General features: G+C 39.7%; 1 protein-coding gene, 1 long non-coding RNA gene and 1 other non-coding gene across 4 annotated transcripts in view; 1 reads left to right on the forward strand and 2 right to left on the reverse strand.

The window, feature by feature from the left end:
• The first annotated feature begins 25753 nt into the window (after window positions 1-25753).
• LOC143657969 (uncharacterized) lies at window positions 25754-79362 on the forward strand. 2 transcript variants are annotated; one of them, XR_013163043.1, is made up of 4 exons: window positions 25754-25995; window positions 48305-48430; window positions 72628-72758; window positions 79143-79362. It is a non-coding gene; the product is annotated as an uncharacterized LOC143657969 (long non-coding RNA). The 2 variants fall into 2 exon arrangements; XR_013163042.1 differs by lacking the exon at window positions 79143-79362 and adding an exon at window positions 73402-73892.
• A 33456-nt stretch (window positions 79363-112818) lies between these two features.
• Window positions 112819-112925, reverse strand: LOC143658098 (U6 spliceosomal RNA). The gene has a single exon (XR_013163123.1). It is a non-coding gene; the product is annotated as a U6 spliceosomal RNA (small nuclear RNA).
• A 7858-nt stretch (window positions 112926-120783) lies between these two features.
• The window catches only part of MOBP (myelin associated oligodendrocyte basic protein), a 24238-nt gene continuing 842 nt past the window's right edge, over window positions 120784-144179 (reverse strand). The window contains exons 2-3 of the mRNA XM_077130398.1: window positions 121345-121554; window positions 120784-121039 (exon numbers count right to left, since the gene is read on the reverse strand). Coding sequence (XP_076986513.1) covers window positions 120784-121039; window positions 121345-121550 — 462 coding nt within the window. The 5' untranslated portion in view covers window positions 121551-121554. The remainder of the gene's footprint in view (window positions 121040-121344; window positions 121555-144179) is intronic.

A 144179-nucleotide genomic window follows, 5' to 3' on the forward strand; every position in this document is an offset into this window, starting at 1 on the left:
GAAAGTCCAAATGAAGCATATCAAAAAGAGATTTTTTTTCCACTTTGGGTGGAACTAAGAATAGATCTAAGGCCTGGAGAACCAGAGCACTGACTATGGGAAAATTAAAAGGTAGATGCTGAGAATGCACAGGGTCAAAAATGGGAAGCACTCCTGGCAACATGAGAGTGAGAAAGGCTTCTTGACCAAAAGGGGGAAGAGAAATGAAACAAAATAAAGTTTCAGTGGCTGAGAGATTTCAAATAGAGCCAAGAGGTCATACTGTCTATATTCTTAGACGGTATATAGATATCCCCTTTCAATTTTTGGTGTACTAGAGTAGCTAGAGGAATATACCTGAAACTGTTGAACTGTAATCCAATAGCCTTGATTCTTGAAGATGATTGAAAACTATAGAGCTTTTGAGATGTGACTGTGTATTGTGAAAACCTTGTGACTGACACTTCCTTTATCCAGTGTATGGACAGATGAGTAAGAAAAAAAAAAAGACAAAAAATAAATGAATAATAGCGGGGTATGGTATGATTTGGGTGTTCTTTTTCACTTTTGTTTTTACTTTTATTATTTTGGGGGGGTAATGAAAATGTTCAGAGATCAATTGTGATGACAAATGCACAGTTATATGCTGATACTGTGAACCACTGATTGTACAATTTGGGTGATTATAGGTATATGAATATATAATATATCTCAATAAAATTGCATTTAAAAAAATGGAAGGCACTGAGAGTCACCCCTGGAGAACCTCTTTTGTTTCTCAGATGGGGCCTCTCTCTCTCTAAGCCAACTCGGCAGGTGAACTCATTGCTGTCTCTGGCAACGTGGGACATGACTCCTGGGGATGAGCTGGGACCCAGCATCATGGGATTGAGAAAGCCTTCTCGACCAAAAGGGAGAAGAGAGAAATGAGACAAAATAAAATTTCAGTGTCTGAAAGATTTCAAACAGAGCCAAGAGGTTATTCTGGAGGTTATTCTTATGCATTATGTAGATATCCTTTTATAGTTTATGGTGTATTGGAGTGGCTGGAGTGATACCTGAAACTGTTGACTGTGTTCCAGTAGGCTTGATTCTTGAAGATGATTGTATAATGATGTAGCTTTTACAACGTGACCATGCAATTGTGAAAACCTTGTGTCTGATGATCCTTTTTTCCAGGGTATAGACAGATGAGTAAAAAAATAAAGATAAAATTAAAGAAATAATGGGGGGAGGGGAGGATAAAGGGTAAAAAAAAATTTTTTTTTTTTTGGGTAGATTGAAATACTAGTAGTCAATGAGGGGGAGGGGTAAGGAGTATGGAATGTATGAGTTTTTTCTTTTTTCTTTTTATCTCTTTTTCTGGGGTGATGCAAATGTTCTAAAATGATTGTGGTGATGAACACACAACTATGTGATGATATTGTGAGCCATTGATTGTATACCACATATAGACTGTATATGTGGGAGACTTCTTAATAAAAACATTTTTAGAAAAGTGGGAGGCACTGATTCTGGAGAAAAGGGAGGCAATGAAAAGAAGATGTCTCCTGCATCTTGGTGGCAAAGAAGGAAGTGAGATTTGGAAGTTAACAGTTTTAAAGAAAAAAAAAAAACGCTTGCAAAATTAAGGAACTAAGCAATCTTTCCTTCCCTCTCCCCTACAGGGCCACCTATGAAAGAAACTGCCTTTTACCACCCCGACTAAGAAGGTGATTTTGAACCAAGAAAACCAGTAAGCTACCCAAACTCCTCACCTCTACATGTTATCTCTAGTCTAGAAAAATATAAAAATTTTAAAAGTGAACAGAAAATGATGGGCAGCATCTATAAACAACTACCTTTAGCAGAACATCTTCAGTGAGAACGAAAATAAATAAAATCAGGTTAGCATCAGCTTTCTCTAAAGCTAATAATATTTTTCCCTACAAATGAGGCATGAAACAGAGAAAAGCAATTATGAGGCATCTCAGCCTGAATTAAATATTTATAAACAAGCATTTGCAATTATGAAAAATCATCTTGAATCAGAAATTTAAAGGCTTAGAATAGAAATGGACAAAAGACAGGAAATAGGAAATGAGAGTTGACTAAATTCAAGAAGAAAATTGCATAAAAATATAAAATCATCTCAGAATTGAAGACTAAATTATAAGGTACACAAAAGAGAATAGTTGTGACAAAAAAAATATTATGAAGGTCATTGAGGGAAAGAATAAAAACGGCCAAAAGAACAAGAGCAAAATAAAGAAGTACAAAGATGAAAGAGAAGTAATAGTGGTAAGAAGACAGACAGGAAAATCCAAACACAGGTATGAGTGGAGTCTCTAAAGAATTTTTTTAATTGGACATAATTGGTATGTTAAAATATAATCTCATAATTATTTCCAAAAATGAAGGAAGTTCTGAATCCAAGTGTTGAAAATTGATCCTGAATAATCATACTCAAGATATATTCTTTTAAACTTGAAAAATAACAGAAACGTTCTCTAGGCAAAAAAGACTAGCTAATTCATGAAAATCAATAAAATCAGGTTAACATCAGCTTTCTCTGAAAGAACATATAAATTAAGGTGATAATAAAACTTAAGGAAAGAGCATGTGAACCCTTCAAATACCACACCTCTTAAAAACAGTTTCAAGCATAGAGGAACTCAGAGGATTCTGTACTCATGAACTCTTCCTGAGACATCTATGAGAGAACAAAGTTTATCCAATGAAAAGGTCAGTGACCAGAGAAACTTTCGCAAAAGGACTTATGATGATAATTAAATAAATTTTATTGTAGATATAAGACTAAAACAAAAGTGGGGTCCAGGGTAAAATAATAGTACGTAAATATCATATGCTCTGAGAAAGTAGAAATTACACATCTAAACAATGGGGGGACATAGCAGATAGAAAGTGGAAAAGAAAATAATTGAATTGGTTGCCATGTGTGTAATAGGAATAAAAGAAAATAATTTAAGGCTGAGCAAACCATGCAGAGGAAGCCTAAGTAAGGAAGGGGACAAAAGGGACTATAAAAGGCATAGGTATAAAGGTAATGACTAGAGCAAAAACACAAACTTTTCTAAATAGCAAAAGAAATTTTTTTAAAAAGCACAAAAGAGTTAGAGAAAATGGACCACACTGAACTATAAGGTGATACACTACAGTAAATGTAACATAAAATCATATAACAGAATTGAAACAAGATAATAGATCAATCTCACTAAAAACTTTAATGGGTATAACTAACTGATTAAAAGGATTTTCAGATTGACTCACAAAGCAAAACACAACTCTATGCTGTATAAAGACTTTAATATGAACAGTCATTCCTAATCTGTACCGAGAAGGCTAAAAATCAAGAGCTGGACAAAGGTGTAAGAAGCAAAAGCAAACTAAGTGGAAGTACCTGGCACAAAGCAGGTAGGTAATATTGGGTGCGAAAGCCAGGTGTGGTATGGGGAAGGGAAAGAGTAAGTGTGCCATGAAAGGTTAACTCTGTTGGGAAGATTAGCTATGAGGTCAACAAGAAGAAGGCAATAGCTGAGTTTCAAGGGTAGATTCTAAGTTTACATAGACCTAAGTTAAGTTTACCTTCAACAGGAATCAGTAGAGAAGAGAGAGCTTATGGTGTATGATAGCTCTTATACTTGAAGAACATTTATTTGTGTTTATTTAAGAACAAACAGATTTAAGAACAAACTAAATTCTCTAGTTCTCTAGAAGTCTATAGCCTAATGGAAGAATAGATAATATAGATCCGAAGATCTGAAGGGGAGGTCAAAACAAAAAGCTCTAGGGTACAGAGGAGAGAAAGGGAAATCCCAGCCAAGAAAAGGAGTCAGTAAAATCTCCATGCAGGAGCTGGCAATTAAACTAAGAATCAAGGAATTATAAATATAGTTTTTATTGCTAGAAGAGAAAGAACACAAAAGACAAAATCAGAAAGCTCTTCTGATAATAAATGTACCTTGGATATGCCCCTTAAATTTTCAGGGTCTAAATTTTTTCGTCTCTGCAATGAATATTGTGCCCTCACCTGTACCATACTTGGGGAGAGTCAGACCTCCTCGAGCATGAATGCTGGAAAGGCAGATCCATTCTGGACACCTTTACCTTGAGTATAATTGTCTGATAGAGTCCAGATATTTGCATATAACACCTAGAGAGGAGGATATAAAATGTAATGATGAAAAGATTGGCCTGGGAGCTGGAAGACTTAGGTTTGCACTTCAGCTCCACTTACGCCCGTCTACGATCTGTGTGGAAATTGCTTCACCACTTTAAGCCTCATTTTCTACATGTGAAAAATGGGAAGAGTAATAATACTTTCTCACAGGGTTGCCGTAAGCTTTATATTAGCTCCTGTAACATAATGTTCTGCACAAGGTGAGCATTCATTTCACGGTAGCTGTCATAATTATCACTACTACCGCTATTTTTATTGCCTATACTAGACTTTTGGGAAAGAGGACACATTTGTTGAGAGCAACTGAGCTCATACTTTGGAGCGGACATGGCAGGCAGCTCACTATTCTAGGCACCTGTCTAGAGGTGAGCTTTAAGGGGTGGTCAATGGGTCCCGTCAGCCTTTCTGTAAGCTACTGGTTCTGATCCTTAAAAACCTCTTCCACCTGGGTTCTCTGCTAAAGTTCTTACCTAGTTTAGCCAAGGACCAGGTCTTCTCTCCACTTGTCTTTGAACCCTCACGTCTGACCCCTAAGTGTCTTGGGCCTTCGTAATCCCTGGGAATAGCTCCCGGAGACCAGCGTTTAGGACTGTGGTTAATCACATCCTCTTCCATGTTCTTTCCTCCAGCAACTGTAGGGTAATGGGAGGGTGGGTATTTGTGTGTGTGGGTGTGTGATAATAGCTTTAGTTGCTTTTATATTACAAAAAACATACAAGCTTACTGAGACTTTAGAAAAATGCAGATACACAAAGGAAGACAGTAAAGCACCTATAAAGCAACCACTGGAAAATCATTACTATTAATATTCTACTGTATTTCCTTTAATCTTTTAATCTTGCTTTTAATCTCTCGCTCTCGCTCTCTCACACACACATGATGTATTGTACTCTACATACTGGTTTGTAACTTTTCATGCAATAATATATTACAAACATTCTTTTACCATTTTATTAATTACTCTTTCATAAGACCATTTTGCGAGACTGCATAGTATTTCATTATATTTATTTTACTGCCTGGGCTTTATCTAATCTTTTCTTATTATATAATTAAGTCACTTCCACTTTTCTACATTATTAACAGCATCATAAAGGACTTCCTCTGTACCGTGTTTTTGTGCAGACCCATATTACACAGACACTAAAGGCAACTTTGAATAATATTACTGAATCGTGCTCCAGGAAAGCTGTGCCTATTCACAGTCCCACGAGCTGTTTATGCATGATGGAAAGAAGAACCTCTTCCTGCTTGGAAATGGGCCCCATGTTTGTAGTTACCCAGCACCTGCCTGAGCGCCATCATTAAACAGGGCAATCTCATTGTGTCACTTCTCACCTATCCCATATTCATCACCGTTATCCCCAGGGGTGTTGAAGATGAAATGGCACCGTAAATGTATCCCACATAGTAGGTACTTACTAACTATTTCCCATCTCTCTAGCGTTTCGAACTCAATTGCATTTCTTCCCTGTATAGCCTCTTGGGAATGAGTATGTCCATTTTTACTAAGTACCACATTGAAAAGGACTGTTCTATTAGATCAGTGAAATTTTTCTGAGGGCGAAAGTTGCTTTGATTTCTAGAATTCACAAATAACCCCACATCTGGTGATTCATGCCAATGCTCTTTCTTTAAAACTTCATTCATCTTCTCAGCCTTTTGGTTAGCTGGGCGGAAGCCTTCTCGCTTTCACTGGCAAAACAGTCCAACTATCTCCTTTCTCCAATAGAGCCTCTTTTCTCTGCTCCTGTTCACAAACCTGCTCCCTTGTCCCATCTGGCAACTTCAGGAGCAGTCGTCTGCCCAGTCCCCCTAGACAAACTTAGAATCACTAGCCAGAGCCCAACTGACTCACTGCCCTGTTCGGTCAATGAATCATAAGCCTCTGGTGACTCAGTTTTTTTCCTTTTGTTAATATAATGAGAAAGCGTCTTCATAGAGTCACAGAATTCATTTTCAGAAAGAAAATTCACTGAGACTAGTTGATGAACACATTTTTATTCATTACAGAGAAAGGTCACATTAAACTGAAAAGTAGAAAATAAATTATTTTATAGGTGATACTGGAGGGAATAAAATAGACCTACGTGTCCTTTTTGAGTGAACTAGAATTATTTTTCCCCCCAAGTGAGATGAAATGACTTTAGGAGTGGGTGAAGTATTGAACTGAAAATGTGGCTGGACGGCATGAAAATAGCTAAAAGCTATTTAGTGTGATTTTAATCTCTGACATACTAAGAGCAATGACCCAAGAGTTTTAGGCTGTAGCCCACTTTGTGGGTGGCTTTGAGTAACATCTATTTCCATTGCTCCAAGTCCTTGCTGAGTGCTTTCTCCAACTGTTCACAGCAAACGTGGATTCAGGATGAAATAAACCACCTCTCTTCAGCAAAGAAAATGGATAGTTTATTTAAAGCATTTGTTCCAATAAAATAAATAGTGGGAAATTTGGATGTGAAACTTACATTAATAGAATCTTCCTGGCACTGAGTGTTTCTTTTACCTTTTTAAGTAAGTAATGTTCCAGAGAGCTTAGTTTTTTTCTCTTATTGTTACTGCCGTCGTCAACCTATTGTGGGCATTTTGATACATTGAGTCTGGCTTTGTGTATGTATATGTGTTTTTATCTTTTTTATTTTTTATTTTTTGCCCCATTCAACTGAATTGGTTTTTTTAAAGAAAGAAATTTTTTTTTAATACTAAATCCTGCATGCAAAAATAAAAAAACCCCTAAGAGTTCACATTTTTATAAAGTAGTCAATCTCTTAGACACGAATTGCTTATGAACAAACTCTTCTTTTTGAATTTCAAACTTTGTAGATCATAAAACATTTTTGGAAGCTTAACATGTAAACAAGGAAGGGAAAATATGGTGTCTGCTTTTTAAAAGCTCACATTTGGTTAGACCCAAAATTAATATCAGTTATTAATTCAATAGACTTTTTTCTTTTATTTATTTTTAAATTTTTTACATTCCTTTGTTGTTGTTGTGTTTTAATTCTGGTAACATAATTAAACAAATTTTCAATGTCTACAATGTAGTGGGCATGCTTCAGGTCAATCAAAATGAAGAAAACACATCCTATGCCCTCCGGGGGCTCACGATTAAATGGTCACCTGTTTCAAAGTCCCATTTCAAAGTCCAAGACGCTGGCATGGCCCACTATATTTCAAATGCTCTTTTGCATTCTCTTATTTATGTTTTACACCAATAGTGAGGGAGATGCACTGTTTTACATTTGAGGAAGCCAAGACCCAGAGATGTTAGCACATCTGAGGACTCGGATTTGAAGCCATATCATGTCACCAAATCCAAGCTCTTTTCAGTATTCCATGCTCTACTTTGGCTAAGAAAATGCCCTAAAATTTCATTACATAACAGTTCAAGTAGAAGCTGCTTCTTCCCTCTGATTTCAGGATTTACCCACTTGGAAATAAAATGAAATCAGAGTTGTGAATTTAGTAACCAGACTGGTTGGATGTGCTTAAGAATTCCACTGTCATGAGTGTTAACGTGAATTAAAGCCAGAAAGGATTGACATTAAAGGAGAAGGAGTTAGATGTACAGACGGTAAGCTGTCTTAGAATAGTGCCATGCAATGTGATGACAGCAATGTTTTTTATCTATGCTGTCCAATATGGTAGCCACTAGTGCCATGTGGTCTTGAGCACTTAAATGGCTAATGTGACTGAAGAATTGAAGTTTTAATTTTATTTAATTAAACATATATTTAAACAGCCACATATAACTAATGAGTGCTTCCCAAGTTGGACATGCAAATGTAAAATTTCTCCATATTATATTATTTATATTATATTATTATAGTATATCAATGACAATCATATACTTCTACATCTATAGATATATAGATGAATAGATAGATAAATATTGGCTGTTGTTATTTATTTTCTATTTTCCACACTAAAATGTGAAAGGCCTTCAACGGGAGAGAAGATGTCCACGTCATTCCTCGCTCTATTCCCTGGACCCAGAATAGGGCCTGCCGGGAAGTGGGCCCTTGGTAAATATTGTTAAATTAATGGTTCTACCCACAGGTGTCAGCGATCTTGAGGCAAAATGCTTTGAATACCAGAGATTTATATTAGTTTAATTAATTGTTTTTAGGATTTCTGTGCTTACCCTTATATATATTTTTGGCTTTTCTCAGCCTTGAATGGCTCTGAACAATGTTTCTGGGTTATAAAATTTAGACAAAACTTTGGGATTTTCAAAATCCAGTTGCTATTATTAGCTCTGGAAGGTCTAAACTGGGAAAACATCTGGAGAAGCTGAGTGGCATGAACACTCTGAAGAATATGTGAATCTGGAATAGATGGGCCATAAAAGGGGAATTAATCTAAACCTGATCTCAATGTACTCATTCAAGAAAAGCTTGAAGTGGCCCTTTTGCTCTGTCAACTGCAGTCTCAATTTCATAAGCATAAAACCATGTTCAAGATGACTATGATCTGGCTGAGTCTGTGGCTTTCCTGGGTTCCCCCTCCTCTCCCAGAAACCCCCAGATTCTTGGGATAAGTGTCTCCAGAGAGTAATGACTACAAGCTGTGATACTGTTATTACAAACAGATAACCAATGCCAGCTAACAAACACCACAGATAAAACAGGTCTGGGGGCCAAGCACAAGCTTTCTCTTACTTACTTCCCCAGAGAGAAGGAGCAGGGAGAAAGGACTACCTCCATCTGTGAGAAGGGTGCCCCTCAGCCTCTTTCTTTACCTTAGTTTACCCACAGTATGTGCCCTGCTTCCCCCCAGTAATTCTAAGAGACCAGGATTTGCAGGCCCCGAGAGTGACCCTTCCAGTGTTGCCCTACAGTGCCTGAAATCTCCATCATCTGGCATTGCTCTAGTTCCCACAAGAAGTCTGGAAAAGGAAAGGGAGCTTTGCCCAGGCAGCATAGTCATGGTTGACCTTCTGAACATCTGCCTTTATTCTGTAGCTCTCCGCTAAAGAAAGTAGCAATGCTTGGTTGTGCAGGACAAGATGGAAGACCAGAGTCTGGTATCCTATGGAGTTAGCAGGTTGCTTAATGACCTGTGCATGGTGGCCCCATGCACATAGAGAAGGAGACTCTTGTTACTAGTGCCTCTACTTTGCCCCTTTGATTATTTCCTTATGTCAATCACTAGGTCTTCAACACCCTTTTCTCTTGAAAATCCTCTAATTAACTCATTCACATTTGGGAGCTGAGGACCTAAAGTGTTACTGTTCTCATGAAAGTAAATAGCAGATATAGAAATTGTTTCAAACCAGGAAGAAGTTGATTAATGGTGGAACTATAAGCATTCACAGTTGGATGAGTGAATGAGCCAGAATTTCCCAAGTTTCCTGCACTCAAAGATTTACAAGGCTGCCTATTTCACATGCCTGCAAGATATCACCTTCAGCAGACCCTCTTCTGCATCTTCCATAGTGTAATTTCTCTTTCAGTCCTCTGAGGTTCCATTCTGCAGACCTTTGGGATGTTTCTTCAGGATAGTCACAGTCCAGTCTGGGCCACAGGGATTGGTCAGGAGGTGTGCTTGCATTTGCTGGCCAAAGTGAAGTGAACCACTTTGAACCAGTCCCGTTGAAGAGATTTAATCTTTTGTTTGTTTTTTTGGTTTTTGGGTTTTTTGTGTGTTTTTTTTTTTTTTGGCATGGGCAGGCTCTGGGAATCGAACCCTCATCTCTGGCATGGCAGGTGAGAATTCTGCCACTGAGCTGCTGTTGACCACCCAAAAGATTTAATCTTATCAACAAATATAAGGAGAAAAAGAAATACATCCATATAGATACTATATATGCATGTACATACATATATATATATATATATATATATATATATATATATATATATACACACAAACACAAAATATGTACATATACATATGAAACATATGTACAATATTAGGGGCAAATACAACTCTGTTTCAACTATATTCCAAAAGAATCTTCATTCATACTTTTTCAAAAATAGCATAGATGTGAAAATTGAATAGACTGGCACTGGCCATTGGTGGTAGTTGGTGTGGTGTCATGTGAAGTCAGAGGATATCAGAGGACATGGGTAATCCCTGGCCCCACTACCTACAGGATATGTGGCTCAGCCTGATTGCCACCTCCTCTGTGACTGGGCTCACTGAGTCATAAGGACTGAATGTGAGGAGTCAGCATCTAGCTTCCTTGTTGTTGTCTTGGCCAGAACTGGCAGCAGCCTCAAGCCTTCACCAGGCAGAGTGAGTGTGGGTAACAGTGCATGTTCAAAAGGCAAAGAATAATGAACCACACTCTAGAATTTCACCTCACTCACTCTTTTTGGTACCAATAAAAGAGCCTGCACATCTCTCCAGGGCCTGACCTCAAATCCCACCTATCCGCAAACTTGTAGGATTCTGATTTGCCCACATCAGGCTAGGAATGGACAGGTGTTCTGCAGAGATCCTGTGGGATTCTTGAGTTGACTTTTCCCCAAAGGAAGGCATCAAAAGCCTACGCAGTGCACTGCTTTTGAGAAGAGCTTGAAAGGAGCACGGAGAATGCTTTGCTCTGTCACAGAGCCAGGCGGATTTTGCTGGTCCAGGGAAGGAAAAATCAATATGTCTGCTAAAAACGGTAATGGTGGCTGCTAAGCAGTATCAGAAAGGGCATTTCAAGGAGGACATTCCAGCCACGGAAAGAGGAGGAAGGTTCAAGGGGGGTTGATTTCCGGAGAAGATTAAGTGCTTCCATATCTGTCTTTCTTCTGCTTCTGAATCTCCTTCCTCAGAAACAGTCTTACCTTCTCATCCTATCATTTATCAGCAATAACCCCCTGGTCTTGAGGTATATTCAGTATATTGGACACTTACCCAGTGTCAGGAAATCTCTAAGCACTTTACAAAGAAAGATAGGTGCAAACGTTAGCCCTCTTTTACATTTGAGAATACTGATGCTCAGAAAGGTTAAAAAACTTATCCTTCACACAGATTGTGAGTAGCAAGATTTAATTTAAACCCAGGTCTACCTGATTTAAAAGCACATCTTACCATGTAGCTCCAGTGAAAAGTAGTCATGAGGGTAGATTTACCTGCCTTAGTGGATTGGAGTTGGTTAGTATCTTTGGAGCTTCTCATAAGTGTATCTCCTGGGCATTTGGCTGAGGTTCAGCCTCTGAGTTGACTTATGGGTCAACTCACCTGTCATCTTGGCAGGAATAATGGGTGAATGAAGCCCAAGTTGTAGGGCAGTGACATCTTTAAGGAGAAAGTCTGCAATGTGGGTCGCTGGCGACTGATTTAAGCTGACTAAAATCTGGGATGCTCAGTCCAATTGTCATGGATCAGTTTAGGAGCGGGGCCAGTATACATTGAGAATTTCCTGTCCAGTGGAGAATTTGAAAGGACGTATACAAGCCCTCCACAGATGACTATTTTTGTGGTTTTTCTGTATCTGTGAAGAGTCCTGATAATGAAGTTGTCAGTAGAAGTGAAGAGAATGTGGAAAAACAGCAGCAAAACTGATGGGAAGGGAGCAGAAGTAAAGGGCAGGGCTGGGAAAGGCTTGGTGCCTGTTTTTATGGCTGTGGGAGATGGGAAGCAGAATAGCCAAGAAAGCATGAAATTGGATGTCTAGAGGGGCTATGTGTCTGACAGGAGAATTTTTGTTATGACAGTCATGGTATGAATTAAACTAAAGAGCTCCAGTGTGTTATTTGGATGACAATTTTTTTTTCAGTATTTACATTGATACTTTCCCATTGGATGAATCTCTGAAGTAATGAATTAAGCTTATGTGTGGAACATTAGAATCCATTAAGCTCCGCTTTTAATTGACAATTTCACTTAATTTGAATGATCATTATTATAATTAGCAACCGAATAGCCCTGAATATGAAATAATACTAAGTGCTTATTACTGTAAGCTACCTGTTTTGAGATTTGGTCTCTATGGGAAAGCATTTCATATAATATGGCTGAACTCATTAAAACAGATTTTTTTAAAAAGTGTCTTTAATGCCTTCCCTCTTCCCTCCAGATGGTTTCCCTTCCTCAGTGGGCCTGAAGAAGGCTTCCTTCAGAAACAAAGTCAGGGATCCCCTAGCAGGGCCCTCGGAGATAAACATGGCATTTTGCTCAGATGCTTGAGAAATAATGAGCAATAAGGCAGCACTTTCCAGGCAACCCAAGGAAGGAATTTCCAGGACCAGGGCCCAGCCGTTTCCCAGGGGACCCTCCCTTAGATGCTTTTCAGTAAGCCTCTGAGCCACAGGCTCCCCACCTCACATGGGGATGGCAAGTGAACCCCTTTGCTCCCCATCCCCCAACATTTATTAAGAATCTACACATGCTCTGTCCATATTGTCTCTTAACACCCAGCACAGATGGTGTCCAATTCAAAACCGTGGAGTGGACGGTTCATCTTAGGTGAAAGAGGGACAGCAGGTCTCTGCAGAGGGGCAAATGACTAACTTTTCTATTTGCAGAAGAATGAAAGTCACTTTTCTTAAGCCCTGTGCCATTAGCTGTCCTACAGGAATCTCATTAAAGTCTCTCACAAAACCCTCATGAAGTACTTGCTTTATTCCTATTTTTCAAATGAGGACCCTCAGGCTCAGAAAGGTAGAGAAACAACCACAGTCAAACAGGTTCAGTAAGTGATAGCATCTGGATAAACCAAAGGATAGGGGGGCTGAAGCAACTTCCCCCAAATTGCAAAGCAATGCAATGACCAATCCACACGCAAACCATGCAGCACCTCTGAGGCCCAGCTCCTGCATGGCTCTCTGTTGGGGCACAGAGGCTATGAGGATGGCTCTCTGAGATGGGCTCATGGCTCCACTACCTCTACTCCTCATCCAAGGTCCTACAGAGGCTGACTGCCATTGGCACATTTTCAGGGGCCATTGGGCTGTCCTTCACCAGGCCCACTGCTCAGTGGGGAAACAACAGTAAGTGGTGCTGTTGCAGAGAGGAGAGCCCACCATCACTCATTCTCTCTGGAGGGGCGAGTAGGAGACGGTCAAAGAGGAGGGGGCTAGCTCATGAGGAATGCCAGCAGCTGCCACGTGTGGGGAAGCTTGGGTCTGTGTGCTCTGTTGCAGAGTCATTTTAGAGTCTTGTTGCTCAGAGTGGGATCCAACTGGTAAAAACACAGAATTGAGGACTCACCTGGACCAGCTGGATTGGATCTTGGATTTGGCAACAGTCCCCAACTGGTCTGAGTGAACATTAAAGTTAGAGAAGCACTGCCTTAGAGCTTTTTTTGACACTTCTTTTGTATGTTGTACCGCAGGGGTCACATTTCATTCTTTTTCCATGTGAGTATCCTGTTACTGCAGCACCGTTTGTTGAATTTTTGCTTATTTTTTCTTTGTTTGTTTGTTTGGGAGAAGTGCATGGGTCAGGAATAGAATCAGGGTCTACTGCATGGAAGGTGAGAATTCTACCACTGAACTACCCTTGCATGCCCTGTCTTAGAGCTTTTTGAGGTACATATACACTTACAACTTTTCTTCCTCATTTCTAAGCCTTTAGCTGCTCCCACTGTGCTGGCATGACAGGGTCAACTGGGCAGGGAAGTGGCAGCCTGCTTTTGCTATGTCTCCTGGACTTCAGCAAGCAAAGGGGGAGGCAGAAGGAGAAACCACATTTCCTCCCAGGGTGGGGCATTCCTGTTTGTCTCAGGATGGGGCTCCGAGGTCCTTGCGGGAGATTCCTGAAGCAGACCTGGGACTGCGGGAGGGAGGGGGAAATGGAACAGGAAAAGGACTCACTTTTATTGAGTAAATACTTGACTCTGTGCCAAGCAGAACACTTTACAGCCTTACATCATTTAATCTCATGAGAAGACTCTGAAGAAGCCACTGCTCTTTTTGCAAACAGGAAAGTATGGTTTGGAGAGATGAAGTACCTTACCCGGGTCACCCAGCTAAGTGGCTAGTTCCCCGTGAGGTGTTTCCAAATCTGGTTCTTTCCTTTAATGCCCTGGAGTGTCAGGTTTGATGTTCAGGTCCCAGTGTCCAGTCCTCAGTCTTAGGACTCAGACTTGGGCTACAAGATCAGCCCTCATGCTAGGGCTGGGAGCAAAGGGTGTTTGAAAGGAAGTGAATGACAAATATGAGTGCACTTCAATCAATACCTCATTTCCAGGCACAAATCAGGCACTCAATAAACATTTGTTGAAAGAATGAATAGCATAAAGAATGCTGCCTGGCTCATTCTGTCCCATTCGAACCCTTGAGTCTGTCGGACTGATGTAGGACAACCTCTACCTCCAACACTGGTCAGCCTGCCTCAGCACCGGGCCCAGGATCTCCAGCTGCCAGCTCAGGAACCATTGCTGGAGAATAATAAAGATGATACTAACAGCAGGAAGATTTAACAGAAGCTGTAGCTACAGAGACTGAAGATTCAGTCCACAGCAATCACTCACCTCACCCCCTGCCTGTTTTTTTGTCTCTTGTCTGTTAGGAAGCAACAAATAAATTCAATGCCAAGCATACATTTTATTTTTGTTCTGGTTTGTATTATCATTCTATTCCATCTGATCAGTTTCTGTGTGTTCTATAGAGTTTCCATGCTGCTAGAGAGTGTAGGGGGAAATCTGTGCTTTTTTTTTCCCTTTCTCTCTCTCCCGATCCATCCTGGAGAGAACACATGTCTCTCTAGCCAAAGGAACTGGTGAGTGGGAGGAGCCCTGTTATTTTTCTCTCTCTCTTTTCTCTCACTGCTTTGACCAGAAGGCTGCCCAAGTGACACAGAAATCTGTCCTTCTGGTCAGAGCACCCAGGAAAAGGGGCCCCTGTGAGCTGGAGAATGTGGGGAGATGCTGAGCAGGTTGGAAATTTCTTTTGGAAATATACCTGGTAATGGAATTACTGGGTCATAGGATTTGATTTCTTCTTTGCATTTCCCTGATGACTAATTTGCTCTTCCCAACGTTGAACATATTTCCATATGTTTTATATCCTCTTATGTAAAGCACCCATTTTTCTACTGCGCTATCTATCTTTTCATGTTGATTTGTGGACGTTTTTTATGTTGTTAATATAGGTATAGCAAATATTTTCCTCCCTTTCCATGGCTTACATTTTCACTTTCTTAATGGAGCTCTGCTAACCAAAACTTTTTAATTTTAATAAATTGCAATATATCTATTCCTTAGGTATTCATGCTTTTTGTGTCATATTAAAGAAAACTTTGTCTACACTAAAGCCATGACAGTATTTTCCTATGCCATCTCCTAGAGGCTTTAATGGTGTAGCATTTACATTTAAATTGATAATCTATCTGGAAGTGGTTTTTGTCAATAGTATGAAGTAAGGACCTAGCACAATTTATCAAATAGACCTTCTGCTCCCCACTGCACTGCAAGGTTTTCTTTGTGACAATCAAGATACATATGATTGGTCTGTTTCCAGACTCCACATTCAGTTTCACTGAACTATTCGCCCTAAATTTACTTAATTATGTAATTGTATAGTAAATGCCAATATCCTCCGACTTTGTTCCTCAATGTAGTCTTGGCCATTTTTTGTCCTTTAGCATTTCCTTTTGAAACTTAAAATCACTTTCTCCATTTCCCTCAAGAAACATCCTTCTTGGATTTGATTCAGGTTGCATTGTCTCTCTACAAATCAGTTTTGAGAGAATTAACATCTATATAACGTTGAGTTCTCTGTTTCATAAACCTTGTACCCCCTATTGATAAAGGTATTATTTTTAGTCTCCCAGTTGTGATTTTTAGTTTTCATTGTAGAGGGCCTGCTTGATTTTTTTCTAAATCTTTTTTCGATTTTAAATAAAATAGAAAATTTATTTTCTATGTTTTTGTTCCTAATATAAAGAAGGTCCTATATTGACCTTGTAACTCAAAACTTAGATTCACTTACTAATTCTAAAACTCCATTGATTAATTTTAATAATGTGTCTATAGGTGCTTTTGGCCTCCCTGATACACAGTTATATCACCAGCCAATAATGATTAATAATAGCAATAGTATATTTTTTTCTTTCTGATACTTTCACCTTTCTTCTTACCATATTATGTCACCTAGATCCTTTAGTGCAATAATGAAGTGTTGATATGAGGAATCTTTGCTCCATGCCAGAAGTCAGGGGGATAGGGTTTGCTATTTCACCATCACATATGAGTTTGTGCAGTTTTTTTGTAAGATACTTTATCAGATTAAGAAAGTTTCTTTGTAGTCCTAGTTTCTGGGATTTTCATTATAAATGGGTATTGAATTTTATTATTCCCCACAATTATTGGAATGATCTCTTTTTAGCATGCATTTTGTTAATGTGGTAAATGATGTTGATTAATTTTTAAATTTTAAACTAATGATACATTTTAGAATTTCAACTTGGAACAACTTGCTTCCATTTCATGACTCCAAGTGGAGTGGTTACACCTGGAGATAGAAAAGAGTGCTATGTAGTTTGTTCGGTTATTCATTTGTCCATTCATTCATCCACTTATTCATCAGATATGTGGTCAGTAATTACTATGTGCCAAGCTCTATGGATAGAAAGTCAAATACAATGTGATCGTTGCCATAAAGAAGCTCATGTTCTAGTAGTGGATAATCTATATACCTAATTTGATATATCAGTAGTCTTGACTTATCAGTATTTTGTATAGGAGTTTTGCATCTTTATTATTGAAAAATATTGGCTGATAATTTTCCTTTCTTCATGCCAGGTTTTAGTATCAATCCTAATCTGACTTAATCAAAGAGTTGGAAAGTGAAGCGTTCCTCGCTTCCTATTTTCATGAAGTAACTGTGAAAGATCAGTGTTATTTATTTCTTAAGAGTTGAAAAGAATTCAGCAGTGAAGCCATCTGGGATTTCTTTTGGTTGGTATTTGCTTGGTATATCCCCTCCCACCATCATATTTTTACTTTCAGTAATTCTTTGTATTTGTATTTAAAGAGTATCTCCTGTAAGCAACATATAGTTGGTTTTTTCTTTTACCCAGTCTGAGACTCTAAATCTTTTATTTGGATTATTTAGTCCCTTTGCATTTAATAGAATTACTGAGTTTTTACATACCATAAGAATACCTAGCTACAAGACAGACTTGGAATAATAGAAACCGAATGTCTAGCTTAAATATCGGGCAAAGTGTGGATTTTGGGAAACAGCTCACGTTCTCTTCCATATCTATGTCCTTGTCTTCCCTTGAGTATCCTTCACCTCCAACCACTTCTGGGCAGTGCATAGAAGAGGAGTGAAACGAAGTTTATATCAGCATACATCCCCTCTTAAGTCAAGAGATTAGTGGATGCTGGGCAAAACATGGTATCAAATAAGTCTTGGGAGTCACGATCAAATTTAATTTGTTTTCCTTATCTTATTAGCATCCTAGATTATAAGTGGGTCAAATTTGTGGGGCTACAATCTCTATTGCTTCCTTATACTTTGCATGGTGTAGAGAAATTTGGCATAACTATTCTTACTTTTAATGAAATTTTAAAAGAATTGATGAGGAATCTGAAATGGACATGTGGGGGCTTGATGCTGCCACAAATATAAAAGCTGGTAACCTTACCCTGTGTGTTACAGACCGTGACAAGTACTGTTGCTTTAAATCGGCTGCAGATTTTTTAGCTTGCACTTGCTTCATTAGCAAGAGAAGCCCAAGTACATGCAAGCCTAACTCTTATTTATACTGGTTTATTATCCTGTGACTCGAGAAAGAAGCTGAATTTTTGTTTCCAATTAAGTCTTGATTGGCACCTACATTAAGAGATGTGGGTGAAAGTCAGTACTAGAGAAGCAGGAGGATCAAACCTGGTAGACCAGAACTGGGAGCGCTTAACAAACCCAGATCATCCTCAATCTGAATATTATTTATAAAGTAATCATTTAATCTTTACAACATTTCTCTTTAATCATTATATGATGAAGTAATTTTAATGGTGCTTTATGATCCAGGAAGGACAATAGATTCCATCCAATGTTAAAAGGTAACATTTACAGGCTGAACTGAACCAGAATCTGGGCTCATAATTCCCAGCTCAAGTTCGTCTGAGCCTTCACTGGTCCTGGGTGATTTCCCCTTATACCTAAGCAGCCCTCTGTCAACAGAAGGAAGAATGTGACTTTGCAGGTGACAGCAGGAGTTTGAGGAGCAGCACCAGCAGGAACAGCTCTGTTAGAAATTGTGCTTTGGTGACTTTTGCACTCTCTCATGGTTGATCCTGCTTCTCTAAGTCATTCTTGCTGGTCCAGAGGCTTAGAAGAAGGCCAACTTGAAAAGTATAAACCGAGGATCTGGTTGGCCCAGCAGTAAAAATTCAGAAAGACCAGTGAAGGGATGGCAGCATGAGGTCATTACTAATTTCTTAGTTGGTCCAAAGAGATAGGGCCTCCCAGACCAGAAAACTCTTGTTGCCACATCACAAACCACACCATAGAGGAAACACAACTCCGAATAGGCTTTGTGGTATTAAATGAAGAACATCCAAATGAGAACAAAGGCTATTTACCTAGACGTTTCTATAGCAAGAGAGTCAGCCACCAGTTTGCATCTGGCAGAGATTCAAAAGTAAGCAGAGGTGTGGAAAAAGGGAAGGTTTCACATGTGCCCTGATTGGAAGCTGTTAGCCTGGGGAAGTTGGAGTAGCCCTAACTAGATGCAGGACATGCTGTGTGATTGGTTACAGAGCATATTTGACTTTCTCCAGTACTCCTAAACTGGAAGCATGGGTAAAAGTTAGAGAAGCTGTCAGTTATCAATCGATTCCTGACTATTTGGGGTTCATTGTTACAGGGATTATGGTTTGACTTCCTGAAATATTTGCTGTAGATAATGGACAGCCTCCTATACCAATTGTTGCAGGTGGCAGGCCAGATTTTCCGGATCTATTTACTGCTGACAATGGATCAGAGTTTCGTTCGTATATTCACTTTCTTGACTGAGCACTAGGGGCTTGAGAGCTGGTCAGGACACCACCAGTATCCATGAGTAGGTCCAAATGTCTCAGTTTCATCAAGGTTTCTGAAAATGGTGATAATAGCTAAAATATTATTTGAATTCCTTAAATGAATCTACTTTTAGCATGATGATATCATAGATACTTTGCAGATCACTTCTGTTTAGTACAAAACATCTAAATCCTGAAGGAAACATAGTTTATTGAATGTTATGTTTGCATGAAGTAGGGAAAATCTCCAAGGAACCTTTCCCCTCCTAAAAAATTTTTTAAAAATTAAAAAATGTTAGCAACCTATGAGCCAGGTCCAGAGCTGAGAGCAGTGAATAGTCAATAAACTGAAGGAATGAGGTTGCCCTGAGGGCAAATGCTGATACCAGCGCTGGAATTTGCAATCCCAATATTAAGCTTTGAACCACAGAAAAGAGGGGAATTTGAACAAAAACTTCTGCATCACACCAAGACAGTGGTAACCATGTAGCTCCCAGGAAAAACTGTCTTCAGGTATGTTTTTCATCCCTACAAAGGTTACTGCTGCCCATTGCTGAAGCTGGCTTTGGTGAGATTGATCAGGTTGATATGCAGGAGAGTAGTTTCAATATTTTATTGAAACAGAAGGGCATTCCATTTAGAAGATACTCATTGTGGTGCTCCCTTGGGCTAGGCACTGTATCATGCCACACAAGATACAAAGATGAGTGAGGAAAAGTGTCTATGTTGAGGAAGCTCAGGCAACAGGTGGAGCCGGAGACATCAGTGGAGTGCTGTATGGGACACAGATTCTCTTAATGAGTGAATAATTCCCCAGGCACAGGGAAGCCAGGGCTTAGGGGGGAACTCCAGGATAGCACAATGAGGGTCAGAATAGACTGCCTCAAACCATATTCCAAAGGCCATAACCATAGTTATTTTGCCAGTTGGTATGTTCAGTGAAACTTAAAAATCTGTTCTGGTTGATAAATTTCCTTCCCTTTTATTTTTCTCTGTGCTTGCCCTCACTAGTCTCTCTTTGGTTCTTCGGGCCTGACACTAGCAGCCACCCACAGCACACAGGCATTCGCTGCTGGTGCTCAATTGTCCTTACCTTATCACATGGCAAAGCATGTGGTGGCATCTCTTGGTCTCTCCCTTCTCTTCCAAGTTCCACTGATGTTCAGTTTCGGCTGCTCCCTCAGTGGCTTTCTAGCTGTCTGAATTTCATTCTGCTTCTAAAGGACTCCAGTAATAGATTAAGACCCATCCTAATTGAGGTGAGCCACACCTTAACTGAAGTTAAGGAACCTCATAAAAAGTTCCTATTTTCAATGGATTCACACCCACAGGAATGGGTTAAGTTTAAAAACATGTTTTTCTTATATGGTAAAATGTTGATAGATATAACATGATCAAGACTCGGGGGTCTTCAGTAATTTGTAAGAGTTTAAAGGAATCCTGAGACAAAAATATGGGAGAACCATTTTTGTGTGTGTGCATAGAAGCTCTCCAGGGAAAGAGGAAAGATGCAACCCAATGGCCACAGCAACTCAACATGCAAGTGGTGATTCTCCAGTACTGGCCATAAACAGAGAAAGACAAGCAATTCAACTTGAGCATGCGAACTGAGCTACCTTCTGACAAATGAGGACAATCAGGGAGGTGCAATCAGGGAGGTGCAATGGCCTGCGTGTGTCATTTGTGTTGTCCTTATAGCTATCAGACCCTGCTATTTTACTTCCTCTTGAAACACCAATCAGCTTCTGGGAGTAAGAATGATGAGCTCTGTGTCTTCTCTGCTCCCATCTTCTGCATCTTGACACTCTCCCTGGAGTCCTGGCCAGGCTCCCATCTTATGTGAGTCACTAAGAGGACTTGGCTGCTGCACACACCATCCATGGAGACAGTTCTGGTAAAGCCAGCGTGCTCTCCAGCATGTGTTAGCCACTCAATGGGGAGTCACTATTATTACCGTCATTGTGAATACTTAGAGAATCATAACCTCTCAAGTTTAGTTTCCTTATCTGCAAAATAAGGATAATATTCCTTGACTCTCCTACCTCTCAGGATTGCTTCAAGGAACAAATTGGTTAATGTGCCTGTCAAAGGTATGTAACCATCAGGCATCTCTACCATTACGTTTGTAGCACAAGCATCAAAGGTGGTCAGTGCCGATCCCAGAAGGGAAGACACACACTCACACACACATTAACGTACATTCACACGTATGCGTACACACAATCACACACACGTCCTCACACATACATGAAGTCTGTTCATTTTCTTCCCCTTATTGATTCTGTGAATTAAAATTGACCTTATTTTGTCCTAGTGACAGAAAGAACTCTGTTTTTCCAGCATCTTTCATACACAGCAAATAAGCATACTAAGTTTGAGCCTTCTAAGGATCATTTAAAAGTGGCCAAAGATGAAATTTATCTAAAGGGTAGGGTCATGCCTCACTCTTGTCTTATATTCCCCACAGTATTTAGGCAATGACTATATGAAGAAACAGTTTGCAGATAAAATAATGTAAATTAGATTGTAAAGAAGCTGTTTAACTTACTCAACATAATAACTCATTCCAAGTATTCTTAAGCTAGTCATTTTATTTTATGGTATGGTAAAATATTGATAGATAGAACTCATGATCAGAACTCAGTGGTCTTCAGTAATTTGTAAGGAAATAATGCATTTCCCTAAATCCTATCCACTTCTATAAACATAGGACAATCTAGAATTTCTCTAATTCAGCTCCTATTGTGGAATTAGTTCAACTTCTGTGTTTGTACAAACCATTCATCTTCAGAAAGGTATATTCAACCCTTAATTTTGCCTCTCATTACTTCATCAGCCATCATTATGCTTTGTGGAAAATTCCTGGAATCACAGGAAGTAACTGAGGTAATTCCACATAAAGAGCAGATGATGAGAGAGTTGGCCAAGACATGGAGAAAGCTCATCAGTTAAACATTTTCTTCTTTATTGCTCTTTTTCTTATCCACAATTATCTCCATAATGAGCAAATACAAATATGAATACTATATAAGTCAGTTGCCAATAAAAACTGTGACTAGAGAGGTGCATGGGTAGTTTAGTGGTAGAGTTTTCACCTGCAATGAGGGGATCTGGGTTCAATTCCTGGCTCATGAACTCCAAAATACAAACAGACAGACAAAAAAAGACCTGTGACTAGGTCTCTGAGAACATAGCTTCCCACAGTCCTGTTCATGAAAACAGTACTCATCCTCTCAGTGCTGACAGGGAAATATAACATCCTATTGCACCATGGCGAATTAGTGATTTCCTGGAAGGCAATGTCTTTTATTAATATTGGTTAAAATAGCAGTAATAGCTCATGTTCATTGAGCACTCAGCATGAAAGTCCAAATGCTAAATACCTTTTATGCATTATGTCATTTAATCCTCATAAAACTCATAAAGGATTCCAAAGTAAATGAAAGAGCCCCATCTCCCAGACTCTAGAACACCTCTTAGTCCATCTCTTTTTCTAGTACTTGATGCTAACTTTCCAATCAACCAGGGGTTTCTGTGTTCAGGTTCCAATCCAACTAACTCACTAGGCCCTTTATATTCATTAACTTCTTTAACTCTCAAAATATCTAATTTCTTACACGGGTCATGGTAGCTCCAACCTCATGGAGCATGGGCAAATTTGCTCCATGACACGTAGCCAGGAGATCATATTGAAAGTTTTATAGGCATTGCCCTTCACTATCCATCTTTGATAGGCTTAGAAGATGGATAGAAGGGCCATCATCATCCACTTCTTGGCCTTCTGACATCATCAGCCACAGCCATGGTTGCCATTGGAAGAAATGGCTAGTGATAAATTTAGTCATTTACATCCTCTCACTATGCCGGAGATTATTCAAGAAACATATTTTCAGGCATCCCAGCAAGGAGGAATTTATCAAGCACAGGAGGCCTCAAAATCTCTCTGGACCCAGAAATTCATATCTGGTGGTGTTGAAGGCATATTTGTGAGTAGCTGTCTCTGGATTTCTAATCAAGTAGTCACAGCTGGTGTGCATTTTAAGGTTGAATATGCATTTGCTGCTGCTCTGAGCACAGGCATCTGCAAGGAACACGTGGTTCTCTGTTAGGCGGTTGTGAGCCTGCTTATTCTGCCTCTGCCAGCAACAAAATATACTGTCAGTACAAAGCAGTCTTTGGGCTGAGAATGCCTTTGGGGACCAGAGGCAGAAATCCTATAATGGGCAGGGCTCTCAGCCAAGACATATTTGAATAGCATTGACAACAGTGTGTGTACCTTTGTTTCTCCAAAGTGGAATTCTTTGTAAGCAGACATCCCTCCAGCTTGGCAAGAAGTCACTTTCCCCTCACAACCTATGAAGGGGCGGTTTGAAGTGTGGACACATTCAGCGTGCTAACCAAGGTCAGAGCATTGGTCTAAAGTAGAGGACACTTCCTTATGTAAGGCTGGTGCCCTGTTCCTTATGCAAGGACACCTGCCCTCAAGCAATACAAGTGCTGGGTGGAAGCTACCTTCAGTCTGTGAAGTGACTCACTCTGCAAATGTGTTTATTTGAAGAAACCCTATGATAAATCTTTAAAAAGAAATATTCTACTACCGTAATAAACACCTACCCACCTAAACAGCTATGTACAACTACCCATAGAAGTACCCCACCTCCCCATCTATTCCTTTCTTATATTGCCAATATTTACCACTTCTGGGATCACAGAATTCAGAACGGAGACTCTCATAGACACTGTAGACTTGTACACATTTTCAGTTCACAGGGAAAGCATCCCAAGCATGATAAGTTTATGTGGGACTATATCAAACAAAAAACAGCAACATCAAAACTGAGAATTAAATCAGACAATGTCCCTCCTTCTATTCCTTTGTCAAGTTTGGATAACCATACATGGCATGATCATCATAGATGGCCCCCTCGGGAAGTCGAGTTTTCCCTTTAAATTAATTAATGTGATATTGAACGCGGCCCATGCAGCATCTTTCAGGGGCTCTAGCCGGGTTTAAAAACTGTACTACTCTCGTCCTGAGAAGGTCAGTTGTTATGTCTCTGTCTACATAATTGTGAAGGGGGATGTGGCTCCATCCAAGGCTCCTGCTGAAGGGACATGTTGAGTACTGGGTGACTTGTCCTTTGGCCACAGTTGACCAAAGTAAGGATGGACATCTGGTTTAGTAGTAAGCTGCTGGAATGTGATATACCAGAAATGGATCAGCTTTTAAAAAGAGGAATTTATTAAGTTGCAAGTTTACAGTTCTAAGGCTGTGAAAATATCCAAACTAAGGCACCAATAAGAAGTTACCTTCACTCAAGAAAGGCTGATGACATTCAGGGTTTCTCTTTCAGCTGGGAGGGCACTTGGCTTTCTGTCTTGGCTTCTTATTTCATGAAGTTCCCCCAGGGGCATTTTCCTTCTTCATCTCCAAAGGTCTCTGGCCATGTGGTTCTGTTGGTTCTGGTGCCTCTAAAGCTTTTCCCAGAATGGTTGCCTCTTAAAAGGTGTGATGATTTGAAAGGAAGTATGCCCCCTAAGAAAAGCCATGTTTTAATATAAGTTCCATTTCATAAAGGTAGAATAATCCCTATTCAATACTGTATGTTTGAAACTGCAATCAGATCATCTCCCTGGATGATGTGATTTAGTCAAGAATGATTGTTAAACTGGATTAGGGGACTACATGTCTCCACCCATTTGGGTGGGTCTTGATTGGTTTATTGGAGTCCTATAAAAGAAGAAACGTTTTGGAGAATAAGAGATTCAGAGAGAGCAACACTACGAAGCAGAGAGTCCATCAGCCAGCGACCTTTGGAGATGAAGAAGGAAAACACCTCCCAGGGAGCTTCATGAAACCGGAAGCCAGGAGAGGAAGCTAGCAGATGATGCCGTATTTGCCATGTGCCTTTCCAGCCGAGAGAGAAACTGTGACTGTGTTCGCCATGTGCCTTTCCAGATGAGAGAGAAACCCTGAACTTCATCAGCCTTCTTGAACCAAGGTATCTTTCCTTGGATGCCTTTGATTGGACATTTCTATAGACTTGTTTTAATTGGAACATTTTCTCGGCCTTAGAACTGTAAACTAGCAACTTATTAAATTCCCCTTTTAAAAAGCCATTCCGTTTCTGGTATATTGCATTCCAGCAGCTAGCAAACTAGAACAAAAGGCTCCAGTAAGCAACCCCACTTTGAATGGGTGGAGACACATCTCCTTTGAAACCACCTAATCAAAATTAATACCCACTATTGTGTGGGTCATATCTCCATGGAAACAATCAAAAAGATTCTACCGACCAGTATTGAATGAGGATTAAAGGACATGGCTTTTCTCGGATACATATTAGCTTCAAACCGGTGTTACATCTAACCCCAGGGGTGGGGGTAAGGAAGCAAGGCTATGGGCTGGGTGAGCCTGAGGTTTCTCTGTCAAGAATGTGAAATTCAAAACACAGACCTTGTAGTTAGAACTTGGTCACATAGATTTGGGGCCCTGCTACTCCATGGAGAGCCAGAAAGCATAGTCAGTCACACAAATAATTTTCAAGTGTCTACTATGTAGAAGAAGCAGAAATGGGAGTGACCATGTGGCCCAAGAGTCACAAACCCTAGGTTCTGACCTAACAGGCCTTGTCCTGTCAGCCAGCTGGGCATTATTCTCAGCCCTTGAAAGTCTGTGCAGTTGCCTGCTAGGGACACAGAAACAATCCTTCTTATCTTAAGCCAGTACAGGAGACATTCTATCTCTTGTTGTTTTGAGTACTGTGAATATGACAACTCCTCTCCACCACTGTGAAGGTCTGATGATGAGATATATGGTCAGGCCAGTGATGATACTGCTATGGGCATGAGGTTTCCCGAACAACCACTGTCTCCAAAGGGGATCATGTGTCTTTGGGATGTAGGCACACACTGCCAGGTGAGAGGGCTCATTGGGGAAGGCAGAGCTGCTTTAGAAAGTGCTCAAGAAATAAGACAATACCACTAAAATGAAGCAGATCTATTGTGTTTGATTCTTTTAGGGCAGGCTTTTTTGGGGGAGGAGTGGGGGGTGTATCTTACAATCAGATTGTCCGTTAGAACTGCTAGAATTACTGTGGTTGTCATGAGTAAATTCAGCCATGGCTGTTCATAATGTTGTCACTTCGACTGAGTTATATACACATACTGAGTTTGTTGTTTAAAATATCTTCAGAAAGTTTTCAGTGTGGTTTGGCTATCAAATAAAAAATGTCATTGTGCTTTTACAAAGACACGGAAATAGAGCACTGGTATAAAAATGCTATATTAATGAAGGAAAATCTGTCTAGAAAGAAATTATTGCAATCTCCTCTTTCTTTCAAGCAATAACTAAGAGTTATAGAAATCCACAGGCAGAAGAAATGGTGGTACTTTTTGTTACTGAGTGTTTGATTTGCTAATGCTATTAGAAAGCAATATACCAGAAATGTGAAGGCATTTGAAAAGGGAATTTAATAAGTTATAAGCTTACAATTCTAAGGTCATAGAAATGTCCAAACTAAGGAATACAGAGAAAGATACCTTAACTCCAAAGAAGGCCGATGTCTGTCATCGAGAAAGCACCTGGTTGGCATTTGCTGGTCCTTGTTCCCGGTTCTGTTGCTTTCAGCCTCTGATGCAAGTGGTTTCCTCTCTAAGAATCTGTGGGCCTTCACTTAGCTCCTCCAGGACACAACTCTGGGTTCTGGCTTGCTTAGCATCTCATAGGCAGGCATATGGTGATGTCTGCTGGGCTCCAAATATCTGTGTCTAGGCCTCTGCTCTCTCTGTTGGCACTCCAAGGATCTCTATCAGCTCTGAGGCAACTGTTCTCCAAGTGTCTGCATCTGAGGTTTCTCTAAAATGTTTCCCCTTTAAAAGGAATCTAGTAAACTAATCAAGATCCACCTTGAATAAGTGGAGTCGCATCATCTAGTCAAAAGACCACACCCACATGTAAACAATCCAGTCAAAGTTTCCCACCCGAAACAATAAGTTTAGACCCACAAGATAGGATCAGGATTAAAACATGGTTTTTCTGGGGTACATACTAGTTTTAAACCGGCACGCTGAGATAAATGCACAAGGATGGCTTATTACCCTCCAACACAATGCAACTGAGGGCAGGACAAATTGACAAATTCCTTAGAATAGATGAAAGGAATTTCAAAGCATCAAGAAACTGGTGCGACCAATCCATGAATTAAATCACACTGTTGTTAAAGCTGGGTTATAATTTAACTGGCAATATTTTTTTACAGACATAAAATAGTGGTATGACCTACAGTTGATAGTATTTTAGATTAGGTGAGACACAGTAATAATAACAATAAAACTTGACCAAAAAGCCTGAGTCTCGCCTGTTTGAACTCTGCTATGGACAATTTGCTTACCCAAGAAGGATAACAGTAGAGGGAAGCTGACTACTTAACATAGCTCTGCGGAACTTTGGAGTCAAAGGCCTAGTGACTGCTGAAGTTTAACACATGAAACATACCTTCTGCACTGTAAGCTCAGTACAAGCACCAGGTGCTCAGAAACTTCCACACCATCACTTCTGTCTTTCAGTTTTAATTAGCACCTGGAATAAAGAAGAAGGGGGACAACTGGTGCCCTTCTTCTTCTCTTCACTTCAGAGAAAGTGGCAGCAGCTCCAGGCTCCATCCGTTCATACTCCTTTCCCTTCCTTTTCCATTTCTTTCCTTTCCTTTTTTAAATTTTTTAACTTTTCATTTTGAAATAATTTCAAACTTACAGGACAGTTGCCAAAAATAATACAAAAACCAATGCAGAGAACATCAATATACCCCCTACATCAATATACCCCAGATTTAACAACTTTTATAATTTTTCCATATTTATTATATCATTCTATCTACCTATCTACCTATCTATCTTCTAAATATTTGAGAGTAGGTTATATACATGGAGGTCTTGAGCACTTAATACTTCCATGTACATTTCACAAGACCAAGGATATATTCACTTATGTAACCACTTTAAGTACAGTTATCAACTCCAAGACATTTAACATTGATATAAAGCTTGCTGTCCATATTCCAATTTTTTTTTCCAATTGTCCTAATACTGTCTTTTGGGTCCTTTTCTCCTCCATTATTAGATCCTGTCCAGGATCATTTCTTCCTTTCTCCATCACTCTCTTCCTCCTATGTCCCTGCCCCTGCCAGCAGTAACATGTACCTTCTGGAGAGAGAGGAAAGCTTAGGTTAAATGGGGATCATAACCAGGGATAAGTTCAGTGTGTAATGCATATGTGTGTGGTGCACATATTCATAGTACATATGTGCGCAGGGGCAATCCTTTCTTCTCTCATCCCCAAGTTCAGGATTTTACAAAAGCATACATCACAGGTATGCCAGTTTGAAGCTATTATGTACCCCCAGAAAAGCCATGTCCTTTAATCCTCATTCAATATTGCTGGGTGGGATCTTTATGATTGTTTCCATGGAGATGTGACCCATCCAAATGTGGGTGGTAATTTGATTTAGATGCTTTCCATGGAGATGTGTCTCTACCCATTCAAGGGGGGGCTGCTTACTGAAACCATTCAAGAAGGAAACATTTTGGAAAAAGCTTTAGAACCAACAAAGCCCACACAGCCAGAGACCTTTGGAGATACATACAGAAAATTCCCCCAGAGAAGCTGTTGAAGATGCCTGTAGAGAAAGCTAACAGATGTTACCATGTACTTTTATAGCTAACAGAGGTGTATGGACCCATTGGCCTTTCCTGAATCAAGGTATCTTTCCCTGGATGCTCTAGTTTGGATATTTTCATGGCCTTAGAACTGTAAATTTGCAACTTAATACATTTCCTTTTTAAAAGATGTTTCATTTCTCATATATTGCATTCCAGCAACTTACAAACTGAAACAATTGGGTCTTCAGAAGTAGCAATGTGAAACCATGTGTTCCCCTCAGTGGGCAAAAAAAAAAAATTGACTATCAAGAAAAAATGTACATGTGCCCTTGATAATGCATCCCACTCTACAATATCTTCATAACTATCAAGTATATATTTTAATGTACATTGAGATTGGGAATCCTAATATTGTGTTCTTTCAGATAAAGAGCAACTTAGACCGATATCATATATTCAATAAACATTTGACATAAGTAAGTTCTCATGCATCCTAGGATGTGTATATAAAATCTGCACTCTGCTTCACAGATATATATGTTTACTATCACACCAATATCATACATTAAATTTCAGCAAGTTTTACATGGCAGTTTTTTGGGGGGTGCATGGTCCAGGAATTGAACCCAAGTCTCCCACATGGAAGATGAGCATTCTACCACTGAACCACCCGTGCACCCTACATAGCAAATTTTAATGGTTGATAAAGCATATATGGATTTTATTTTTTTAAAAACATTGTAGGTATTTTTCCATATAAATTATAAATAACTGAAACAGTAAATATAAAAGGTAAGGGTTCTGCGAAGTTCAACTTAAATGTAAGGGAATGGATAAAGTATGGTAGTTTGTTAATGGGATTATAAGTAATAGTACTATATTGAAGGTGAAAATGATTGAAAGGAGTTGTTTAAAGCCATGTATCTCACCAATTAGCACTACAAATATAAATAAATTCTTGCATGAACTACTTCAAAGTTATGACACTTGTACAAAGATTTGACAATAGAGAGATGTGCCAGTTTGAAACTGTTGTATACCCCAGAAAATCCATGTTCTTTAATCCTAATTCAATATTGCTGTGTGGGATCCTTTGTATCTAGTTGTTTCCATAGAGACGTGACCACCCAATTGTGATTGGTAATTCCTGATTAGGTGGTTTTCATGGAGATGTGTCTCCACCCGTTCAAGGGGGTGTTGCTTACTGGAGTCCTTTAAGAGGGAATCAATTTGAAAAAAGTTTCAGAGATGAAACAGTCAAAGACCTGTAGAGATGTAGAGGGAAAAATGTCTCTGGGGAAGCCTTATAAAATGAAGAGCGAAAGCTAGCAGATGTTTCCATGTGCCTTCCAGCTGAGAGGTGTTCCAGATGGCATCAACCTTTCTTGAGTGAAGGTAACCTTAATTTGGAAATGTTCATGGTCTTAAAACTGTTAATTTGCAACTTTATAAGTTCCATTTTTAAAAGCTGTTCTGTTTCTGGTATATTGCATTCTGGCAGCTTTAGCAAACTAAAGCAAGGTGTATATGGGAAAAACTACGTATTGCATGCCATGGACTATATTTTGTAGGAATACCTCACTAGTACCACAACAATAGTGGGGGTAAATAATAGGGGGTGGGGATAAGAGTGAAGGGGAATATTGGGTTTTCTCTTTGGTGTGATTGTGTCTCTCTGTTTTTTTTCTCTTTGGAGAATGAAAATTGTCTAAAATTGAGAATGATGATGACTATGCAACTGAAGATACTGAGACATTGATTATTTTGAATAAAATATATGCTATATGAATTTATTTCAACAAAATCTAAAGATTTTGAAATAAATAAACATAAAAGGATAAAAAATGTTGGTGTTTTGACTGGAATTGTATTGAATATACACACAACATGCACACATGCACAAACACACACACACACCCTACAATCCAAGGATAAACCCCGTAGTCAAGATCCATTATTCTTTTTATACAGATTATTGGATTTGATGTGTTAATGTTTTGTTAAGGATTTTGCATGCATGTTCATAAGAGATATTGATTATTAGATTTCTTTTCTTGTACTGTTTTTTGTTTGTTTGTTTTGGGTATCAAATCAGAGCAAGACTGGATATTACAGAATGAGTTGGGAAGTGTTTATTCTTCTTAGGCAAGTTTTGACAGTTTGTGGTTTTGAGGAAGTATTCATTTTTATCTAACTTGTCAGTTTATGAAGCATTTTTCATAATGCTTCCTATTCAAACTTCAATTTTGTAGGAACTTTAATGAATCTCTTCTTTCATTTTTGCTAGAGATTTATCAATTTTACTGAACTTTTAAAAAGCAGGGTTTTTTTCCTTGGCTTTTCTCTATTGTTTTCTTGTTTCAATTTCACTGATTTGGGCTTACATCTTTATAAAATTTTGGTCTTTTGGTCTTCCTTCTTTTTTCTTTCAGTTCATTTTACTTTTTTTCTAGTTTCTTAAGATGTACTTGTAGATTGTTGAGTTGAGATTTTTTTCCTCTTTTCTAATATAAGTATTAGAAGTATTTAATGCTAAAAATTTCCCTCTGTGCACTGCTTTTGTTCCTTTCCACAAATTTTGAGATAAATTTTCATTTCCACTCAATTCAAAATATTTTCTAATTTTTCTTGGACTTTTCTCCAAGATACATACTAATCAACTGTCAAATGTCAAAGAGAAACATAAAGTCCTGAAAGCAGCATGAGAAAAACAATCTATTACTGTCATGGTTAGGGACAGGTGTCAACTTGGCCAAGTTGTGGTACCTGTTCATCTGATTGGGCAAGCGCTGGCCTGTCTGTTGCAATGAGAACATTTCATAGGATTAGGTCATGATCACGTCAGCTACATCCACAGCTGATTCCATTTGTAATCAGCCAAAGGGGAGTGTCTTCTGCAATTAGTGATGCTAAATCCAATCATGGGAAGCCTTTTAAGGAGGACTCAGAGGAGACAGATTCCATTCCTGCTTTGGCTGGTGAGTCTCTCCTGTGGAGTTCATCCAGGCCATCCATTGGAGTCATCAGCTTCGCAGCCTGCCCTGTGGATTTTGGACTCTGCATTCCTACGGTCACGTGAGACACTTTCATAAATTTTATATTTGCAAGTGTTCCCTGTTGATTCTGTTTCTCTAGAGAACCCTAACTAATACATCTTGGTACCAGGAGTGGTTCTTAAGGAACAGAATCTTAAAAATGGGTTCTTATGAATGGTTTTCTACTCTGACTGGGCTCAGAGACACTAAGGACTCTGATTCCCGTAATCAGAATGACACTCCCAATCCATGGACTGAGTTGGCAAAGGAGATAGTCAAAATATCATCATTCGATTCTCCTAATGCTTCACTTGTACGAAGCCAGACTCTGGGGGATAATGTTTTTGACACCTTTACAGAGTTTTGTAGAAATAAGAGTTATAGAGATGTTGGTTGGTTGTTGTTAGATACACTGTCTACATTAAAGGGTGAAAGGGATGGGCTTAAGGCTTCAAACAAGAAGCTTAAGTGCCGTCTGAAAGATGTAGAGGTTTCTATGAGTATCCTGAAGGAAAATTTTATTTCCTGTAGCCATAGACTTGAGATCTCTGAAAATCAGACTCAGAATCTTATTGTTAGAGTAGCAACTTTACAACGTAAACTGAAATCTCAGTCTTGCATGGTGTCTGCCGTTAAAGTGAGGGCATTGATTGGAAAGGAGTGGGACCCTGAAAAATGGGATGGTGACATATGGATTGATAATGATGTTGGGGGTGAGGTTGAAACCCTAGACCATGCTGAGCCTTCTTTAGATAACCCTGTAATAGTCTGCCCTGAGGACATAGCCGCCCCACCTCCAGCCTGCCTTGAGGAATTGGCCACCCAACCTCCTCCTGAAGGGATTAGCCCTAGAGTTATTAATCCTGTTTCACCAGATGAAACTGCAAATGAAAGCCCTGAAGCAAATGGCTTGGAAGCTATTTCTAATTCTTTTCATGACCCACCCCCACCACCCCTCATTTCTTCTAGACCTATAACTAGACTAAAGTCCCAACAGGCCCCTAAAGGTGAGGTACAAAGTATCACACATGAGGAGGTACGTTATACTCCAAAAGAACTGTGTGAGTTTTCCAATTTATATAGACAGAAATCAGGGGAATATGTGTGGCAATGGATTTTAAGAGTGTGGGATAATGGTGGGAGGAATATAAGGCTGGATCAGGCTGAATTTATTGATATGGGCCCACTAAGCAGAGATTCTGCATTTAATGTTATAGCTAGAGCAGTTAGAAAAGGTGTTAACAGCTTGTTTGGGTGGTTGGTTGAAACATGGATCAAAAGGTGGCCAACATTACCTGAGGTTGAAATGCCAGAACTGCCGTGGTATAATGTAGATGAGGGGATCCAGAGGCTTAGAGAGATTGGGATGTTAGAGTGGATTTATCATGCAAAGCCTGCTCTTACACCCCAGGAATGTCCAGAGGATGCACCTTTTACCAGAACAGTGAGAAATAAATTTGTGAGACTAGCACCATCATCCCTCAAGAGCTCTGTGGTTGCACTTCTCTGTAGGTCAGATATTACTGTAGGAACTGCTGTCACTGAGCTGGAATCCTTAAACACAATGGGGATGACAGGATCCCGAGTTGGCAGAAGCCAGGTGGCAGCACTTAATCACCAAAGACAGGGTAGACATGGGTATTATAATAGACAACAAACTCAAAGGAGGCATCAAAATTATATGACACGCAGAGATTTGTGGCATTGGCTAGTAAATCATGGGGTGCCTAGAAATACAATAGAAGGGCAGTCTACTAAATTCTTGTTGGAGCTGTATAAACAAAAGAGTTCTAGGTGAAGGGAACAGAAGTCTAACCTGAATTACAAAAACACAGAGTCACGGCCCCTTAACCAATTTCCAGACTTGAAACAGTTTACAGACCCTGAGCCCCTTGAATGAAGGGGAGGCCAGGTCCCTATGGGGGAGAAACCTGTTACACTGCCACAAATTTATACTGTTAACCTTCCTCTAAGTCTTCCCCAAGGAGACCGACAGCCTTTTACCAGGGTAACTGTGCATTGGGGAAAAGGAAATGATCAGATATTTCGGGGATTATTAGACACCGGTTCAGAAGTGACATTAATTCCAGGGGACCCAAAACGTCACTCTGGACCACCAGTCAGAGTGGGGGCTTATGGAGGCCAGGTGATCAATGGAGTTTTAGCTCAGGTCCGTCTCACAGTGGGTCCAGTGGGCCCCTGGACCCATCCTGTAGTTATTTCCCCAGTTCCAGAATGTATAATTGGCATAGACATACTGAGCAACTGGCAGAATCCCCCCGTTGGTTCTCTAACTTGTGCAGTGAGGGCTATTATGGTGGGAAAGGCCAAGTGGAAGCCATTAGAACTGCCCCTACCAAGCAAAATAGTAAATCAGAAGCTATACCGTATTCCTGGAGGGATTGCAGAGATTACTGCCACTCTTAAGGACTTGAAAGATGCAGGGGTGGTGATTCCCACCACATCCCCATTCAACTCTCCTATTTGGCCTGTGCAGAAAACAGATGGGTCTTGGAGAATGACAGTGGATTATCGTAAACTCAACCAGGTGGTAACTCCAATTGCAGCTGCTGTTCCAGATGTAGTATCATTGCTTGAGCAAATCAATACATCCCCTGGTACCTGGTATGCAGCTATTGATCTGGCAAATGCTTTTTTCTCAATAGCTATTAGTAAGGACCACCAGAAACAGTTTGCTTTCAGCTGGCAAGGTCAGCAATATACTTTCACTGTCCTACCTCAGGGGTATATCAACTCTCCAGCCCTATGTCATAATCTTGTTCGCAGAGACCTTGATCATTTCTCCCTCCCACAAGACATCACACTGGTCCATTATATTGATGATATCATGTTGATTGGACCTAGTGAGCAAGAAGTAGCAACTACTCTAGATTTACTGGTAAGGCATTTGCGTGTCAGAGGATGGGAGATAAATCCAATAAAAATACAGGGGCCTTCCACCTCAGTAAAATTTTTAGATGTCCAGTGGTGTGGGGCATGTCGAGATATCCCTTCTAAGGTGAAGGATAAATTGCTGCATCTGGCCCCTCCCACATCCAAAAAAGAGGCACAATGCCTAGTTGGTCTTTTTGGATTTTGGCGACAACATATTCCTCATTTGGGTGTGCTACCCCGGCCCATTTATCGAGTGACCAGAAAAGCTGCTAATTTTGAGTGGGGACCTGAATAAGAGGAGGCTCTGCGACAGGTCCAGGCTGCTGTGCAAGCTGCTCTGCCACTTGGGCCATATGATCCAGCAGATCCAATGGTGCTGGAAGTGTCAGTGACAAACAGAGATGCTGTCTGGAGCCTTTGGCAGGCCCCTATAGGAGAATCACAACGCAGATCCTTAGGATTTTGGAGCAAAGCCTTACCATCTGCTGCAGATAACTACTCTCCTTTTGAGAAACAGCTTTTGGCCTGCTACTGGGCCTTAGTAGAGACTGAACACTTAACCATGGGCCACCAAGTTACCATGAGACCTGAGTTGCCTATCATGAGTTGGGTGTTGTCTGACCCACCAAGCCATAAAGTTGGGCGTGCACAGCAGCACTCTATTGTAAAGTGGAAATGGTATATACGAGATAGAGCCAGAGCACGTCCTGAAGGCACAAGTAAGTTACATGAAGAAGTGGCACAGATGCCCATGGTTTCCACTCCTGCTGCCACATTACCTTCTCTTTCCCAGACCAGAGCTATGGCCTCTTGGGGTATTCCTTACAGTGAATTGACTGAGGAAGAGAAAACTTGGGCCTGGTTTACAGATGGTTCAGCACGATATGCAGGTACCACCCGAAAGTGTACAGCTGCAGCATTACAACCCCTTTCTGGGGTGTCCTTGAAGGACAGTGGTGAGGGGAAATCCTCCCAGTGGGCAGAACTTCGAGCAGTGCACCTGGTTGTTCATTTTGCTTGGAAGGAAAACTGGCCAGAGGTGCGTTTGTATACTGACTCATGGGCTGTTGCTAATGGTTTGGCTGGATGGTCAGGGACTTGGAAACACCATAATTGGAAAATTGGTGACAAAGAGGTCTGGGGAAGAAGTATGTGGATAGACCTTTCTGAGAGGGCTAAAAACTTGAAGATATTTGTGTCCCATGTGAATGCACACCAGAGGGTGACTTCAGCAGAGGAAGATTTTAATAATCAAGTGGATAAGATGACCCGTTCTATGGATACCAGTCAGCCTCTTTCCCCAGCAACTCCTGTTATTGCCCAATGGGCTCATGAACAAAGTGGTCATGGTGGTAGGGATGGAGGTTATGCATGGGCTCAGCAACATGGACTTCCACTCACCAAGGCTGACCTGGCTATAGCCACTGCTGAGTGCCCAATCTGCCAGCAGCAGAGACCCACACTCAGCCCCCGATATGGCACCATTCCCCGAGGTGACCAGCCAGCTACATGGTGGCAGGTTGATTACATTGGACTACTCCCTTCATGGAAGGGGCAGCGATTTGTTCTAACTGGAATAGACACATACTCTGGATATGGGTTTGCTTTCCCTGCACGCAATGCTTCTGCCAAAACTACTATCCGTGGGCTTACAGAATGCCTTATCCATCGTCATGGTATTCCACATAGCATTGCTTCGGATCAAGGAACACACTTCACAGCAAATGAAGTGCGGGAATGGGCACATGCTCATGGAATTCTCTGGTCTTACCATGTTCCCCATCATCCAGAAGCTGCTGGATTGATAGAACGGTGGAATGGCCTTTTGAAAACTCAATTACGGTGCCAACTAGGTGGCAAAAACTTGAAAGGCTGGGGTAATGTTCTCCAGGAAGCTGTGTATGCTCTGAATCAGCGTCCACTGTATGGTGCTGTTTCTCCCATAGCCAGGATCCATGGGTCCAGGAACCAAGGGGTGGAAATGGGTGTGGTGCCACTCACTATTACTCCTAGTGATCCACTAGGAAAATTTTTGCTTCCTGCCCCTGCTACCCTGAGTTCTGCTGGTCTACAGGTTTTAGTTCCAAAATGGGGTGTGCTTTCTCCAGGAGAAACAACAGTGATACCACTGAACTGGAAGTTAAGATTGCCACCTGGCCACTTTGGGCTACTTATGCCTCTGGATCAACACACCAAGAAGGGGATTACATTATTGTCTGGGGTAATTGACCCTGACTATCAGAAGGAAGTAGGACTGCAGCTACATAATGGAGGTAAAGAAGAGTTTTCTTGGAATATAGGAGATCCCCCGGGGCGTCTATTAGTATTACCATGCCCTGTGATTAAAATCAATGGAAAACTGCAACAACACAATCCAGGCAGGACCACTAATGGCTGTGAGACTTCAGGAATGAAGGTTTGGGTCACCCCACCAGGCAAAGAACCATGGCCAGCTGAAGTGCTTGCTGAGGGGAAAGGGAACATGGAATGGGTAGTGGAAGAAGGTAGTGATAAATATGAACTTCGACCACATGATCAGTTACAGAAACGAGGACTGTAATGCTGTTTTGTTTGTGCTATACTATTTAAGTTGTAAGATATCAAGTTTAAGAATGAATGTTGCCCAAGGATTTGCACGCTATTCTGGAGAGATTTAATGTGTTTCCAGTTATATGCAGGACAGCTGAGTATTGTCAGGTAAAAGAAAAAATGTGTGCTTATTTGTTTTCATTTGGAGATTAAGTATGGTCTAAGGTGATATATATATATATATATATATATATGTGCCAAGTTGACAAGGGGTGGACTGTCATGGTTAGGGACAGGTGTCAACTTGGCCAAGTTGTGGTACCTGTTCATCTGATTGGGCAAGCGCCGGCCTGTCTGTTGCAATGAGGACATTTCATAGGATTAGGTCATGATCACGTCAGCTACATCCACAGCTGATTCCATTTGTAATCAGCCAAAGGGGAGTGTCTTCTGCAATTAGTGATGCTAAATCCAATCATGGGAAGCCTTTTAAGGAGGACTCAGAGGAGACAGATTCCATTCCTGCTTTGGCTGGTGAGTCTCTCCTGTGGAGTTCATCCAGGCCATCCATTGGAGTCATCAGCTTCGCAGCCTGCCCTGTGGATTTTGGACTCTGCATTCCTACGGTCATGTGAGACACTTTCATAAATTTTATATTTGCAAGTGTTCTCTGTTGATTCTGTTTCTCTAGAGAACCCTAACTAATACAATTACTTACAAGGGAGACCACATAAGACTGACTTCAGACCACTCAGCAGGCACCATGGAAGCAAGAAGGCAGAGGTATGATATATTTAAGATCCTGAATAGAAAGGCTTCCAGCCAAGAATTCTTTATCCAGCCAAGTTATCCTTCAAAATTGAGGGAGAGATTAAAATCTTCAAAGACAAACAAAGATTGAGAGAACTGAGTCAACAAGAGACCTGCCCTATAAGAAATACTAAAGGGAGTCCTATCAGTTGAAATAAAAAGACAGGAGAAGGAGGTCTGGAGGAGGGTACAGAATTGAAGAATACTGGTAATGGTTATTTTAGAATAAAAAGAGAGAGAAGGAAAAGAATATATAGGTCTAACAAATAAAAACTGAAAGATAATAGAGTTAAGAATTGCTTTTACAGTAATTACTTTGAACATGAATGGACTACACTCACCAATTAAAAGATACAGACTGGCAGAATGGATTTAAAAATATAATCCAAATATGTTCTGTTTACAAGAGACACATCTTAGATTCAAGGATGCAATTAGATTGAAAATGAAAGGATGGAAAAAGATGTTCACTCAACCTATAACCAAAAGAAAGCAGGAGAAGCCAGCTATACTAATATCAGATAAAATAGACATTAAATATAAAGGTGTCATAAGAGATAAACAAGGACACTATATATTAATAGAAGGGACAATTTACCAAGAGGAAATAACAATCATGAATGTTTATACTCCTATTTAAGGAGCTCCAAAGTATGGGACACAAACATTGGCAAAACTGAAGGAAGCTATAAATGTTTCAACAGTGATAGTGGGAGTCATGGATGCACTACTCTCCAATATAGATAGAACAACCAGATAGAGGATCAACAAGGAAATAGAGAACCTAACAAATGGGATAAGTGAATTAGACCTATTAAGCATATATAGATCATTACACTCCAAAACACCATGATAAACATTCTTCTCTAGCACATATGAAATATCTCCAGGATAGATCATATACTGGGACACAAACTCAGTCTTTATAAATTTAATAAGATTGAAATTAAAGAGATTTAATTTCATACAATTTGATACAACATATCAAAAATTATTGGATGTAGCAAAGGCTGAGCTGAGAGGGAAATTTATTGCACTAAATGCCATATTAAAAAAAAAAAAAGAATGTGCAAAACTTAAGAACTTAACTGCTCACCTAGAGAATTTAGAGAAAGAACAGAAAACTAACCCCAAAGCAAATAGATGAAGAAAAATAATGAAGATTAAAGCAGAAATAGACAAATTGGAGAACAATAAAACAATAGAAACCAAAAGTTGCTTTTTTGAGAAAATCAATAAAATTGATGGAACTCTAGCTAGACTAACAAAGAAAATAAGAGGCTGCAAATAAGCAAAATCAGAAATGACAGGGGGGTCATTCCCACAGCTTTTGAAGAAATTTCTTAAAATCTTAAGAGAATATTATGAAAAATTATAAGCCAACAAATTAGGCAACTTAGATGTTACAAATTCCTAGAAACACAAAAACTACCTATACTGACTTGAGAAGAAATAGAACATCTCAACAAAACAATTACAAGAAGAGAGATTCACTAAGTCATCAAAGATCTTCCCACAAAGAAAAGCCCAGGGCAGAGGTCTTCACAGGGGAAATTTATCAAATATTCTGAAAAGAACTAACACCAATCCTGCTCAAACTCTTTCAAAAAATTGAGGGAAAAAGAATGCTACTTAACTCATTTTATGAAGGTAACATTACTCTAATATGAAAACAGGATAGAGACAGTACAAGAAAAGAAAACTATAGAACAATCTCCCTAATCAATATAGATGCAAAAATAATTAACAAAATACAAGCAAATTGAATCCATCGACAAATTAAAAGAATTATACATCATGACCAAGTGGGGTTTATACCAGGAATGCAAGGTTCAACACAAGAAAAAAATCAATGTAATACAGCACATTAACAAATCTAAAGGAACAAATCACATGATCATCTCAACTAATGATGAAAAAGTCAGAACAGGCATTCCCCAAAGATCCCTATAGACTGGGAGAGGGTTTACAGGAGATGGAGGAGGTACAACAGAGAAAATGGGATTTAACAAATGAGTACAGCTGCTGAATTAATATATTAATATTCCTTTTAGCCTCCAGGGTTTTGGAGCAGCTAGAAGGAAAAATCTAAGATGGTGGAATGGAATTCCATGACAAACTCTGAGATATGTTCTGTTATTGCTTGTTGAAATATGCTTTGAAAATTCTTGCTTATTCTTTCTTTGCTTTGTATATTATTTTTTATAATAAAAAATGTTTAAAATATATACATAGGCTACATGGTGGTTCAGTGGTAGAATGCTCACTTTCCGTGCGGGAGACCTGGGTTCGATTCCTGTACCATGCACCATCCCTCCCCAAATGATATATACATATATATATTTCATCTTTGATAACATCAAACACTTTAAATTTATTTAACAACTGGTATACAAGACCTCAAAACTGAAAACCACAAAATAGTACTGAGAAAAAGAAAATAGAAATAAATAGAGGTGCACCATGATCAATTACTAAAAGACTCAATATTGCTAAGATATTAGTTTCCCTTAAATTGATCTATAGGTATATCTTAGTCTGAAATAATTCCAGCAGACATTTTTGACAATCCAATTCTTAAATTTGTATGGAAATTCAAAGAATATAGAACAGAGAAAGCAATTGAAAAAGAATAACGAATTTGGAAAACGTACACTACTTGTAGTCAAGACTTGCTATACAACTAAATAATCAAGTTGGGGTGGAACTGTCTGAGATGGATCGATGAAGCAGATAGAAAGCCCTGAAATATCATATATAGTTATGTGATTTTCCACCAAATTGATCTACTAGAGGAAAGGCAAGTTTTTCAACAACAGGTACTAGAACAACCAGTATTCAGTTGAACTTTAACTTCCATTCCACTCCATACTCAAAAGTAGTTCAACATGAATCTTAGACCCAAATGTATAAGCTAAGACTATAAAGTTTTAAAAGAAAATATAGCAGAATATCATGATTCAGAGTAGGCAAAGATTTCTTAGACAAGATGCAGGAAGCAACCAATGGAAGAAAACAATGGGTAAGTGAGACTTCATTAAAATTTGAAAACTTTTCCTTGTCAAAAGAAACCATTAAGAAAATGAAATATTCACAAAACATATATCCGACAAAGGATTTAAATCCAGGATATTTAAAAAATTCCTATAACTCCTGTTCTAGTTTGCTAGCTGCCAGAATGCAATACACCAGAAACAGAATGGCTTTTAAAAAGAGGAATTTAATAAGTTGCTAGTTTACAGTTCTAAGGCCGAGAAAATGTCCCAATTAAAGCAAATCTATAGAAATGTCCAATCAAAGGAATCAAGGAAAAGATACCTTGATTCAAGAAGGCTGATGAAGCTCAGGGCCTCTCTCTCAAGTGAGAAGGCACATGGTGAACACAGTCAGGTTTCTTCTCTCTCAGCTGGAAGGGCACATGGTGAACATGGCGTCATCTGCTAGCTTTCTCTCCTGGTTTCTGGTTTCATGAGGCTCCCTCGGAGGCGTTTTCCTTCTTCATCACCAAAGGTTGTTGACTCATGGACGCACTGCTTCATGGTGCTGAAGCATTCTCTGCTCTCTCTGAATCTCCTTCATTCTCCAAAATGTTTTCTCTTTTACAGGACTCCAGAAATTTATCAAGACCCACCCAAATGGGTGGAGACATGTCGTCACCTAATCCAGTATAACAACCACTCTTGATTAAATCGCATCTCCATGGAGATGATCTAATTATAAATTCAAACATACAGTATTGAATAGGGATTATTCTGCCTTTACAAAATGGGATTTAGATTAAAACATGACTTTTCTAGGGGGCATACATCCTTTCAAACCAGCACAAATCCACATATACCCACCAGATTGGTAAAATAAAAAATAAATCTGACAATATAAGGCTGTGAAGCAACAGAATTGTTTCTATATATCTAGTGGGAGTTTAAGATGGTAGAAGTCATTTGGAAAGCAAATTTTTTGATAGGCAGTATGCCAGTTTTAAACTATTGTGTACCCCCAGAAAAGCCATGTTCTTTAACCCTGATACAATATTACTGAGTAGGATGTTTTGATTAGATGGTTTTCATGGAAATGTGTCTCTACCCATTCAAGGTGGGATTGCTTACTGGAGTCCTTTAAGAGGGAACCATTTTGGAAAAAGCTTCAGAGCTGACGCAGACTAGAGTAGAGACCTTTGAATATGAAGAAAGAAAATCCTCCCAGGAGGCACAAATGAAATCAGAAGGAAAGATAGACAATAAAGACTGAGATGGTATAATCTAGGAATGTCTAGAGTGTATAATGATAGTGACTAAATGTGCAAATTTAAAAATGTTTTTGCATGAGGAAGAACAAAGGAATGTCAATACTGCAGGGCGTTAAAAATAGACGGTAATTAATATGTTAAAACTTTAACTTATGTGTAAGACTAAAGCAAAAACGTTTATTTGGTACAAAATTTATATTTTGACTAGTGCATTTCCTAATATAACTTATGTGGACAGCTTAATTGGACACCATAGTACATGGAACCTTGAGTAGGGCATGAGATTTTTTAGATTTGTCCAGAGTGATGCCCCGATAAATCCCAGAGTGATTTGAACAGTGAATAAAAATGCATTTTCAAAGTCCCCTTGGGGGAATGGTGAGAAAGGGGGAAAACTCAGCTTCCCCAAGAGGAGAATTCTTGATATTCTCACAAGCAGTGAGGACAACCAAAGCAATAGGCTGAATCCCCAATCTTGGGGCTTGTTCATATGAAACTTAACTGCAAAGGATAGGCTAAGCCTACTTAAAATTAGGCCTAAGAGTCACCCTCAGAGAACCACTTTTGTTGCTCAGATGTGGCCTCTCTCTCTCAGCCAACACAACAAGCAAACTCACCATCCTCTCCCTGTCTACATGGGACATGACTCTCAGCAGGGTGAACCTTCCTGGCAACATGTGACAGAAATCCTAGAATGAGCTGGGATTCAGCATCAAGGGATTGAGAAAATCTTCTCGACTAAAAGGGGGAAGGGTGAAATGAGACAAAATAAAGTGTCAATGGCTGAGAGATTCCAAACAGAGTCGAGAGGTTATCCTGGAGGTTATTCTAATGCATTAAATAGTTATCACCTTTTTAGTTAAGGTGTAAAGGAGAGGCTGGAGGGAACTGCCTGAAAATATAAAACTGTGTTCCAGTAGCCATGTTTCTTGAAGATGATTGTATAATAATATAGCTTTTACAATGTGACTGTGTGATTGTGAAAACCTTGTGTCTGATGCTCCTTTCATCTGATTTATCAACAGATGAGTAAAATTTATGGATTAAAAATAAATGAATATTAGGGGGAACAAATGTTAAAATAAATTTAAAAGATTGAAATGCTAGTGATCAATGAAAGGGAGGGGTAAGAGATATGGTATGTATGAATTTTTTCTGTTTTCTTTTTATTTCTTTTTCTGAATTCATGCAAATGTTCTAAGAAATTATCATGATGATGAATACACAACTATGATGATATTGTAGATTACTGATTATATATGTATAATGAAATGATCTTATGGTAAGAATGTTTGTGTTTGTTTGTTGTTATGTTTTAAAAATTTTTTAAAATTAAACAGGGGCCTAGATTGTAAGCTTTTAGAGCAGACACATTAAGTCCTGACTGGTGATTATTTCTGGATTCTGAGAGGCGGTTTATTTATATAACCTGATATTTAGAGATAAGAATGAAGCCAAACAGGTTGGGGTTAAAGTAATTCAGAATATGGGGTAAGGAAGACAGTGTTTATATTTTAGAACCACACATACTCTTTGAGACCAAAGGAAGAAAGGTTTACTTGATCTGGAACTGAAATTTTCTATAGTTTATAATCTAATTTGACCTATCTGTATAGTTCACTTGAGCAACTGAAATACAGAGAGCACAGAATGAGAAAAAGGTCCTTTAATCCTGTATAGATTATTGTAATGCCTGGAAACATCCTAGAGTATATTAACCAGATAATCAAAAATATTGGCAAAGTCCCCTGAAGGAGGGGAGAAAGACTATGGAACTATTAAACTTTACCATCAGGGATCCCCTGATACTGTGTCAAACTTTAGGGACACCCAAATCAATAGGCCATGCCCTCGATCATGACACTGACTCTTGTGAAGCTCACGTAGGTAGCAGAGAAGCTTAGACTACCTATAGGCATGCCTAAGAGTTACTTCTGGAGGACGGACCTCTGTTGTTGCTCAGATGTGGCCTCAGTTTCTCTAAGCCCAACTGTGCAAGTGAAAGTATTGCCCTCCCCTCTATGTGGGACATGACAGCCGGGGTAAAAGTCTCCCTGGCAACATGGGAGAGGACTCCCAGGGATAAATCCAGACCTGGCACCATCAACAATTACATCCTGATCAAATGGGGAAAAAGAAGTGTAATTAATAAAGATCAATGGCAGAGACAGTTCAAATAGAATTGAGAGGCTACTTTGGAGGTTGCTGTTATGCAAGCTTCAGGCAGCCCTTGCTACCTATCATAACCTGCCAATCCCTAACCAGAACCATTCTCGCCAATCCTAAAGAACACCTATGGCAATGTATAAGATTCCACAAGGGTTCCATGCACTACAGTAACTTTCCAGAAACCTATAACCTCCAGATGGGTCCCTGGTCCAAGTAAGTCCTGACACCTAGTCCAGCCTCTCCAAAACATCAGATAGTTCCATCTCTCTACCCCATCTCAGTGACAGACCCTTTCAATATCAAAAATTTAGAACCACCATAGCACAAACAACCCCAATGAGAGGTATGGAAAGATCAGAGGTGATGGTGGAATTACACATAGAAGATAGGACTTAACAAAGGAATATGAATGCTGAATAATTAAAGTGATGATATCTCTTTTAGTCTCCAGTGTTTTAGAGCAGCTAGAAGTAAAAACCTAAAATTGTGAAATTGTAACCCATATCAAAGTCTGAAATACGTTCTACAACTAATTGAGGTGCTGTGCTTGAAAATTTATAGCTTTTTTGTATATATGTTATAGTTCACAAAAAAAAAGAAGGAAAAAAAGTCAATTGTGATGATAAAAAAGTATTTAAGCCCTCTAACCTCCTATATTCTGGAGTAGCTCAAAGGAAAAATATGAGAGGACCATATGGTAGCCCATGACAAACTCTGGAATTTATCCTGTAACCACTTTTTGAAGAGTACTTTGAAAACTATTGCTTTTTTATTTCTTTACTTTGTATATATGTTATACTATACAATAAAAATGTTTAAAAAAAAAGGTATCTGTCCTTGGATGCTTTAGTTTGGACATTTTTATAGCCTTAGACCTGTACACTTGCAACTTAATCCCTTTTTTTTTCTTCATCCCTTTTTAAAAGCCATTCTGTTTCTAGTATATTGTATTCTGCCAGCTTTAACAAACTAAAACAACCATCTTGGAGTAAGCCACCAAGAGTTCTCACCTGAGTCTCTGAGCCTTCACTAAGTGCCAGGGGCTGTCCATAGGACCTTCCATGTACTAATTCATGGAAACCCTCCCAACACTCTCAGTCAGGCACCACCATCATCCTTATTGTACAGTGGAAATCAAGAGAGACACAAAAGGATGAAATAACATGCCTAGGTACCTAAATTCACCATTATTATTGCTTAAAATATCTTGTACTTTCAACACAGGAATTTCTTTTTCTTTAAATAGTGTATTTCCATCTCATTTCCCCTCTAAATGAATAAGGCCATCACTGTTTTTTGTTTTGTTTTGTTTTTGCATGGGCAGGCACCAGGAATCAAACCCAGGTCTCCAGCATGGCAGGCAAAAACTCTGCCACTGAGCCACCATGGCCCACCTGTCATCACCATTTCTTAAGTACTCCAAGCTAAGAGAACGTTCGGAATCCGTCTCCCCTTCACCTTTCATTATTCAGTGTGTTTTATAAGTCTTTTCAAGTCTACCTTCAAAATACCTATCAAATCCATTCTAACATTCTATTCCCACTGCCGTTGCCTTGATCCAGATGAGACAAACAGCTGCCTGAATGGCCTCTTAACCAGCCCTACTCCTGTCAGGTATTCTCTATGTTCCATTGGAAGGCTGCCAAGCAGTCAAAGGTATCATTTTACTGGAAGACATAGGTCTTATGCTTTCATATAAATTGGTCAGCACTTTAGTTTGCTAAAGATGCTGAAATTCAATATACAAGAAGTGGGTTAGCTTTTACAATGGGGATTTGACTTGCAAGCTTACAGTTCTGAGGCCATGTAAATATCCAAATCATGGCATCATCAAGATGACACCTGGAATCCTCTGTCACATAGTAAGACACTTGGCAGCATTTGCCGCATCTCCCTTTCTTCCAGCTTTCTTTGCTTTCGACTTCTGGCTCCTGGGGCTTTCTCTCTGAGCCTCTGTGTGTTTTCCTCTGTGCTTTTGTGTCTTTCTCTGAATTTCATACTATCATTTCATTATCCTCCATATTTCATACCATACCATTATCCTCCAGTTAGAGGATTAAGACCCACGTGGTACACACCTCAGCTGAAATAACCCGATCAAAGATTCTACCCAGAATAAGTTTACACCCACAGGCACGGATTAGCTGTAAGAACATGATCTTCTCTAGAGTACAGCAAGCCTCCAAACCATCAAGTATACAAGCATACAAAATAAGTATATATTTTCCAATTATAAAATTTTTATTAAATTACAATGACAGAGATGTTTGGTTTCGACTCAGATGTAGAAAGATGAAAAGAGGACTGTGCTACCCCTACAACAAGAAAAAAGAGGGACATGTTGCAAATTAATAATTTTTCTTGAACCCATCCTAGAATGAGATGGCTAGCCAAACAATTAAGTCAGAATCTGGAAAGAGAGAAACACCTCCATGGAGAAATAGGACCAAGAATTTGCTTACCTGCGGAAAACTCTGCTTAATACCAGATAAACTTGCATGATGATTCAGCTAGAATTCTTTAGCAAATTGGTTAAGGCTAAGGGTGGGGTAGTGTGTTAGCCACAGACTGGGAGTTCACACTCTTGGACGCATTTCCTCCAAGAACCTTAGCAAGCACTCAAAGGGAGAGTTCTGAGAAAGCTCTCTTCATGGTGACAAAACTGCCCCTACCCACCACCATTTTCTCCCCTACGAAACAAAAGTCTTAATCTGGGAGCAGAAGGGAACAGCAGTTACCACCAAAACTCCACCTAGACCCATATCATCACCCATCTTCCCTGAGCAAGAAAAGCCTTAATCTTCAGGAGAAAGGGTGACAAAACTGGAATCTAAGCTGAGGGAGGAAAGCAGGAGAAAAATCAATGCTCAATCCCTGGGGGAGGAGCCAGGGTATGTGCAAGGCCAAGCATTACATCTGGAGGAAGGGCAAGGACACTTGGCAGAGGCCTCTACAGAGACTCAGGTTCACAGTGTCTGCCTAAGACTGAGGCTTGGTCAGAATTTCAGAAAATGCCACCCGTCCTGCTGCCATGCCAGCCAGTGCTAAGTAAGAATGAACAGTGAAATACAGAGGGGAGAACTGCAAGAGACAAATATTCTCTAAGAAATCAAGTAAAGGGACCCAAAACGAGCCAGGGAGCAGCTCCTCACTAGGTTAACATTAACTTCCAAACTAAAAGCCCTAGCAGAAGAAAAGACAAGCTCATCTCCAAGCATTACAATTATTTACCTGTTATCTACTCTTCCTATGAGTAGGCAGGAAAACAGGAAACAAGAAACAAAGAACAAATGGAAAACAGCTTGGAAAATGGTAAATGTTAATCCAACCATATCAATAATCACTTTAAAGTGAAAGGGCTAAACAGAACATGAAAAAACAAATTATGAAATTGGATAAAAAAGCAAGACAACTATATACTGTCTACAATAAAACCAACTTTAAATAAATACGTACGTAAGTTAAAGACAAAAGGATAGAGAAAGATATACCATGTGGAAACTAACCAAAAGGAAGCTGGAGTAGATTTATTAATTTCAAACAAAGTAGATATTAGAATAAGAAAGATTATTGCAAAAAATATGAAACAAAAAAACTTAATGCTAAATTTTTTAAGTTATACAGTATCACAGAAGAAAAGAAAAAATTAGTTTCAGAGATTCTTAATGATAAAACTGAACTTTCATTTAACATATGCTTTTACTTAGATTTTCTTACTGTGTACATACACTTATTCAATGAATTACTGGCATTTTGCCATCTAGAAATATTGATTCTTTTTAGCATTTGGTTCTTTGGGGTAAAGTCATGTATCTTTGTGGTTCTCACAGATAGTTTGTTACTTTGATGTCCTTCTGACTTATTATTATTATCTATTTCTGCAGGAAGACTGTCTTTTGGGATACTTGCTGGGAAAATATACCAACAGCTCATTGAAAATGCTATAAGCCGAGGCATTTAATGTGTTCTCTTCTCACTGTTGCCTGATGCAAGTCCAGGTGGAAATCCAAGTAGGTGTGAACTAAATTACATTTTTTGGCCATTGGGAATAATTTTCATGCTTGTCTGGATGTGGATAAGAGAAAGGACTCTGAGTTTGCTTCCTATTCTTGCAGCGTTCTCCCCCTTGGGAGATGTTAGCATTGGTACAAGAGCATTTGTACATATCTGTCAGTAGGTTTAAGTCATTTTATCTTTGAATCAGAAGGTGATATTGCTTTATGAAGGGTAGGGTAAATTGAGTGGTAATCCTTGATTTCAAGGCTCAGATATAAAGTCTGGTTGTGTTAATGATATATTTATCATTATGCTCTGGTGCTAATGTATAACGATATTCAAATAACTTATAAATGAACATACCTTTGTAATCTAGGGCTACTATAATGCACTAGCAATCATTTTTAACTAATCTGACTTAATTTATATTATGTTAGGCTTTTCAAAGTTCTTAACAAAGCACCAAAAACAAAGGGTTTTTAATAGTGGTAACCATAGATAGAAATGATTCTAATATGCTTATTAATCCACTTACAATGAAATAAGTATTGCTAAATATTATGTATAAAGAACCTAAAAGAAAATACCGCATGTGGGCAGACTGCTAATTTGAAGTACCTTAAAATATTCATGAGATTCACATAGAAGTGGATGCAAATACTTCAAATGGCTCAGCATTTAATTGGACTTCAGATCCTATGGTGTTCTACTTTGCAAGCTGCTGGAATGCGATATAAAAGAGCTGGAATGGCTTTTATAAAGGAGAATTTAATAAGTTACAAGTTTACTGTTCTAAGGAAGTGAAAGTGTCCAAATTAAGGCACCAACAAAAGGTTACTTTCACTCAAGAAAGGCTGATGGGTCCGGCATCTGCTGGTCCCTTGCTCCTGGGCTCCACTGCTTTCAGCCTCTGTTTCTGTGGGGTTCCTCACTTTACTTCTCCAGGGCTGGCTTTCCTCTCTTGGCTTCCCTTGGGTCTCTCCAGGTCCTGGCTTGCTTTACATCTTATGGCGATGTCTTCTGGGCTCCAAGCATCTCCAAACATTCTTGTCTCTGTTCTCCATCTGTCTGTATCTGTGACAGTTCTGCTGTGAAGTTTCTGTCAGCTGTGTTGTCTCTCCAAAATGTTTTCTCTTTTAAAGGATTCCAGTAAACTAATCAAGACCCATCTGGAGTGGGTGGAGTCATATCACCATCTAATCAAAAGGTGACACTCACAACTGGGCATGCTACAGCTTTGTGGAGATAATCTAATCAAAAGTTTCCAACTTACAGTAAATGAATCAGGATTTTAAAAATGGCTGCTTCCACAAGATTGGATCAGGATTAAAACATGGCTTTTCTGGGGAACATAATATTTTTAAACCAGCATATATGGGTTAGAAAACCTTGCCAGCAATGGAGAACCTTGGATCTCAGTTTTACTGTTATCAGATTGTACAACTTCAGGCAAGACACTAAAATTTGTCTTGAGGATCAAATCAAAGGAGATGACAAATAAGAACACATGTGGGAGAAAATTGAAGAATAACATCACAAATGTGGCTGGAGAACATGAGGGTCACCTCATAATTCAGGAGAACAAATGCCTTAGTCCCTGTCATGGTCAGGTTCATGTATCAACTTGGCAAAGTGGTGGTACCTGTTTGTCTTGTTGGGCAAGTGCTGGCCTGTCTGTTGCAATGAGGACATTTCATAGAATTAAATCATGATCATGTCAGCTGCGTCCACAGCTGATTCCATTTGTAATCAGCCAAGGGGAGTGTCTTCTGCAATAAGCAATGCTTAATCACCAGAAGCCTTTTAAGGAGAGACAGGCTCTCTTTCTGCTTCAGCTGGCGAATCTCTCCTGTGGAGTTTGTCCAGACCCTCCATCCGAATTATTGGCTTCAGAGCGTGCCCTGTGGATTTTGGACTCTACGTTCCCATGGTTACATGAGAAACTTTTATAAATTTTACATTTGCGAGTGTTCCCTGTTGATTCTGTTTCTCTACAGAACCCTAATTAATACAGTCCCTTTACTCTACCAATCTGCCTGGGTAACATGGTTATTGTGATGATGGGGTTTTAAATGAAATCTCTTAGCCATTGAAACTCTTTCTTTTCCCCCTTTTGGTCAGTTCACCCATGATGTTAGGGCCAGGCTCATCCTTGGAACTTATGTCTCACAGTGCCAGTTATATCCCATGATGCCAGGGCCAGTTATGTTTCATACTGCTGGGATTTTAAATGACCAAGTCTCTTTACCAAAACATAAAATTCTTAATAAATATAAATTCATGATAGTGGTGTTCTGATAAACTATCCCCCAAATAATCTCTGGGATAATGACTAGACCACAAATTAATCCAATTGCACTGGAACAAGATGAAATGCATAAGAATCAGCCCCCAGAGAACCTCTTTTGATACTCAGATGTGGTCTCTCTCTCTCTGAGCTATCTCAGCAGGTGAACTCACTGCCCTCCCTAATATGTGGGACATGACCCCCAGGGGTGTAAATCTCCCTGACAATGCAGGACAGGATTCCAGCAGAACAGCCAGGATCTGATATCATGGGGTTGAGAAATTCTTCTTGACCAAAAGAGGGAAATGAGACAAAATAAATTTTCAGTGACTGAAAGATTTTTAAAAAGAAGAAAAAAAAACTTGCCTTCTCTCTGAATTTTTAAATTTGATTTTATGGTCAACAAACTCTTGAGAAAGATGCCAACATGAAAACTGATGTTTCAGAGAGCTTCCATCATGATGTTACTTTCATCTATTTTAGTTGAATCTTAACAATCGGAGTTCCAAAGCTTTACATGCCCACATTCATTTATAAAGTGAGAGAGAAGTCAGGGCAATAATTACCCATGATACTTTATAAGATGTTATGTTTGATAATGTAGTGCCAGGAATTTTATCTATGATTAAATCTGGTTAGAAATACTTGATGGAAATTTTCCCAATCTATAAATACCCCTGAAATTTTGAAACTCATGATTATACTGAAACCAATTTGATAGGGAGTTGTATTAGAGTTCTCCAAAGAAATAGAAGCAACACACACACAGAATCTGTGTGTGTGTGTGTGTGTGTGTGTGTATAAAGAGATTTATTATAGGAGTTGGTTCACATGATGGTGGGGATTGCCAAGTCTGAATTCCATAGATTATTCTGCAAGTGACATTGAATTCCACAGCTGTCTGTCTGAAGTTGAGATAGAAATTCTTCTTTCTGACTGCTGAAACCCTCAGTTCTCCCTCTAAGGATGTATTAGTCAGGTTTCTCTAGAGAAAAAGAAAAAGAACAGAGATATCTGTAAATATGAGATTTATAAGTGTCTCACTCAATCATGGGGACACATGGCCATGAGGCTGGCAACTCTGATGACATTCTCAATGAACTTTACAGGAGAGGCTGGCTGGCTGAAGAAGCAGTGAAAATTCTCTCTTCTCCCTTAAAAGTCATCAGTTAATTAGATTAAATCCAATTAATACAATCCTCTCATTGCAGAAGACACACCCTTAGTTGATTGTAGATGAAATCAGTCAAAGATGCAATCAACTGACTGATGATTTAATAAACCAGCCTTCTGGTTTATTAACCAGTTGTGAAATATCCTTGCAGTAACTGTTAGGCCATTGCTTGCCAGGGCATCATCACCTGACCAAGTTGACACCTGAACCTAACCATCACAAAGGGCCTCCAACTGAATGGATAAGAAGATGCCTCTCATTGCTGAAGGAAATCTATTTTGTCGATTGTAGATGTAATCAGCTATAGATGCAATCAGCTGACTAATGATTTAATCCATGCAATACCTTCACAGTAACAATCAGGCCAATTCCTGCTTGCCAAACACCTAGACACCATAAATTAACCAAACTGACACAAGAATTTAGTCATAAGACATAAGACATAAGAGTCAATTGCCAGAATCTAATAAGAATTTTCACTAAATGATAAGGCAAATGGATCTAGCCAAAGAAATGTCAATAAGTAGCTTATGCTTCACCTTTTTTGAAAGCAAGAAAAGCTCTTTCATCCCTCTCACACCTATGTTTAGCTCAGACCCTTAAAAAATGTGCCAATCAGTTATCTGAATACCTGTCTGTCTACTGGCTGGTGTGGTATTTTGGGGTGGCTAAATACCTTTCCTCCTGCCTGTATCCCATAGAAGTAATATGTAACTATTTGGAGCCTAGAACTTGTAGAAAAGTAGTAGAGAGGGAATGGTAAGACTTGCGGCTTTCCAATGTGTTTGGGACACATTGTACAAGAACTCGAGAATTAGGGAAATAAGACTTTCCCTTGAGAACCAAATTCTAAATTCAGAGAATAATGAAATGGAGAAAACTTACCTTCAGGAGGCAGAATGGAGCTGTATTAAGCAGACTGAATGTGTTGCCATCTAAAGAAGGAAACTCCTCAGAAAAGAGTTTAGCCGTACTGAAACAGGAGAGGGCAGGGGAACAATGGGATGTTCAGAGGCTCAACGCTGTCCAGCAGAGAGGTCTGGAACATTCGACCTGGGGCATTCGGGTTGTGGTGACAGAGACATCTCTGATAGGAAGATGAATATAGCATGGGGGAGCTGTGCTAATGGACTCCTGTGTATTTTGATGCAGTTCAAAGACCGTCTCAACCATGAGAGAAAGGCAACCAGCTATGATATCATGATGGCATTGAACGTTTGTTTTCTTTAACTCCCCTTGTTCTGATTCTACCTTCCCAACCAAACTTTGGATTGTTTGATAAATTGTTTTATAAACCTATTTATGATTAAATCTGGTTAGAAATGCTTGATGGAAATTTTCCATATCTATAAATAGTCCAGATATTTGGAAACTCACAATTACACTGAAACCAATTTGATGGGGAGTTGTATTAGAGCTCTCCAAAGAAACAGAAACAACAGGATCTCTTTGTGTGTGTGTGTGTATGTTGTGTGTGTGTGTATGTATAAAGAGATTTATTATAGGAGTTGCATCTCCATGATTGCATGAGACACTTTTATAAATCTCAGGTCAACCTTTTGGATTGTTTGGTTTCCTGACGGCCTACAGGGAATACTTGCCAATCCCTTGGGCTTTGGAATTTTCTCTCCATGGCAGAAATCTCTCATTATAAATTAGAGTCAGGATTCCATGGTTTGGCTTTCATGTAACTCTGCTACAGGGTAAGAGAGTGCTGCTGATTTGGACTAAAATATTCTGGTTTTTGAGACAGTTCTTTGAACTGTAATCTGGTCTTCTTAGTTTATATATCCCATTCATGTATGTATAAACTAATGGGATGTATAAACTAAGAAGACCAGATTAACAGTTCAAAGAACTGTCTCAAGAACTAGAATATTTTAGTCCAAATTCATGAGTTTTATTAGTGTGAAACTTCCCCTGAAAAATTAATCCATTCTCAGGGTGCAGATAAAATAAGCACAAAACAGAAGCTAAGAAACAGTCCAGGAGGGAAATGGGCCTCTTTGTGGAGGAATTGCTGCTCTGTCCCTTGATACAACCTGATATCACCACAGCCTGGGCTGCAGCACATCCAGAGGTTATCATCCCCCCTTGCCCTTCATCAGTCCAGATTGTCAGGCACTGGGAGAGAAGACACTCCTAACTAACAGACGGCAGTGATGTAGGGAAGTCTCTCAGTGGTGACAGTGGTGGGGAAGCTGCTTCCTCGTAGGTTTTGAGGCACAGGCAGGCAGGGGCACGTTGACAAAAACATTACATAACAAGAATGCAGAGCATATGCTCAGAATGAGTTATTGTTAGAGAGAAGATCATAAACAACATCCATAATTGGTGAAAGGGCACATGTGCTTCAACAGAGACATGGAGAGGAAAAAATAAACCTTCAGTAAGAATGAGGGAGTCTTCTCATAGATGAGAGAAGAGCTAAAGAGACAAGTTGGAAGTCTGGAGGGTGGGAGCTGAGAAAGCAGTAGCTTTGACTTTGGTTCAGGAACAGGGATATACCTATCATGTGACCCAGCCTCCCACAGTCTCCACCACCCTCTCTCCTCCTCTACTACTGGAAGCAGCAGGAGAGGCTCCCTCTAAAGTCAGATTCATCTGGTTGAATAGTTCTAGTGGGATTTCCCCCAAATCTCCAGACATTCCTTCCCGCTGGACATTTCCACAGTCAAAGGGTTCTCATTCTGATGTAGCTCAGTACAGAAGATGCATCCTGATGGGTTTGCATGAGACTGGCTGATGGTAGCTTCTTCCCTATAGTCGAGAGAGCTGTACTGTGCATAGGTGTGGAAAAAAGAGAGCAATTTTCCCGGGGCAGTTAGGCACCTGGGCCTGTCCCTGAGTGGGAGGGAATTATTTAGAAAAAATGCTGGGAGACAGAATGACACCCCACCTGGGGCACTGATGAGAAGCTCCACAGTGGAAAGAGCCTGCTGTGCTTTATATCCTGGAGTGAATGTAGTGGAGAGGAGTATTTCACCAGAACATGCTCAGGACCTGCTCTGCATTTGTTCAGCCAAGAGTCTTTCTTAAGCCTCCTGAGGGAAAGGGTGAAATTGTAAACACAATTTCTAATCATGCCCATAGGACAAATTATGACATTGAGGAATTGGGGACTAAGAGGAGCCTTGAAGGACAAGCTTTTTATAGGAGGAGGGGGAGAGAGAATTGCTCCCCATACAGCAGTGAAGCAAAGGGACCTGAGAGAACTGAAATGTTGAATGGGAATGTTTAAATGGAATTCCAAAAGTTATGCAAGATGACTCTTGCTTGTGACTTCAAATCTTTAATAAAGATGGCACCACACATCTTAAGGGGGTTGGTGTGGAAATGAATGAAATGGTTGAATCACCCTGGAAAAGCAGCCCACTGAGGTCTGAATTATACATTCCTTCATACAAACCAGTTCTCAATGAGCACCAGTGTGCACCTCAGAAACCTGCTGAAAGCTTCATCAGTTCCTGCTGCTGCAAGATGAAGTCCAAATTTCTTGGCTGTAAGCACCTCAGGGGATGGGACCTCCCCTGATCTCCAAACTCAGTTTCACTCCTCTCAAGCACACACCTCAACTCTGGGGAGCCTAATTTCCATCCTTCATACAACCAGACCCTGTCCTAGGGACAAAGAGGAGGCAAAAGAAGTGACACCCCTAGGAAGAGTCAACCACCTTCATAAATCTGAACATTGCCTTCTGGATTTGAATTCTGGCAGATTATACAGACAAATGTCCCATTCCCTTTGCAAGTGGCCACAAGGATGTCCAGGCATATGCACATCATTTAGGTGAAATCCTGGCAGACTTGTTTCGATTGCTGCTGTAAAAAATGACCACAAACTTAGCCTAAAATACACAAGTGTATTATCTCACAGTTCTGTAGGCCAGAAGTCCTGGTTGGCTCTTCTGATTTCTCTGCTCCAGGTTTCACAATGCTAAAATCAAGGTGTCAGCCAGCAGATACTTGTCAGGAGGTCCTGGGAAGAATCCTTTCCAAGCTCATTCAGGTTGTTGGCAGAATCCTGATGTCCCTGTTTCTTTGCTTGCTGTCATCCAGAGACTGCCCTCAACTCTTAGAGCTGATCTCAAGTCTTTGTATGTGGCCCCTACCTCTCAGAGCCAGAAATGGTGTGTTGAGTTCTCACATTTGAAATCCCACCGATTGCACATTCTGATGCATCTCTCTGACTTCTAGCCAGAGATAGTTCTCGGCTTTTAAGGGTTCATGTGATTTGACTGGGTCCACCAGATAGACCAGGATAATCTCTCTATTTAGAAATCCATAACCTTAATTACATCTGCAAAATCTCCTTTGCTGTATTCACAAGTCCTGGTACTTGAGACATCAGCATCTTTGGGTGGGGGGAGGGGCATAATTTTACCCACCACACTTGAGTAATGTCTTAGTTGAATTCCCAGAAGCAGTCCGTGAGTTAAGGATTCATGCGAAAATAAATTGTTAGGAAGTCTTACCTGGAAAAACCTGTGTAGGAGAAGGGGAAATGAGAAAAAGAAAAAGACCAAGCAATATGCAGTGTCTGAGTCTCACAGAGGAAACTCCCGTTCAACATTTCAGGGGTCTCTGGGGACAGAATGTCCCACTTTAAGGGCAAGGAAAGTACAATATTTATACTCCACATTCATCAGTCATTGAGTTGTTCAGGGCTGACCCTCGGGGGTACATAAACTCCTAGGTATATCTGGCTTTTCATGCATACAGAGGTTGGCCTTTGACAAAGAAGTATTGGGAAAGAAAGCCCTTGGGGAGCCAGTGTGCACCAAAATAGTAAAGGAATCTGAGAGCCACAGGGGTGGGGCACTAAAAGAGTCTGCGACCATATTTCTACCCTGCAAAGGATTTCCAACAGGAGCTGATAGGACCCATGCTCTAGAAGGGAAAATAACAAGCTAGAAACCAAGTAACCATAAGAGTCCAGAATCATAAAGAAGTGTAAACCATGAGCCACCAACCTTAGAAACAATGGAGAAGACTGGAAAGCCTAGAGTCACAAGGGTCCCCATTGCTGGGTTTTGAAGAGCCTTCAGAAGGCAGACTCCTTGCCATGAATTCTGCCTCTGGTCTTTGTGTATGCAGTTCATTCAGTCTGGAGAGTCCTCACTCTCTGTTTATTCCAATTCTACATATTAGCCTAAGCCCTGTTGAAGTGCCTCCTCTTTTATAAAGCAAACCCTGGTTTCCCCCATTCTGGATATCCCAGGGGCTTATCAAAATATCTCTTGTGAAACATACAACTTTTGATTTTGCATTACGCTATTTATGCCCACGTCTTATCTCCCTGGCTAGACTGTAGTTTAGATTCTTGGGAGCAGGGGCTGTGGTGTTACAGCAATATGTTCAATGCCTGGCACAGCGCCTCACACACAGTGGGACTCAGTAATATTGGCAGAAATTCACATGCATGCAGTCTCCCTGTTCCCTATCAGCACTGCTGCACATGGTTGACTTGAAAAGCTGTGGACTTGCTTCAGTGCTCAGTGCATATACTTGGTGCCTTTTGGGGTGCATTCAAGTTCTTTCCTTCCACTCTCTGTGCTCATTGACAGCCAATTGTCCCTTGCATCAGAGTTGTTTGAAGAAATTTTTATCTAGCTTCCTGTGATTACTCACAACTCTGGATTTTCTGCCCTGAGGATAGAATTCCTCAACTGCATTTCTGCATGTCTCACAGTTTTGGTTTCCAGAAAGCAAACTAAGGAAGAGTAGAGAAAAGCTTCATTGCCCTAACACCCTAACAGTAATCTGGAAGCATAGCCCTGACTCCTATTAACAGAGTGAGGCAAGGAAGAGCCTCAGCCCTCAAGTATCAGTCCTTCCTTCGCTCACCTCTTTCCCAGTCTCCTGTTGGCTGTGAGGATGAGGGACCAGGGCACTGCCCAGATGCCAAGAGGTTTCCATTCAGCTCCCTTTTACCGACCTTCAGTAACCTGTTGCTGACCTACTCTCTGTGGAGCAAACATTCCACTGAGCAAGAGGAATAATCTGTTCCATTGAGCATGAGGTCAAATTTAGCTTCAGCTCCTTATCTAACATTGGTAAATCTGGGAAAAGTACTTAGCCTCTCTACATCTGCAAAAATAGGGACTCAGCTACAAAAAAAAAAGGGGACTCTCAAGTGTGTCTTTCTCAAGGGGAATGTGAGACTCAACTGAGATAACTGATATGCAAATATGTTGAAAGTTTCTGGGTGTTGCACATGTTAGTAAAGTTATTCCAGACTGAAGTTAAAAGAGAAACAGCTCAAAGCCATTTCTTGAATCCCTAGAGTAGGATGATGGGAGCATAGTCAAACACAGGAGGTTCCTCTTAACATGGCTGACCTAGACACAAAGTCATCTGTATACGGTCATTGATTCATTCATTCAACATGCATTTACTGAATGCTTCCTACATGCCAGGCACTCCTGTAGGTGCTGGGTACAAGTTTGGAGGCAAGGAACACTGAAGGATGAGATTTCTATAAAGTAGGCAAGAAATGATGGTACCCTGAGATAATGCCAGCAAGAATAAAGTGCACAGATATGATTGAAATTCAAATAATAGAATTAACAGAATATGGTTGTTCAGATGAAAGAAGGGGAAGTTAGTGAGAGAGGTGATGGAAGCAAAGATAACTCCCACTTTCTGGGTTGCACAACTGGATGGATGAGGTAGGGAACTGTAGAAAAGAATCAGATTGGGTAGGAAACATAGTGAGTTCAGGTTGAGTCACAATAGGTCAGAAGTCCCTGTAGGACATCATATGAGAGATATTTATTATATGATTGGGTCTGGCCATTGGCAGAGAAAGCTGGGTTCAGTGGGCAGATTTGGGAATCATCAAAATAGAGAGGGAAATGGATGGAGCCATCCATTGAACATCTACTACTTATCAAGTACATATAAGGACCTGGAGATACAGAAAAGGAGGGTCTCTGTCCTCAAGAAGTTCTCAGAGTAAAGGTAGAGATAGATACAAAAGTTAACTCTAACATGATATTAGTAATCGTAGTATAGTACATAAAAGGGATACAAAATATCGTGGGAACGGAAAGAACGGAGATATTAATTCTGCCTGAGAGCGCTGGCAAAAGCTTCACAAAAAGTTTTACATTTGCTGTAGCCCCTAGAGGTTATGCAGGAGATGAAGGCTGGACTTAGAGGTGGAGGTGCATAGGTGATGGAAAGACCAGAGGAGAGGAATTGTGAAAATGAACTGAACTGAGCTGGGGCATTTGTGCAGGTGATGGGGTCAGCAAAGGGTGGGGAGGTTGCACGGGAAGAAGAGAGATTAAGGCTGGAAGACATATTTAAGTCCAGTTATGCCAGGCTAAGGGACTTGGTTGTAATTTTGTGGCCATTGGAGGTTTCCTTTTTTTGTTTGTTTTGCAGAGAAACTGCAAGGCTGAATTTTCAAAGGATCACTCTAGCAACACTGTGGAAACTGAATTGAAAAGGGGAACTTGGTCAGAACTTTTGTGTGAGAGAGTACATTTTCTGTTAATTTTTTCGCTTGCTGCAGAGAACCAGGACTGGGTGAGAACTAGGACTTGTGCTCTAATTCTATAATTAACACTTGCTGAGTCTTTGTGCAAAGCATTTTACCTTTTAGATACTTAAACTGTAAAACAGTTTTCAAAATAGTCCTGCTATCCTCAGTGTGAGGATGCAATAAGAAAATGTGAAATGCATTAAAAATGTAGTCAGCAGCTAGAGATATGAAAGAAGCTGATCTGGATAGGGCATAGGTAAATTAGAATTCTAGGTAAAGGATGATATGGTCCATATTTTCAAACTTCAACTTCTCTGTGAGACCAAAGGGAAAGATGTTTATTTGGTGCAAAATTTATATTTTGGGTAGCACATTATCTGATTTAACTTGTATGGTCAGTTTATTTGAACATCATAATTACATAGAATCTTGAATAGGGTATGAAATCTTGTTGGTTTGTGCAGGTTAGTGTGATGCCCAGATATATTCCAGAGTAATTGGGGCAAAGAATAAAAAAGTATTTGCAGAGTCCAATAGGGGACTTGGAGAAAGGAAGAAATGTAAAATTTCTCCATTTGGGGAATTCCTGACATTCTCACAAGTAATGGAGACAACCAAATGAACAGGCTGAGGCCTCAATCTTGAGGTTCACTCCTATGAAATTTATTTCTGCAAAGGAAGAGCTAAGCCTACTTATAATTATGCCTAAGAGTCTTTTCCAGAGAACCTCTTTTGTTGCTCAGATGTGGCCTCTCTCTCTAAGCCAGCTCGGCAAGTGAACTCACTGCCCTCCCCCCCTATGTGGGACATGACTCTCAGGGGTATAAATCTTCCTGGCAATGCGGGACAGAACTCCAGGTATGAGCTGAGATCTGGCATCATGGGATTGAGAAAGCTTTCTTGACCGAAAAGGAAAAGAGAGAAATAAGACAAAGTTTCAGTAACTGAGAAATTTCAACCAGAGTCAACAGGTTATCCTGGAGGTTGTTCTTATGCATTATATAGATATTCCCTTTTAGTTTATGGTGCGTTGAAGTGGCTAGAAAGAAGTACCTGAAACTGTTGAACTGTGTTCCAGTTACCTTGATTCTTGAAGAAGATTGTGTAACTATATAGCTTTTACAAAGTGACCACTTGATTGTGAAAACCTTGTGTCTGATTATCCTTTTATCCAGGATATGGGTAGATGAGTAAGAAAATAAGGATTAAAAAATAGATAAATAATAGGGGGATAAGGGATTTTAAAAATGGGTAGATGGAAATACTAGTCGTCAATGAGAGGGATGGGTAAAGGGTATGGGATGTATGAGTTTTTGTCTTTTCTTTTTATTTCTTTTTCTGGAGTGATGCAAATGTTCAAAAAATGATCATGATGATGAATACACAACCATGTGATGATAATGTGAACTACTGATTATATTCTGTGGATGGACTGTATGTGTGTGAAGGTTTTTCAATAAATATATATATATATTTTTTTTAAATGTAGTCAATGGGAATTATGGTTCAGCAAGAGTTATTTGCAGGTGTGGTGGGCAGAGTATTTAGTACAATGGAGGCAAGAGACAGAGACCATATTAGCATAAGAACTCATCAAAGTTTGGCCATGAAAATCCATCAAAATTAGCAGGAGATAGATCTGTTCATTTTGTAGATGGATATACCAGAAGACTCTGAAAGCTCTAAGTCAGTTTCCTGTGAGAAGGCCCATCCAGGAAAAAATAAAACTCCTTAATTAGCATAGTTTTCAGAACACTGAATAGCATGGAAGGTATTGGGGATGATGAAGATAGAAAAGACCAAAGGCCGGCAAGAGATGGGAGAGTGATAGATTCTTGGGTGCCTAGCTCCAATGAACTTCACAGGAACTGAAAAAGTGACTCAATATGAATAGCAGTATTTTTACCCATCTCCTAGAGCAGCACTGTTCACCCAAAATATAATATGATCCACATATGTAATATGACTATTTCAGTTCACGTAGAAGGTGGCAGATGTGAATTTCCATTTTAATCCTGCATTTACAGCTAGGGACACTTTGCTCACTGGCAATGCTCCCTTCATCTAAATGGTTGAATGCCTCATCTGAGGGTGGTCAGCCACATCAGAAGTGAAGGAGTGGATTCCTGGAGGAAGAAGAGAAAGCAAAGGGGAAAAACAAATGTGGCAGTTGTAATGTCATCACTTACTGAAAGAAAGACAGGGCTGAGCCTGGGTCTCCCATCTTTCTCTAGAAGGGAAGGGTCTTTGGGGTCATTGTACAGAGGGCCACTAATAGCTTAGAAAGCACCTTTCTAGGAATTAGAAAAAGATGCTGCCTCTGAGCAAATGAAACCCCTTATGTGGACACAGCCTGGGGGGAATCACAGGCTGGAGTTCAGCCCTCACTCCTGTTCACTCCATTGGATGCCATAATACAGTGCACCAACTGCTGAACTGGGCATAGTAACCCTGACAGTACACATTTACACACTCACTCCCATGTCTATGAGAGGAGGTCAGGATAAGCTGTTGAAGGCAAGTAGGGTGGGAGAACGTGGCTGAGTCTCCCTGTATCTGTTGTGCCATGTGACAATTTTGAGCAATGCAGTGATGAAGGCTGCTGGTGGGCTTCCCCATTAATATTTTCCCTTCTGCTCCTCCTTCATGGCTCTGTCTCACTCGAGACTAGAGAGCCCCTAAGACCTGGGTAACAATAGTATTATAGACAGAAAAGAGCTCAAACCCTGAGGGCCAAAGAGGACCAATTAAGGGCAAACCACTCTCCTCAAGATTGATGCTCCTTCTAACTCTGAGAGTCCATCACTCTACAACCTGTGGTTCTTTAACTACTAAATGGCCTGATACTTAGTATGTTAGGAGGAAAGCAAATATACAACAGAATTTTATAAACTGGAGAAAGAAGCTTGCCTCTGTCTAATGCCTCGGCTCATCCCTAGGCAGAGGATAAAGTACTCCACCCATCTCCTCCTCGACCTGGGCCCACAGGGCCTTTCCTCCTGGCCTGAGGACAAGTGATGCTCAGAATATCATCTTTGTGCCAATCTGGTTGGCAATGGACCCACCTTGGCCCACAGTAGACATACCCTCACTACTTCCCAGAGCTTAGGACAAGAACGCACCCATGTGCCAACTTCCCAAGTCTGGTTGAGAGAGTAACTATTTTTGGATGCCTTCTTTCCTGGAGACTATGTAGTTCATCCATTTGTCTGACTCAGGATAGCAATTTTAATGTCTGACAGGTGAAGTAAGTGAGAGTGGCAGACTGGGAATGGCTGTGATATACTGAAAATGCACCATGCAAAGAGGCTGTCACTTCTCAGCTCCAGTGAATTTTCCCATGGTGGCTTATGGACTCATGTGGCCATTTGGTTCCAATTTTTCAAAAGAAGCTGGAAATTCCTTTTTTTTTTTTTTTTTGTATGAAACCATCCAATTTTTAAATGTTGACAATGAATTCAATTTAAAAATACTATGAAGACTAAACAAAATGAATCTGTAGTTCAAATATGGTTCAGGGGTCACAAAGGTGGGGCCTCTACTCTGGCTAAAACCCACAGAGGGACAACTGCCACAGCCACTTTGCTCTGGGTGTGGTAAGACAGCTACTTCTGAACTGACCTCTGGCTTGCCAAATGGGCCTACCTTTTATCAGAACTGTGTGTGTGAGCACTTTGTAAACTATAAAAAGAGATAAACTTCCCATGAAAACACCACTCAATGCTCTCAAACTCTGCAACGAACTGAGTGTTGTTATGGCTCTTTCATAGAGGAGGTTACCTGACTTGCCTAATGACTGAATTGAGTCAAGATTAAAATTCAGATATGTTTCATTTTAAAACCACTTTTCAATTAGGTTTCCTCCAGTTGTCCAGCTCTCCACAGGGCAAAACATGGGCAAGGAAGTGACTGAATCAAATCAGCAAATGTTATCTGTTGCCAATTCTACAGAAGGCATGACAGGTGGGGACTTTCCCAAAGGCCAGGGCATTAGTGTGGCCACGCACAGGAAGGCTAGGTCAGCAGGCCTCACTGGGACTCCCATATTCACTGTTTGTTCACACCTTTCTACTTTTGCATATTCTGTTTCTTCTGCCTAAAATATCCTTCCATGAACTCTTGAACTCAACTAATCCCCACTATCTTTCAGGACTCTAATTGAGCATCACCTTCTTCTGGAAGCTTTCTCTGATGGCTTAGCCTGAGCTACCTGTCCCTCAACTGTTCACACTACAATTTTGTGTTAACTTCTTGGCCACCCATCCATTATATGATGGTGCCCAAGTCTTATGTAGAAGATGCTCAATAAACACCATTGAATGAAAGAAGATATCAGATAGCTGATTAACAGTGAGTATTAGTTAGGTAATGCTATGATGTAGTAACAAAAATCTCAATGCCCCAAATACATAAAGGTTTATTTCTACCTCATTTATAGTCTTCCAAATGTCTGCAGCCTCTTCATGGACCCCCTTTCCAAGTTTTGACCCAAAGACCCAGGCTTCCAGGAGTTTCCACGTAGCATACAGGGATTCCAGGTTGCTGCAGCTGGTGAAAAAAAGTGCAGCACAACTTCTACTCACAGCCAGAACTAGGTCTATGGCCCCACCTGTGTAACTACTGTAACACTCTTTAACTATTCATCTTGTAACTATCCAGAATTAGCTGCACAACCTTATTGAACTGAAAGGGAGCTGGAAAATATCAAGGAATCATGGATATTGGATGAGCAATAATTGTTTTAGCCACAACTTTAAGTCAGTGATAGCCTACAAACTCTTTTCCATATGATAACATACTCTTGCACAGTTAACTCAGTACAAGTAATAAAATAAATAAACTAGGATTTAGCCTGAGGTGACAGGTTGGAATTGTAGATGCAACACATTTCAGACTTTATATTCAATTATTAATCCTAATATATCCTTTTCCTTTTCATATTTTAAGTTTTGATCTTCTCCGAGCTACCTTCTCTTTTCTTCTTAGTACAAACAAATGGAATTAAAGCATTTGGCCTTGATATTCACAGGCTTTTCTAACAACTGGTGAAACAAATCTCAATAAGAAAAGGAGAAATTGTTCTATCTTACCCTAAAGCTGCTGAAAAGCAATACTACCCATCTTCATAAAATTGTTCTTGTAGATGTTATTTCTAACAACATAGACTTGTAAGAAATTTGAGCTTCAGTAATTGTTGCTATAATCTGTGAAAGTTGTCTTTGACTTCTAAAGAGTCTATAATTATGATTTGTTGTCATACTGAATAATCCGTTGCCTTGGTAAAAGTATTTAAGTTGACATTTTGGGGAAAGGGTTTGACTACAAAGATGCAGCACAAGGGAATTTTTGGTGCTGGGACTCTTCTGTATGCACTATAGTAGTGGATGCATGACCATGTGCTGCCAAAGTCCATGTTCACGGACTTCACTGTATGCGAATTTTTTTTTAAAAATCAATGTCAAGGAACCCCAAAATGAAATGCAAACTGTGACAAGTGAATCTAAGTACACTATAGATGTTTGATACAACTTCACCTTAAGGGTGAGGTCAAAAAGAAAATGAACTAAATAACCCAAAAGTCAGTGTTTTGATTGGATATTTGAAGGCTAAAGGCAAAAAGAATTGAATCTAAGTAATGTACTTTGGTTCTTAAATTTATTTCTCATGTAGATACCAGTTAGTAGTTTTGAAAATTCCTTGTCCTGTATGTAGGAATGAACAAGCAAGTAAATAAATTGTAGACAATGGTATCCAGGTTTCTCATGGTTAGAGAAAGAAGTTTAAAATAAGCAAAGAAGGAAGGCTAGGATGAACCCAATGATGATGATGAATTAGTGTCAGAGATTTCAGTATTAAATTATATTTATTTTAATATATATAGATAGGCAGATATAGAAATAAATATAGGTATATTTAATGGTTAGGTTCATCACCTAGCTTGGCTAGGTGGTGATGCCCAGTTGTCTGGTCAGGTAAGCAATAATCTGACCATTGCTGCAAGGATATTTTGTGGCTGGTTGTTAAACCAGAAGGCTGTATTACTATATCATAAGTCAGTTGATTGCAGCTGTGGCTGATTACATCTGTGATCAATTAAGGGCATGACTCCCACAAATGAGATAATTCAATCAGTTGAAGACTTTTAAGGAAGAAGAGAGACTTTTTCACTGCTTCTTCAGCCAGCGAGCTTCTCTGTGGAATTCATCCAGATCCTTCATCGGAGCTGCCAGCTTCATGGTCTGCACTATAGATTTTGGACTCTTCTATTCCCATGGTTGTGTAAGACAGCTTTAATAAATCTCATATTTACAAATCTCTCCTGTTGGTTCTGTTTCTCTAGAGAACCCTGACTAATACAATACATTGAATACATGGGTGAGTATATATATATATATTTCTTAGCTCTAGCTGACTTCCTGGCATTTCTCTGATACCCTGGAAAAGTTGTGAAGTTAGAAAACTCTCTATTACAAAATGAGCTGCTGTCAGCAAAATACAACTCTGGCCAAGACTCATAGAGATTGAAAGGCCCTTTTGTATCTGAGGAGTTTTTGCTGCTGGAATGCTTATGGTTACTATTTGGAGACTGCACTGTACCGCAGGCACTACTGGAGGCACTCTAGCTATATCATCTGTAGTAGCTCCAACAACCCTATAATACATCTATGATTATCTTCATCTTATATGGGCAAAATGGGAAGGTTGAGTTATCCAGTAGGGTAAGAGGGGGGCAGAATTCAAATTTCAGTCCCACAGGATCTCCTGTGCACCCTACTATGTCTAAGGAATTCTGAAGGCTGAGCCCCAAAGAAACCGTATCTGGAATCTCCTCCTTCTACTGGAATCCCTAACTGGATATACATGATCAGACCCTCACTACCCCTCTTCGATCACTTGGCTTATTTGCCCATGCACACTACTATCCCATAACAAGCTCTTGGCATAGCTGTGACTGGCATCCCTTCTCTGGCCCCACTCAGCAACAAGGTTGCCTTTGCCTGAGTATGATGGGACTAGAAGGATGGAAAATTGATTTGGCAAGGAATGGGGAGAGAAGGACACATGGTCCTTCAGTAATACAGCCTTCAGCTTTCCCTAGGAGAAAGCTCAGACAGCCTCAACTTCAGGGTATCATTTCAACACAAAGAGTGCCTGGAGGTTCTACAGGCATGCGTGATACTACCTGTTGCCAGAGAGAAGGCAGTGAGAGCAGAAAGCTTTGGAGCTGGTGCATTCAAGAGTCCTTAGGGGGTCCTGATTGACATGGAAGTGGCCAACAGCTTAAGACTAGGTAGCAAGGGTAGCTGCAACTATCTAGTCCCTGAAAAGGGGTGGTGACCAGCCATGGAGATGTGTTGCTGAGACCTCACTTCAAGAGAGAAACTGCCACTGGGATTGAGTTAGCTGACAGCCTCCAGCTGTGGTGCTTTTGGGATCCAATGCAGCATACAAGTTGAAGTCACACTCTTCCTAACAGGTCCCAATGACTGATCCTAATCAACACAGGATTCCTCTAAAGACATTCTTTGTGCTAGAGCTCCCCAATGGACTGGTAGAGACTTTCTCAGAGCCTCACCACAATCTGAAGCTGTTCCTATAAAACCTCCTTCCTTCTCCTTCTTATTTCACAGATCTCAGACCTGCATCACAACCTGGAGTCTTTCTCTGACTGCTCCTTCTTCCTCTCCCCTTTTACAGGCAGTTCTCCCAATATATCTCTTGCAATTTTAGCTTTACTTTGTGTATTAGCTTAGCTTCTCTAGAGAAACAAGATCATCAGGAGATATCTGTAAATAAAAAATTTATAAAGTGTCTCACATAACCATGAGGATGTAGAGTCCAAGGTTTGTAGGTCAGACTGTGAGCTGGCAGCTCCAATGAAGGTCTTCAATGAACGCTCAGGAGAGGCTGGCTGGCTGAAGCAGAAAGAGTGATTTCTCTTCTGAATCCTCCTTAAAAGCCTTCCAGTGATTAGATTAAGCATCACCAACTGCAGAAGACACTCCCCTTAACTAATTGCAAATGCAATCAACTGTGGATGCCACCAATGTGGTCATGATTTAAGTCCATGAAATTTCCTCACAGCAACAAACAGCCCAGCACTTGTCCTACCAGACACCACCACCTGGCCAAGTTGACACATGGACCTGAACATGACACCTTGGCATCTGCTTATTGGGGGACCCAAACTGACACAGATAGTTTCTCAAACCTTACTGTACTAAACATCACCAGAGTAATTTGTCAAAATTAAATCGGGAAGTCAAAGGTTCAGGACCAACTTTGGATTGAAGCTTGTGGCCAACCTTTGGGAGTCAACGCCCTCACCAAAGAGTATAGTTGGGATTTGGACCCAATCCTTAGTCAGAAATTAAGACTCCAGAAATCTTTAGTGTGATTTGAAACTCAGAAAGGTGATGGGTTTTATCACTGAATAGGTAAGTTCAAATTGACACAAAAGTGGAAGCAGAAGCTGTGTCACCAGGGAGGGACCACATCAATTCAACTCTAAGCCAAAGAAGTTTTTAATATGAAAAATAAAAAATATACCAACAAAGATATCTGAATTTTACAAAACAAGGCAACAAAAGCAGGAATGCCTGAATATCTGAAATGCCATTTTCTGAGAGGAATGCATAACTAGATTTTACTGACAAATAGGGTAAACTTAATGTGTCATCCACCCTTGGCAGAATTTAGTTCATAAGTCAGGACCCAGTATCTGGGAAAAGGGAAGTAGATGGAGAAAATGGAGAAAAAAATCTTGATTTCAGTCTCATTTGGATATCAGGAAGTCTCACTTTTTAATTACTTTTACCATGACCGATGCTTTTAGTAAATATACTGGATATACTAATGGAATAATACTATATGCATTCTTTTGTCTCTTACTCCTTGCAAGTGAGAATCTGCCACAATTTATCTACCCACAATTAATTTATCATGAGTTCTAGTATGGATTAACATTCAGATTATTTCCAGTTTGGGGCATATACTGGGCTAATAGTGCAGCCCCTACACACACACACACACACACACACACACACACACACACACACACACACACAAATTTCATGTCCACCTGGAACCTCAGAATGTGACCGTACTTGGATATATGGTCTTTGTAGATGTAGTTCATTAAGATGAGCTCATACCGGATCAGGGTAAGCCTTAAATCCAATATGACTGGTATCCTTAAAAGAAGAGGAATATTTGGACACAGAGACAAAGGCACAGAGGGAAGATGATGGCCATATGAAGGTGGAGGCAGAGATTAGAATTATGCACCACAAGCCCAGGAGCACCAGAAACTACCAGAACCTGGAAGAGGTAAGGAGGTATCATACCTTAGAAGCTTCAAAGGAGGATAGCCCTGCCAACACCATGATTTCAGACTTCTAGCCTCCAGAACTGTGACAGATTTTTAAATCGCATATTTGTTGGTACTTTCTATGGCAGCCCTAGAAAACTAAAACAGACATTAAGATCAGTAATGTTACAAACATTCTTTTAAGAAAAAACTGCAAATTGTAGAGATATATTCACACACCATGTAATCCATCTAAATGTTATGAACATTCTTCTATTTGTAGTGCTGCTTTGAAACTGTTATGTACCACCAGAAAAACCATGTTCTTTTGATCCTAATCCACTCTTTTGTGCAACCATGTCCTTTTAATCCTGATCCAATATTGTAGAGATCTTTTGCTTAGGTTGTTTCTGTGAAGGTATGACCCACACAATTGTGGGTGTGACATTTTGATTAGATGATGTGACTTCACCCATTCAGTGTGAGTCTTAATTGGTTTACTGAAGTCTTTAAGAGAGCTCATGGAGAAGGAAATAATTCAGAACTGACACAGATACAGATGTTTGGAGATGCAGAGGGAAACACCAGAAAAACCCACAGGATCTGAGAGAGCCATTTGAAACTGGAAACTCTAAGAGGAGTCCAGCAGATGTTGCAAGCCAGAACCCAGAGTTTTGCCCACCAGAAGCTAAGTGAGGGCCCACAATGCTTAGTGAGGAAGCCACTGGAATCAGAAGCACAACGAACTGGGAGCAAGGACCTCAGATGCCAGCCATGTGCTCTCCCAGCTGACAGAGAAATCCTGAACACCATTTGGCATCTTTCTCTGGATGCCTTGGTTTGGACATTTTAAAGCATTAGAAATGTATACTCGTAACTTAATAAATTCCCTTTATAAAAGCCATTCCAGCGAGTGTGAGGGTGGTTCAGTTGTAGAATTCTCACCTACCATGCAGGATACCTGGGTTTGATTTCTGGCCCATGCACTTCCCAAACAAACAAACAAACAAAAAAGTCAACAAATGGTTCTGCAATAGTGGAATACTCACATGGAAAAAAGAATGAAATGTGACCCTGCCATGCAACATACAAAAAAAGAAAGAAAGAAAGAAAGAGAGAGAGAGAGAGAGAGAGAGAGAGAGAGAGAGAGAGAGAGAGAGAGAAAAGCCATTCCACTTCTGGTATATTGCATTCTGGCAGCATTAGCAAACTAAAAACACTTGTGTTTTGGTGCTTGTGAATATGAGTTTCTCTAAAATGTGCGTGCTAAGGAGTACATTTCTGAGTCACAGGGTTTGAATCTCTGCAAATCTGCTAAATAAGGCCAAACAGTGTTCTTAAGTGAAGGTATCAATTAATGCTCCCTTCAGAAATAAGTAAAAGCTCTTCATGCTGCAAATCAACTCCAACATTCACTATTGTCAGACTTTTTCATCAGTGCCAATCTAGTGGCTGTGTGGTGGGTATCCATCTGCTTAATAGTATTTAGTTATAAATTTACTGTGTATTTCCCATCTTACTAATGAGGTTGAGGGACTTTTCATATTTTTATTGGCCACTTGAATTTCCTCTCTTGAAAAGTGTCTATTCAAGACTTTTGCCCATTTTTTATTAGGTTTTCTGATTTATGGAATTTCTTCTCTATTAGTCCTTTTTTAGTCATATATATCTTCTTGCCTTGTGTCTGAATAACTCATTCTCTTTAGAGTGACTGACGAACAGGAGCTCTTTAATGTAGTCAAATTTATCAATTATTTCATTTTTAGTTAATACTTTTTGTCTTATATTTCAAAACCCTTATGCAATATAAAGAAAGTATTCTCCTATATTATCTTCATGGTTCTTCCTTTAAGCCATCTGGAATTGATTTTTGAGTATGCTGTCAAAAGGCGCCAGATTTTCTTTTCTTTGTTATATGGATAAACACACATATTGAACCATGCACTATACATTGAAAAGTTTTTCTTTTGCCAGTGATCTTTAATGCCTCCTTTCTCATAAATTTATTTAAGATTAGGTCTGAGTCTAGACTCTCTATTCTGTACCATTAGGATCTTTTTCTATTCTTGTTTCAATAGCATGCTGTCTTGACAACCAAAGCTTTGTTAAAAGTCTTGATATCTGATAGGGCAAAGCCTGCACCTCATCCTTCTTCAAGACAATCTTGACTATTCTTAGCCCTTTGAAATTCTATATACATTTTAGAACCACATTGTTGCAACCATAGTTCATATCTGTGTTTATGTAGTTCCTCTTGAATGCCTTTCAAAATTTTATAATTTTCTTCATAGGGTTTTTCACAAATGTTATACTTATATTTAGATGCATCACATTTTTACTGCTATTACCGGTTATAACTTTATTCTAAGTATTGGTTGCTGGTATATAAAATGCAATAAGTTTATATAATTGATTCTATATCCAGAAAATTTGGAAAACTTGCTCATTAGTTCTAACGTAGCTGTAGATTCCTTGGAGTTTTCTGGACATATCTGTAAAATAAATATCTATTTGTGTCTTCGTTTTCATTTCTTGCTAAGAACTCCTGAAAACTGCTGAAGTGCAGTAATGCTGGTGGACACCTTTGTCTTGTTCTAGACCTCAAAGGTGAAGTTTTCAACTTTTCACCATTGAAAATGGCATTTTCTGTGAATTGTTTGTGGATACACTTTATCAGATTGAGTTCCTTCTTCTCCAAGATTGCTAACATTTTTTTATAAATGATGCTGAATGTTATCAAATGCTTCTTTTGCCTTAACTGAAACTATTGTATGATTATTATTCTTTAATCTGTTAACATGCTGGATTACATATTACACAACTGTTCTTACAGTAAACCAGCATTGTTCTCCTGGGATCAACCCTACTCAGCCATTGCATCCTTTTTATACATTGCTGGATTTCATTTGCTACTAATTTAAATTCATGTTCATGAGTGGTACTTGACCTGAAATTTTCCTTCCCTGTGCTATCCTGAGAGGTAAAGTTAAGCTACCTCCTTAAAATGAGTTGGGAAGTAGTCCTTTTCATATTATCTCAAATGTATTGTATAAATTGGAATTATTTATCCCTTGACTGATAGAATTAACCAAAGAAGTTCTTTGGTCTCTTGGTTGTCTTGTGGTTAAAGACATTACCTTTCATATTTCTGAATAATATATTTACAACTGCCATTTCTTGATATATCAATGTTACAGCAATATGTTTTACCTTCTCTCAAAGATACCTGAGGCTTTAGCTTTTACATTGCCTGGTCTCAACCCTATTGCTCCTCCTCTGTCTTCCCAATAGAGCATTACCCCATTTTTGTTAACATTTTTATAAATAAAATTTTCACAAACATTATTCTTTCTGTGGTGAAATGTATGAATGTACAATTGGATGGAAAAATTAGAGACTATAAATATCCTTATGTCATTTCAAGTCAGATTCTCCCAAATGTGTTTAGGTCAGACCATATTATGCAGCTAAATGAGCTTCCAAAATCTTCTTTTTGGCTTTCTGGCCTATGAATTTTGGAAATGCAGGTATCTCCAAGTGTTAAAACTCTGGAGGGATTTCAGGTAAGTCTGGTTCATGTTTCATCAGTAACCCCTACAAGCACTATATTATACTTTTCTCCATGTTCTTAATCTGTTCCTTCTCATCATCTACCTCCTGTTGTCTAAAAACTTGGTGAATGCTTTTAGGGCTAATATCTGCTTTGTAATTCTCTCAATTCTTATAAGTTGATGCCATTTTTAAACTTTTGCTATCATTTTTGCAAGGTTTGGGGAGGTTAAGGAGATACGTGTATCTAATCAAGACCTCATTTTTAAACTTCAGTCTTCAGTCTCCTTAACACTTTATACTTTGGTGCTTTACTTTCTATATCTGTGCAGAGACCAGGAACCAGTGCCATACAAGTCTTAAAGAATCTTCCAACAGCCCTTTCCTGTTCATCCTTCAGGTGCTGTTTCAGCTGGACTTCGTGGGCCTAATTCAGCTTCTCATAGAATTATCCTCCAATACTGAGAGCTTCCACGCTATCTCAGAAGCAAACCTTTGTTACCTACATTGCCTGTGGTAAGGCTACCTCAGGTAAGAATTTCCAATCTTCTCAGCTTTGGAGCTGAGCTCCAGGAGGAAATGAGTCCATTTTGTCAAAATACTTTGTTGGTGGGGAGGGAAGTATTAAAGTAATCCTCAATGTGGAAGGCTTGGGAGTGAGGCAGACAGCACAGAGGAGAAGGACAGAAGGACAACTGAAAAAGCAGGACAGATGGGGAGTAGGGGTGGTTAGCAAATCACAGTAACCAAGACTGAGGGGCCAGACAAAATTTTAGACGAATCTTGGTGGCTGCTCCAGTCCAAGGGAGTGAGTGAACGAGAGTTGACTGAGACATGTGCGTGTCTCAGGTAGGAAAATAACTTCCTACCTGAGTAGGAAGAGAAGTACCTCTTCAAAAGAACAGTCTTTAGGTATTTACTCAATACGTACACGGAGAAGAGGTTGAGCAGGGTCTGAGGGAAGAGCAGAGAAGGAGACTAGGGCTGGCAGCCTCAATCTGTCTTTCTATGGTTCTGAGAAATTCAGCCTGTGTCACAAATTTGCAGACTATATTCAGTGCTATAGGTGACCCAATCCACAATTTTAGAATTCTGCTACACAGCCTTCTGTTAGAGCCTAGGGCAGATCTCATTCCATTCTCTAACCATAAATCACATATGTCTTTCTTTTCAGTGGTTTGCTATACTCCCAGGAATACTGGTGTCCATGACCACTGCCCAGATGGTTGGCCCCTAGCCTAACTCTGAGGTTAGGACATGGTCTTGAGAGCAATGGCCAAGCAAGGTCTAGGTCAGGTATAAATGGGTTGTTACATGAAAAGTTATGTCCACCCTGTTTGAGGCTAGAAGGAAACTGGGCCAAAGATATTGGCCTGAAAGAAATGAGGTGGGAATGACAGGTTCCTTCCACAACTCGGACACAGAGCTCTTTTCCCTGGGCTGACCTAATCCCTGGTGATGTGAGGCAAAGGAACTAGAGCTATGTCCTGAAGACCAAGGGAAGTGAACCAGGGAAGGGAGATTGCTGGTATGGGGTAGGGTGTTTTTGATGTATGGGATAGCATGAACAAAACCCAAAAGGCAAGATCAGCCTGGCTTGTGCCAGAACCTTGGTTCTGGTTATAGATTAATTTTAGGGCGGGCTGAGAGAGGAAATAGGGCTGGAAAGGCCAAACCATGGAAAACTTCCAAATGTGTGCAGGTCTATCATTTTATGATAGGAACCACAAAAAGGTGTTAAGTGGAGAAGTAAGTGGCTCAGACTCACAGTCTGACTCCCAAAGTGCTGGCAGTGGGGAGACAACTGGGGAAGTTCTTCTAGATAAGTCGTCAAAAGTTATGGTTTCTGTTATCTTCGAGCCACTTTATCCTTGGTTGAGAAATAACAGAAGACAATATCCAAACTCTGACTGTGACTGAGGCAGGAAACCCACCCACATCCTACCAGTAGCTGCAGGTGGAGGCAGCACATCTGGCAGGCTCTGGATGGTCTAATCAGGCAGCTGAGTTGGGTTCCTCTAATGCATGCATGCATTTTCCTCATTATTTCTGAATCCTCAGAACTGAGATAGTGTGAAATGTGTCCTTCCTCATCACAAGGACCTGGGTGAATGTCTTCTCTTAGGCTAGAGGATAGGACTTTCCTCTGAAAAGAAAGTGGCTAGTATGCATCGATTTCTCTCTTGAATCTCCAGCTCATTATTGGGAAGGAAGGGGAACTGATTTCACCATGATATAATTTTTAAAACCTCATTGATTGAAATAGAACAATTGTTCATGTTGCATTCCAGTGACTAAAGAGTTCATCCAAGTCTCAAGGAAGAATTTTTCTCCCTTTCTATTCTTCTCCCTTTCAGTTTTCATCTTAAAGTTTTGACTTTTTCTCTTGTGGAAATTAATATCATGTTTGCAACCTTAAACGTTTTGACTGACATTTCTTACTCTTACAGGTTTTAAGTATAAGCAAATAAAAGACCTCTTTTTAAATTTTCATGAGATATTCTGTCTTTCATTTCATGTGAATTTAGCTAACTAATACTTCAGTCACATTTATTGGACAATGAATTCATCTATAATCATTTCCCCTGGAAAGAAATAACATTTGAGTAGCATATTCTAATATTTTAGCAAGAAGATAGAAGTTCTTGCTGCTGGTTCTTGGTGGAAAGATCTGTGGTGTTTCTTTTGCACAGTCTAGGTTTGGCCAGAGCAAATGAACATTCAGACATAAAGCTAATGGGTGAAATTCCAAAAAACTTCAGTGGGAAGCCAAAGCCAGCTGTACTTGCATCAAGAAAGCATGTGCAATGATCATGATGATAAATTTGCAGCTATGTGATGACATTGTGAATTACTGATTATATATGTAGAATGGAATGATCGTATGTTAAGAATGTTTGTGTTTGTTGTTAATATTTTTTTATTTAAAAATTAATTAAAAAAAAAGAAAGCATGTGCACATGGTATGCTTCTGGGATAATTGCGTTGATTGATTTCTCCTGTATCGGGTGGGGGCCTTGAAGAGCAGCACAAGGGTGAGCCCACAGCTCTCAAGGGATTACACTTCAACTGGACACACTGAGCCAGCCCCGTACATCATGCAGCTACATTTAACTCTCCTTGCCCACCCAAAAGATCTTCATTGCCTAGGATAGAGAAAATGGTGCAGTAACAGAGCAGGAGGTCCAGAGCGGACCCCAAGTTAGGTTTATTCTCAGAGAATTAAAGTGTCTCTAATTGTCCTGTATGAAGTTTATGGAGAAGTTTGTTATTAAGCCTTCATGGGCTGGAATGTTATTTTCCATTCATTTCTCAGTAAGCTCAGAGGACATGGCAGACGGGCTTTTCTATGATGACGCAGGGTTCAACCCAATTCAATTTCAACCAGTATTCGTTGTTCACATACAATATGCAGAATTCTGTGATGGTGTGGGAAGTTAAGAAATGAACCACAAGTGCTTCCTGCCCTACCTCCTGGGACTCAGTATAAACGGGGAAAGAAACACAGATGAACACTTGACCTACTTGTCCAGCGGGTCTATGTCCATCTGTCCAAAAGTGTGGAAGTCCAAGGCATGGAATTATTTAAGGCATGAGCAAATGAAGGAACCTGTCTTGACACCCTCCTGACACTGGGTCACCCCGACTTCACAAGCCCTGGAGGAAAACTGATAGCAGAAAATATGTGTAGGACCATGCTTTAAATAGCAACTTCTTATCCCCTATCCCCCATGGAGGGCAAGGTTAAAGGAAAAGAAAGTGGAGGGGAAGGATTTGGGAATCTTTTAATATTGCCTTTAAAATAAAAAAAAAATTTAGGATGGTAGAAAACTCCCCAGATGCAAATTTTTTTAATCTTTGTTTCCTTTACTGTGAAATATAACATATATACAAAAAAGCAATAAATTTCCAATTTTATTTTATTTTACATTTTAACAAGTAGTTATAGAACAGATTTTAAAGTTTCATATGGATTACAGTGTCATGATTTTTTGTTTTTCCTTCTTGCTGCTCCAAAACACTGGAGACCAATAGAAATATCAATATAGTGATTCAGCAGTCATACTTATTTGTTAAATCCTATCTTCTTTGTTATACTCCTCCTTCTCTTTAAATAACATATATACATAAAAGCAACAAATTTCAAAGTACTTGGCAACGATTAGTTTTAGAACACATTTCAGAGTCTGGTGTGGGTTACAATTCCACAATTTTAGGTTTTTACTTCTAACTGCTCTAAGGTACTGGAAGCTAAAAGAAATATCAGTGTAATGATTCAGCATTAAACCCAACCTTCTCTGTATAACTTCACCATCATCTTTGATCTTTCCCCCACTCTTTAGGGGTATTTGGGCTATGATCATTCTAATTTTTTCATGTTGGAAGTGGCTGTCAGTAATATGGAGATGGGGGATGGAACTAGTTGATGCTCTGGAGAGGCTGGCCCCTCTGCATTTCAGGACTTACCTGGTCCAGGGATCCATCTGGAGGATGTAGGTTTTGGAAAGTTACCCTAGTGCATGGAACCTTTGTAGGATCTTATATAATGCCCTAGGCATTCTTTAGGATTGGCTGGAGTGGCTTTAGTTGGGGGTTGGCAAGTTTTGATACGTAGCAATGTCTAACTGAAGCATACGTAAGTGTGACCTCCAGTGTAGTGTCTCGACTCTATTTGAACTCTCTCAACCACTGATACCTTATTTGTTACACTTCTTTTCACCCTTTTTTGTCAGGATGATATTGTTGATCCCATGGTGCCAGGGCCAGGCTCATCCCTGGGAGTCATTTCCCATGCCACCAGGGAGACTTTCATTCTTGGATGTCATGTCCCATGTAGTGGGGAAGGCGATGATTTCAATTGGACTTAGAGAGAGAAAGACCACACCCAGGTGCAAATGCTTTAAGAGAATAAAATCAGAACACATATTGATAACTTTCGAAAGGTAATAGGTTTGGGTTCAGTTTTTTTTTCAGTCATTTTCTAACTACATTACACTAGGTAAAATCCTGCATTTCACTAAGCTCCAATTTTCTCATCTGTAAAACAGGGAAGATAAAAATGCTAATCTCAAAAGTTTAATTGATGAATTAAATGAGACCTTGTATCTGTACTCTGAATGTTTCCACATCTTCCAGCCACAAATTTTCACAGTAAAAGTGGGAGATAACTATCACCCACTTCAAATTCCTCCTACTGATAATCCAATGCATTGTCTTGCCTCCTTTGACCACAGACTTTGCCCTAAGCAAGGAAGAGCCATTTTTGCTACATTCCTCAAAACATTAGCCCAAACAGGTCTTTACAACCTTACTGAAGATTTTGGAATCATGGTGGTGAGGCAGTTGGGAGAGCTTCCTGTTACCCTAAGTGTATGTCCTGTTGACTTCTGTTCACCTTGAAGTCCACATCCTCCCAATCTTGCTGTTCTTTTCCCCTGCTTTGTTATTCATGTGGAATAGTCCTTCCCTCTTCATTTCACGTCACACACCAACCTACTGTGTATTACAGACTAAGTGGCTAATTGGGAAAAACGGAAGGTGATTAGACAAAGAGCAGAAGACAGGAAACACCAAAAATAGAATACCTGACATTTCAATATCTCTGACTCATCCCACCCCCGACCGCTATCTGGGGAACACCTTTTTCCCTGGGACACTAATTACCAGTATCCTGGAGAAAAACATGTGTGTTCATTCTGCCCTATTTAACCAGAAGCCTAAAGCTTCATTTGTCTAGACTGCTCATATGTTGCTAGAAATCTAAATAACATTTCATCAGTTCTTCAAAATGCTAACAGCTTATAAGATCCCAGAAGATCTGACATTGTTTTTCTTACAATGGCTTCTTTATTTCCATGTATAGATATCTTCAAATCACATTACAGGATAGAATGGGTTTGGCCTGCTCAGTGGACTCTGGTTCTTGTCATGTCAGCCACTTCTGCTTCTTGCCCTTGCTCTATGATCTGTATGTGAGCCTATGAGACTATGATTCCTGCTTCTTGTATGTCAGAACCAGGCAGGAGCATCCCCTGGACCCATACTCTCTGTGGTGAAGCCACATTAGCACCTGACCACCACTCAGAAGAGGGCTGGACTGTGGCTGTGTGGTTACACCTCGCTGTGCACAGGACTGGGAGTCTAGAGATTGGAATTCAGTTTCTGACCTTGGTACTGACCAAATGTGGAACCTTGAGCAAGTTATTTGGCTTCTCTAAGCCTTGGCTCCTTTGCCCACAATATGGAGGCTTATGTATGCTTTCTAAGGATTAAATGAAATCAGATAAGTGCCTGGCATGCATAGAAGGTGTGTGAGGATTGATAAGAACCTAATCCCAGCTCTCCTTGGGAGGGATAGAGTAGAGATTCTAGGAGACAGACAAACCATTCTCTTGATAAGACTGATTGCCTGTATCAGCAAAAGTGTGATATATTACTGTGGAAAGGGAGCCCTTCCTCACAGGGTGAAAATAGAGTGGGAAAGAATGAAGTCAGTGAAAAGGACCGAGAACCTCCCACCCCCCTAAAATGTAATTGATACTGCACATGAGAAGCCCTAGTAAACTGTGGTTCCCTACCCTTGTCTTCTCTCAGTCCCAAACCATTGCCACACTTGAGAATGGGTAAGGGGAATGCAAAGCTCTTCTCTAATTCCAACATTTGCCTAACACCTCCCTGCATTCCCTCTTCTTAACATCTTTGTGGTATCAAGACTTTGAGGCAGGGCCAAGCTAGCAAAAGGAGCTCAAAGCTATTCTGCCAGCAAAATACCTTCAGCTGTTATCTACTGAATCATGTGCCTTGGCAAGAAATACCAGACCGCCAAGTTAACATAACACAACCATTCTCAATGATCTGTAAATGGGTTAGCCATTTACCTGCTAACCCAGGTATTGTCTCCTCCCTTCCATCTAGCCAGGTTCCAGGACTGTGCAGGAGTAGGAAGAGTGCTGAGACCAGAGAGCAGGGACTCCCTGAGGCCATGCGAAGTGGACTCTGGTGCTGCTAGAGACTTGATGGGAAAATAAAGATCTCCTGACATCATTCTTGAGAACAGTCCAGAAGCAAAGCTACAAAACTGGTTTAATTCAAATCAGCAAGTTTAATGTAGTAGATAATGCTGTTTTGATAAAATAAAAACACTGATGTTGGCTTAATAATAGGAAGATGTAATTGCACATTTTATTAGGTTTTACTTGTTGGCCTTTTTAAATTTATATTTTGAGTATGCGGAATCATTTCTATTTTTTCACTTAACAATGATCCATTATTATAATGGGCAAAATGACAAAACAGTGTAATAAAAATGCATTGAAAATCTTCACAAATACTGTTACTAAACTATTTTGAGTTGACAGCATAAAGGCAAGATCTACACAGGTTGAGTATAATTCTTCCTGCTACTATGTAGTCCTTTTGAGTTCAACTTATATATAATATAGGTGTCAAGTGAGGACCCAATTCTACTACCTCTTTTCTCTTTCTAAACCACTACAAAACCCTCCATTGTCATTTGATGAGGTAAAATAAGCCAGAAAAGAAAGAACAATTATTATATGGTTTCCTTTAGGAAATGCTTATAAGAAAACAGGGGCCTATATTGTAAGCTCTTAAAGCAGACACATTTAGTCCAGAATGGTAATTATTATTTCTGGATCTTGAGAGGCTGTTTTATATATGTATAACCTGGTATTTGGAGATAAGAATGAAGCTGATCAGGTTGAGATTAAGGTAATTCAGAACGCAGGGTAAGAAAGACATTGTCTATATTTTTAAACCACACCTACTCTTTGAGACCAAAGGAAGAAAGATTTATTTTGTCCAGAACCTAAATTTTCTGTAGCACATAATCTGATTCAACCTGTCTGCATAGTTCATTTGAACAACTGAAACACAGAGAGCCCAAAATGAGAATAAGGGCCTTTAATCCTGTATAGCTTAATGTAATGCCTGGATACATCCTAGAATATGTTAAGCAGATAATCAAAAAGTATTGGCAAAATCCTTGAGGAATGGGAGAAAATATATGGAACTATTAAATTTTACCATTAGGGAATCCCCTGATACTGAGTCAAACATTAGGGACACTCAAATCAATAGGCCAAGCCCTTGATCTTAAGACTTACTCTTATGAAGCTCATGTAGGTAGTGGAGAAGCTTAGACTACCTATAGGCATGCCTAAGAGTTACTTCTGGAGGACCTCTGTTGTTGCTCAGATGTGGCCTCACTCTCTCTAAGCCAAACTCTGTAAGTTAAATCACTGTCCTCATCACTATGTGGGGCATGACATCCAGGGGTGGAAGTCTCCCTTGCGGCATGGGAGATGACTCCCAGGGATGAGTCCAGCCCTGGCACTGAGGGATCAACAATTCCATCCTGACCAAAAGGGGGAAAAGAAGTGTCACTAATAAAGTATCAGTGGCTGAGAGAGTTCAAATAAAGTCAAGAAGCTATTCTGGAGGTCACTCTTATGTAAGCTTCAGTTAGGCATTGCTACCTATCAAAACTTACCAAAACCATTCCTGCCAATCCTAAAGAATACCTAGGGCAATATATAAGATTCTACAAAGGTTCCATGCACTAGGTTAACTTTCCAGAAACCTACAACCTCCAGATGGGTCCCTGGCCCAGATAAGTCCTGAAACCTAGAGGGCCCAGCCTCTCCAGAACATTAGATAGTTCCATCTCCCTAACCCATATTATTGACAGCCCCTTCCAACATGAAAAAGTTAGAATGGCCATTGCCCAAATACCCCTAAAGAGAAGGAAAGAAGGATCAAAGCTGATGGTGGAGTTATTCAGAGAAGGTAGGGTTTAACAAATGAATATGACTGCTGAATCATTAAGTTGTTATTTCTTTTAGTCTCCAGTATTTTAGAGCAGCTAAAAATAAAAACCTAAAATTGTGGAATTGTAACCCATACCAAACTCTGACATCTGTTCCACAACTAAGTTTTGTGCTGTGTTTTGAAATGTATTGCTTTTTATATGTGTTATTTTTCACAAAAAATAAAAAAGTCAATTGTGATGATAAAAGAAATATTTATTCCTTCTATCCTCCTGTATCCTGGAGCAGCTAGAAGGAAAACTCTGAGATGATAGTATGGTATAGCCCATGACAAGCTCTGGGGTCTGTCCTATAGCACTTGTTGAAGAGTGCTTTGAAGACAATGGTTTTTTCTTTCTTTGCTTTGTATGTATGTTATATTACCAATAAAAAAAAAAGTTTAAAAAAAATCCATTGTATATGGCTTACTCAACACACTATGTATTGTCATGCAGTCTTGACTTGTATGGATGCATTAGTTATATATTATTGTTCTGTTCTCTTCTCATTAGTCCAAGAAATGAAACCAGTAAGTACATTCTTCTTCTGCAGCAATTTTCATTATGTCAAATCAGAATCTCAGTTTGCAAAATGACTTACACCTCCAAAGCTTATTCTATGGCAATGCTTTCAATGCATATTATCCCCACTAAAGTGAAAATTTGCTTTTATAACATGACTAAATGGTAATTATACTTCAACTATTGTCATTTTGACAACACTGATCTGCTGTCAGCCAGACACACTTAACAACACATTAAAAGTTCAGTGCTGGGACTTCAAGACAGAGATCACTAGGTGCCAAGATAATTGTTAATACAAATACCAGTACAACCCTGAAAACCCGTGGCAGAAGCTAGTTATGAGAATAACATCCACCTGACTGAGAATATGGTTAAAATAGTCTCTTCAAGACCATCATCTTTTGCGAACATAACTTTTTCAAGATAGTTTAGTGGTCTTTCCAAAAAAAATAAACTTTAAAAATTTCATAGAATTCTCCATCTCCTACAAAATGTCCACAGACACCAATCCATTTAAGACACTAGCACAATGTGTCACAGTTCTCCAGGGCAACAGAACCAACAGGGAAACAGAATCTCATAAATGTTATAAGATTTATTATAGGAATTGGCTCGTGTGACTGTGGGGTGGGTAAGTCCGAATTCCATAGGGCAGGCTGCCAACTGGGAATTCCAATGAAGTTTTCTGATGAATTCCCCAGGAGATGCTGCCTGGCTAATGTAGAGATAGAAATTATTCCTTCTGACTACTGGACTCATTAGTTCTTCTTTTAAGGTCTTCCACTGATTGAATGAGATATCTCTCATTATTGAAGGCAGTCTCCTCAGTTTATGGTCGATATAACAGTCATAGATGATTATATATAATTGACTGGTGACGTAATTGACTGGTGATGTGAATCCACAAAGTATCCTCACAGTAATAATCAGGGCAGTGCTTGCTTGACCAAAGAATTGGTTGCTGTAATCGGGCCAAGTTGACAAATGAACTTAACCATCACAACTAATCTCTGGGATCCTCTTTGCTGTTAGTGAGAGGAATAGATTGTTGAGAGGGGAAAAGGCTGACTCAGGAAACAGCTACTTCATGGTAAACTAGAGTGCAAAGTCAGTGCCTTTCTACACACCTATATCTCCGTACGATTTCACTTCTTGTCCTCCATGAAGCAAGCTTGGTCCCATGCAGTTCATATATACAAAATAACGGTGCTGTTAAGGAGAACTGAGTATATTTTTAGTTTTGTTTTTCTTTTTTTTTTTTTAGTAGTCTCTGCACCTCTGTTAAAACATGGACTCTTGGAGTTGATTTTTTTTTGTTAATATCTACTTGTTGAGGATAACTTTATTTTAAACTGCAACCAGAGCTCCCTCTAATGGCTATTTATTTAGACAGTATATTTTTTGGAAAATAAAATAGACTTGGTCCATTTGGAACTGAAAATTTCTATTATTATTGTTATGTAATGAGTCATTTTTTGCCTTTACAACTAGATTATTTGTATCTCAATCAGTTTATAGGATCTAGAAAACCATGATCTCCCCCATCTGAAAATGACATCAGTATAAGTGAAAACAAAATCTACTTGAATTCAAGGAGTTTAAAATAAAGCGAAAATAAAAAATGTTTGGATCCTGCTGTTATACAGTCAATAACAATGCAGGATGTTTTTCCTGGCAACATCAATCTGCCTGGTTTTGACTAACCAGTCGTCAGGTCATGCTGACCCTGAAGAACACAAGATAACTGAGATCTGTGATCCCTGATTTTTTAAAGTACCATGCAAAAATAATATAAAATATAAATTTATATGAAATAAAAATATCAACTCTACTGATTTTGCACTTTACATTTCACATTTACTGTCACATTTTATTTGCTGTCACAGAAATTCTGAAAGACATACAGTACAAATATCCTGAGCTCAATGTACAGATGGATAACCTGATCCCCACAGATAGTAACTGACTTTTAATACTGTGCCCTTTCCATTACAACCACATCAGTAACTGGGAAAGAATTTGGCAAAAAGACCTCTCCTTCCCAGAGAAGACAATTTACAAAGCAGCTGTAAATTGTAATTGCCTAGGCAATTAATTAAGAGAAATTGTTACTCACACTATAGAAAGTTGACCACTGAGCAAATACTTATCACTAATATTTTTAAGCAATATTTTGCATCTTTTCTAGTCAACTCTTAAAATGAGGACATTCTAAGGGAGCATATGCCAATATGTGTTCCATGCAGCATGAGAGCTGTGATGTGTAAAAAGAATTCTGTGGTCAAATCAGATAGGGAAATGCTGTTTTAAAGCTAAACAGAAACTAGTTTCCATAAATTGGTAGACTCCTGGAAGCCTCTAACATGTACTGTTATTCCACACAAATGAAACACAATTCATAGTTCCCCACAATTTTTGATCCCAGAACCAATTTATTTGTAATTGAGTACAGCGAAATGCTAGAATTTGTAAAAAAAAAAAAAAAAAAAAAAAAATCTTTGAGAAAGGAGCTTCCAGGTTCCCTGGTTTTTAATGAATTCCTTCCTTTGCCCACAGCATCATTAGTGTTGTGTGGGTGGTGCAGAGAAGCGTGGGAGCAGGTGGGGTGGATGTTGTTAACCGCACACGCTCTCTTTGTAATCTAGCAAGTTGCCAAATGGCAGTGAATTTCAGTTGGCAAGTGGCAATGTGAATTATCTCGGTCTTTTTCTTCAGTCTTAGATAAACTTGTAACATGCTTTCAGACTATGACCAAATCAGTACTTAAGCTTCATGTAGGCCATTCACAGAGGCCGTGAGAAATGTCATGTTCATTCTTCAACCTTCCCTCTCCTTGTCTGTAAATCTATCCAACTATTGAAGCACATTTAAAATATATGAAGGAGTATTGTAGTAGCCTGAATTATGTACCCCAGAAAAAAACAATTCTTAATCCTACTCCCATTTCTGTAGGTGTGAACCCACGGTAAGTAGGAACCTTTGGAAGATACCATTTTTAGTTAAGATGTGGTTTATTGAATCAGAATAGGTCTTAATCCCATTTCTGGAGGCCTTAGAGAGAAGGCCACAGGGACAAGCCGGAAGTCTACTGGAACCTAGAAGGGAAAGGAGAATACGTCACCGAGTGACCGGAAAGCCAAGGAACCCGAAGGCTTGCCAGCCTGCCAGAAAGCTACCGACCCTGCGGGTCAATGAGCCTTTCATTCTTGGAAACTGTGAGATGAGACCAATTCCTGTTATTTAAGCCAAACCATTATGTGGTATTTACACAGCAGCCACACACACCTTAAAAAATTATTTTAGGCTTGTGAGCAAAGAGACGGAGATGACCGCTTCATGAAGAAAGAAATAACATGAGCTAGATGCATAGGTGGTGGACAGCATGGGGTATTTGGAGAAGCATGTATAGTTTTAGTTTCCATTTTACCCAGATTTTCAAAATACTGCAGATTTGATTATTTAAATATCTTCTGCTGTTGTCATTCTTTCCCCCCATATCATTTTTTTGTTACATATCTGTGCTTTCCCTTCTTTTCTTGAGCATATAACTTAGTAGTTTTCTTTCACATAGGTTTTTTTTTACATAGTTTTTTATAAAGAAAAACTTCTAGATTTATTTCTTAGGCTTTCCCTCTTTGATTTCATTAATTTTTGCTTTTATATTCATTAATTTCTGCATTTCTTTGGTTTATTTCATTGTTTATTTTTTAAATATTTTTGAGTTGGATACTTGTACCATGTACGTTCATTCTTTCTTTTCTTACTGATATAAGAATTTAAGGCTATTAACTTTCATGTCAGCATGGTTTTACTTGCATCCCATCTGATTGGTAGTGTCTTCATTTCCTCTGTTTTCTCAAAATATTGTAATTTTGGTTTGTATTTTATCTTTGATCAAAAAATTGTTCAAGAGAGATGTGCTGGCAGTGGTGGTGTTTTGTTTTGTTTTGTTTTGTTTTGGGGGGTGTTTAATTTTCAAGAGAAAAGATCCAGCATTTTTAATGTTATTAATTTCTTCAGAGCTAATATGTGGTCAGTTTTCTTGAATTTTCTGTAGTTGCCAGTATTTTTAAGAGTAATAGATCCATGCATATCAATCATTTTTATCTTACTAATTGTGTTATGATTTCTATATCTTTGCTCATTTTCTGTCTTCAAGATCTATCATGGACTCAGAGAAATAAATCAGTCATCAACTGCTAATGTATTTCTATGGTTTTTATTTCGTGTCTTGTAATTTCTGATTAATAAATGTTACCATTTTTTTAATCTGGTGCATAGATATTCATGACTTTTGTGTTAGTTGTACACTAGCATTATATAAAGAGCACTGATTTTGTTTTTTGGGTGTTATGTTTTGTTTTTATGGAAGGGCACTCACCAAGTATGCTTTTGCCCATCATTTTCTTTTCAACTTTTCTGCGTCACTGTGTTTTAAATGTTTCTCTTGTTTACAGTTTGCTTTGTGACCAAATCTGAAAATCTTTTTTCTTTAATAAGCGCATTAAGCCCATTTATGTTCAGTAACATAGCAAATACATTCAGTCTTTGTTCTGTCATGTTATTAAATGTTCTGTAGGGGTTTTTTGTTTGTTTGTTTTTAACTATTGCAGTGTGTGATTTATTTGATTTGCATGCATAGTTCTTCAGAAGATTTGTGGAAAGGATAGCATTATCCCTCTTTGGGGATGCCTGGGGCTGAAATCCTGGCAAGAAATCTTGCAAATATTGACAATGCAATTAACTAGTTTCAAGACAAATGAAAGTAGCAGAAGTTGCTTTGTATTCGTTACCGATCTAACAAAGCTTTCAAGCATTTACACCGGGTTGTGTAGTGGATGTATTGTGAATAAACCTTCAGTTTATTCAGCCTGAGTTGAAGGATGGAGGTTAGTCATAGAGTGAGAGCAGGGCTCTATGACCTGAGGACCACAAAACCTGTCCTACACTAGTGAGCACATATCATTCCAGAGGATAAAATGCACTCCAGGACACAAAGGCAACTTGGGAAGCCATGTCTGATGGCTTGAGGCATCCAATATGTTGATGTATGCTTTTGATCCTGCCTTTTATTCTTTGCTATTTTATGTAAATTTTGGTATCGAGTAAGCTTAGTGTTTTATTTGACTGCAATTTCAGCATTTTGTACTTTTGCAAAATGATCAAGCAGTTTGCATTTCTGTTCTCATTAGCCTAATCTTATGATTATAATTTTATAAAATGTGCTTTGTTCTCTATTTCTTCAAGCAACGAGACATGTGTTTCCTCTTCTCTCTCCTCTCTCTTTTCTTCACCCGTTATTTTATCAATAAAATTGTTTTTCTTAGTGCTCACACTATTAAACATGCTATAACTTGATTTGTCAAATTTGAATGATGTTCTTTGGCTCCCAGCTATTACAGATGAGGTAATCTGCTTATTTACTTTTATTTTCTTTTTACCCTTTTCCCTCCCATTTTTATTGAATTATTTATACATTACCAGGGCACGTTAAGTTATATACTCAGATCTGTCACCTAAATCTCCACATACATCTTAGTTCTAACTGACTATTTTGGTTCTTTTGGCATGGTTTCTACAGTTGTCTCTTCATAGGCTAAAGTTAATGCTTTAGTAGTTTGTTCTAGTTTGCTAGCTGCCACATGCAACACACCAGAGATGGATTGGCTTTTACTAAAAGGGGATTTATTTTGTTAGTTCTTCAGAGGAAAGGTAGCTAACTTTCCACTGAGGCTCTTTCTTATGTGGAAGGCACAGGATGGTCTCTGCTGGTCTTCTCTCCAGACCCCTGGGTTTCAACAATTTTCCCCGGGGTGACTTCTTTCTGCATCTCCAAAGGCCTGGGCTGAGCTGCGAGTGCAAGATGAGAAATGCCGAGCTGCTTGGCTGTGCTACGTTGTGCTCTCTCATTTAAGCCCCAGTCAATTAAGTCAAATGTCATTCATTGCAGCAGGCACGCCTCCTAACCGACTGCAGATGTAAATCAGCAACAGATGAGGTTCACCTACCATTGGCTCATGTCCACAGCAACAGAAGTAGGTGCCTTCACCTGGCCAAGTTGACAACTGAATCTAACTACCACATAGTTCTTTCAAGAAGATCCCATGGAAACCATGTTTCATGAGTCCTTTATACTTTAGTGACAACTTGACTGGATGGCACATCTTTGGCTCACACTTTTCTATATCCTTGAGTATCTTATAAATATTGTCCCACTGTTTCCTGATGTTGAAACATAACTCTGAGAAATTTGTGGCTGGCTTTGTTACTTTTCGCCTTTTGGCCTAATTACCAAATGAATTTTTTTTTCTATTTTTAAAGTCCAAGAACATTTCTGGGACATGTCTCAGATATGACCATTCTAAATAAGTTTTCCCTGGCACAAGGTAGACCTTTTCCTATGGAGATTCATATATACTTCTACCTTCTTTTAGTTAAGGGAAGTTTTAAAGTAATTATACTTAAAATATTCTGTTCTGATTGAAATCATATAAATATTCTGTTCTGTTCCTGTATTGGAAATTTATACTTTGGTGGTTCAAGGTGTGTGTGCATTAGATCTCTTTTGCTTGCCTTCTAAATCTATCATTTTCTTTCTTGATCTTTAAAAGTTTTTCCTTATTCACATTTCATTCTAGCTAATTTTCTAATGTCTTTCTGTAATGGATTGAATAGTGCAGTCCCTCTGCCTACCCCCCACCCTAAAATAAAAAACAGAACCTCAGAATGTGATCTTATTCGGAAGTAGGATCTTTGGAAATGTAGTTCGTTAAGGATTTTTAAATGAAATCTTCCTGAAGTTAGGGTAGTCCCTAAATACAATGACTGTCTTTATGATATGAGAGGATACAGAAACACAGAGAAAACAATGCAAACATGAAGGCAGAGACTGGATGATGCATCTACAACAAAGGCAGATACTGGATGATGCATCTACAAGCCAAGGAACTACAAGGCTTACCACTGACCACCAAAATCTATGAGAAAGGCAGGGACAGTTGCTTCATCAGAGCTTCCAGAAAGAACCAACCCTGCTGACACCTTGATTTCAGACTTCTGGCCTCCTGAATTGAGACAATACATTCATATCATTTATTACCACTATTATTATTATTTTTTTTTTGCATGGGCAGGCACTGGGAAACTCTGTCACTGAGCCACCGTGGCCCACCCATTCCTATCATTCAAAGCCATGCAGTTTATGGTCATTTGTAACAGCAACCCTAGGAAACTAATATAGTATGCTCTAGACCACTTGTTATGTTTTTTTGCGTTGTCTCTTGTCCATTTTATTCCATTCAATTTAGTCTTCATTTCTGTGACAGGTTTTTTTTTTTCTTCCTTATTTCTTTTTGAGAGCTCACGTTTCATCTCTTCCTTGGGTCCTTGAATTTCTGTTTGGCCATCTTCTTTCCTAGAGGAAATTGATTTCTTACATTTTTATTAAACTCATGGCACAATATTTGGCTAAAATTTTCTTCTGTTGCATTGTAACTTTTCCTCATCAGATACATGCTTTGCTGACATTTTAAATGGTATCTTTCCATGGATGCGGAATCAGCTACTTTAATTTTTTCCCAGCATTAAAAATTAGTTGAATTTCCTGTCTTGTTTGCAAAAGGTTGTTTTTTTATTTTTTTGGCATATTCTGAGATCTGCCATTACTTGCTGTTAGCCATGTGTCTTCATTGCCTTCCCTCTCTCATCTCACATAGTTTCTGCTCAGTTTCCATCCTGTCTTCGGAGGGCTATGTGCAAGAGATATATGTCTATCACTTCATAGTGAGCCCTGATCTGCAGGAAGTATAGTTTTGAGATCCACTACCCTAGGGCCACCTTTCTACTCACTTCCCCCTAAGCAGCTTCTGGATTTATTTCAATTGCCTTTGGCAGCCCTAATTCTTTTGAAACTTAGATCCATCTGTCTCTGGTTTTTCTAGAAATAGTGTTTAATGGATTTCCCAAACCCCATTTATTGCTTTCTTGTGATATCCAGGAGAAGAAGATTACTGTCTCTCGCTAACATTCATATTCCAACTTCATACTGGAGTTCCAGATTTATTTTTCTTCAAAGAGTTTTATCTTGATTCTTCCTTTCCCAGAGGTATCTGAGTAGAAACCTTATGATGTGACTGTCATGAAACAGTTGGTTTTATCTTTAGTAAAGAAGCAATAGAGACACACATCTACTTAATCTACCTTTTCCCTTCATCTGAAAATGAGCAGCCATTGTTATGAAGATAAACCAGGACTTGGTTTTAAGCAAATTTTCATATCCTCCCAGGATCCCTGGACCTTGCTTTCTTCATTTACATGCCTTGGAGATTATTCAATGTCAAACGAATATAGCTTTCATTCCTTCTTTAATTATTGCATATTATTCCATTATTCAAACTTCCAATAATTAATTTGACAAGTTTTATTAGTGAAATTCATCCTAAGAATGTTTTATTCAAGTCTGAAGGGTAGAATGGAATAAATTAATTAGTAATGAATAACATTTAAATACAAATGAGAGAGGCTTTGCATTTAATGTTCTAATTATATATGTTTATAAATAAAATAATATTTATTGGCTCTGTCCTCATGAAAAATTCTGGAACTAGAATTTCAGGTAAGCATGGAAGGTTACACTCCTCATTTTATACCTATAATGTGCCTAGTCACCAGAAAGGTATAGATTACTCATATTACAATTTACATGAGAATATTTATGTAGAAAGGATAAATTTCCAGGGACTTAAGACTATATGTTACCCAAATGTATGGCTTTCCTCAAAATCTAAACAACCTGCTATCTTCCCATTTTTTTCTTCCACATGATATAGAAGAAACAGAAGTTATTTTATAACTTGTCATTTCCTACTATATTCTTCATATTGTTACTTATTTACCTTATTTCTTTCCTGTCACCTTTCATAGCTGATTTAAAGAATAAACACACTCAAAGTGCAAACTATAAATATATGAAAGTTAAATCCAGGGAAATACAGATGAGCAAAGCCAAAAGGAAAGTTAAAATAGAAACCTAAAGGCTATAACTTAACATAGGTGGAGAATGGCAGAAACAGTTTGCTGGTCACCAAAAATCTGTTTTTCTTCTTGAGCATAGATGATAATCCCAGCCTTCCTTGCAGCTATGGACTCTATATCTGAATTTCAGCCAATGTAATATGAATGGATGTGATGTGTGTGCTTCTGGTTGTGACTCATAGAAACCCTTGTGCATCCCTCCATACTCTTTGCCTTTCTAGTTGACCGAGAGAGGGGTGACAACGATGACATTGGAATCCCTGTGCTGAGGACAGTGGCATGTCTGTCATCCTAAATCTGAAAATGGCTATGTGGAAGAGAAATGCCCAGCCAAACCACCCAAAAGCCCAGGACTGTCACCTGAGCCAAAACACAAATTTTTATTTACTTTGAGTCATTAATCAATTGTGGGTAGATTTATTACTGTAGCCCAGCCTACCCTAAGTAATACATGTTATTGTCACAAAGCACAAGAAACCAGTATCTTATATTTGGATTTCAGCAGGTCTCTGAAAAGGTAAGGAATAGTCTAGACAGACACTGACCCAGCAAACCAACTCAGGGTATGCCTGGCTTTACAATTGAGTTAACCCTGGTTTTCAATATTGCCGTAGGTCTTAGGTGGAGCAGAGGTTATTTCAAGTTTTAAAAAGTTAAATCCAGAACACTTAGGTGGTGTCACCAGTGGACCTCAGGAAACTTCTGGGCAGGAGGTATTCATTTAAGGGATATGATCAGTTTAAAAAACAAAAGACTGTTGATGGAAATTGAGGTGCCCACATTGCCTGTGAGTCATTGAGTTGAAGCCAGGAAGAAGAACTGCAGTAGTGTATGGAGTCAGGCGAGTTGGTAAAGTCAAGAACCCAGGGTTGGCATGCCAATAGGTAAGTCAAGAAAGCCAGTGATTCAGACTGTAGGGTTCAAATCCCAGCCTCACTTCTAACTAGTTATGGAATCTTGGGCTGATTCATACCTCCTTTCGTAAAACTTGGATAATAAAGCTACGTATCTCAAAGGGTTTTTGTAAAAATTAAATATATATATAAAGGTCACTTAGTAAGCACTCAATAATGGCAGCCAATTTTTATTTAGATGAACAAAAAAGACAGTGGAGCAAATTAGGGGGGGAATCAGGATCTAGTAAAAATCAGGAGCCCAACTAGAGGATTGAGAACCAGGGATTTGTTCAAGTTATAGATTTCCATCAAAAGCTGTGACCTTTTGGACTTGCCCACCTAGATTGGAAGGGGCCATGTGTGGTATAGGTATTCAATGCCAACAGTTCCCATGACCCCCTGACTCACCACCAATGGTCACCAGTGACCAGATTCCACATAGGAGCATCTTGGCCATTTATCTGGGAGAAAGGGCAGCAACAGCAGGCATCACCCATCCCTGAAGGAGGCACCCATAAGGCCTGCTAGCCCTGCAGGGGGACAGCAGGCAGTTTCGGTTCATTGCAATATACCAGGAAATGAATGCTGAGGAACAAAATCTGAATGAGCATCAGAGTCCCAGGTCCTCCAATTAGTAGCTATGTGACTCTTGAGTTGTTCTCTGAAGGTTATTTTTCTCCTCTATAAAATACTATCTCAAAGAGCTGCATTATGACTAAATAAGACATATGCAATACCAAACAGGGCATAGCATAGTAAATGTTTAGCACACATCAGTGGATGAAGAAAAATGCTGTTTATGTAGTCTGTGGCTGGGTCAGGCATGGGAACAATTTGGTTTATTCCAAATCACACAAACTTGGAAGTATTGTTGGATGGATTAAACACTTAACCCAACAATGTCCAATGATGTGGCGAGTCGGCTCTGGTGCTGTTAAGTGCCCTGAAGACTCTGAACCAGTATATGCTCCATCCAGTTGACCCCTCCTGCGGAGTGAATTGCATGTCTAGGTGCTGCTCCCTGAGCACTTGTCTCCTTTTTCCTCAGCATCATCTGGTTATACCTAACAGTACTGCTCTCAGCCACAGTTTGGGACACCTTGCTCCTCCCTGCTCCAGGTGTCGCCTCATAGCCTCCATCATGGATCTCCATTGGCCCTGTGGCACGGCCTAACTACCGATGACTACGGAAATGGGATATTTATTCTCTAAAAACGACCTTAACTCCCCAACCTGTGAAAGAAAGAATCTGAACTCCTCAAAACAACTCTATGTTTTTTTTTCTGGGTGTTCATAATGAATTACATCACACACACTGACAATCGTGTCTTTTTTTAGCAATTAACACCAAAGTCTGTCACAAAGGCAAGAAACCACACCAAGGACTCTACTTCTCCCACTGGCTGAGGTCTAAAGATAGAACCCCTGGATTTTTTATATACATAAGGGCAAATGGGTTTCAGTGGTGTCCAGAACAGGACATAAATTATGTTAGTAACTAGATACTCATACATTGACAGTCATCTTTTATACCCTCTCTTCAGGAGAGTCTTGCCTTTTTTTTAGTGGAAAAAGGAAAAAAGTCGGGACATTTGTTTAAAGCAATAGGCTGTCTTGATCACTACAAATAGAATTCAACTTGTAAACCCTAAGGGTAAGTTCTCATAGTGTCAGCCAGAGGAGAGAAGTAGAGGAGACAAAGGAAGGCAAATCTTCCAATTCTGTGATTGACCTTGGCCATTGGCAGTACTCAGATGCTCTCATATACCCATCCTTGGATTCATATATTTATGTCAAACCAAAAGTCCTCCTTTCTTTATTCTTTCCTTTATTCTACTTAGTTTCTTAACCAGTACCTTCATCATGCCATCCACCAGACAGTCCCACAGTGCTGCTGACTTCTTGCCCAAATCTACTTCCACCTCCTTTTGAACATTTATTTGCTCTCCTTGTTGTATATATTTGGCACTGTGCTTTCCACTGTTGATGTTGAACCTACTTAGTTTTCTTCCAATTTTGTGTAAACCATAGTATGTGTCTAAGATGCAGATTTTGCAAAGAACAAGATGTTACCATAGGCCCCAACTGTTGTTAAACTGACCCGTTTTAAAATTTATTTTATTGCACATTTACTTTTTATAAACATGGACTGGCAATAAGTTGACCAATTTTTCACTTAATTTTTATACTTTTGTTTCTGATTTTGGTGGAAGCATGTTTTTCCTCATCTATTTTATGGTCAAATTTACCCCCATAATTTTACTTTCTGTTTCTTCACTTATTTCTAACATTTCCTTAATTTTAAAATTTCCTTTAAAAAGAGCAGCTAACTTAAATTTTACATTTTAGGGCATATTTTCCATTTTTTTGCTGTATCTTTCTCTTTTTACCTTTTTGACTAGTTATAATACTTCTCCAACATATTTTTTTTCCTGTTTAATTTTGCCAACTCAATGTTTTCTGTTCATTACTGTCCATTTAACCTTTTATGTATCTATAAGATTTTCTTTCCTTCTAGTGAGTCACAGGAAGGCCATTAGTGGTAGAGGAGCCTGGTTCTGATTTGTCATCTGAGTTCATAGAGCCATGTGACAGAGAAGGCACACAGCCATGTGGTGATAAAAAATATATATACTACATAATGAGTATCAGAGACCCTGCTCAGGGTGAATCATTGCTGAATAAATTGTCCATGAATAGCATGATATAACTTGCAATAGTGTACATCCTGGCTGCTTGATAAAACTCAGCACAGCTTTCACAGGTTGTCCCCCACCTCCATACGTTGTACAACTACTGCTGGAAACCACTTAGGAAAGGTTGTAATTCACTACAGGAAGATAAGGGAAACAATTTTTAAAGGTCATACCCAGCATCCTCAGAAATCCTGATTCTCTTCAATTTCCATGCATCCTTTTCCTATCAAATAAACTACATTTCTCAGAGATTTTTGGAATTGTTATAACATTCTGCGATACCCCTCCTAAAAGTTTGGGTTCTTATAGAAAAAAACACTTGTATTTTTTTAACTGTTTGTCTGAAAAACCTAAGTGGAGACCACGCATAATTTAGGTTGATCGGTGCATAACCTTCTTAGTAAACAATTTCAAAAATTTAGGTGTTTCTTTTAGGCAATTCCATTTTATCTTCCCTTTTGCATCATTATGTAATTACATATTTCTGATGTCCTAATGCAACTTTGCTTTTCTTCAACATGAACAATTCCCAAGCTTATGCTGAATTTTTCCCTGCCCAAAGATATGGAATCAACTATCCTCCCAGCAGGCACTTGTTTTATTGGAGAATAGATTTAGAAACTTTCATAGCACCAGATCTACAAATAAGATTGTTCCACTCTCTGACCAGAATTTGGCAGGATGACAGCAAAAAGACCCAACCAGATAAATCACAGTATGGAGAGAACAGATAAATTTTCTTTAAAAAAAAAAAAATGGTCGTGGATTCTTAATGACATATCTAATTCATCTCTATTTAATAAGTTCTTTTTGTCTTAATAATGTTAACTCCAAAATGCTATATACTGTCATATCAAACCACAGGTCTAAATTTCAGTGTTTTTTCTCCAAAATTCAGAGGCTCCATATTTTTTCTTCTTTCTTGTATCCAGAAACTGGCTTTACAACGTGCAGGTCCCACCAACCAGTATCATCTTAGCACCAATATCTCAAAAGAAAAAAGCCCCAGCCTCTGCCTTGGGGAACATCAAGGAAGCTAAGAATTCAGAACATTCCATATTATACAGAGGTACCCTGCTTGCTTAATAAAAGACAATAAAATGTATAGAATACAGACATTTACCACTCCCAAAGTTTCCAAAACAAAAATCCATTGTCTTTTTTTCCTATTTGAGTTCTGCAATTTGAATTTATTTTATTTCCCATTATATTGTTCTTTTCACTGTTGCCATTGCATATTTATAGAGCAGTATGTTTAGTAATAATCTCTAGTCTCACAGAGGCCCACGGGTATACACAGTGGTGCACTGGAGCTAGCCTGGACCAACTCACGAGAGTCAACCATGCACATCTCTTTCCAATTCTACATTCATTGACATCATGTTCATAGCTTGAAATCAGCTATGGTATGAGTATTTATACCCTGGAAATTAGCAAACATTGTAAGTCAGGGCTTTCTGCTCAGAGAGCCCATTGTTAAGCATTTACCAACATGAATCTGGGAACACACCTCAGTTTTCCCCAAATCAATCAAAATGTCAGAACATAAAATCAATTTACATCTGAAATTATCAAAGTAATATACCAGATGTTATGGTCGAGAATTCCCATTCAAGAAGTTTGTAAAATAGTTTTTATGCAGTGATCCCCAGAGCTAACACTTAAAACACACAAAAATACAATTGGATTATAGCACAGTTCAGTTATAATATCCAAGGCACATTACATTTAGTTATCAACCAGTTTAAGTGATTTCCAGATACTTTTGATCCATCCCCAAAGGTTTAATTTCCACAATAAACAAACATAGAGAATTCAACAATTTCTAGTAATTAAAGTTTCTGTGTTAATATCCAATTTTTTCATAAATTAATAAACAGTATGCTCCCATCTCCCTACTTTTGCATTCTACAGTAACAGCTTGTCTTCTGGATGGCATGGAGGAGAGAACCCAGAAAGCTCTGAGTATGCGGTTTGGCTTTGCCAAAACCTAAAATGGGCTGAAGGAATATTACGTTTCCTTCTTTGATCTCAATGGAGCTGGACCAAAAAATTGTTCTCACTTGCCAGTGGTCTTTCATTTTTGCCCCTCTCCATGTTATCCCCAGGAATGTAATGGCCTCAGATATCTTATTCAAAACTGCTTGTAGTAGAGGTTCTCATTTTATTGTTCATTTAGCACCTAAATTTAGGCAGGAGAAACAGTTCTGCCTGAAGGCTCTGTTTAGTTCAAGTACCCTGCCTTTCTATTGTCACTTCCACAGAGAGTCCTAACCTCCCAAAGTAAGGAAGCCAGGACACTCTGGCCTTACTCTTCAGCTGCCTTAGAGTAATATACCACCTGATTCCCCTTTCTAGGGACATGGCATTCTGAGCCATTCCTCTTTTGACCTTATCACTCTTTCTCTCTACTTTGTGGCATTCTCCCTACCCCCAGCCCCACAACTAGAACAGGACTTCCTCCAACATCATCCTCATATTTTTACTTTTCTCTTCAACTTGGCTAGGTCTTGTGCTCACTCAAGAGCACGGAGCCATGGCCCTGATGGGGCTTTGGCATCTGCCTGTGTTTGGTCATACCAGCTCCCAGCATGAGACTGCCCTTGATGCCCTCTCTCCTATACTGTAGGTTTCTCTATATATAATACTGTCCATTTTACATCCCTCTGCATTCTGCAACATTCTATTATCTTCTATTGTGTTTTCTTACCCATTACTACAGGGAGGTTTGAGGGTGTGTGTGTAACCCAACTCTTCCTCTTTTTGCCCCATGTCAGAAGCCAGTAGAAGCCGTGGTCACAAACAGAGATCCAAAATATACTCAAACCAAATATTTTTGCTTTTTAGGACTTGTGACCTTGCAGAAACCCTAGGCTTTTCATCAGTCTCCCACTTATCTATCCAAACAAAATTGGGTTTGGACAATATTGTCAACCACTTCTATATAGCTTTTATTTTTTTTTTTCTTCAACCCAGGGATTATTTCAAATACTTTATACTCCAAAGAGGATAGAAATTTTTTGATATCTTCTTTTCTTGTGTCAATTTTTTTATTCTATTGTATTGTAGACAGAGTGTGAGACATATGGTTTCTGCTTATTGAACAATACGTAATATAGTATTGTGGGTTGTAAAATTTATACCCTAGGCATCATATTGTGTTTGCCATCTATTATTTGCTTTTTGTATTTCCCATTTTGTTTTCCCAATTTATCTATCTCATGTTGGTATACTTGATTCATTCATCTTAACTGCTGCTTAGGATTTTACTTATGAATATACCATAATTGATACATTCATTCTCTATTGGCAGACATTTTGGTTAATATCTGTGTGTGTGTCTCTTTCTCTTTCTGCTGTTACAAACATAGCTTCACTTAGTGGCCTTATGTGTATATCGCTTTTCTGTAAATGAAAGTTTTCTCTAGGGCAGATAGCCAAAAGCCTAATTGCCTGATCATAGGTTATAAAATATCCTGTTTTGCTAATATCCCCAGATCGCACCCCAAAATTGTTACAATAGTTTACAGATTCCCACCATTAGCTTCTCCCACATCTCTGCCAATGCTTGATAAATTTTAATTGTTGCCATTATTATGTTGTGCAGCAATGTCTCTTTTTTGTGCACATCCCTGAAGAAAGACATATATCTTCAGATTGAAGAAGCTTGAGTCCTAAGCAAAATAAATAAAAATAAATTCATACTTAGAATCATAGTAAAATTGCAGAACACCAAAATCAAAGAGAAAAAATCTTAAAACCACCAAAGGAAAAGTACAATTTACTTACAATGGAAGGACAAGTAGAACAACAACATCTTTCTCATTGGCAATTACAGAGGTCAGAAAACAATGAGATGATAGCTTCAAAGTGCTGAGGGATTAAAAAAAAAAACTGTCAAACAAGAATTCTAAATGCAACTGCTCAATGGGTAATTATTCTCACAATTTCTGCATCTGTTCATCCCCTATTTTTAGCCCCACCTTTCAGAAATAAATCCTGTTCCTTCACCACAGAAGTGGGTAGGTGTCTGAAGTTCAGCAAATCCTGAATCTCATGCCCCATGGCCCAAAGAGTGGGCATTTAAACAAAGAGAGGCATAAAGAGCTCTGGGCACTCTCCGTCCTGGGACCAGCTCAACCCTGCCCTCTCCATTCTTTAGAGTTGCATCGTTTTTGTTGTAGCTGAGAGTCCTGAAAGGAAGCTTTCATTGAGGGTTTTAAAAGGGGAAAGAGAAGTCAAATGGAACTCAGAGGAAATGAGAGAGAGAAAGGACAATTTAAGAAGTTATAGTCAAAGTTCATTTTCTAACTGGCTGGAGATGTGGGAGCAGTAGAGGGCAGGTGGGGTGTGTAGACTGGAAAGAGGTAGCCCAACCACTGTGAAAGATGGAAGAAAGAGGCAACTGACAATAGATAAAAGCATTACTCATCAATGGATGAACTCTGACAGATCCCACCTACCAACAACTTTTCAGCTTAGGAAATAAAGCAATTCAATTTCTCCCTGCTGTTTGTACTCACACCACAAGCACAGAAACCACATGGATCTGATGACATGAGCTATGACTATGAGAATGAGTGTGCTTTTTGTCTCCCCTGTCACTGAGTGTTTTCTATATGCCAGCTCTTTGCTAATTGCCTTACAAGTTTTTCCTATTTAATTGTTCTCACCTGTAAAATGAAACTTACAGAGCTTATCACTTGCCCAAAGTCTTGCAAGCAGTAACACTCAGACACGTTCTGCAGGTTATGTCTGATTCCAGGGCTCATGCTCTGAACCACTGTGTACACCATCTCTCCCAGTGATGGTGGAACTGCAATTGTTACCTCCCACTTCTGGCGAGAGTGTGAGATCTGCCCTAATCCCGTGCCTTTAGCCCAGGTGCACCACACACCCACTCACCATGGCAGCATCAATCTATTCAAGTGGGTGCTCACTGCACCTTGTGAGCCATAGTACTGAGTCTCAATATGGGCACAGGAGATGGTAGCATACACTTAGATGTACTCAGCTACCCTCTGGAATAGCTGGTTGAGTCTGGGCCTCTGAAGTTATGGTTTGGGCCCTGTGCTGGTTTGAAAGGATGTACATCCCCTAGAAAAGCCATGTTTTAATCAAAATCTCATTTTGTGAAGGCAGAATAATCTCTATTCAATACTGTATGTTTGAATCTGTAATCAGATCATCTCCCTGGAGATGTGATTTAATCAAGAGTGGTTGTTAAGCTGGATTAGGTGACAACATGTCTCCACCCATTCGGGTGGGTCTTGATTAGTTTCTGAAGTCCTATAAAAGAGGAAACATTTTGGAGAATGAGGAGATTCAGAGAGAGCAGAGCAGAATGACAGCCACGAGAAGCAGATTCCACCAGCTTGCAGCCTTTGGAGATGAAGAAGGAAAATGCCTCCCAGGGAACTTCATGAGACAGGAAGCCAGGAGAAGCTAGCAGATGACGGCCTGTTCACTATGTGCCCTTCCAGATGAGAGAGGAACTCTGACCGTTTTTACCATGTGCCTTTCCAGATGAGAGAGAAACTCTGACTGTTTGCCATGTGCCTTCTCACTTAAGAGGGAAACCCTGAACTTCATCGGCCTTCTTGAACCGAGGTATCTTTCCTTGGATGCCTTAGATTGGACATTTCTATAGACTGGTTTTAATCAGGAAATTTTCTCGGCCTTAGAACTGTAAACTAGCAACTTTTTAAATTCCCATTTTTAAAAGCCATTCCGTTTCTGGTATATTGCATTCTGGCAGCTGGCAAACTAGAATAGGCCCTCTACCTGATGATTGGGATTTTCATTTCTAGGTCTTTCTTTACATAATCAATAAATCCCTAAATGACTTTTCAATATATTTTCATTATTCAGTCAGTAGATATTGACTCTGTTGACCAGTGACACTGGTTATGAGCAGATGTGTCCATGAACTTGGACTCAAACACTTGTATTTTGATCTCTTGATATAAGTATAAAAGCGCTTAGTGCTCCAGGGTTCCATGAAAGGAGGGATCCTAAAAACGTGGGTGGAGTGCAAGGAGTGGGTAGTCTCCTAAACTAGGGGGCTCAGAATTTAAGACAAAATTAGTTTTATATTTAGGAAGAAAAAAACACACAAACCTGGTATTTCTCCTGTGTAAATAATGTCCTGCATTAAATAGATGACAAATTGCATTCGTGTATGAGAAAGTAACTATATAACATTATTCTAAACCAATTCTATCCCAAGGGAGGCTTTAAAATGTTCAGAAAATAAAGCTGCCTTAAGAAGCCGTTTTATAAAGCCTTGTTTGGTGATATATGCATATTAAAGCATTTCATGTTCACAGCAATTTGAGTTTCACAAGTCAGAAGGAAGAACGAATTGGAATGAATTGCCAGCAAAACTTCCTTCTCTATGGGTAAGAACCATCACTGGAACCCTGTACCTCCTATGCTATGTGATTTTGAGCAAAGGGAAGACAGGGAATGGAGAGAAGGTAACCCACTTTTCCCAGGCAGAGCACATGAATCAACGGAAGAAAAGAATCCACAAACAGAAAAGAGCCTCTCTCTCTCATTCTCTCTCTCCTTATCCCTCCCTCTCTCTCTCATACACACATGCACACACACACACACACACACACACACACACACGCACACACACACACGCCACATGCACATTCTCATAAACAGTTTTGGTGCTAAATGCTCAACCACTTTCTTGGGACCCTGGGAGCTCACTGCTCACACCAGAAGAGGAGGAAAAGTGTCACAGGGGAAGATGGGCTCAAGTTCTATGACTGAGGGCTTTCAGAAACTTAATGAAAAGCAAGTAAGAGTAAATTAAGTAGGTAAGAGCAAGTTAAGGAGTTAGATTCAGCAGTGATATAACCATCCTGTCTCAGGTGAGCTGCAAGGCATCATGGGACCTTGGTGCCAGGTCACTTAGAGAACAGAAAGAAACTGAGATTGGAGAGACCTGGAGTCAGCATGGTGCTGGCTGTGACCCAGCACCAGGACCAGGGCCAGCAACTTGGTTGCCTGATGATGGGGAAATGCATGAGTTGAAGTGATGCTGGTGTGGGGGAGATTGTCATCAGCCTGGAACAAGATCTTGAGAGAGAAGGCAGTCAAGAAAGTGTAAAGCCTAGAACAATAAAAATGTAGAAAGGTTGTTAGTAACTTTGCTAGAAACCTATAAATTCTTCTGTGAATTTAAGTTGTAGAAAGACATACTGGTGAGAAGTGTGTGTGTGCCTTGGGTGACGAATGAGGGAAAGGGATGGAAGGAAAATATGAGCTGGAGGAAGAGGAAGGAGTGATGGTACAGATTGGTTGGAAAGGGCCATAAGTGGAGGCTGGGAGGATTTGTTGTCATCAGTTTGGATTAGAGCTGTGGCAGGACGGGGCAGGTGTGGAATAAAGACCAGTAAAGACAAGGTTGATAGGGCTGGAGACGAACAGAGGGAGTCCTGCAGAGTGGAGAGGAGGCTCCCCTACTGACTCCTGCTCCCTCCTCCACCTCATGCCCTACTGAAATCAGTGCATGAATCAGATGAGATCTCAAATCTCCAAAAGACAAAGAAGCTGTGGCTTAGGATAAGAATATAGTTGAAGTTCTGAATAAATATGCTATGCAGCACAAATAGCTCAATCTTGATTTTTGAATCTCAGAAGAAAAATTATAGGGAAGAAAATGGAAGGATGACTTTGAAAATGAAGAATTAGTTGGCAGATTGCCATTGGAAAAAAAAGATGAAAAACAGGGAAGTTAGATGATTCCAAAGTCCACACGAACAGGAGACGCTGAGGATAGACACTATTTGCATTCCAAGCCAAGTAATGAGGTGTCAGCAAGACACCAGCTGGAAGAAAAGAATTAAAAGTTGGAAAATGATTCTTTTTTTTACTGCTGCAGCCAAAGCTCTAGTTGAAAATAAATGTAAAAATCTTGCAGCTGACAGTAGATCCTTAATGATTTCCATCAGCAGAAAATTCAGGTTCTGTTGAAGAGTCTGACTCAGAAAGTTATAGGACAGAAGAAAAGAACAGAACAGAAGCCATCAGCTGCAAAGGGGGAGGGTGTTCACTGAGAATTCAAGAATGAGGGTGAATTATTGTGAAAACAGATTGTGTAAAAATCTGATCATGGTGAGAAAAAGAAATAGCCCAGGATACCAGGTTTTCCCCTCTTGATACAGAAAGATTTCTTCCTGGAGAGAAGAAATCCTGAGATAGAAACTGCAGGTAGCAAACCAAAAGATTGGTGTGCTTCAGAGGCCAGAGACAAGAAAACCAAATCCAGAAAGTTCTAATAAATAATTCCCATTAGGAAAAAGTCCTGGATGCCAGACTGGTATCCTGTGAGTGCTGGAGTGCTCTCCACCCCTTTATGCCATCGCCACCTCTTTCTCAAGGGCATGCCTAGAAGTGAATTAATTGTGAATAGGCTTTCGCTGGGAAAGAGAGGAAAAGCTTTAACCTCCAATCTGGGCTCTATATGATTTAATTGGTGAAAAGTTGCCAGAATGGCTATTGAGTTCCACACCCTCTGAATGACAGACCACACAACCTTCCTTGATGGTGAACATGGTGGGGACATCTCCATTGCATCATAAATCAGGTAAATTTCCCTGGAGCTCAACACAAGACTGCTCGGCCTGAAACCTGAGCCAAGAGATTATCTTAGTATTTAATAAAATTTCTGCCTCTAAAATCAGCCCTAGTGTGGCTTCATTAATAAGGAGGGATCAAAAAAGCTCTTGCTTTTCTGCATCAATGGCTGGTTTAGTTAATGCTGGTGCAAATAACTTCCAGTCTTTATCAGGATATCTGTCATTAGCTCATCATGGGAAGGACTTCACTACCATCAGCCATCTCCTCAAACATGAACCCAGACACTTTCTCACCCTTTCATCCTGGTAAGCTTTATATACTTCAGCTAAGAACAAATATAACTGCTGAAGAAACTAGAATCTTAGGTCCTTTTGGCACAAAAGATTACCTTCTTTATGGACCCTAATTATTTGGAGTTATCTACCTTTCTCTCTACAAAATCTTCACAGCTTTTTGGTTCTAGATTAGATGACACGAGCCTATCCAGATCCACCTGGAACTCCGCTCTGGGTCAAAAAGTCTTTCAGTGCCAGGGCTCTTAGGACTGTTCATGTGCTCCAAAATCCTATATGAATTTTACTTTGGTAATTAGACTTAAACTTAAACACTTTTTTAGGACTTAGTTTGATTATTAAGAGGTCTTTTTGAGCCAAACGATCCAAATCTGATATTCAATTTTGCCATGAATTAAAACCACTACTTTAAAAAAAAAAACACTACTTATGCTGTAGCCTCCCACTTATCCACTCTGCTCAAACCTATTTTATATTTCACTAATGTAGTTTATGTCATTAATGTAGCTTATGCAACAGGAGAGAATATTTAGCGCAATTTTGCTATAATATTTTTGCATAAATTTGTTTAAAAATAAAAGTATAGGTATAATGATCAGGCTATATGCTTTTCTTATTCATTCATACTTTGGATGAACTTAGCTGGATGATCAAAAGTCAAAACACTGAACGTGGAGGCAGGTAAGTTGTAGTTTAGTTGAAATACCAGCCAACTAAACCCAAACCTATATGTAATACCAAATAGTACACTCATGGATTCAGTACATCATTTAGAAAATCACCAACATAAGGATCCTATCAATGTTTGCTTTCAGACATGGAAGTGGGGATTATCAAACTCTTTTACCCTAATGGAATTTAAATACTCTTTTTATATAAAATTAAAAGTCAGCATAGATCCTGAAAGCTACCTTGGTTGATGTAGAAGTGTAGCCTGGAGCCCTGTTGACTCCATCTTCTTCTCATTTCATTAAGTGGCACCTTCAAGTACTCCAGTACTCTGTCAGGCTCAGTTTAGGAACCTCTAGGTTAGAGCATGATGGTAATAAGGTCAAGGTCATAGTTTCAGTGGTCATGGGGGCCATGTTGCTTCTCCCATTTACAGATACGAAGCATAATGTGGTGTAGGATGGGTGTATAGTTGAGGTTATTTTTATCCCTACCCTTACCCAACCACCTTGCTAGTGTGTACCTATGCTACAAAAGATAAGTGTGCAAAATCTCTCCAAATCCCAATTCTGTTAGTGGAACAGAATCCTGTTTGTCCACTGCAGATACTTTATTTTACTTAGAGATAAAATGTACCTATTAATGGTTTCATTACTGGACTAAGGTATCTGCCATAGAGTCAGACAGAAAACCCTCTTACAGACCAGAATTTCCACATTGCTTTAGTGTTAGAACAGCAATTCAGATGGATGTTTGGCAAATTACATCATACGGGTCTCAAATCATAGACCCATCTCTTTGTAATCTGATGAAATTTTTGCAGCTTCCCATAGTCAAAATTTCCTCTTGATTCTTTATTCCCAGGCAGGATTAAATTCTGCCTTTCTTTCCCCAGCTCCTTCATCTTCTACCTGAGATTATCTGGATCCCACATTTAGATCTAGGATTTTAGAATTGAATATTGACTCTTCAACTCTAAATATGAATTTGTAGGCAAAAAATCAATGGCAAAAAGTTGTCTTGATCATAAAAATATATATTTCTCACATATCATAAAAATAGATATTTACTACATTCATCTGCAGAAAGGGTTATGTTATAAGATTTCAAAGACCCAGATTGAAGTGATTTCTTCATAATACTCTCCACCATCCTCACACTTTCTTCTCCAACGTTCAACCCCCATTGTGAAAAGGTCACCTCACCTCCTACTTAACAGAGAAAATCAAAGCCACAAGTAGGAACTGCCTCAAGCTCCTGCTACTGACCCTGCAAAACCCACCAGAATCTACACCCTCCTTTCCTCCTTCCCTCTTTTTCCAATGAGGAGGTAGCCTTGCTCCAAGTCTAATCCCCTCACCTGCCCCCCATGTTCCCCCCTCCTGATCTCCTCGGGTTTTAGCTCCATCAGTTTTCTCCTCCTCCTTCAACCACCCACTCTGCTGCCTCCTTCTCATCAGCTTTTCAACATGCTCAAGTGTCTCCTGAGTTAATAGAACATTCCAGCAATTGCCCTATCCTTCTGATTCCTTTCATGGTCAAGCTTAGTTGAGGGAATTTCATCTCCATTTAATAATTCCTGTTTCTCACCTCCCGTTCACTCCTCATGAAATTTTCCTATAAGGATCACCTACAGTTCCTTGCTGCTAAATACAATAGAATCTTTTGATTTATTTAAAGTATCTAAACTTTTGAAAAATTGTTCTTATTTAAAAAAAATAAATAAACAATCATCCATTCAGACAACAAATATTTATTGAGTTCTTACTAATGCCACACACTAAGGATATTATAGCAGTGAACATGTCCTGGTAATCATGGAGTTTACATCAGGAGGGTGGTGCGAACCAAGCAATAAGGAAGAAACGAATTGAACAAGGTAGTTCTAAAGGTCAATGAGTGCGATGAAGACAATCAAAACTAGAGTGGTGGAATAGAATGGGGAAAACGACATTGAGTAGCCAAAGGAACCATCTCCAAGAAGAGTTTTGAGCTGAAGTCACCTATGCAAAAATCTGAGGCCAGAACATTATAGGCAGAACGAATTGCAAGAACAAAAGCCTGAGATGGGAACAAGCTCTGAGTATGTATGACAACATATTGTTCACAGCTACAAAAGGAATTAACAGGAAGAAGGCAGGCTAGGGTAGGGAAGGGCTTCTGAGCCACAAGGGGAATGGTCCAGGCCTTGTGGCCTAATGAGATGCATCCTGACTCTACCTCCCCTTCATTGGCCTCCTAATTAGGAAGCATTGGAAGAGTTAGGGAAGAATCTATTGCCTGTGACTTTCATCCTTCGGTCCTAAATTTAGGAACCAATAAATATTTGGTCATAAAGCAAGCTGGGATGGCTTCTGGAATGGACCCAGCTAGATCGTGCAGAGATGGATACATTCCAACCCTCCTCCATTTACCCTCCAGCTCTGGGCTAAGTAGGGGAAAGCAGCCCAAGAAAGGCTACTCGCAAGCTACTTATAAGTCTACAGGGAACCTGAAGTCAAGGCCAGGCCTCTGCAGAGATGTGTCAGAATGTGATCTGCTCCCATAACTCGCCTCAGTGGTCAGGGTCACCAAGGGGGCATGGGACTAACATGAAGCAGAGATTGGCAAGCTCTCCAGCGTACCTGGAAGGGAGAATTAGAGTCCAGAGATATTCTCCCAAAGCTAAGCCCCCCAAAACACACACACACACACTCCCCAATCCACAGGAGCACAAGGTGATCTGAGGGACCTCCTTTTGACCCAAGGGGCCACAGCATGTGAATGTATGTGGGGGTGGGTGGAAAAGTGGTGCTTAGTGTCTATTGCCTTGTTAAAAGGGAGCTCATATTCAAAATCAAAGTCCTTCCCAAGAATCTGAGACTTCATATAGTGGGAGTAAAACAATGAGAAGCGATGAGAAGTCAGCCTCCAACTCGACCTCCATATTATGACTGTGTCCAGACCCCACTATGCCCTGGTATATGAACAGGGAGGTCTGTATTGGATTGTTTAACCTCCCTCAACTCACTTGTTCTCCTCACTTAACCCCGTCCCCCCAAATCACGTTCCTCTCCTATTTTTCTGGATCCTACACCATCAGATCGATAGTGTGTAGGGGCCCAAGCAGAGCAAGGACTAAGAAACCAAGCCTTAACCCTCCCCAGGGCCTTGAAGAGCTAGAGTCTGGAAGTAGCAACTCTCTGAGCACTCATTTTGACCCTGTGAGTGTGTCCTGGGACCATCTGTCTGTGTTCCAAGGTAGAGAGAAGTGGGAAGGCAACAGGCCCTGCCTCATAGAAGGTCCTGTCCCAGCACTCTTGTCTCCTGGATCTCTTAGGAAAAGGAATTGAGCTCAAGTACCATGGCTGAAGCCAGTTAACTTGCTCCAAGTTACATTTGAAAAGCAGTTAATTTGGAAATGGAGCTCTCCAGATGGGCAGGGCAAATGTCAAAGTAGTAGAATTTGCTCTCACCAAGGCAGGGACAGGAGAAGATGTTCATGAAGTCCTATAAAAGGCTGGAGACCAGGGCCTGGGGAGTAGAAGGGGCAACTTTCTGATGCCTTTCTTTCTGCTCTGACACAGCATATTGGCTGTGGCTAATAGTGGATCTAGACAACTTCCACCTTTTGTTTGCATCTCTCTATTATTTGGCAGTCTAACATCATATGCAGAAAAGAATTTCTGTGGTTCAGACTATGGGCTAGTACAAGGAAATACATGCTCCAAATGGAAACCAAATGGCACTGGGAAAGAGAGGAACCTGGATAGAAAATTAACTGCAAAGAAAGAAGTTCCAAGAATAAAAAATCAGAGTCAGCAACAGGATGCGAAGGACAGAAGGTAGAGGTTTGGAGGACTACGTAGGCATTCAAACTCATTCTGATCCAAACACCCTGGAGGCTTTTGCACATGCTAGAAAGAACAGCAGGCTATACCAAAAGAGCTGTGTCCCTGTGCTCTGGAATAGAGGAGTGCTGCTGGGACCCACCTACTGGAGCATAGCATGCCCTGTCTCACCTCCAGGCAGGCTGCCCCATGGCCCCCATGCCATGGGGACCACAGGCATTGGCAGTTTCCTCATCAGCAGGTATCTGCCCCTGCATCTTATTCCAAGCCCGATAACTTGTCCAAGGTCATATGTGTTGAGAAGCAGTGAGTCGAGGAGCTGAGGCTGTTCATTCACTTGAAACTCCTCCTTGTTCACTTCTTCTTTGCGGGTGGCTTGGTCCTTCTTTTCAATCTGGTTTACAAAAGACAAAAGCAAAATCCACAGCACTGGTAAGTAATGTACCCTCTCTTTCCATGCTCAGTTAATACAACTGTGAATTTGCAACAACCTTTGCAGTTTTTTTTTTTTTTTCTTTCTAGGAAATCCAGCCTAAAATCCCATGCTTTAACTTTCTCGATTCTGGTAGCCTCTGACCAAAATAATATGATATTTTTTCCTGGTCTGAATCTAAGAAAAATACTCTTTAAAACGTATCCAATTTTTAGTCATAGTAATGACTGAGGAATGGAAGGGGAAACTATGGCGTATATATACAATGAACTACTGAACAGCTGCAAGAAGAAATGAAGTTGTGAGGCATGCAACTATACATATGAACCTTAAGAACAGTATTTTGAACAAAATGTCAGAAACAAAAAGACAAATTTTATCATGTCTCACTCATATGCATTAACTGTAATATACAAACTCAGAGAATTGAGGTCGACTGCATGGGCTAGCAGGTTGGGGCCTATTGTAAAGGGTCCTAAATTGTAAGCTCTTATAGCACTCACATATATTTAGGAGTTATAAATGATATTTCTAAATTCTGAGATACTGAGCTATTGGTATATAACTTGGACATTCCCTGAAACACTAAGTATTTATGTGACATCTGAGACTCAGAGTTAGAGCTCTAAAGCTAAGAAAGTCAGCATTACTCCATTCATCAATTCTTCAAAAAGCTGAAAAAGTGATCAGACTTCATCTAGAGATATGAATGAAGCTGATCTGGATAGGGCTAAGTTAAATCAGAATACAGGATAAAGGATGATATGGCCTGTTTTTTCAAACTTCAACTTTTATGCAAGATCAAAGGGAGTGATGTTTATTCGGTGCAAAATTTATGCTTTGTGTGGCACATTATTTAATTTAACTTGTATGGTCAGTTTACTTGAACACAACAATTACATGGAATCTTGAACAGGGTGTGAGATCTTGTTGGTTTGTACAGATTAGTGTGATGCCCCGATATATCCCAGAGTAATCTGGGCAGAGAATTAAAAAAAAAAAAAAGTGTTTGCAAAGTTCCTTTGGGAGACTGGGGAGAAAGGAGGAAATATTCAACTCCCCCATCTGAGGAATTCCTGATACTCTTGCAAGCAGTGGGGACAATCAATTCGATAGGCTGAGCCCTCAATCTTGGGGCTCGCCCCTATGAAGCTTATTCCTACAAAGGAGAAGCTAAGCCTACTTATGATTTTATGCCTAAGAGTCATCCCCAGAGAATCTCTTCTGTGGCTCAGTGTGGCCTCTCTCTCTCTAAGCCAACTTGGTAGGTGAACTCACTGCCCTCCCCACCCCCCACATGGGACACGATTCCCAGGGGTGTAAATCTCCCTGGCAACATGAGACCTGACACCCAGGGATGAACTGAGACCCAATATCACGGGAATGAGAAAGCCTTCTTGACCAAAAGGAGGTAAAGAAAAATGAGACAAAATAAAGTTTCAGTGGCTGAGAGAGTTCAAACAGAGTTAAGAGGTTCTCCTGGAGATTATTCTAACGTTATTATATAGGCATCCCTTTTTAGTTTATGGTATGTTAGAGTGGCTAGAGGGAAATCCCTGAAACTATTGAGCTGTATCCCAGTAGCTTTGATTCTTGAAGACGACTGTATAACCATATAGCTTTTACAATGTCACTGTGAGATTGTGGAAGCCTTGTGTTGGAAGCCCCTTTTATTCGGTGTATGGAGAAATAAGTAAAAAATAATAATAATGGGGGAGATAAAGGTTTAAAATTGAGTGAAATTGTGGGAGGGTTAAGGGGTATAAGATGTATGCGTTCTTTTTTTTTTCTTTTTATTTCTTATTCTGAAACGATGTGACTGTTCTAAAAATGACCATGGTGAAGAATACACAACTATGTGATGATATTGTGAGCCACTGATTATATAATGTGGTTGGACTGTTTGTGTGTGGATATTTCTCAATAAAAATATTTTTTAAGTTATCCAATTTTTTTATGTATAATAATTATTGCTTTTTCTAGCTCATCATTGTAGATGATTTTGAAACACAGAAAAATATGAGAGAAAAACAGTTTTGCCACCTAGACACAATGACGTGAATGTTTACACTCACATACACAGAGTATACTCATTCCCATTACAAAATTATGGCTATATTGATGTGTTTCTATTTTGGAGTGTAGGGAATAGTGTCTTCAGGAAGGAAACAAACGGCCATCAGTAAAGAAATGATCAATTTGTGGCCCCAGACAAGCATTGCCTACAAGTTTATCCAACAGAGGGGAAATATTGCATTAACTGCAATTTATGTACATAGCAGGACTCTACATCTTTTCTGAAATGAGGCCCTTTAAAAAGTTTTTTAAAATCTTCAAAGTTCCTCATTTTAAAACTAAATAAATTTTAAAAACACCAAGATGCACGTATTAGGAACATGGCATGCTTTTATACTAGAGGCCGAGCTTGTGGATATTGCAGCTTTCTTTCTCATTGTAGGGGTTTTTGAAACTGGAAATAAAGTCTGTGTTCAGGTGTTAACAACAGCATTTTCCAAAGTCCCAGAATCCCAAATTATCTGTCAAAGTTAATCATGCTGAGCCCTTTAAGACAGGAGTGAGGATTCCAGGAAAAATAAATGAAGAATTACTTTATTGAAACTTGTAGAGTATATTATAGCCTGAAAGCTGGAATACATCCCTTGAAATTTGGATACAGTATCTCTCTACATTCTCTAGATTTCCTCTATGACCCCCAGACATGGGGTGGCCTGTGTGTATTAGAAATCCCTGTAGATCTTACTAAAAATAAAACCCTGATGCTGAAGCTAGCATGGAAGCCCACAGATACCCTGCACTGGTAGCACTGCAATCAGCCACTGTGGCATCCTTAGATAATATGAGCATCTGATTATCTAATTGTCAACTTTATTGGCAATAGCAGCTACATTGATGGCACTGGGGTTGGCCAAATTATGCAGCAGCAGTCTCTGCACTCTACATCTACCAGGAGAGGCAATTGAATTGGGAGGGGGTGGGGGCTTTTCTAATAGTTAGGATTAAATGGCACAATGTATCCATTGAATAATAGTGATAATAACATCCATGTACTTAGCTTAAGAATTAAATATGATGAACTAAGCACTTTACAACCATGGTAACTAATGAGGTAGATAATATTCCCACTTTACAGATGGGAGAAATGTGGCTTTGAGAGAATAAGTAACTAGAGCAAAGGGACTCAACAGACAGCAGAGCTCAACAAGCTCAAACATGATGCCAAAGTCTTTGCCCCCCACCCCCACCCCGTGCCAGACCTACTACTACATATATTTATAGGCCTCATTCAGTCAATAACATCAGCCAAGCCCTGAGCCAGGTCCTGGGACTATGAGTACAAAAGTCTCCTGCTCCTGCCTCATACCACTCCAGCAATGGAGGTGTACAGATAAAAGAACTGATGCACCAGGATATCCAAAGTGTAACAGTGAAAGTACCAAGGAAGTCTAGGGAAGAAGCAACCAACTGCTCAGCAAGAAGTATGAAGACTTTTAAGTAAAAGTTCTACATAAAGGCTCACCACTACTGACAATGATTCTGCAAACACAAGAGAGGGGTTTTATATCTCCATGGAATACCCCACACATCATCTTCACTGGCCAATGCAAAATATGAAAATAGCAGGTCACTGTTAACACAAAAGTCAAACCTACGTAAAAGTCCCAATCATCTTCTTGTATCACAGCTTGGAAGGGTGAAAATTAGAAAAAGTACCCACTCCCAGAGCAGAAGAAACAAACGGCTCAGTCCCATATAAGATTGAGGAAGGAAAGCAGCATGAGTCTTTGAACCATACATGGACAATCATCACCTAACTGTTCTTGTGAGTGTTAACTCCCTCCAAGAAGAGTTTGGCTCTAAATCAGAATTGCAATTGAATCCATGATATAAATCCAATCCCTAAAGTTTTGGTAACATCTCTCATAAGCATCACAGTAACATTGGTACCTGTTGAACTTGGGCAAAAGTAATTCAAATAGTAATTAGATTCTCTATGATTATTTAAATTCGAAACATGTCCTTGCTAAATATCTCCAGTTTAACATTAGCCAATAGGCATAATGATCAATGAGCCAAGAGGGAAGATGAACCATATTTTGAAATGAGGACTTGAAAAAAGCACAGAGCATGAACCTACAACCCAACCCAAACACTATCTGTTTGAACCCAACCCTTTGGACTCCAACTCTTTTTCATTATCCAGAAAACCAAATTTACAGAACTTAATCTTATTAAAATATCTCTTCAAGAACTAAATGTTTTAAGTGAAATAACAGTTTGAAACATGTACAAAACAAGGAAAAAAATAAAATTATTTCTATTCACAAACAACATGACTAAGAGAAAAACCCACATAGTCTACAAAAAAGCTACCAGAACTAATAAGTGAGTTTAGCTAGATCATGGGATATAATGTCAATATGCAGAAAGCAATTATATTTTTATATATTAGCAATGAGCAACTGGAAATTTAAATTGAAAAGAATACTATTTACATTAGCACCAAGAAACATGTAATACTTAGGTATAAAGCAAAAGATGTGTAATATATGCATGCTGAAAACTCAAAAACAAAAAAGACCTAAAGAAATAGAGAGATATACCATGTTCATGGATTGGAAGACTCAGTATAGTTCCAGTTACCCCCAAATTGATCTACAGACTCAACACAATCCCAATCAAAATCCCACCAGGGTATATTGGAGAAACTGATATGTTAATTCTAAAATCTATATGGAAAAACAAAAGAACTAGAACAGCAAAAACAAATTTTTATTTATGGAATGCTTCACGAATTTATGTGTCATCCTTGTGCAGAGGTCATACTAATCTTCTCTGTATTGTTCCAATTTCAGCATATGTGCTGCCGAAGCGAGCACAGAAACAATTTTTAAAATGAACAATATTAGAGGATTCACATTGATTTATATATTTGCTATAAAGCTACAATAATCATGGCAGTGTGGTATTGAGGAAAGGAAAGATAGATTAATGGAACAGGGTAGAAAACCCAGACATAAACTCACACATATATGGTCAACTGATTTTCAACAAAGGTGCAAAGGCAATTCAGTGGAGAAAGGACAGACTTTACAACAGTAGTGCTGGAACAACTCAAAATGGATAGCTATAAATGTAAAACCTAAAATTTAACATTTCTAGACACAAACATAGGAGAAAATCTTTGTGGCCTTGGTTAAGTAAATATTTCTTACATATAATACAAAAAAGCATGAGCCATGAAAGGGAAAAGATGACAAATAAATTGGATTTCATCAAAATTTAAACCTGTGTTCTTCAAAAGACATTGATGAGATAACGAAAGGTAAGCCACAGACTAGCAGAATATATTTGCAAAATACATATTTTATAAAGGACTGGTACCCAGAATATAGTTTTAAAACTCTCAAAACTCAATAATAAGAAAACAAACCAATTTTTAAAATGTGCAAAATATTTAAGCAAACATGTCAATAAAGAAGATATATAGATGGTATATAATCTCATAAAAATAAACTCAACATCATAAATCATTAGGAAAATGCAAAAGTAAAACTACGTGAGAAATCACTACACACCTATTAAAATGGATAAAATTTTAAAAGCTGATAATAGCAAGTACTGACAAGTGCGAAGATCATCCCACGTTGCTGGTGGGACTACAAAATGGTATAACCACTTTGGAAAACAATTAAACAGTTTCTTATAAATTTAAACATACAAATTCGAACATATGTCCCAGGATCTCAGCTATAGTTATTTACTCAAGAGAAAATTTAATTTGCGTCCATATGAAATTTTATAGTAGCTTTGTTCATTATCACCAAAAGTGGGGGGAAAAAACAGTGTCCCTCAACTGGTGAATGGCAAAACTGTGACAGGTACATCCATACAATAGAATTCTGCTCAGCAATAAAAAAGAAAGAATTAGTGATTCATACAATAAACATGATTAAATTTCAAGTCCATTATGACAAGTGAAAGAAACCAGACTAAAAAGGCTACATACTGTTTGATTCCATTTACATGACATTCTGGAAAGGACAAAACTATAGGGACAGAAAGCATATTAGTAGTTGTCAGGGCTGTGGGTTGAGTGGCCTGGTTGACTACAAAGGGGCAGCCTGGGGAATTTGGGGAGAGGATAATGAAAAAATTCTATTTATTGACTGTGCTGATGATATATGCCTGTATAGATAAAGCTATGCACTGAAATGGGTGAGTTTTACTGTGTGTATATTATGCCTCAATAAACTTGATTTACCAGGGATACATTTATGCGTGTGTGTGTGTGTGTGTGTGCATGTGTGTACCCAAAAATTACATACACATGCACAACACTCTTCAGGTTCATGGCTTCCTCCTTTGTCTCAATGCAGGTAAACGAAGTATGACTGCCCAAAAGTGCTGCCTAGTGATATGATGAACACAATTCTGCTTGTACCCAATCACTGCTACCCAGCTGTGTGTTTTCCTCTAGCAATGCTTAGCTGCCTGGAAACAGACATACTGAAAGCAGATGGTGAGGTTCATCCAGGGTTGAGATTTTCCCAGAGATGTAAAACAGATATTCAGAGTGTATTTGTGAGAGAGATTGAAATGTTGGGTCATGGCTTCTAAATTGGAGAGGGAGGAAAGTGAAGAAAGAATCTTGTGGATGGAGAAGGAAAAAATGGAGGAGTCAGGGCACTGGAGGCACCTGCTAAAGTTTAGTTGCTGTGGGGGCACTTGGCAGAGCAAGTTGGAAGGAAAGCAGACTGTGGATGTGAAGTTAGATGATCCCACTGGTGATTTAGGAGGTGACCATCTGTTCCCCTCTTTGAAGAGTCAACTCCTTAAGAACAAATGGTTCATGTATAACTGCATTGAGCTGAGCTTGGCCAGTACTCAGCACAAGTCTACAGTTTTCCAAACCTACCCTGTCTCAAACCTCTATCTCCCTCGTCTGTAGGGCATAACTATCCTCCCTTCTTAATGCCCATTAATGGGTCTCCCTCTATTTTGCACAGCCAAACAGCTTTTCTTGCTCCCATCAAAGGCTAGTCCCCCCACATGTACTATGGAGGAATCTTGCTCTCTCAACTGTGTTCTCCTTTGCTTTCAGCCTCTCATTTCTGCACTTCTTTCTATCAGCTCTTCATGTGCTGATGGAAATTACAGTGAAACAATTCTAGAATGTAAAGTTGGCAGGCATTTGGGGGGGCGGAATTGAAAGTTAAGATGGGTCTTAAGTTTCTGACTTGGGTGATTAGATGCAGCAGCAGTGTTATTTGCTGAAGCAGGAAACAAACAGAAAAGTTTTCATGGGAAAGAAGTTGTGTCAATGAGTTAAGCTTAATGACCCAAACTGATCTGCAGGACAAACTGGCCCACATGTAAGTTTAATGTCAGGGCTGCAGCAAGATTTGGAAGCCATCAGCAAGCAGGTCATATTTTCACATTGAAAGCATGAAAGAAGGCAAAGTCACCCAAGCAGAGGACGCCCCCACGCCCACTCCCCAAAAAAGAAAGAAAGAGTAGACTCAGGCCAGAACCCTTGGGGGCCCCAAGGTTAAGCAATTGGCCAAAATGAATCACTCACAAAGAATGAGAAGAAAGGTTCCTTCAGAGAATTAGGAAAGAGGGCAGCCATGGAAGCCAAAAGAACAGTTTAAAGACTGAGCAGTGGAAAAAATTAAGAGACAGAACCATTGACATAAGGTATGGATTCAGTATTCCATAGGCAAAGCGATATGAAGTCCATAGGAAAACCACTGGAGGAGGCACTGCTGGGGACCTTGCCCATGCCACCTCACCCTTACCCCATCTGCACATGCTGACCTGCCAGCACCTGACTTTCTCGATTGAAGGGCTTTTCCCTACTGTTGCAATTCACTTTGCTACTTGCTTGGCAGGTTGGAAGTATTGATGATTTAATATCTCTATCCCCAGAGCAGCACTGGTTGACCTTTACCCCTCGGATAGGCTAATTCTGAGATGCCTGTCCTACTCTAGCTCCCAGAGTTCCTTGGCAAGATTGAGCACCTGTGGGAGCTGGATTGATAATGCTTTTTTAATTGGCTGGCTTCCCTTCCTTTGGTCTCACTCCTCCCGTTCTCCAGTGCTCTCTTCACCACCCAAATAAATTGCTTGCACTTGCATTGTTATTTCAGGATCTGTTTCTGAGGGAATCTTACACAGGAGAAATTGGAATGTTATAGAGAGAAATCAGAGTATGGTCAGTGGAAAAGTAAACGGGCTTTGGACAAGTAAAAGTGATGAGTTTACACTACTCTTTGTAAAATGTGACTGAGAAGGGAAGAAAAGAGATAAGACAGGGACTAGAGGTGAATTCATAGTCAATAGGAGAGAGGTGGGTATGTTGAAAAACTCAAGAAAAAGAGACACTATGAAGAGGCTGATGGTGGTAGGAAGATGGATAGGTAGGACCTGGAGGAGAGGGAGTTGAAGGGAGGAAGATCACAGGTGTGTGTGCAGTGGGAGAGAGACTGGCCTAATCAGGAAAAAAAAATGCTTTCTCCTCAGAGACTAAGGGGAAAAATTTAAAGACAGATATGTATCCCAGTAAATGTGTTGGGGTTGGTGGGGGCAGGCTAGTCAGGTCAGGGCCCAGCTGAGGTCCATATGTGATGGCACCAACCCATGAGGTTATGAGACTTTCCCAGCTTTGCACAGAGCACTGTGCCGTGAGGGTAGGTCATGAGCTCAATCCAAAATCAGTGATCTGCACCCAGGTTCAGTGTAGTAGGAAGGTGGGGAACAATGGCATTAGGCCATTAAGGATACTGTGGCTGACCATGTGGTCTAGACCAGGGAAGGACATGAGATGGCCTGGAAGGACCGAAAACTCCCAGCTTATAGGACCAGAGGCCAGTCTGGCTAACATAGGCCTCTGCATAAGCACCTGCTTTGCATAAGGCATTGTGCTATAGAGACCACCATGATGTATGAAAGGCCTGCTCCCAAATAGAAAGGAATTTATGACTTAGGTAGAGCAAGATTCAAGAGTTCAGTCATCCAAACTCATAAAAATAATAATGCAATCGGAGAGACAAGCAGGGTGATAGCCTGATCTGACAGCTAGGTGCTCAGGCCTTTTCCTAACTCTGTTGTTACCCAAAAAGTGACAGATTAATTTCTGATTTTGGCTGACTGAGGAGACCAAAAATAGATTTCCAGAGCATAATAACTGGGGCTAAATTAAGCATGATATATGCCTGGATGGAATTTTTTCATAAACATGCAAGGAAGAAGTTCTTTCCAAGGCATGACAATAAAGTCAGCGTTTGTCGACTGGGAAAATAGAGGGAGGTCTCAGCAAAGGAATTGGAAGGGCTAATTTACCCAACTCTGCACAAAGAATGGGAGAATGCTTTATGAATTTCTGTGAGGAGAAAGTTCAGTGTCTACCTGTTTGTCATCAGGAAGGACAAAAGGAGGACAAGTCATATTATAGAAAGTGTCCAGAAAAATTTGGGTCTATGCACCTGAAAAGCAGGCAAGCTATCTCTATTCAACAGTCATAACCTTAGCAGCAGGCCCTGATGCCCAGCAATGCTACTGCATACTCTTGGACCCCTGATAGTAATTACTCATGGGTCAGCACTGTTCTGAAGTGAATTCGAGCTCATCAATTATATGAGCATCTTTAATTGCACTGCTCTGTGGAGGTCCTAATGATTCCAATAAACCCAAAACAATATATAAATAAATACGAATATTTTCTTCTACAGTTACAACGGGAAAGTAAAATGATTCCTACTCTATTACTAATGTAACTAGGATTCAATCACTTGGCTGGTGGTTTTTGTCCCAAACTTTGGAAGCAAAGCACTACCATGCCTAGCCCTGTCTGGTCAAAAAAAACCACTAAACCAGGGCTTGCTTCAATTTCAGACTCGAGATTGGTGCATTCTTTGTCTCCTAGATGCCAATTTCTTTTGAGAACCTAAAGCCACTTAGCACATTTAAACTCTAACAATCAATAATCTTCCCTGGGATTTGATTTCTATCATCTACTAAACTGAGACAAGGGATAAATAAGTGACTGAAATATGAAAGAGACCAGGGAAGTTGGAACCATTACATGTGAGCAGAGGGAAGAGGCAGCCGACCTCGGGACTGCCCTCGGAGGGCACAGCATTGCAGTGTCACTGGGGAATAGGCTGCTCAATACTGTCTGAGCTTAACCATCATTTCCCTCGATTGCCCAGTACTTGGTGCAGTACTATGTGCACTATGTGTATTTCTTAATAAATATTTGCAGAAATAAATCAGTCCTCCAGGTTTCTGGTATACAAGGCTCAATTTGGTATAAGATATGTAGTGAAAGAACGAGTCAAAGGCACATACACTACTGCCCAAATGTGTACCTGATTGGCCCCAAACCAGTCATTCATGAGCACAGTGGTTTTCAAAAATCCACGGATCCCCTGTGCCCAACAGTGGAACCCTGAGGAACCAAAAGAGGCTTACCCTAGGAAAAGCCTCTTTAGACCTGAAAGCAAAGATGACCTTGTGAAATCCTAAAATCTTAGACAACTGAGGGAGCAGAATAAACTGGAGAGAGATGCAAAGTTCTCTTCCAATTAAATTTGAGACTCCTACAATGTTCAGTCAGGATGCAGAGAATCATTTCATTGGTTTCTAAGATTAAACTCACCCCTGTTTTGATTTTCGTTTTGAGAAAACCCAACCAAGGGAGTTACTAAGTGCCCGAAAGGCCTCTGTCAAAACAGTTTAACCTCTAACGTTAAGAACAAAAAAATGGCACCATTTCAGAAAGCAAGCCTCCTCAGAAGACCCTTTTTATCCTTTTTAAGTTTGCTATTCAGTAGTTCTGCTTAAGAGTGACTCCGTTCCTATTAACTTCTTACCCCCATGGTTTGAGATAGTCCATCAGTATCAATAAATGGAAAAGACTGTAAGCTGAAGCAATGGCTCTAATGCATTACCTTGGTACCTCTGAGAATTCAGGAAGGAAAAACGAATATCCCATATGTGAAGTCATGGGACATTATAAATGGAGCCTTTCAGGTCCTTTGCACCCAGAGAAAGAACAATGGCTGAAGAGGCAATGACAGCCTGTGGAGGTACCGCCTCTGACATACACTAAGAACAGTCAACTGAGGGAGTCAAAACACACCAAAACAAACCCTAGGCTACCCCAGCTGTAGAGTTAGGTGAATAAAATTAGCAAGGCTGGGTCCAAACAAATCTGTGGCAAATAGAAAATTTGCTTCTATTTTCTTCCATCTCTTTTTGATGTCCTGCCTGAGCTCCAGCCTCCCAAACGGTCAGCACTCAACTCACTATAGACGATGACAAAAGCCACCACCATGGAGGACATGCCTCTCCTGTAATTAGTTTCCTCTTCTCAGCATGTTTTCTAATTACTTCCATATAACAAAACTTACCTGTCCTAGGCCACTTTCATACAGGATGCCTAGGAGGTCCTAAATTAATGATGAGGTAATCTAGTGTATGACTTCCTATAAAAGTTTTAGTAGCTGGCAGCCTATTACTTCCTTCCCAAATTACGCTCCCCTGGTCTTATACTATTTTTAATGTTTTATCATTTGGTACCATAAATGTGCCACCTTCCATATTTCTTACTACATATCACAGTTAATCTGGATCACTTATTTATCAATAAGTTATATCAGTGTTTCTCAAAGTGTAGTCCGTGTACCACGTGCATCATATCCCTTGGGGACAGGGTGCTTGTTGAAAATGCAGATCCCTAGACTTCACCAGTGACCCAACGAATTGGATTCTCTAGGAGCATCTTCAGCAGTTGATTCTTAGGCATACTAAGTCTGTATATATACTGTGACATGCACACAAAATAATGTGCTAGGCAGGGGATCATCATAGATATGAGAATCTCAGATACAAATAACATCTGCTACTAACTTACAAAGCAGATCCATTTCCAAATATTAAAAGTATTGGTCTACCCAAGATGGAGCAAATAAACAAGTCTCCTGAAGTCTGCAAGCTTTCTACTCCTTTAATCTTTACATGGATTAGCCTCCTTTTACTCTCTACTCATCCTTGCCTGACCTCTTTAGTAAAGCCCAAACTCCTGTGGGCAAAGTCAATATCTCTCTGCTCAGGGATACCATGGACCAATGTATATACTGATTATGAAAATATTAGAGTATTTACACTCTACAAAGTGATCAATTATTCTCTTGTTTGGTCCTAGTGAAACTAGCTTTTTCACTATCATATTCCCTTCTTCCAGCATGGAATAGGCATGCAATAAGTGTTGGTGAATGACTGAATGAGTGAAAGAATGAGTGATATTGTCACTGAGATTAACATCAGATGAAGAGTGTTGAGAAGATGGGTGGATGAAATGGCTAAACCTCTCCTTTTACAAATACAGATACTCCCTTAGAATTCCTCCTCTCTCTGAGTTCCAGGAATTGAGGTACTTATTTATTCAATCTAACTGCAGTCAATAATCTGAAGTGATAAATTAACCACTTCCAGTCTTATTAGTCAAAGTGAACAACGGATATAGCCGTCTGGAGTATTTTTTACCAATAACGTCTAGGAGAAAAACAGAAACCACACTAGGTGTTTTAAACAGTGGGGATTTAATGCAGGGAATTGGTTACACAGGTTTGGTAAGGCTGAAAGAAGGCCATTAAGATAACTCTAATATTAGTAAATACAGGAAGAAGCTACTAACCTTAGGGCTGGGGGAACAAAAGGGAAGAGATGGTGTTACCAGAACCTAGAAGCTTTGATGGGGGACCCCCCGCGGCTGGTGCCTGGACCTCTGAGGGGGTTGCTGCGCGGTGGTTGCTTGGGCTTCTGAGGGGGGCGCTGCTTGGCTGGTGGTGGTCGGACCTCTGGGCGGGGGCGTGGCTGACGCTCAGTCCTCGGAGGGGACCGTGGCTTGGCTGGTGCTCTGACCACCGCGGGGGGTGCAGCTGGCTGTTGCTTGGGCTTCTGAGGGGATGGTGCACGGCGGCTGGTTCTGAGAGGGCCAAAAGAAGCTGGAGGCTGGAGCCATGGCTCTCCTCTGCTGCTTAAGGGATGCTGAAAGGAGCTGGAAACAGGAAGGAAGGCCCTGCTCCCCCTCCCACCTTCCAGTCTCCCTCTGGTACCTTCCAGTGGCAGAACCTAACAGGGAGCCTACTCTGAGGGAATGCTGGGAAAGGTGGTTTGCAGAGTCCCAGCCCCAGCATCGCAGAGCAGAGTTTGAAAGGAGGTGGGCTTGGAGCTGAGAGACAACAGGCCAGTATCAGCCAATGTGCCGAGTGGGCGGTGCGGACAACTTACCTGGTCTTCTGGCAGGCACAGCAGATCCAATCCTCTTCTTTCTTCTGGTAGAAGCAGCCACTCTTACAGATGCTGTATTTACGATCCACAATCTCGCGTTTGGAATTGAGAAAGGTGAATGGCGGGCAGCAGTGTATGCTGAAGTGTTCGGAAAACTTTTGGTTCTTGGAGAGTCTGGGACCCTCCTTAACCGTCTTCTGACTCATCTCACTGGAAATTAGCAATACAGGGAGAGGTGGGGAGACATAAAACAGCACATCAGCTCAGGAAACTTTCTACTCCTACCACTCCCATAGGCCATATGGACATTTAGGGTTGCCTTACGTTACAACAAAAGTCTAAAAGGTCAGTTTCCTGCCCAACTATTAAGAAAGGAACTAAATTGAGAGTTTGTTCATTTTATTTTAAATCAATTTTCTTGAAGAGAGAATGGAAGATGGACTCTTCCTTATGTTTCAGAGACTGATTTGGGATTGGAAAAAATATTCCCAAACCAAACATACCCTTGGTAAAATAATATTCTAGATTTAGGAAAGTCCATTAATCTAAAAGGCCAAGAATAATTTACTATTAAAACCATAATCACTCTGCATACAACAAAATACTGCACAGCAATGGAAAAGAACAAAGTGCTGACACACAAATCAGCACACTGGACATGTATAATATGTGTTAACACAATGTTGAACTAAAGAAGCCAGAGAAAGAGAAGTAACGTTTTAAGAGTTTACTTATATGAAATTCAGGAACAGACAAGACTAATCTATAGTGATAGAAACCAAAACAAGGTTATGCTTGGAGGAGGTGGGTCTAACTAAGGAGGTATACAAGGGAGCCTGCTGACGGTTCTAGATTTTTGATCCGAGAAGTGATCACACAAGTGTACGTGTATGTAAATATTCAGTGAATTGTACAACTGATTTTTGTGCATTTTACTGTAAGTAAGTTATGCCTCCATTGAGAAGAACAAAAAAAGAAAGAGGAGAAGGAGAAGAAAAAGAAAACAGGAGGAGAAAAATGAAGTAATTAAAGAGAAATTTGAGAAGTTCACTACAACTTCTAGGAATGGGACAAGTGCAATAAATAGCCTTACCTAACACTCCAAAAGACTGACGCACATGGAGGACTGAAATGACTATTAATTAATAAGAGCCAATAGACAAACATTAGACAATGGGCCTGTACTGGACACTGAGAATGCCCATGCTTTCAAGGTTTTCAAGGCCAAGCTGGAGATATTGATGTGCAGTATGTAATGATGAAACAGTGTGATACCCACAATAGAAGTAGGTACAAAGTGCCAGGAAAGCACAGAGAAGAGATGGATTCTTTGAAGACAGAAGATACGATGTGGGTTTTAAATGGTGAATACATTAAAAATGACTAAGTTGCATTGAAAGGGAGAGTTTTATTTTTTGTTGCTGTGGAGGTTGTCTTCTGCTACAAATAGAAATGAGGGCTGAGAAACAATTGCATCCAGTTATGCATTTTTTTCAACTAAGTTTGTAATAGTCCAAGTAATGTGCTGTATCTGTTAGGTATGTTGCAAGTGTTCTTTACTAATACTTCACCTGCTTTTATCATGCAAAAGTAATTTTGATGTAATCAAATTTCTTAGTTCTTATTCAAGTTTTAGATTTTGCTCAGGAAGGCCTTCCCCATCCCATCAGCTTTTTTTTTTTTTTACATGGGCAGGCACGGGAATCGAACCCAGGTCCTCTGGCATGGCAGGCAAGCATTCTTGCCTGCTGAGCCACCGTGGCCCGCCCTCTATCAGCTTTTAAACCTGCACATGCATATCCCATCTGTACTGATTTGAAAATATTATGTACCCCAGAAAAGCCATGTTTTAATCCTGATGCAATCTCGTGAGGGCAGCCATTTCTTTTCATCTTGTATACCAGAAACTTGGAGGACTGTAGGTTGGCATATTTTGATTAGATTATATCCACAAAGGTGTAGACATGCCCAGATGTGGGTTTGACCTTTGCTTAGATGGAAATGTGACTCCACCCATTCTAGGTAGGTCTTGATTAGTTTATCAGAACCCTTTAAAAGAGGAAACATCTCAGAGAGAGGCAGAAGTGACAGAAACTTCAGAAATGACAGAAGCCTCAGGGTTGATAGAGCCTAAAGCTGACACAGATGATGACACTTGAAGAACAGAAACACATATGTATGGAGATACTTGGAGCCCAGCAGATGTCACCATGAGATGTTAAGCTAGCCAGAACCTGGAGAGAGACATGGGAAACCAAGAGATGAAAGCCAGCCCCAGAGAAGCAAAGTGAGGCACCCCCACGGGAACAGAGGCTGAAAGCAATGGAGCCTCTGAGCAAGGGACCAGCAGATGCCAGCCACGTGACTACCCAGCTGACAGAGATGCTCCTGACCCATCAGCCTTTCTTGAATTAAGTATATTTACCTGGATGCCTTAGTTTGGACATTTCTATAGGCTTAGAACTATAAATCTGCAAGTTATTAAATTCCCCTTTTTAAAAGCCATCTGGCAGCTTGCAGACTAGAACATCATCTTGAAAGACAATCCTTTCTAGATCCCACTTCCTTATCTATTTGCCTCCCTATAACTCACCTCTTTTCCATACACAAAGTTCTTGAAAAAGTATCAGTACTCTTTTTTTCCATTTCTACAACTCCCACTCATTCCTCAGTGCACCCCAATCTGGCTTCTATTCTTTTCCTTTTGAAGAAAATGGCTCTCCAGAAGCCCCCAAAGACTGGTAAATCCACTTGTCTTCTTAATTGCATTTCTCCCACTATCTAAGTGCTTCCCTTTCCTGTGACTTAGATAGGAAAGTCTAAGTCACTTAGACTGTGACTGCACAGCTTCCTAGACTTCCTCCTCCATCTCTAGCCCTTCCATCTCAGTTTCTCTGATCACTCATCTGCTCTATGCAAACTTATAATGTTAGAGCTCTTCAAGATATAATAAATACTGATTAATGGAATTGCCTTCAACCAGAATTTATTAAATAATTAGATTGGGCAAGGTGCAGTGCTCAGTTGTTGTAGTGGACACAAAGCTGAATCATGCTTCTTTCCAGTCCTCAAGAAATTTATTCGCTAGTTGAGGACACAGACCAGTGTGCGACTGGGAAGGATATAGTGTATTAATGACCAAAAACTTCATTTACTGAGCCCAAATATATATGAGTCACTGAGATGGACAAGAGGATGGATCAGATAAACAACCTGCCCAATGTGAGCTCACAGTGTAGACCGAGGGATGGTACATACACATCGGTAAGTGCAATACAAGGAAGAGAATGCTCTCGAACACAAGAACAAGATAATAAAATGCAAAGGACGTTGATGTGAGAGGGAGTAAATATGTCAGCCTGGGAACCAGGTAAAACTTCATGGCAGCAACATTTCATGTGGTGCTAAAATTTGGCAGTCAGGGACAACAGTTTGTGGAGGGATGGGAATGGCTGATACCTAAGCGAAGAGATGGAGAAGTGAATGGCAGTGGCCCTGAGCACGCTTTATCCTGTCTCGAGTACAGAGAGCAGGAGAGAGAGTGGTGACAGGATAGGGGTGGTATGGTTGGAGAGAAGCTGCCTCTGACTGTGAAGTTTCTAGCCCTAGTGACTGGGGAAGAGATCATGCTGATCAGAAGACGAAAAAGATGATTGGAAAGGAGATCATCCCACTGGTCTGAAATACAGTAAGTTTAAAATGCATGAAATAACTATGAAGAAATGGGTATCCAAAAACTCAGGGGGCTAGAGCTGTCATTGTGAGAGTCCCTCACCTCACGGAAAGAGGCACAACTTAGAGAAAAATGAGATGTCTATTAAATGAGCATGGAGCCAGAGGTGGGAAGGCTCCGAGGAGGAGTAAAGGGCTCACCTCCAAGCTGCAGGAGGAGGGCCAGGAAAGAAGCTGCAGCAGGGGCAGTCAGAAAGCAGCCTCTTGGGAGAAAAGTTTTTGGTAGGAGGAGGTGGTGAACAGTTTCCAAAGAATCCTTTACTCAAACAGCATTTATAGACCCGTGTGAAATTGCAGTTGATTTATAGGGTAAGATTCATCATAAAGACCCAAAAGATCTGGCAATTCACTACCCAAATCCTAAACAGCTTGACTTGAGCTCAGCTCTAGTTTCCCCTAAGGAAAATAATGAATTAAACACTTCAGGACTAAGCTGAATTAGGAGTGATTTCTCCAGGTACTCAGCACATGGAAACCATGCTAGTCCAATTTTCCCAGGCAACATACACATTCTGAATTCCTCCAGCCTTCTGGGGTTATCTTCTTCCAAACAGTACAGGCACCCATCCCAAACAGCATGGAAAATCTAGCGCTTGCCCCAAATTTCCACGAATGACTGGCAAGGAGAAAGAGAGGGATTTTAAGTCTTCAGTCTCCTGTGCCTCTAAATTCCTGCTCATTTTCCCACCTGATGTGATGCCTGGGCCCACTCTCTACCCATCCAGAGCCCTAGGCAGCCACATCCTCCCCTGCACACCAGGGGAAAGTTTTCAAATATTTATCCCATGCTAACTCTTTTCTCTCTGTCCGCCTTCCCCACCATGTCCAGCAGGGGGCAGACTCACCATCATGAATGTGTGGTCCTGAAAAAATAAAAAAAATTTTCCAGAAACAACACTGCCATCCTCCTAGGTCAACCAGTTGAAAATTCACCAGTTTCAAATTTATGTTTCCCCTTCCATTAGATGTAATTGGATTAAACATTAGTAAAATGTTTATAGTCTTTGGAAAAGTTCTGGCCTACTAATTCCCCTGGTAGCACAAATACAGCACTTAGCTGGGGCACACAATTAACTGGTTAATTATAGTGCCCCACACGCTTTGCCCCACACCACCCTCCAGCTTAAGAGTGCTAACCAAGAGCAGCACATGCCTTCCCAACACACCAAGCTCGTCGGTAAATTAGTTATTGATTCAGACAAGTAATTAACAGCAGAGGAAAGAATTAGCATTTACCAAGAACCTGTTGTATGGTGGTTGTTTCATGTACTTTTCTCACTTTTATAATATGAAGTTATCATCAGCAAACTAAAGAAGACAGAGACTAAGGAACATGCCCAAGTTCAGAAAACCAGTAAGAGGCAAACAGGGCAGTCCAATCCATGCCTGTGTGACTTCAACATCCCACACTCATTGACCAAGTCCAACCTTGGTTGGTTTTTGTCTTCCTTAAGCTCAACCCTCCTCTCTGAGGTGTGTGCCAAGACTGACATCAGGCAACTGGAGATGGGCCCAGGATGGGATAAGGCTGCAGGGCACAGGTCCACGTCCTCTGGTGAAACAGACTGAAAGCTGGAGGAACAGCATATAAGTAAGGCCGCACTCCAGAAGGGAAAGGTAGACAATGGAGTTGGGGGGATTTCACAAGATGGCGCCTGAGACTCACAGTGTAGAACTAGAGTGCAAACTTGGAGAGGATCCAGAAGGGGCTGTGACCTCAGGTGCCTCCTCAGCTCCTCCCCTGCCAGTCCTTCGATAGGTTTTAAAATCTACATTCGCTGTTGAAAAACTGGAATGCTCGGATGAACAAAAACAATAAAAATTCTCAAATTCTTATCTTACATTTAACCATTTGAAAGAGACTTTAAACATTTTTCTTTTTGAGAATATTTACAGGTGAATACATTGTTAATTTGAAAACATGGCTATACCTTACACATGTTCAAGTTTATATAATTGGAAAATCATTTTTTAAGTTTTAGAATGATAGACATTTGTTTTCATAGTATTCGCTTGTGGTTTTGATAAATTTCCATTAAGAGCTCCTTTTATAACTTATATCAATTTATATCTTCTCTTATTTTTCTAGGTTAATCTTGCTAGAGGTTATCTACTTTATTATTCTTTTCAAAACAGGCTTTTGGTTTTCTCAACTTATTTTTGCCCTTTTTTCCCTAGTTCATTAATTTCTATATATGTTTATTATTTCTTTTTTTCAATTTTCTTACGTTTATATTCCTGTTCTTTTTCTCTATTCTTGAGTCAAAGACTTCTCACATTTTCATTTAAGGTTCTAACTTTTCCAAAAAATACAACCAAAGCAGCATGCCACAACTTTTGTTGTCACATCGTCTTAAGTATTGTATAGCATCCATAATAGGTTTTTCTTTGATTCATCAATTATTTTAAAAAATCTGTTGTAAAATCCCCAAATGCATAGAATTGTTTTTATTACATTGACTTCTAATTTTAATACATTCTAGTCAGAGAAAATGCATAGAGTTCTTTTTATTACATTGGCTTCTAATTTTAATACATTCTTGTCAGAGAAAGTAGTCTGCATGACAATGATTCGTTCATATATTTTGTGATTTGCTCTATGGCCTAGTACACAGTTAACATTTTTTTAAATGTTGTATGTGTGCTTGAAAAGAATGTGTAGGTCCAGAAACGATTTGGGATTATCCAGTGATGATAAAAATATCCATGAACTATGACCTAGCAATTTATTCTTGAATGCAGCAGCCATCTTGGATCGAGGTACAACCTTGTAATGGAGCCGCATGGCAGAGCCCAAAGACAGAGGAGCCTGAGTGAGTGCTTGATGACTGGAGAGCCATGTTCCAGGCCTGACCTCGTGACTCCTAAACCTTTTACATGAGAGAGAAACAAACCTCCGCCTTGTCTAAACAACTATTATTTCGGCTACATGCAATCAAATACAATCCTTGACTGATATATCATTCCCCATCTAAAAAATGTGAATAGCAAATAATAATAACAATACTTAACTCAGAGGGCCTTTGAAAGTATTAAATAAATTAAAGCAGGTAAAGAACCTAGCACTGTACCCAATGCAAGTAATTTGCTAAATAAATTCCATTTCCCCTTCATTGAGAATTCCTTCAAATGACCTGTCTAGTTCTGCCAAATTCTTCAGGAACACTTCCCATTAATCTCACTGTGTATCTCTAATATTTAATTCAAACACTGGTCACATTTTTATTTATTTTAATAGCTAAAAATAAATCATTATAAATACTATATGATGTTTTCACAGAAGATACCTCCTAATTGCAGAGAAAAGTAATTAAGAATTGTCTGGCAGGATTAAAATAAATATAGCTGAATTTGAATCTGTAAAATATAATATTTCCAGGATTTCCAAATGTTTCCATATACTCCAAAACTGAAGAGGAAGGAAAAAGTGATTCAAGTGTTTGAAAAAGGAAGAGAACTTAAGAGAACAAGAACCTCCTCCAACATTTATGAAATGCCTATTAAGTTCCAGAAGCTTTATACCTATCATTTCTACTCCCAAAATAATCCTTTAAGGTAGTCCTGATTGTCCCCATTTTACAGATGAAGCTATTGAAACCCAAAAAGTCAAGTAAGATCATACAATTAAAAATATAAATCACAAAAGATAAATCACACTCACAATGATCAGTATGACTAGTTGACTTCCTAATATTCGCTCTCCGTCTTCAATAATACTTTGCTCCACAGAGCAATATGCCCAGTTAAATACACACGGCTACCCATGTGACCATGTTCCAGCCAATGAGTTGTAGGCAGAAGTCCGTGGAGAAGACAACCTTTTCTTAATAAGAAGGCTTTTTATTTAAGAAGGAGCCCTTCCCTGCTGAGTGCATCCAGCCCAATTCAATGTTCCCAGGCCACAGGAGGTTGGATCATTTCAGGCCTCCCAGCTTTCTATCGTAGGGTTCTTCCTCCTCCTTCCTTTCCACCCAACACCTAGTAAACACTCCTCCTCCTTAAGCCTCAGCACAAAACCAGAGCTTTCCCCACCCCCAAGGAGTAATGATCACTCCTCCCCTCCCCCCACCTTGTGCCATAATTCTAGGAGAGGACAGAGAAACTTTAGTGTTATCCTTACTGTTTCACTGTCCCCTTAAATTTTCTGTTCTCAGAGCCTTGTTCAATGCCTGATTCAGAACAGAAGTTCAATAGATGCCTGATTAGAAGTGAGAGAATGAACAAAGGGCATCTGTCGGGACCAGAGCTCCTAGCCTGTTGCTATTTCAGCGGTCCCTGTCCCCATCAGGGACTCTTCTCTGGCTCACACAACAGAGTCTGTTCAATGAACAAAGGCAACTCAGGAGGAAACTTTTGAACTTGAAAATAATAAAACTGGGTTCTTGGGAGAGGGAAAGGGATTTTGTGAACACCAATCAACTTTTCCTAATTCATGCCAAATTAGTTAGCAAGCATTTTACTCCATTTCTAGAGATGGCATGAGGACCTATGTAAGCACCCGCACCATGGGTAGCTTTAAATACAACTTCACTATTCTCTAAGACTGCAGGTGGAAATTGAAACCCAGAGCATAAAATGGGTTTTCTTCCTTCCTTCTATTCTGTCAAGTGGGATATGTGGTAATTATTTAACAGAACCTGCCTGTGTCCCTCTGGCTTGGGTTTTCTTCTGGAAAGGAAAGAGAACACAGTAGTAAGTTGGCATGTTAAGCCCACGTACCCCTTCATGTTCACGTGGGATTGCAGGAAGTCAAACACATAAGTGGGCACAGGCTCTGTGAGGTGAAGGGTAGACACAGAAAAGTTCTGGAAAACAGAACCGTTCTTTCACTCCTGTCATACGGGTCCCCAGAACCATGAGCGAGGGCTGGCCCTTCTCTTGTTGGAAAGGACTCAATGAGGAAAGCACAGGAGGTGAGCCTTTAGCCTGATTGCCCAAGAAGTGAACTCTATGCAAGAACTTCTGGTCTTCAGATATCAAAACTCCAAAGGAAGATAATGATCTGCGTAAGACCTCTTAACATGCTATTTGGGTTAAGGGATAGGATGTTAAATAAATTTTTTCATGGGAAAAAAAATTTAAGTTAACAAAGCAAGAAGTATTTATTCAAACTCAGCTGTTTTACAAAAAAAAAACCCACAGGCTTTTTTCATTTTTCTATAATTGCATGATTGATCTAATCTCACAATCCCATCTCCTGCTGAATGTTGCTTGGGTAAGAAAGGGGAAGGGAGAGAGCAACCAAATGTCTGAATTTACAGTATCTTGATCACTCCCAATTTAAACCAGTTTCTCCTAGGAAATAAACAAAGTTCAGTACTATTTCTCATCTCCCTGTATTTGTTTCTAAGGTGGAGAAAGCTGAGAATCCTTATGGCAATGAGGGAAGGGGTGGCTGGTCTGGATGGTAACCTCCTCTGCTAGGCTCTCCTATGAGGTGCCTCATCTGGTCTCACCTGGCCGCTTGGCATGACACACATTGCAGCTGACCACTGGGCCCATTACAACCTCCACTCATCAGCCTCCTGTTCTGGTCCAGCTGTCCTCTCAGCTCTACCCCAGGAACCTTCTTTTCCCATGCATCCATGCACTGTGCGTGGTGAGGAAAAGTTCTAACTGCGGCCCACTGGCCCAGACAGTTACTCCAACCAAAGCTGCATACTTAGTCCTGGGCCACACTGAACGAAGATGCAGGCAGGTTCCCCAAGGGGCTTGCAGCCTGCCCCACTCTATTTCCAGAAGGGTGTTACTAGGACCCCCCACTCCTCACACGTGTACGCACAATTCTAAGCTTATTTGGATGTTTCTACCATACCATATCCCATCCCCCACCACAATTTTTGCAGTTTCATCCAAGGAAATAATGAGAACATACTTGTCTGCCTCCTTATCCTCCTCTCCCTCTCGCCATTCTTCTTTGCACTTCCTCCTTCTCCCTGGTAGGCTTGTCCTCTATCATAGACTCCTTTGGTGTGAAGGAGGCCTAAGGCTCAGCTTTCTTGGCAGAAGCAACATCTACATATAAACTGGGAGAAACTGTCTATGCTGCAGAAGGCTCTGCACAATTCTCAGTATATAAGCTGCTAGACTATTTGAAACTAAGGATTACAAAGAACAAAAATATGTTCATGCATTATTCCCTAAATCGTACCCTTTGGAAACATAAATGGCCAATAACAGGGAATAATACTACTATTGATTAAAGGCTCACTGTGAGTTAGGCACTCTTCTAAGAGCATCTACTAATTGATTTAAACCTGATAATAATCCTGTGAGATAAATACTCTTACATTTATCCTCATTTTACAGGTCAAGAAACTGAGACCCAAAGCAAATAAAACTAGCACCACCCATAAGTGACCAATGACACCCCCATGACATTACTGCAGTTGCCCCTTGGGCCCACACTCCTCTGTCTACCCTGGGCAGACGTGGCAAAGTGACATCGTCAAGTGGTCATTCATTCCAGAGAAGGGTGCAGCTGGGTGTAGCAAAGGATCTTCCTTGGTGCCCACTTTAAGAGGTTGAATGGAAATAGAGTTCCCCTCAAACGACCCCCAGAAGTGTGTGCCATACGATGCAAAACCCCCTCACAAATGCACAGACTAGAGAAGGTCTAAGCAAGAGGATAGGCTCTTCCTAGGACTTCCCTTTCCTTTTACCTAAGTCCTTCCTATACATGACTAAAGTCTCATTACAACCCACACTGCCTCCCTCTCTCCCTTCAAATACTTAGAAATAATTTTAAGGAAGTGATAGCAGTAACCAGGAACGGCTTTGAGAACAAGAGGAAATGTTTAGCATCTAAAACACTGAATCATTTCAGAGGATGGAGACTTAACTTCATCTACTTAAAATATCTATAACTCCTGAATGAATTTCATTAAGCTGGGCCTCTATTTCATCGTTCAACATTTACTCTCTGAAAATCAAAGCCCTTGAGAAAATGAAATGTTTTAATCTGTCATTTGTGAGGGGAGACAAAAATGAAACACATTTTCAGCGATATGTAAGAATATGCATACAAAAATAGTAAACAAAATTTTAATTAGAGATGGGTGTGGTCGGGAAGTATGGTAGGAAAATCCTAAACTTAATTTCTGCAAATTCTCCAGAAACCATAGTGATGAAGAAATTGCCAAAACAGGAAAAGTGAAGCATATCTTTCCTAAAATCAGAAAGCTTATTAAAGGAAAGAAGATGGATGGAGGGGGAAATCTTTGCATTGAAAAAATACGTATTGTATAAACAATAAGGTTTTGCTATTATTTATTAATATTCTTATAATTGATTAACTGTAGAAATTTGTGGTAGCCATTTGAAAACCAACTGAATATTAGGCAGCCATTTTTAAAAGCTTATGAAGAGGGTGTACTGACCTAAGAAAATACTTCTGTAATGTCAAATAAAAGCAGCAGGGGGCAGGTCACGGTGGCTCAGCAGACAGAGTTCTCACCTGCTGTGCCAGAGACCCGGGTTCGATTTCCAGTGCCTGCTCATGCAAAAATAAGTAAATAAAATAAAGCAGTGAGAAGCTCAATTATTTATCCTATGGCAACCGTTCTGGTAGCAGGTTTTCCCCTGAATGTACCCAGAAAACCATGTTCTTAAAATAATCCATTCCTGTGGGTATAAACCTATTGTGGGTGGGACCTTTTGATTAGGTTACTGGAGTCCTTTATATGAGGATGAAAGACAGAAGGAAAGAGACAGAAACTAAGAAAGAAGGACACAGAAAACAGAGGAAACCACTGAAGCCAGAAGCTAGAGGCAACAAAACCCAAAAGAAAAGGGAGAGCCCAGCAGAAGCCATGTGCCTGACCATCAGACAGAGAAGTCCAGATACCGTCTGATGATGCCTTGATTTGCAATTTTCACGGCTTCAGAACTACAAGCTTGTGAGCTAATATATCCCCATTGTTAAAAGCCATCCCATTTTATAGTGTCTACATTTTGTCAGCTTTCGCAAACTGAAACACCAGCTGAGTCCAGCCGAGTCGGTGTACATGGAGACAGCTTACCATGTCCTCGGCACCCTCAGGCACCTCCACAGCTCACATCCTCGGTGGGGGCCTGGGGCAGGATGGAGGAGAGCCACTCACCCACACTCTGCCGTGAATGGATGAGGCGCTAGTACCCTGGGAACTTTGGACAATCCCCGGGATTGATTTTCCCGGGGTAGTGAAGGATGTCTGGACCAGGTGGGAACTGAGGTTGTTCATTTGTGACCACAATGGAGCCCACTGACAGAGGAGGCCAGATGACCTCAGGCCACATGTGTGAAAATTATACCCATAAAAAGATTGAAGGTAAATGCAGCCAGAGAGTAACAATCAGTCATTCATTTAAAGATGTACTGGGTGCTGCCCATGTTTGGTGGAGAAGAGAGAGAGGAGGCCCCTGAACTCAAGAAGCTTAGAGTATAGTGAAGGAGGCATTAGCAATAATCTCACACATCACCATATAATCAAATGTTCTTAGGACTCTGAAGGAAAGAAACTAAGTGTTATGAGAGAATACAACAGTGAGGCAAATTTAGATAGAAGGACTAAGGAAGGATTCCCTCAAGAAATGATATTTATTTTGAGTCCAAAGGATGAGTGGGAGTCATCCAGGCATGGGGAGAAGAATGTCCCAGACAGAAGGCCTTGAGATTTGATGTGCTCAAGAAACCATAGAGGTCTGCACAGCTAAGCACAGTAAGGGGATGAGGCGAAGAGCATCGAGGCTAAGGAATAAAGTGTGGACAAGAGCATAGAAGGCCTTGAAGGTGAGCTAAGTAATAAGAAGATATCGAAAGGTTTTGATTAGAGGAGACAAATCTTCCTATTTATGTTCCATGAAAATCACAGGCTTCGTACAACAGAGATTGGAGGAATGCATGAGTGGAAGCAAGAAGACCAATGAGTGATGACAAGGACCTCAACCAGAGCACGGCATTGGTGGTGGATCCTGGAAGCGTATTCACTAGGACTTGAGGATGAATTTGATGTGGAAATAATTGGAAAGGACAAGACAAGGATGACTGCCAGGTTTATGGCTTGAGCAAGTGCCCAATGGAGCAAGTTACAGAGGTGTGGAAGGCTTGAGTGGGGAGGGGAAGGTGGGTATAAGAGTAAGGTTATAGACATTTATTAAAATTATGTTAATTGAGCACTTACTAGGGGCCAAGCATGTTAAGTCTGAGATGCTTATGAAGGTCTAGTGCCGATGATGTCACATAGTGGACTGGTCTGGGCTGGTGGCATTACATATGCCTCAAAATGGAGGAAATTGCTAAGTGGCAGTGAAAGGAAGTGACTGGCCATAGGGGTCAGGAGATTTCAAAAGAGAGAGGACTGGAAATGCATTTAAGTGTATTTGATGTAAAGATGAGATTTACAGCCAAGGAAATAAATGAGAACACCCAGGAAGAGAGGGAAAAGGAAAAGAATGACAGAAAAACAATCCTATTCACAATAGCAATAAGAATAAGAATCCTAAAACACCTAGAAATAAAACAAACACTAAAATATTTTAAACTTTATGGGGAAAATTTCAAAACTTTAGTGAAAAATATTTTAAAAACATGTGAATAGATAGAAGGAAAAATTGTTCATAGATGGAAAGGATCTAAATTTTTTCAAAATTAATTATTAAATCCCATGCATTTCTTACTAAAATCACCAAAGATCTTTTGTGGAACCTGAGAATCGGATCTGATAGAAGAGCAAAGGACCAGGAATTGCCAAGATAATTCTGACAGGAATAGCGGGACTTTCCATACCAGATATCAAAACAAATTACTAAAAGAAGAGTAGCATTGGTCTAGAAACAGACAAGAGAATAGTGAGGTACAAAATAGATCCCAGAAATAAATCCATGTGATTACAAATCAGTGGGAAGAAGGTGGATTCTTCAATAAATAATGTTGATGTGATCCGCTTTCAAATGATGTAATTTACTACATCAAAATTTGAAACTACTGTGTATAATAAAAAAATGCCATAAACATGATCAAAAGATAAGCAAAGCTAGCAGACTATAGGGCAGGAAACAAAAAAATCACTATACAGAATCTGTACTGTCACAAACAATTAGGAAAAGACAACCCAATAGAAAATCGAGCAATGATGTGAAAAGGTAATTTACAAATGAGGAAGCAGCAGGTGACCCACAAGCGTTTGAAGATACAATCAAACTTATCAGTTCTCAGGAAGATAAAAATTAAAACAATAAGACACCATTCTACAAGCCTCAAACTGGTAAAAGTTAAATAGCTTCACATCAAGTTAGGCAAGATATAGGTAAACAGGTACTCTTCTTACACAGCTGGCGGAAGTGTAACTCAGAAGAGTCACCTGGAGTGTGTAGTAGAACCAAAACTGTGAACGTAAAGACACAGGAATTTCATCCCCAGGTTTATTTCTTAGAGAAATCACAGTAATGTACATAGTTGTATAATTACAATATAATGCTTATACAGCTATGTAATGCTTACACAACTATGTTCACTGATGCTTCACTTGAAAAAAAGTGCCAAACTATATGTTCATCACTAGAGAAATGGATAAATAGTATTTGGTAAATTCATTCAGTGGAATTCTGTGCAGCAGTTTTAAAAGAATTGATGAGGGGCAGGCCATGGTGGCTCAGCAGGCAGAGTTCTCGCCTGCCATGTCAGAGGACCCGGGTTCGGTTCCCAGTGCCTGCCCATATTAAAAAAAAAAATATATATATATATATAGAAAAAAAAAAGAATTGATGAGATCTTTGTTCATAGATCTGAACCATCTCTCAAAAAACATACTTTTGCATGAGTGAGAAAACTGAAAAATAAACAGAAGATAAAATAGAAATCGTGCGTAGGTACATCTTTGATAATGCCCATAATATCAACAGGGACACTATTATGTATTTTTTTTATTTCTGTGTCCCCTCATGAAAATATTTCATGAGAATAGATACTTTGTCTTCGATTCCATCTTTAGTGCCTTGAAGAGTTCTTAGCACACAGAAAGACTTCAATCAGTATTAATTATTGTCTTTTATTTGTTTTGTGGGCTTTTGTTTTTGTTTTTGTTTTGGGGGTGGCTCTTTTTATCTATGGTATGGGCCGGGAATCAAACCCAGGTCTCCTGCAGGCAAGTGTCCTATCACCCTGCCCCTACTTTTCACCCAGAGGCATAATATATACACCTTACTTTTTCCACTTAACCATATATCTTTCCATACAGAACACAAAGAACTTCCTCATTCTTTTTTTTACAGTGGCCTAGAACTCTGTTGCAGGAGGGAATGTGCGGTCTACTCCAAAGAGGGCAATTTACTCATCTTCTAAAAGTGAACGGTTTGGTTGTTTCCCACCCATTATTATCACAATGATGCCACAGTAAATAAAATTGTGCATCCCTCATTTCACATATATGTGAATATCTAAGGGATAAATCCTTAAAAGTGGAATAATTGGTTCAAAGAGTCGATGCATTTGCAGTTTTGTAGATTTTGATATATCTACCGACTTGGTCTCCACAGTGTTTGTATAAATCATCATTCTATAAGCAATGTATCATAATGTCCATTTTCCCATGGCCTCAGCAATAAAGTGCAACCTGGGCAGGCAGTGGTGGCTCAGTGGCCAAGTTCTCGCCTACCATGCTGGGGACCCGGGTTTGGTTCCTGGTGCCTGCCCATGCGAAAAAAAAAAAAAATTGCAATCTGATTGGTAAAATGTTTTCATGATACAAACTAAAGATGGTAACTCTCAGAATGGTTTAACTTTGGGAAGTTTATAGGTGTAATTTATAATATTTACAGATTAAAGGGAAAAACATGATCAGAAATAGATGCCCTTGGGCTTTGTTCATATGAAACTTATCCCTGCAAAGGATAGGCTAAGCCTATTAAAAATTAGGCCTGAGAGTCACCCCCAGAGAACCTCTTTTGTTGCTCAGATGTGGCACCTCTCTCTCAGCCAACACAGCAAGCAAACTCACTGCCCTCCCCTCCTCTGCGTGGAACATGACACCCAGGGGTGTGGACCTTCCTGGCAATGTGGGACAGAAATCCTAGAATGAGCTGGGATTTAGCATCAATGGATTGAGAAAAACTTCTTGACTGAAAGGCAGAAGAGAGAAATGAGACAAAATAAAGTGTCAGTGGCTGAGAGATTTCAAATAGAGCTGAAAGGTTATCCTGGAGGTTATTCTTACACATTATATAGATATCCCCTTTATAGTTAAGGTGTATTAGACTGGCTAGAGGGAAGTGCCTGAAACTGTAGAGCTGTGTTCCAGTAGCCATGTTTCTTTAAGATGACTGTATAATGACATAGCTTTCGCAAAGTGACTGTGTGATTTTGTAAACCTTGTTCTGATGCTCCTTTTGTCTACAGTATGGACAGATGAGTAAAAAATATGGATTAAAAATAAATAAATAATGGAGGAACAAATGGTAAAATAAATTGGACAGAGGGAAATACTAGTGGTCAATGAGAGGGAGGGGTAGGGGGTATGGTATATAAGAGTTTTTTCTTTTTATTTCTTTTTCTGGAGTGATGTAAATGTTCTGAGAAGTGATCATGGTTGTGAATACACAACTATGTGATGATATCGTGAGCCATTGATTGGGCACGAAATATGGAATGTTCACACATTAAGAATATTCATGTTTGTATGTTGATTCATTTTATTAATTTTAAAAAAAATACTAAAAAAAAAAGGGAAAGAAATAGATTCCAAGAAAACAGTCAATAAAATCCAAAGTCCATTCATGATATGTACTCTTAGCATAATGGGAAAATAAGAGAACATCCTCAATATTTAGAAAAAAGTCAACTATCAAAAGCTCTACAGCAACAGCATACTGTTGGCAGAATCTTAGAACCGTTTTCATACCAATTCAAATCAGCAGCAGACATCCCAACAAGGATGCCCCCTATCATTGCTACTGCCTAACACCACACTGAAAATCCTAACCAATTAAAAAAACAAACTGTACAACTCTACAAACTTTTAGAATTGAAGAAGAAAGTCCAACAAGATTTCTGGACACAAATTCAAAATCGTATAAATCAGGAAGATCCAATATAAAAAAATGTATTAATGTGAAATAAAAGATGTCACACAAAACACAAAACTGGAGGGCATCTCCAGGTAGAAATAAACCTGGTGAAAGAAAAATAAGACCTTTAATGAAGAAATTTGCAAAACTTTATTGAAAAGTTTTGAAACTTTTTGAAGTACAATAAATATTCAATATCCTAAGTATGCTGAATTTCACCTAATAAATCCACAAATTTACTACAATTCCAATCAATACCAACTTTTCATAGAATTGGCAGATGATCCTGTAATTTCCAAGACTAGCCAAGACAATTTTGAATAAGAAGAGGGCTTTGTCCTAACAGCTATCAGCATTTTCCATAAACTATACTAAATAAAATAGTAGCGGACTGGCTTAGAAACATACCAACAGATTATGGAACAGAATAGAGAGCCCAGAAACAGATATACATAAATAAAGAGATGTGGGTCTTACCAGAGGGGGAATTTATTTTTAATGGGAAATGGATGAGCCTCTCAAAAGAAAGAAAAATAAAAGAAAATTAAACCAAACCCCAACAATAATGATAAATAGCAAACACATAGCACAAGATATCTATCTATCTATCTATATATATATATATATACCAAGCACTGTTCAAGTGCTTTATATATATTTAAGTCATTTAATCTTCACAACCTCACAATAGCCCTGTTTCGCAAATGAGAAAGCAGAGATACAGAGAAGGCAGATAACTTGCCCACAGAGTGCAAGAACTCAGAGCTAGCACACGGTGGTCCCAGGGTCTCCACCAAGGAAAACTAATCTGTATTCTTAACCCCAACTCTCTACTGCTTCTAACATCACAAATGTGAGAGGAAATGAAGCAAACCATAAAGGCAATTTTACAGAATTAAAAGTACCATAAAGTTAAAAGTTGAAAGTTCCTGGAAGAAAACATACTACACATAAAAGTATAAATTTTTAGTAATCAGAATATTTAAAGATAAAACAAACTATATATCAAAAATGAGAAAAACAGACAAGTAATAGAAAAGAAAGATCTCTAAAACCCAGTAATCATACGCAAATATATTTTACTCGGTAGTACTCAGGGAAAGGAAAATGATGGCGAGGAAATGCCACTTACATCCATCCCGATTGGCCCAAAAAAAAGAAAAAATAATGATAAGACGTTGGAGAAGGAAGGGGAAAGGTAACCAATCAGAGGCCCTGGAAGGTTGCAGGGAGGTTCATCCATGCAACAAACACTGACTGGCCTCAGGGCTCAGCACAAGGAACCTTCCCAGGCTGGTGAACCCCGGCTGTCAAATGGATGCTCAAGGTTTCATCCCAGTGAGAAAGGCACACGGGTGCTATGGGGAGACTGCTTCTGTAATAATAACTGGGAGCTCAAAGGTTCCACTCCAGGCCTGGGCTTTTGTTCACCTGGCTCTACCACAGCCTTCCAAAGGCTGCTCAGCACCCAGCTCTTTGACTCTGGAATCGATTATCAATTATCGATTACTCATGGCAGAGTAAATTCACTCTACTTACACCACCTCTCTTAACGACATGCTTTAGCAGTTTCTAATTCTCACTCAGGCCTGAGTCTAATACTTTCTTCTAAGTGTAGATTTATGCATTAAAAGTCAACAGCTTTTGAGGGGGTGCAAGGGTAGCTCAGTGGTAGAATACTTGCCTGCCATGCTGGGGACCCAGGTTGGATTCCTGGCCCGTGCACTTCCCAAACCCAAGCAAAGAAAGAAAAAGCAAACAAAAATTCAACAAATGGAAAAAGAATGAAATATGAACCCTGCTGAAGGAAAAAAAAGGCTTTTTGAGTTAAGTCCACAGCAGCAAAAACTCATATGGAAAGTACAATTTCATTGCAACAACTACATGCCAGATTGTTCTGTCTTATGCATGCATAAACTAAAACTGGAATTGCATATGGATGAACAGCCCCATAATTTTCTACAGACTGAGAATTCAAGAGGGTTGAGAAAAAGAAACCAAAGGAATGAGTTTGTCTCCTCATTTAACCATTGGCTACCCCTAAGTTCAGACTCACTTTTCTCCAATCTATCCTCCATATTGCCAGAGCAGTAATGCAAAATGTGTCATATTTTTCCCCTACTAAAAACGTCAGAGGCTCACCTGGGTTGCAGAACAAAGTCCTTGCTTCTCAGTTAATGTAATCACCCCTCATGATTTGATTCTTGTCCACTTTTCTCCTTCATGTCCCCCCACCCATCCCCACCCCACCCTCTCGCACTGCTATAGGCTAGAAACATCACCCTGTGATCAAGGGGTGTGCCTTTCAATGTGCCATTCCCTTTTTTGGAATGTCTTTTCCCCATCTCATTCGTGTCATGACAAGCCAGGTCAGGTCACACTTTGTCAAGGACCCATTCTTCCTCTGGCCTGTCTCTGTAATGTGTGCCTACCTCTGCTGTGGGTGCACGATGCTGTAATAATGTGGTTGTGTATCTGTGTGCTCAGCTTGAGCTCCTTGATGGCTGGGTTTCTCTGAGTACTCAGAGTTCTGTCTGTACCCTCCATTCAATGAATGGTTATTGACTGTGATTGAATTGAATCTCTATAAAAATCCCCAGGTACTTCTGTTTCCTAGGAGTTGTGTAGAATCCATGCTGCTTTTGTCAGATTCCCAGCAGAGAGATTTTAAGAATTAAGGCTTGAGCATAAAATGGCCTTTGAGTAGAAAGCAGTATTTTTCAAGGTGTGATAAATTTTTATAACTATTTGCCTTTCTTAATCCGGTGTTTGCAATGTAAGAAACAAGTACTGTATGTTTCTCTGTCTCTATGAAAATGCTGGGATTTGGAATGTACATATATGTAAATTAAACAAATCCTCTGCTGTAATTCCTCCATAAGTGAGTAAGGCACTGAATGTTCCAGATTTGTTTTGTTTTATAGAAAAGCCTAAGGGTTCATTTCATCTCTGGTGATAGCAGGGGGCTTAAGGATCAAACCTAGATTGCCTGATGGACTGACTTTTTATTCCACCTATCACTAGTTGATGGTGATAAATGCTAAGCTGCCTTGGGTTCTCCAAAGATATCCATCGCCTCGCTGGCAGACAAAGAACAGACTACACCAGACACAAACTGAAATAAGCAGTGCATTGTCAACCATCCTCTATTTCTGAATGTTGTATCCAAGCCCCCATCCGACTCACCTAGTGACAGTTACACTGGTAGACTTCCTAGGTTGCTTGAAATGCCACTTGCCATTTATGTGCCTCCAACTTCTTATTTACCATATTATATTGGAATCATTCACCCATTCAAAAAGCAGTTGTTGAGCACTTGGAATGAGCCAACCATAATACTAGTTCCTGATAATATGACAATGAATAGACAAAGACCCTGACCTCCTGGAGTGCATGTTCTAACAAGGAGGAGAGTCATTAAACAAGTAGCCTCTGCAGAAACAGGTATCTAATTAGAGTTGTGATAAGTGCCTTGAAGGAAAAGCACAGCGGCAAAAAGTCCATATAGAATAAGTATCTAAACCAGAATAAGAGGTCAGGGAAGGCTTCCTGGAGGAAGGGACATGAAGAGTGAATCAATGATATGGCAACAGATAGAGAGTAGGCAGAGAGTGTTTGACAGTGTAAGGTGGGAGCATTTGAGGACCAAGGCTAAAGCTAATGACTCCAGCATTGCATTCAAGGGGGAAAGTGGAGCAGGATGGGCTGAAGAAGAAACCAGAGGCCAGGTTGTAGCCTGAGATTTCTTAGGAGATTAAACTTAATACTAGAAGGAAGGAAATCTACAGAGGGATATTAAGCAGGAATGTGCTACAATCAGATGTACATTTTTGTAAGGTCACAGCTTGGGAGGAAAATGGATTGAGGAAGTCCATGGAAGCAAGGAGGCCTGTTGGAATGCAGGAGACATGCTGACAGTGGTAGTAAAATGGTTCAAGAGTAGAATCAACAAGACTTGTGACTGATTGCACAAAAGGAGTGGTAACAGGGAGAAGTCAAGGACGGTTTCAAAATATATATAGTTTGAGCAACTAGGTGGAAGCATCTACCAGAGAAAAAGAAGCTTTGGGGAGAAGAGGCAGAATAATGAGTTCAGTTTTAGGAGTAGTCAAGTTTAAATATTTGAAGGGCATTTAGATGGAGATATCAAGTGAACAGTTCAGAGGAGAAGTCTGGGCTGAAAATAGAATTCAGAAGTTTTTGTAGTATAGATGGAAATTGAAGTTATGAAGGTGGATAGGATTGTCTTGGTGGCAGAACATAGAATGAAAAGAAAGTAGAACAGAGCCTTGGCACACTCTCACATTTACTGGATAAGAGGGACTGGCAAAAGATAAAGAAAGGTGTGCTTGTTTGAAAGGATGTATGTACCCTAGAAAAGCCATATTTTAATCCTAATCCCATTTTGTAAAGGTAGCTGTTTCTTCTAATCCCTACTCAATTCTATATGTCTGAAACTTTAATTAGATCATCTTCCTGGAGATGTGACTCAGTCAAGACTGGTTGTTAAACTGGATTAGGTGGAGGCATGTCTCCACCCATTTGGGTAGATAGATCTTGATTACTGGAATCTTATAAAAGAGGAAATATTTTGGAGAATAAGGAAGATTCTGAGAGAGCAAAATGACAAAGCCGCGAGAAGCAGAGTCCACCAGCCATTGACTTTTGGAGATGAAGAAGGAAAACGCCTCCTGGGGAGCTTCATGAAACAGGAAGCCAGGAAAGAAAGCTAGGAGATGACTCCGTGTTTGCCACATGCCTTTCCAGATGAGAGAGAAACCCTGACTGTGTTTGCCATGTGCCTTCTCACTTGAGAAAGAAACCCTGAACTTCATCGGCCTTCTTGAACAAAGGTATCTTTTTCTGGGTGCCTTAGATTGGACATTTCTATAAACTTGTTTTAATTGGGACATTTTCTCAGCCTTGGAACTGTAAGCTTGCAACTTATTAAATTCCCCTTTTTAAAAGCCATTCTGTCTCTGGTATATTGCATTCTGGCAGCTAGCAAACTAGAACAAACAAATCAGAAAGGAAGGAGGAAAACTAGACGTGTCTGTTATCATGGAGCTAAAGGGAAGAAGTGTTTCAAAACAGAGTGGCCAATTTTGTAGAATGATATGAGGATTAGAAAGAGTATAGTAGATTGAATGACACAGTAATAATTGAGATTTTTAAAGACTTGTTTCCAAGGAGTTTCATGGTTGAAATTGAAAAAGAAGCAAGATTAAGAGGTTTGTGAAGGGATTAGAAGATTAGGATTTGAAAAGTGAAACTATAGACAAGCCAGGCTAGAAATTTAAGGATGGGAGGGATGGGAGTGGTGATAGCTAGAGAAATGCGTGGTTTCCATGATGCTTTTGTGTCTGTGTGTTGGGGTGAGGGTTGGGTGTCAGTGATTTATTGGTTGATTTATTTGTCCATTATAATGACATAGATAAAAACATGTATAAATGCTGATGGAAAGGGTATAATAGAGGAGAGATTGAAATCAAAATAGAGAGAAAGGAAATAACTAGTATTCTTGAGAAAAAAAAGAGGAAATGAAATTCAGGAGACATGTAGAAGTGTTGGCCTTTGTTAGAAGAGGGAAAAAACTTGGTTGTTTGTAATTCCCTCTAATAGCTTCCCTTCTTTTTTTTTTTCACTGAAATGGGAGACAAGGTTATCTGCTGAGAATGAGAGAGTTGTAGATTTGAGAAGAACAGAATGTGTTTTAAATAGATTTGAAGAAATTTGGAGATCAAGCTGTCAGGCAGTTTTGAGGTCCTATTAATTTATAGTGGCACCAATCACCCTATTGTGTTTTTTCCAATTGTTCTCCAAAGCCTCAGGACAGCTATGGAGAAGACATATGGTTAAATTCATCCAAATATGGGATTTGCCAATGAATGTGCAAGAGAATTATTGCAATGATGTATCTAAAAATTGGTCAATAATAAGAAGAAAGCAGCAAGCAGAAATGGATGATAGATGAATGATTCACGGATGGATGAGAGGTGAAGGGACAAGTCAAGTGGCAGTATCTAATTGAAGATCAGTTGTAGTGGGGCAATTAAAAAAAG

The sequence above is a fragment of the Tamandua tetradactyla genome, chromosome 15, assembly GCF_023851605.1.
Source record: "Tamandua tetradactyla isolate mTamTet1 chromosome 15, mTamTet1.pri, whole genome shotgun sequence".
NCBI classification, from domain to species: domain Eukaryota; kingdom Metazoa; phylum Chordata; class Mammalia; order Pilosa; family Myrmecophagidae; genus Tamandua; species Tamandua tetradactyla.